At 41.1% G+C, this 111,068-nt stretch overlaps 3 protein-coding genes across 3 annotated transcripts; all 3 read left to right on the forward strand.

Annotated features, from left to right (window-relative positions):
- Positions 1-7,096: 7,096 nt before the first annotated feature.
- On the forward strand, positions 7,097-34,415 carry LOC306793811 (ATP-binding cassette sub-family C member 12-like; the record flags this gene model as incomplete). Its single annotated transcript, XM_079291583.1, has 30 exons — positions 7,097-7,147; positions 7,530-7,681; positions 7,809-7,955; positions 8,207-8,354; positions 8,758-8,994; positions 10,502-10,675; positions 11,361-11,508; positions 12,416-12,564; positions 12,696-12,803; positions 13,310-13,543; positions 13,632-13,703; positions 13,936-14,060; positions 14,355-14,427; positions 15,148-15,351; positions 15,723-15,857; positions 16,801-16,891; positions 18,204-18,254; positions 18,619-18,711; positions 18,814-18,917; positions 19,490-19,672; positions 27,535-27,761; positions 27,931-28,068; positions 29,128-29,317; positions 29,422-29,511; positions 29,723-29,912; positions 30,376-30,535; positions 30,658-30,736; positions 33,385-33,498; positions 34,077-34,241; positions 34,323-34,415. 30 exons carry the CDS (start codon positions 7,097-7,099, stop codon positions 34,413-34,415), a joined length of 4,125 nt encoding a protein of 1,374 aa, XP_079147709.1.
- A 14,094-nt stretch (positions 34,416-48,509) lies between these two features.
- On the forward strand, positions 48,510-68,875 carry LOC306793820 (ATP-binding cassette sub-family C member 12-like; the record flags this gene model as incomplete). Its single annotated transcript, XM_079291593.1, has 30 exons — positions 48,510-48,560; positions 48,943-49,094; positions 49,222-49,368; positions 49,620-49,767; positions 50,171-50,407; positions 51,958-52,131; positions 52,817-52,964; positions 53,866-54,014; positions 54,146-54,253; positions 54,764-54,997; positions 55,086-55,157; positions 55,390-55,514; positions 56,089-56,161; positions 56,882-57,085; positions 57,458-57,592; positions 58,536-58,626; positions 59,954-60,004; positions 60,369-60,461; positions 60,564-60,667; positions 61,267-61,449; positions 63,686-63,912; positions 64,082-64,219; positions 65,281-65,470; positions 65,575-65,664; positions 65,876-66,065; positions 66,529-66,688; positions 66,811-66,889; positions 67,715-67,828; positions 68,510-68,674; positions 68,756-68,875. 30 exons carry the CDS (start codon positions 48,510-48,512, stop codon positions 68,846-68,848), a joined length of 4,125 nt encoding a protein of 1,374 aa, XP_079147719.1. The 3' UTR covers positions 68,849-68,875.
- A 3,780-nt stretch (positions 68,876-72,655) lies between these two features.
- Positions 72,656-110,076, forward strand: LOC306794691 (myocyte-specific enhancer factor 2A-like). Its single transcript, XM_079292864.1, has 10 exons — positions 72,656-72,766; positions 86,367-86,542; positions 94,085-94,288; positions 101,352-101,486; positions 101,866-102,094; positions 102,682-102,735; positions 103,351-103,514; positions 106,529-106,649; positions 106,819-106,921; positions 108,794-110,076. The coding sequence occupies exons 2-10, from the start codon at positions 86,489-86,491 to the stop codon at positions 109,113-109,115; spliced, it is 1,386 nt and encodes a 461-aa protein (XP_079148990.1). The 5' UTR covers positions 72,656-72,766; positions 86,367-86,488; the 3' UTR covers positions 109,116-110,076.
- The last annotated feature ends 992 nt before the right edge of the window (positions 110,077-111,068 follow it).

Here is a 111,068-nt window from a genome sequence, read left to right on the forward strand (position 1 = left end):
CAGAATTCCACCTGGTTTTGATAAGTTTTGATACTTTTCGCCATCATAGATGTCAGAGATCACATGATCATTTTGTGGCCTTTGGTGTCTGTAGCTCATGTTGTTTTGAATCTGAGGAGTTTCTGAAAGTGTCTGAATTTGAGGTGCAATTGGTATGTTGATAAAAAAACTTGAACGATTCATGGAATCGATTTCAATAGGAGTACTACAAATTGAACACTGCAATGTTTTTGTCTGTTATGTCTCCCTTTGTGCCAATATATACTTTACAGGTTTTGCAGTAGTAGTGAAACTCCACACTGTCTGAGTTGTTTTGAAAGACCTTGTTGAACAAATATTTTGATCTTGGTAGCACCTTTGCCAAACGGAGTATTTATGAGTTTTAATAAATCATCAAGTTGTGTCCCTGTTATATTGTGCCTTGCTGCATGACTCATTATCATGATCAGTGCTTCAGCCTTTGTTGTTGTACCTGCTGACATTAGAACTGAGTCCATGTCTTTGTCAAAACCTGTCTCTCTAACTGGCTCATCTTCTCCAAGATCTTCCAGATCTGAATCGAGTCCATAAACACTGCCTTCAGGTGAGGAAGCCACATCTCTTGGTTGCAGCTCAGAAGTTAGGAGAAAGTGACCAGATGAAGATATTAGCTAGAAAACAAAAACAACACATTCATAAGTGCATTTGAAGGAATTGGAGGATAGCAGTGAGTTTGCAGACTGCAACAAACTGAACATCCCTCACCGTCCACTTTCAAACATATTGGAGAATCCATGGTGGCTGAAAAACTGGTAATGCTATGTAAAAACGTTTATGTAAGTGCACACAGAAAAATAAAGGTGCCATCTGGAACCGAAAATGGTTCTTCGGAGTGATGCCATAGAAGAACCATTTTTGGTTCCACAAAGAACCTTTCCGAACAGGGTTCTTTAAAGAACCATTTCCTTAAACGGTTCTTTAAAGAACCCACAAAGGTGCCTCGAAGAACCTTCAAAAAATGGTTCTTTGAAGCACCATTTCTGGTTCTTTGAAGAACCTAAAGACAAAAAGGTTCTTTAAAGAACCATTTTCAAAGTTCTTTATGGTCCCAAATGGTTCCATAAAGAACCCTTTTCAAATGGTTCTTTAGCTAGAAATGGTTCTTCCAAGGAATAAATGGTTCTTTAAAGAACTGATTTTACATTTAAACAGCATACCAATGGAATCAGGGTTCCTACTCTTTTGTAGACATATTCCAGGATCCTTTCTGTGATGATCTATAAAATCATCATTTACATGCACGGAAATGATGGCAAATAGATTTTTGGATAAAACAAACACCTGTAGATGTACTGCACTTCACTTTATTGTCAGAAATCAACTCTATACAATGTAATCCATGTGCTACATGCAGTGTCCTATCTAAGAAATGTTCGGAGCATTTGCCACTCTCTGCACAGCTACAGGTACCGTGTGTCCAGCTTCAGGATAAATGCCTCCAAAAATGAAAATGTTTTTTTCAGATGATAGAGGGCCAACACAACACCCACGGCCAATGAACCGTCTGCGTCTTCATTGTCCACCATCATTTTTTGTCCATCCACTGCTACAAAAACATCTGTGCCGTCACTCAGGGGCTTGCCATCGCTGCTGCTCAGGACAATTGTGGGTGTTGGGCTTAGTAGTTCCTGAAACAAAACATTTGAAATTTAAAGCTGTATTCTGTAATGTTTAAAGATCAAAGCTTTCTGATATGCTTAGTTGCACATAAAATGCTAGTTTGTTGAGATTAGTTGTCATATTCATGAAATTGCACTTAATTCCAATTTTCTGAAAATATGTTTCCCTTTTTTGTTGCCCCCCACAAACACAAATGACTAACCTTATCTATTGCAAAGAGCTGTGATGCATTTTGTTTGAAGACCGATGGTAGGAGGAATATGGCTGCATTCACCAACTGGCCTGCAAATGACAAATCATTGTTCAATAAATGTCACAATTCTGATTCCGCAAAGTTTTGAGACTGTCATACCAATTTCCTCAGGAGTGTTGATTTGGATAACAGTATCTAGGTAAACGTCAAGTCAACTTTTTAGAGCACTTCCACACAAAACACAGTATATGGGATATTCTAAAAGGCTTAAAGGGAAAATGGATTAATGAGGCAATTTATTGGTTTGAAATTATTTGTAAACTGGCTACTTATAAAACCATCTTGTTGTACACGTCGTTTCTCAACTCCAGTCTCACATCTTAAGTTGCTCATCAGACAGTAAACAAACAAACAGCGCACTGAAAAGGAAGTCTGGGCCTGGATATCTGCCGGCTACACTGGAACCACAGAAATATAGCCCCTTCCCCCCGGGGGCATATGCGTTGTCAAACCAATAGCTAATTGTTCCCAAATTGCCCTCTGTCTTAAGTTCTGGTTCAGCTGTCCATTTCAGGGTCTGAGGTCCACCCACCACAGTCTCACAAAATCCTGTGGGAAACACTGGACCACGTGTTATATATTAGATAAAACACTCACCAAGATTGGAATAGAGAAGCAGGGGAATTCTTTTAAGACCTCTGCAGTAGAGTGTTGTTGAATACAGTGTCTTCTGTACTCTCTGGAGGCATTGGCGAATGATGACCAAGTTGGGCCTCGTCTTTTGGTACTCCTGCTTCATTGTTGCACTATGGTGGCTCGCACTTCTTTCATCGTCCCCAGCATCCATTGCATCTGTTTGCTAAGTAATAAATAATGACACAATTAGGACTGAGCTGGAGCATGAAGTATGAAGCATAAAATTCAGTTTGTCTCTATTACTCTTTTAGTCAATGAGAAAATACTTACATATCCAGATCCATAACTTTCCTTCAGAAAAGGGAAGTTGAGCAGGACAGACTTAAAGAGCTGCACATACTGAATATGAGACGGATACCTGTAAGTTTTCAAAAGGAACAAAACACAAGGCGTTACACAAGATTGACATTCCAGATCAGCACAATAAACAGATACCGAACTCAAATGATCAGAGAGAGCAGTTAAAGGTCTGCAAATGTGTAGTTTGTCATCATGATGCATAGTTTTCACTATGGCATACAGACCTAAAACTTGATTAATAAGGAAACTTGTTTTACAGGCAGATAACATGTCATTACTGTACATTACGGCTGTCAAAATTGGCCAACAATTATATTTGAATATTCGTTCTTGAAAAACACACAAGTTCAAACTATTCAAATATCTTTTGTTGTTCATTATGTCCATGACACCGTGTCCTAAATGGCAGCGAGTGGTACTGCGCTGTGCACCGTTTAGAGCTGAACTTTTGTCGGACACCGTTTTATATTACTGTCACATGCTTTGAAAATGCCAGATAGCAAGTACTACTTAGACATTTAGTTTTTTGAGGTTACGTCTCCAGTCTGATCTGGAGCTCACAGTTGATAGGTATATGGTTTGCTTACATGATGTAACGCATCACACGTGCTGGTGTCTGTCGCCATCTTCTATTATGGCACAAACTGACATTGTGTCTTGGCTCAAATGGTCAAACAGAGCTGCATCCTTGTTGGTCAGTGCCGTGAAGACTGTTGGAGGAAACCGGACTTGGCAGTTGATCATTGGTTGGGCTGCTAGGGCTCTCTGACTCACAGGGGCTTCACTTTCACCGCTAAAGGGGAGGAAAATCTGATTTTAATTGAAGCCAACAAATAAAACAACTACCAAAAACAAGACAAGTAAATCTTTAGAATTTTAACTGAAATGACATGGCTCCACTGTATAACGTAACTCACACTTTCAGCTGCGCTAAAGCAGACAGGAACTTCACTTGGTCTTTCATTTTTGGAATGATTCGCTTACTTTCTTTTAGTCATCTGGAGAAGTGTAGGCCCATCTACTTCATTATCTATGGCAGAGAGAAACATTATTGGACCAAAATCATGTTCGAAGTCGGTATGTGTTGCCATGGCTCATGTCCATGTTTCGGAATTAACATTCTTGCCTTGCTTAATGCTGAACATCCTTGAATGAGGTCTTTACCATCACAACGACTACATATGTTCACATTATTCATGAGTGACTGTGTGATAAAAGTATACTATTATCAAAAATTGTCGACAGCGATCTCTTTGCACTTGTTTGTACTACAGCACATCAACATGTTTATTTGCCTTCAAACTGACAAATCATAGACTATACAAGCACCAACATTTTAAGGTCAACCAACATTAAATCCATTATTTTTACCTGCTGGAACACAAGTGTCTGCTGTATAAGTTACATGTCCTGTGCTCTCCTTGAGAAACAATCTTATTCAAACAGTGTCCTCCTTCATCCTCAACAGCTGGTTAAAAATCATACATTTAAGATCGTTTGTGTCACTACAATCAATAATGTGTATTTACACAACATTCAGGAATTGCTTTAAGGTCCACATAATTTATATAATCACAAAATGTGGCTCATAGTATACAGCTTCCTTCAGTTTTTACAGCTCACTGAGCTCTGAGCGGATCAGCACAGCTGTCTGACGGCAGCCACTCCCTCTCCCTCGCTCGCCCACTCACTCACATCTCCGTTAGCCAAAACAGATTTCACAGGCAGAAGCATAGCAGCGTAGCTAAATTAACATTAAATATATTTTCGCGCGCTATCTAGGCTAACGAATTAAGGTTAGCTAGCTAACTAGCGTTAGCTTCAGCCAACTAGCAGACTAACAAAGGCAATTAACTGACGGTCAAGTTACCGTTAGAAAACGAAATACATGCGAAATTAACTCATAACGGTTTCAACAAGCTAAGGAGTGTTGAAACTAAAAGTCTAACATTACCTTAGCTCAGGGATTCCAAAAGTGTGGTGCGTAAGGTGTGTAATGGCGGTCTGATGGTGTAATAATATTAAATATTTAAAAAAAAATGTAATTTTAATTTAAAAAGTGGGATTTTTCACAAAATAAAAACATGAATTATAAAAATTCCCTTTGTAAGATTTAAAATTAAAAACGTACAATTTAATAAATGCACTTGAGCTCCTTCCGGCAGTCTTGCACCTGCCGCCAGTCGTACACACTAGCGAGCCTAGCTTGTGCAGCTAACGTCAGCTAACAGCGAACTTCATGCATTCAGCAACATTCATTTAAATATGCTAAACTGGCTGAAATCGGGGAAACTGTCAGGTGGGACATCTGAAGCTATCAGTCATAAAAGAGGAGAGGGACAGAGAGAGAGAGAGGAATCGGAGGCGAGGGGAACGGAGAGGTGCGTTGGGGAGAGACCGGGAGAAGAAATCGAGTCAGAGGCAGATGAGACGGAGGAGACCGAAAAGGAGGAAGGGATAGCACAGACAAATCGGGAGCACATCGGCCCATCGCGGAGTCAAGGTGAAAAAAGAGGAAACGAGGGTGAGCATCAGACTGGGAAAAAAAAGAGGGAAAATGATGAAAAGTATCTGTGTCTGGGCTTCACTTGGATTGGCAACGCAGATTCCCCAAAGCCACAGTGCGTGGTGTGCAGTGAGGTTCTGGCTAACAGCTGTATGAAGCCCTCTTATTTACGTTGCCACCTGAACACCAAGCATGCCAATGCAAGTCAAAAGCCCCTTACATAGTTTATATCGAAATTGGAGGAGTTACAAAACAGCCAAAACAACTGCAGTCTCATTCATGTTGGGTCTATAAATGACGCACTACGGGCTTCATATCTGGTTACAGAATAGCAAGAAAGGGGCTACCGCACACAATCGCCGAAGACGTGTGCTTGCCAGCTGCCAAAGCGATGGTGGAATGTATGATTGGGGGGAAAGAAGCAAAAAAGTTGGACATGATCCCTGTGTCCAACAACACTGTGTTGCCACGCGCGAATGCCACGTGCGAGCAAACTGTTCTCTCATTGGTCCGATTCTTATGCGGCTATAAAGGCTTAAAAGGCTCTGTTGCTTTTTTTTTTTTTTTATTAAGGGGGGGGGGGGGGGGGTGCGCGAACCCGGTCGGGATGTAGAAGGGGGTGCGCGGCCTAAAAAGTTTGGGAACCGCTGCTGTAATTCATAAACACATTGTATTTTCAGATGTTACGTACGAGGCATGAATGAAATTGAAATTTCAAGTCACGCAAGTGACAATGAGAATCTAAGAAATGAAATAGTGCAAAGTTTAAATATAAGGATAATGTATGAACACAATATTGGTGCTATACATATAAAATGTATACAAATGTATACATGTATATTTACAAGTTTGATATTCTGCATGCCTCTGCCTGAGCCTTATCGAAATCATTACAATCTTACTTTTTGTTTTTGATTGGATTTTATAACCTTTCATGCAATGCGGGTACATTTGTGATATTTGACCAAGAAAGTATTTTGATCACAGTTGTAATGCCTTGTGACTTGTCATCATAGTTATAATTGTAATGGTAAAAATATGCATTTGAACTTTGTGTCCTCGATCTGAACTCGCAGTGAACTCGAAAACGTGCGTGTCATCTATTAAGGAAAATGGCTACTGGAAAAGTAACAAAACTACTTGCAAAGTGGCAAGAACAACTTGTTCCTTACATCGAGTAAAGAAAGTGCAGACTAAGCAGTAATCAGAACTTGTGGTTGAAACACATCATGTTACCTTGAATGTATCGAAGCTGTGAAAAGTCAGCTGGATGCAGCAGACAAGCCCTCGTGGGTGCTGCACTTTTGAGAAATAACTTGTTGCTGTATAAATAAAGGGGCTTGTGTGTTACAAATTTTGAAGCATTCACACAGTCTACTTGCAAGAGAATAAATGGAAAAACACAACATTGAATCTTCTGAAGACTCAATTATTGATTTGTGAACAAAAACTCTCTTCCGATTAACATAGAAATCTTCCACAACATAATACATAAAGCATCCTGAATGACAGCATTTCTTATGACTGCTGATGATTATGTTGAAATGAGTAAGCTTCAAACACACAACAGCCGTAATATCGTCACACTGTTACACAGCAGAATGAGAAATGGTTACACCCTCCCTGTTGATGCTGTTAAAAGTATTTGGTTAGTAGGCTTAAAGCAATATTCACACTTAAAATCTCTTGTTGGCGAGTGAAATAGTGACGCTGCATGTTTTTTTCCCTCGGTACAGGACAAAATGAAGAAAGACCTTTCTCTGGAGAAGAACGACAGTCGAGGAGTCTCTTTTGTAAGTTTAGAACAAACAACAGCTTCCACCAGTACACTTCCGGCCTCTTCACATGTGGCTTTCACTGCCTGAGATCTTTTCCTCTTCTATTGTTTCTCCTGCATCCTGTGTTTTCAATGCAAACTTGTTTGATCCACTTTTTGAGGCTCTCTTTAGTCTTTTATTTTGAATATTGACAAAAGTCTCTCGCTCTCTCTCTGTGTCTCTCTCTATGCGTCTCTTTCTGTCTGTCTCTCTCTCTGTCTCTTTCTCTGTGTCTCTGTTTCTCTCTCTGTGTCTCTATCTCTCCTTCTCCTCACCATCTCTTACTCTGTCCCACTCTGTCTTTCTGTCTTTCTGTCTGATTCTTTCACTCTGTCTCTTTGTGTTTATCACTCTTCAGCAGGAAGATGTTTTCCGACAGAGAACTGGATTTCTGGCCTCCAGTTCAGAACATACTGATTTGGACAAGAGAGAAAAATCCTACCCTACCCTGTTTGGAAGATACAGCCAGAGCCTTCAGACCCTCAAACCCTTCCGCTGGTCCTCATCTCAGTCAGTTGTCATTTGTCTTGTTTTGATGCTGTTATATTCCATTTGATAAATAAATGTACGGTGACATGTCAGCAGACAGATACTGTACTGGCCCCCATTGCATATTGGGTGATGTTTCCATGTCTAGGTCTCACCCTCTGGACAATGCAGGTTTCCTGTCCTTTGCAACCTTTGTATGGATGATCCCCATGATGTGGGCCTTGTTCAAGAATAAGCTGGACATGAGCTCTCTCAAACTGTCTCCTTTGGATGTAGCCGACACCAGCGGAGAAAGGTTTGACACTCTTGTTGATTCGTGGGCGCACTCACATTTCTCTATTATCATTTCATGCAATGAAATACAGGACAGTATATTTATAGATTTATAGATATATATAGACATGACAAGTCTAGCTGCTGAAATTCTTATCTGGAAAATGACTCATGAAAATGCTGGGAAATTTATTAATTATGAGGTCATGTGTGTGTGTCAATGTTTTACTTGAGTAATAATTGAATAAGGCTAATATGGTGTGTTGTGCACAGACTCCACAGACTTTGGGAGGAAGAGGTGGCAAAGGTGGGCCTGGAGAAGGCCTCTCTGGTCCGTGTAATCCTTCGCTTTCAAAGAACCAGGCTGATTCTCTCAGTCGCTGTTGGTGTCCTTGCCACGGTGGCAGCGTTTCTGGGCCCGGTAATTACATTTGAAGCTGAATATCTATACCAGTACCAGTGCTTCCTCTATTGGATACCAGATCCAGGAGTCTTTTCTGATGTTTTTCCTAATATCACATTCACTGTAAATGTGCTTGAAGAATTCAGATCTTTTTTTAAGTAAAAGTGCAAGTACAACACTGTAAAATACTCCACTACAAGTAAAAGAACTGCATTCAAAACTTTACTTAGTTAAAATATACAGATATCAGCTACATTTACTTAAAGTCTGAAAAGTAAAAGTTCTCATTTTGCAGTAAAATGGTCAAGAAATGCAACTTAAGGCTTTATGGGTGACATCACAAAGGTTTTATGACACAAATGTAAAGGTTGTTTAATATTTACTGCTCTTTTGTGTGTTACAAACTTCTCTGTCCTCTCAGGCTGTTCTGGTCTATGAGATCCTGAAATATAATGAGGACCCAGAGAAGTCCACAGTATCCTACGGTGTTGGTCTGTCCTTCGCTTTGTTCGCCACTGAGTTCTCCAAAGCCTTCCTGATATCCTTGTTGTGGGCGTTGAACGTGCGCACTGCAGTCAGACTGAAGGGAGCCTTCTCTTCAGTGGCCTTTCAGAAAGTCATCTCTCTGAGGGTTCACAGCGGCATTTCAATGGGAGAGGTAGGGTTCCTGCATTTCTCTAGGAAAGAGATCTCATACACCAAAATCTCTTTGCCCATCGTTTGAGAGATCTTCTTACTCTTGGTGAACTGTAGAAAGTAGTGGAAAGAAAATATATTTTCAATATAACATAATATAATGTTTTAGATTTGTGGAGTTTAACATGTAAACTGGGGTCAGTCCAGGTCAAAGAACGGTAGCAGTCTTCCTCAGCAGCTGAAGTGAAGGCAGGAATAAAATGTTTATGGTGTGGTTATTTTTAATGTGGACATACATCAAGTGCACATCTAGTTAGAGTTACAGGTGACAACTGCATAATGCCCTTCTTGAATATATATATTTATACATACATTTCTTTTTGTCAGTTATTATTGCATTTTTAGGGTTCTAGCTCCAAAGGGATTCCGTGTGAGCTCGAAATAGCAAGAAATAGAAACTTGGCCCAATAACTGGACATGATGTGCATGTGCTTGCAAGAAATCTGACTTCAATCGGCCAAAGGATGGCACTAGAATGTACCCACACACAAAAAAAAACATTTTGGGAAGGCCACAACCTTTCACCACCCAGTCAGATTGACTTGAAATTTGACACATTTGAAAGTTCGCCCACTACATTTTTCTTCATTTGGAATTTTTGAAACATACATTTTTATCATCTCCTCCTTAAATGTAGATCTGATTGCTACCAAATTGTCTGTGGATACTTATTGGACCAAGTTAAACTAAATTATCAAAACCTTGTTGATATATTATAAAGTTTTCAAGATATTGACCAATGAACTTCCAGGGGTCCTGCCTCAGCACATTAATATACCTAACGCAACAATTGTTTGACCAATCATCTTGCAGGGTGTATCTACAAGAGTAGCTGAAACATACCCTGAAAGTTGCAGTCGAATTGACCACTAGTTAACGCTTCCAATATAATAGATGAGCGCGACACAGACCAAATTGGACTATAAATCAGAAACTTTTCATCCAATCAATACAAAACTCCTAGGATGTGTTTCATGACAATGTTAAGCCACGTGTGTGAAATGGCAAAATGGCAAATGTGGCCATAAATCAATGACAGCTTGTCCAAACATCACCAAACTTGCTGGATATTTGTGATTAAGCTGTTGAAACATGGCTGTCTGTAAAAACCAAATATGGCTGGAGGGGCTTTTAGTGTGAAATTCTGAAAGGCTGCATACATTGTCATGATGAAACAAGTGTGTGATTGGTTTCACTTTGTCTTTCTTAAACAAGATTAACCCAGTTGAATTGACTTAGCTCAACTTTGTGAAGCCAAATACCCAGTCCCCTGGAATGGCCTCTTGTGGCTATATTTGTTCTTGTTTCCTGCACAACTTTGTTTTTGATCCTGTTTTACAAGGCCACACTTCTTTGTCATAAACATCCTGTGGAATTCACTTGTTCTCACCATTAGTTCATGCAACTTGCCTTGGCAAAGCAATCTTGGCAAATGTAGATTCCAGTCTCTCTCCTCCTCTCCCATCCAGATGATTGGTGTTTTGACCAACGATGGCCACAAATTATTTGAAGCAGTATTGTGTGGGAGCATCGTGCTGTCCATGCCAGTGCTCTTTATTGTGTGTATTGTCTATTCCTGCTACATTCTGGGCTACACCGCACTGACTGGAGTCTGCACCTACCTCATCTTCATCCCAGTACAGGTCTGTATGTTGGAAATCGCACAAACAGATATGAGACATATTTTCATGAGCAGTGTAAAATAAATGGATTCAGATTTAATTGAGCCACATCACAATCAGAGCTAAAAAGAGGTACTGCAATAATCAAAGGTTATAAACAGAAATGCATTTTAATTATCTAGTTGTTGGCAAATAATTAAAGCTTTCCAATTAATTCATTCCAACTAATTCAGCCATCAACGTGCACCACACTAACATATCTTTATTTTCCTCTTTGCGGCTTGTTTTCAATTGACACTGTTGTGGGTTTTATTTCGTCGTCGATGATGATGCTCAGCTTCTTTGACTTATGTTAAAACTCAACACCTAACTCAGTAACTGTTATCTATCTGACTTGTGGTGAGACACCACAGGATCTCACTATTAGGAACTCAGCAACGAACACCCACAGAACACAAGAGAGATTGAATTTTCTTCAGTTCACGCAGATGTATTTGCATCACAAAGTATACAAGTAAATCGAGCAGTCCGGAGCCAACTAACTTCACAATAGCATTGTACATTACTTTATACCCTAAGTCTCTGTGAATATACATGGATACATTTTAAATTATGGATATGATTGAATTTACACAAATATATTTCAAGACACAAATACATTTTTCTCCCACAACATAAAGATTAATATTGTTTTTTCTGCTTTCAGCTTGGCCTGGCTAATCTCATCAACAAATTCAAATGGAAAACCATATTGATAACAGACAGCCGTGTTCGCACAATGAATGAGATTCTCAACAGCATCAAGCTCATCAAGATGTACGCCTGGGAAGATTCCTTTGAAAAGACGATCACAGGTATGAAGTTAGACAGACTTTGTTGTCCAGTCAAACATGTTTTTAACCTTTCTTGTCAGGGTTTAAGGCAAAAATGGTAGCAGGGGATTGACCCAAAGACAGAGAGACACGGTGAACAAAGGGATGAATAACGGTGACTTTAATTGTTAAGAAAATGTTCAAAACTAAACTTGCAGAGCTGGGGAGTCAAACAATGTGTCACAAAAAGTCTAAGAAAACAAAACTACTTTACAGGGAACACAGCAGAGAAGAGCAGGGATCATCCCAGGAATCATTGTAGATCAAAACAAGGAGCAGAGCAGGTAGCACAACAGACGAACTGACACTGAGACACTGTGGAGGTGCAGATGATGAGACACAGGAGGATTCAATCAGGGGCGGGGCAGACAATCACACAGGCGGGAACACATACAAATGCAGGTAGTGAAGTGAACTCAAGACACAGGAGGCAGGGACATTCTAAATAAAACAGGAAACTAGCTAAACAGACATTCCTTGAAGAACAAATTTAATGGTTATCATTTATACAGTCCCTTTGTATGAACACAAACCCAATCTTGAAAGTCGCATGTGCTACTTTCCATGGAGCAAAACGTCAAAGTTCAAGGGAAATTATGTGCACCTTTTACAGCAATCTGGATCTTGTTTTGTTTTAGTTTTTGATAACAATTCACATAGCCATGCTGCCAGAGGCACTACAGGCTGAAATAAGGCTGCCACATACCGGTACTCTCCACCTTCAACTCATATAGAACGAGCTGCTTATATATGCAAAACTAAAATCTAGGGTTGAGCTCCTATGTTCTCTTGCCTCCACCAGTCCATGCTCTTTTGGTGTCAGAAACAGAAGTAGAAGTAAAGTTAAAACTGAAACTGTTCCCTAAACATGTGACGCTGTCTCTCTTAGGCTTCCGGAAAAATGAGAAGAAAGAACTGCAGAAGGTCTGTTACGTCCAGAACGCCAATACCAGCATCACCAGCATCATCCCCACCCTGGCCACCATTCTCACCTTCATTGTACACACTTCGTTGAGCTTGAAGCTCAACACAACTGATGTGAGTACTGCAGCACATGCAGTACAACAACCCTTGCCATCATGCCCACTGTGTGATTTACATGGTTGAGGTGTACTGATAAAAAAGAGTCAGTGTTGTATAGTGTGAGCGTACTTCTTCTTTATGAACAGGCCTTCACCACCATCGCCATCTTCAACTGCTTGAGGTTCTGCTTGTCTATTATGCCCCAGTCTGCAAAGGTCCTGGCTGAGGCTGCTGTTTCACTGAAACGACTGAGGGTAAACTCCTCTCTTTTTGTGCTGCTCAGCTGGCAACGGCATTCATTATTACTCTGATCTTACATAAAGTCATCTTGTTGTGATATCATCCAGCCATACTAACTGGAAGGTTGTGCCTTCTAGTGATAATAAATAATGAGCTCATAATCTGCAGACTAACGATATGGTTCTTATTTTATCTTTATTAATTTCAAACATAAATAATAGCTTGTATGGAGTTTTAACATGTGCGCCAACCTGCAGTGCAAATTTGGCTTTATTGCTTCTGTTGTCATTCTCTTAGCCTCACACTTGCCTTTAATGCCTTTAATCTCTAAAATATGAAAATTTGTATTGTTACCACATTGTTTTTCCATTGTCATTGTTATTGGAGCTATCTTCTTTGCTACAATTTCATTGCCAGCTTTCATTGTGTTTTTGCTGTTGTGGAACAAGTTCACACTTAAAATCTCATCTTTACGGTTAAAAAATAAGAAGCTTATCAAAGCAATTTTCGGCTATTTCAGAAAATATTGGTGATCCAGAATCCAGAGCCCTACCTGATCCAGAGAAAAGACAGTGATTCAGCCGTCGTGATGAAAAATGCGACACTTTCCTGGAACAAACCAGCCAACCAGCCAGACTCTCCACCCATCATCTCAGTTAATGTGGAGAAGGGACACAAAGTGGAGGACACGTGCCAGAATGGGAAGTCTGAAACATTGCCAACCCTGAGAAACATCTCCTTCACACTGCCTAAGGTGTGTTTTACGACTGGTCAGAATAAATAAGGCGATCTAGAGAGGGTTAAAGGTTAAACCCAAACTCTCTCTGTGTTATCTTCTGAAGGGCAACCTGCTTGGAATCTGTGGAAACGTGGGGAGTGGAAAGACGTCACTGATTTCCAGCATTTTGGAACAGGTTGGCTCCTCCTTTTGTATTTTTTGTTCTTTATTCTCTTTTACAATCCCTGCAAGTTCCTGACATAATGTTTGATATTTCAATGCTGTTGATTTTCACTATTTTATGACCACTCTGTCACACAGTTATGTAAAAATGATGCTCCTTATTTACATTTTGATAAACCAGATCTAACTGATGCCATGTAACGAACAGGTTTCCTCATGGTGGTCTGCTCACTTTTATATTTTAGATGCACCTTCAGCAGGGCTCCCTCACCGCTGATGGGACGTTTGCCTACGTTTCCCAGCAGGCCTGGATATTTCATGGGACTGTTCAAGAAAACATCCTGATGGGGGAACCTCTTGACCAGTCCAAGTATATAATCAGTTAACCCACAAACATTATAAGTAACCACAGAGCTTTTGAATATGAATATGTCACATCATTCAGCTGGCATTCATGACGGTGGTTAGGCCCATAGTTCTGCTGTAATCATTATCTTGTATGAAGTACATACTGGAGTGAAAGTCAACATGCAGCAGACCCGACTGACGTATTTAAAACATGTTTTTCCAAAATATTCAAATCTTATCTTTAAAATGGCTCAGTTGAATACACTATACGTCGCTGTCTCTTGACATTAAGGTAACTCATTGTCTTCCTCCACAGATACAACAGAGTTGTGGATGTCTGCAGTCTCAGAGCTGACCTGGATATCCTCCCATATGGTGATCAAACTGAGGTGAGGGCCTTCTGCTGTACTCAAAACTCCCCGAGCTGAATGTTTGTTTTGCTTTTGAATGATTTCTTACAAGCTGAGTGGAACTTTTAACACTCTCTGATGAGGGGTAGGAAACCCCTTGCGGACATTAGCATTAACAAAAGATGGAATAAGGTAAACATTAGTTGGTACAATCAATAATCCAGTTCGCTTTTCTTTCTTTGAACTGTTTTAAAGCCCATTTTAATCTTGTATTTTTGTTAGTAACATCATTTTATTTCGAATTGCTTTGTACAGCATTTAAATATCAAAAAAATATACCTCAAACTCTGCCAATTATGTGTTTTTTGACTGTCTCCGATAGCAATTCATTCATGAAACTGACACTAAAACTAGATGTTCACCGAAAATTCATCTAGTGTGCAAAGTACAGTCATTTTACAAAAATGTATTACATGACGCAAATTAATGGTATGTTCAAGTCTGAGTCGGAACTAAATAATTACAAGTTGAATACTAGACCTATTTATTTAGGTTTGAGTTTAGCATATCCAAATTTGCGACACAATTTGGGATCAGTTCCAAGTCTGACGGATGTTTCTTACTTATTCTTAAGCTGTTATTCGTTTTATTTCTTCTATATTGTTGTAAGTTAGTAAAAGGGAAAAGCAGATTTTGTAATGTACCATATCGTGACGTGTTGTCAGTGATCTTATCAGCTTCCTGCTGTTTTGTTGGCAGATCGGAGAGCGAGGGCTGAATCTGTCAGGGGGGCAGAAGCAGAGGATCAGTCTGGCCAGAGCGGTCTACTCCAATAAGGACATCTTCCTCCTTGACGATCCACTATCTGCTGTCGATGCCCATGTGGGGAAACACATCTTTGAGGAATGCATTAAGAAAGAGCTCCATGGAAAATCCATCATACTGATTACACACCAGCTCCAGGTAGACACAGCATTGTTCTTTAGCAGATAGTGAATCCTAAATAGCTTAAAATTAAGAATTACATTTCTCAATTAAATTTACATACTTGTTTAAAACACATAAAAAATGATTTGAAGATCCATCCTATTGTGTAAACCCCAAAGTAACAAGTAACAATTTAAGTAAGTAAATCAAACACCAGTAGGTGGCTTCTGATTGCAGCCATTAGGTTTTTTTATCGTGAATTGTGAGCATCACTATAACCACAAGATAAGAGCGTCTGCCAAGTGTCATATATGTAAAGACGTGCTGTTTAGACTACGTTAGGTAGAACTCCGGCCACAGAGCTGAGATAGTTTGTTGACATGGTTGTCCTCACTTGTGTCTGTCAGTATCTGGAGTTCTGTGATGACATTATGCTTTTGGATGACGGCGAGGTGCAGGAGGCTGGAAACCACCAGGACCTAATGAAAGCCAATGCACGCTTTGCTCAGCTCATCAGCAACTACCACTTGGAAGAGCCCGAGGTAAAAAAGAAATCTACAGTACAATACTCTAATGTTAGATAACCTTTGTGTCTTATCTCCATGTTTTAATAGCTGCAAAACCTTTGTGGAAGTTTGAGTCTGTTCCACAGCGAGGAGGCCAGAGCACGTGTCCGGCTGCTTTGAGCAGTCGACACGCTGCAACAATAAATCTACCAAAACTGGTTTACAATTAAAAGGAATTTAATCCACTGATGCAAGTACAGTATTTACAGTGAAGTACACTATTTCATGAAATATTAAATCAATAAAACCCCGTTTGCAAAAAACTCAACTCAGCTCCTCAGGTATAAAACCCGTCCGTCCTCTGAGAGCCATCACGTGAGAGAGAAAAAGACTTGAAATTAAACCACCCACATCCGTTCGAAACGCCTCCTCTTCCGTTTATCCCAATTCCTATTGGCTAACTTCCAGGAGTGTATTCACCTGTCTGCCTCTCTGTCCCTGAGTTTACTAACACATTCAATGACCGCCGGTTACGGTTTAATCCCTTCTATGATAATCCTTCAGTATAAACGTTAAACTTCTGCAACTTTGGCAAAAGCTTCATGTCTCAAATTCTACTTCTAGCTACTAATCCTAAAACACTTTATGCTTATCTTAATTATGCATTTCCAACACCCTTATGATTAATTATGAATTCTTAAATATGAATCATTGAACACTTTTATTATAGCTACTAAACACAGTTCTATGCTCAAATTTCTTACACCTTTCACCGGTTCTTCATTGGTTTTTAGCTTAAAAACAATAAACCGACGCACGTAAGCTGTAAACCAAATGTGTCAGAGGTTTATAGGAGGCAGAAACATGTCTTGTACTAGGCCACAAGTTAACGATTCATCATTTACTTCACGGTGAAAGTGAGTTGTCGTCTACTTGTCCACACTCCGCAGTATCACTGCGTTTTTGCTTTGTCATTCAGACTCCGAATGAGGAAGTGTCTCCCCAAGACGCTGCCCAGCTGAGGGACATTGCGCTAAGAGAAAGCACCGACAGTGGGTTAGTGAACCCAGGTATGGAATCAAGAAAACATGACTGTTTGTGTAATCATCTAAAACAGTTATGGGATGATTTTAGATGCCGCAATACATCATTTAATAATTAACGAAAACAAGGCTGGAGATTATTGTAGAGTTTAGTACAAAGACACACTGGGAGTGTGGCACATTATTGCCTGAAAGCAATTTAGAGACAGGAGCAGTCAAAGGGGGATATTCTATACAATTCTGCTTTACTTTTGGCACAATTATCTTTGGACTAAAGTGCCATTCGTGTCAATACATAACAAGGAGGAGGTAAAAGGTAGTCAGCTGTCCATCGAGGTAACAAGGGGACCTTGGTCGACAAAATAAAGGACAATGTGAGGAACCGCCCACAGGCTCCCAGGTCTCCGGCGTAACGTTCTGGTGTCGGGATGTACGGCTCACGGGCACGCAGAGCTAGAGTGGCGGATGCCGGGGGGGCTGTGGATGGCGCAGGTGGATCCCCGTGGGAGCAGCCCGGGGCAGAGGAGGCAGAGAGGTGACTTGATCCATCTTGCCGCTGAGTTGAGACACACTGGGGGAAAGGGTGCGTAGAGTCTCTACTACTTCCCGGAGAAGTGTCTCGTGCAGGTCGATCAGATTGCCCTGTGAGGCTAGCGTCTGTCGGAGGAAGTTTGGGTCCGCTGGGTCCATGGCGGCCAGATTGTTCTGTTACGGTCAGTTGTTCTGGACCCATGCGCAGACACCGGGACAACAGGGTAGGTGAAATACAAGGTTTTATTTAGTTTGTTCGTGGAGCATGCAGGTAGGAAGGTGAGGCGGTGTGAGTGGCGGCAACTGGGCGGCGACGTGGCACAGGAATCTTGGAGCACAAGAAAAACACAAGTTAGTTGCAAATCGCAACGCAAACTAACTGGTGAGACGAGGTAAACCTCAGCGAGGCTGTAGCTACCACTGAGCTGAAGAAACAATCTGGCGATGAGACTGAAGGAAGCTGGGGTATTTGAGTTGTCTGTGATGATGGTCTGATTGTTGGCAGGTGTGGAGATGAGCCCAGGTGCCAGATGATTGAAGCCGCGCCCATGCCATACACACACACACGCACACACACACACACCGACACGAGCTGAGGTCACACCGGAGCCGTGACACAATGTACTTTGTAAAAGCTTTGTAAAACAATAGAAGACAGGGCAACACATCTACAATCCTGACTGTTAATATACTATCATTGATTTATTTGGGCATGTGTGTCCTTATTATGGTCTACAGCATAAAGATGACAGATATTTCTTCTGTCATTTTATTGATGTCTCCCTTCCACATCTGTGTTCTCTTTCAGCATTTGACATGTCGGATGAAAAGGACGATGGAATGACAACTAACCAAAGATGTGAGTCTGGAAAACTTATTCAATTTTAACTCTGATGTCGGTGAAGTTCAGATCTAACACATCCAGTCTCTGCAGGGATGTCAGACTCATTTGGTTCCATTTTAATGTGGGAACATTAAAGACACATTAAAGACAAAGGGTCCGTGCGTCAAGTGGCCAGAAGTGCTGGCTGGATGGTTGAACAGCATCTCTCTCAAGATCTCTTTCTTAGTTTTTCACTTTTTCCTCTCACTTTTTCTGTTCACAACAAACGAGCGCAACATTACGAATGCCTTCCAGGAAAGAATATGTGCACCGTTATTCCCGCATTTCAACAATTATTGCTCCCCTTTCTACAATGGTTTTCACTTTTCTTCTTCTTAAGCACCCGTCGATGATCAGCTTGTCAGTCAAGAGTCCGCCACAAAAGGTGCCATCTCTTGGAGAGTCTACCAGCAATACTGCAAGGCAGCTGGAGGTTTGAACACCGACAACACACACACACAAATGCATTGTCGTGATTATATGCAATGATACACAATTCACACATGGGATGATGTTTGATGTAACTGTGCTGCAGGCTACACAGTAAGCTTCCTTACCATCCTGAACTTGGTCCTGATGATTGGATCCACAGCCTTCAGCAACTGGTGGCTCAGCTTCTGGCTGGGGCAGGGTGATGGGGTGAGAACCATCTCTCTCTCCCTCACATACATACATACATACATACATACACCCCTGGTTTCATTTCAATGTGTTTTCAGTAAGTGTGTGACTTCCCACAGCTGGAAAGACTTTTTCATGCTCCAATGGGCATGTTTTATGGAAAGTCTGAGGGTTGTGAATAGCTCTCTTCAAAGAGTGTCTGTTTTACCCAACCTTCCAACAGCCACACACTTTTTTCTCATCGTTGGTCAGATGTGCACAGATGTTGGTATTGCTGCATGTGCTCTGCAAATTCTTTTACCTCACATAACTTCACTGTCTGTGTTTACGGCTGAACCAAACTGGTTTTGTCTATATTGGCAGTGATAGAGGTGGTGTGCTTATATTGAACAGATAGAACTTAACTGTATAACTGTAGTAAACTGTGCTAAATATGTGATACAATATGTGTTATTTCCACAAGTCTGCACCAATTGTTGACGATTGTATTCACAATAGTATGAAAAATATTCAAAAAAACATGTTGCGTTGATAAATTGTCTCTCTGGACCTGGTTTCCACTAAAATCATATATTTTCTGTTTTTTTAAGTCATCCAATAACACAACCTCAAACCAAGGAGACATCTCACAAAACCCTCACCTGAGCTTCTACCAAATGATTTATGGCGTGATGGTGGTCGTCATGGTGACACTTGCCATCATCAAATGCTTCTCCTACACTTGGGTGACCTTGAATGCGGCCACCAACCTCCACAACACCATGTTCAAGAAGGTACTGTTGGATGGCTGACCCCCAGCCATCTATATACCATCAAACATAACCATGTTTACTGAATTTAATATACGATCGTTTAAAAAAAAAAAAAGAATTTTACTGAAAATATAATGTAAGGACAAGGTATTACAGACAGAAGGGAGGGACCAAGAGAAAAAGTCACAATTATAAATGCGTCTACATCTTCACGATGGATACATATTTCATAGCCATGGTCGGAGCCACGGATTCATTCCCTGACTTTCCCAAAACCTCAGACATATCAATTAGTGAGACAGACTAGACTAACATATTCAACTAGAAAATGCATTTCCTGCTGAAAATGCATTGGAATGCTGAAATTTGAAATGAATTGCAAAAACATTGCTGAAAATAGATATCCAATTTTTTAAAAATTGCAAAAAGCTTAATAATTCTAAAAGTTTAAAGATTACAACTATGAAAAGTCATATCACACCTCTCCTGAAAGAGCTGAACATTTTGATATTCTAATGGTTTCTGTGGCTTAAAAAATGTCATCAGTGGTGATATTTGTAGTAGTAGAAGTATTATTAGTATAAGTATTAGTAGCATTAGAATAAGTACTAATAGTAGCAGTAGTGATATTTGTAGTTGTAGTAGAAGTATTATTAGTAGTAGAAGTATTAGTAATTAGAAGAAGTAGTAGAAGACGTAGTATCAGTAGTCATAGTAATAGCTGTAGTATTGGTCGTAGTATTTAATATAACAGTAGTAGTAGTAGTAGTAGTAGGAATAGTAATGGCAGTAGAATAAGTAGCAGTAGTAGTACTAGTAGCAGTCGTACTAATAGCTGTAGTAGTATGACTACTTTTAGTAGCATGAATAGCAGTAGTAGTGGCAGTTGTCGTATAAGTAATAGTAGTCGTGGTATTAATAGCAGTAGTGGTACTAATAACATTGATGGTAGCTGTAGTGGCCATTTGTCGGCTAAATCAAACTTAAACAAATAATAATCAAACGCCACTGATGCACCGTGGTCGGTATCCTTACGCAGCCAGAAGAGAGTAAAATGTCCAAGCAGGATTCCATTTTTGTGTATTTATTAAATAAAGCAAATAAAACAAGCAAACAAACTAATTCACAAAACTCCTGTCGTGCTGTCTCTCCTGTCCTGTGCAGTGCAATGCTGCTGTGCAGCTGGTAAAAACTATACGCCCACCCCGGTGCATGCTGGTCCTACCTTTCTACTCATTTAAATAGCAACAGGTGCCCACAGTAATTACCCAAAAAATAATAGAACTAAACAAATTACTATTAAAGAGAAAAATAATCTTAACATATGAAACATCTACAATAATTAAACAATACTACTTATAAATGAAATAACAAAATACAATATCAAATAAATAGCTCCAACATTCCGGCCCCTAATTGTGCATAATATCACAATTATTATTCTCAAACGAGCTATTCCTACAATAAACATGACCTAAAATTACTCTTCTTCTTGACAGCTACAACAAAAAAGAAAGATTAGAGAGAGAGAAAATAGAGGTAGAGAAAACATCAGTCCATGATGTTTAGTCTGCCACTTCCAAAAGCAGAAAGAGCTTCGTCACCGGCCTCTCCAGAATGCTGGTCCTGGTTTGAAGTCGCACAGACCGCACCAGCCCCTTTGTATCTGGTCTTGCCTCCAAAACTTTTCCCATCATCCAAGATCCTTTTGGAGCTGTGGAGTCCGCAACAAGGACAATGTCTCCAGTAGTGAGGCTTCTTCTTGGCCTTGTCCACTTTTGTCTCTCTTGCATCATAGGCAGGTACTCAGAGATCCATCTCTTCCAGAAGAGTTCAGCCATGTACTGTACTTGCTTCCACCTTTTCTTGATGTATAGATCACTTTGAATGAATAGTCCTGGTGGCATGATTGGTTTGCCCTTTAACATTAGAATGTGGTTTGGTGTGAGAGCTTCAAGGTCATCTGGGTCATCTGAGACTTTTGTGATGGGTCTGTCATTTAGAATTGCTTCAACCTCACAGAAAATAGTCTGGAGCCCTTCATCGTCCAGAATTTGCTGTTGCACAACTGAGGTGAGAACACCTTTCACTGAACGAATCAGGCGCTCCCAGATGCCGCCTTGATGGGAAGCTGCTGGGGTGTTAAAGTTCCATTTTATGCCATCCTGGACCAAAGCCCTTTGCATTTTGTCATGATTCAGAACAGCCAGACTTTCCTTCAGCTCCCGGTTGGCTCCAACAAAGTTTGTGCTATTATCCGACCTGATAGTGGAGACTGCACCTCGTCTACAGATGAACCTTCGTACTGCATTTATACAGGAGTCTGTGTCTAGTGTATATGCCACTTCCAAATGCACAGCACGACTGGTTAGACAGGTGAAAAGCACTCCATATCTCTTCAGAAGACTTCTTCCTCTTTTAACATTGATGGGCCCAAAATAGTCAACTCCAACATTTGTAAAAGGAGCTTTATCAGGCAACACTCTCTCCTCCGGCAAGTCTGCCATCTTCTGTTCACCAAGCTTTCCTCTGTTGCGTCTACAAACAACACAGTCAGATATCACTTTCCTGGCAGCGGAGTTTGCATTGATGATCCAGTACTTTTGCCGTGACCTTGACAGCATGTGATTTCTTCCAGCATGTTCCAGCTGATGATGGATATGGCGCAAAATCAGCGTGGATACATGCAGGTCTTTGGACAAAATCACTGGATGCTTGGATTCTGCTGGCAGTGCTGCTTTACTCAGCCGACCACCAACTCTGAGGATTTCATCATCCATTACTGGGTCTAGTTTGTACAGCGGGCTTTCTTTGTGGATGTTTTTAAAGCATCCTTTCAGTGAGGCAATTTCAGCTTTGAACTTGTGTCGTTGTACATATTGAATGATTGACTGCTCTGCCTTAGCAAGATCTTCAGGTGTTATTCTTTGTCCTTTGAGTGAGGCTTTAAAGCTTTGAACTTTTCTTTCCACTTCATGCTCCTGATTCTTCAGATCGTCCTTTCTGAGGCCTGCAGAAGCACAAAACTCCTTTCTCTTCTGTCCCAATAACAAGAGACGTTCCTTGACCTTCAGAAACCAAGCCACAAATGTTTTTAGTCTAGTCAAAGATGAAAAATAGTAGATCAGGTGGTTGGTGGCATTTTTTCAAATCCTTGATGATAGCATTTACCATTAAGTCCCTTTTGACCTCTGGGTCATCTGCAGAAATCACATCAAGATTCCCATCAAGTTTAAGCCACTCCTTCTTTGACTGATAGAGAAACTCAGGTCCACTTATCCATCTCCTGCCTTTCAGGAAATCCTCAGCTCTCATTCCTCTTGATGCTTCATCTGCTGGATTATCCTTGGAACCCACATATCTCCACTGATCTACATCTGCTGCTTCTCTGATGAAAGAGGGTCTGTTTGCCACAAAAGTGTAGAATCGTCTGGTTTCACTGGAGATATACTTAAGGACTGTTGTGCTGCTCATAACATTCATGAACTTGATGTCTTCTCTGGACATTTCAATCTGCTCCTCTGATGATCTCTCATTAAAGTCATGGTTATACTGTTTAACCAGCATTCCTTGCAGATGTTCCACAGAGATTCAGTTGGCTGTTACAGCAGGGCAGCCACTCTTACTCCTACTGCTCCCGCCGCGAAGTGGACCATTAATGACCCAACCAACTCTGGTTCTGACCGCATAAGGCCCTTCATCCTGGCTGTTTATCAGCTCCCAAGGCTCCATCACTTTTGGAGCATCAGTTCCAATTAGTAGCTCAACACCTGCGTCAATGTCGTGGAGCTTAACATCCTTGAGGTAAGACCATTGATCAAGATCCTCCTCTCGTGGGATGTTGAGTGCAGAAACAGGCATGCTCCTTTGAGTTAAAACATCAGGTAACTCAATGAAATAGTTTGTGCTCATACCAGACACTTCAAGGCCTGACAGAATATGTGCATTTACGATCTTCTTTTGATTCATTGTTCTCAGCAGAATACTAGTCCTTTTACCCTTCAAGTTCAGTTTTCTTGCCAAGTCCTCTGTACAGAATGTGCCGGAACTCCCTGGATCCAAGAAGGCATATGTCTGCACCGTTTTGTTACCTCTCTGGCTCTTGACTTTGACTGAGACAATAGAAAAGATGGAATTATCTTCATAACCAGCACCAATATGGCCGCAGGTTTGAGAGATGGTGGTTGAGACATTTGGAGGGCTCACAGACTGTTGGGCTTGTTGAAAGGTTGTTCTTTTGTCTTGCCACTCTATGTGAAGGACTCCGGGGTGCTTTTGGTGACACACATTGCAATCCAAGAGACTCCTGCAGTCTTTGCTTGTGTGGCCTACTTTCAGGCAACCAAAACAAATACCCTGTTCTTTGATAAAGTTAATTTTATCACGATGTCCTTTCACTTTAAACTGTGAGCATTTATCCAATGAGTGACAACTTTGTTTACAAAACAGACAGTTGTGAAGAGAGGAAGATTTGTTCTTGTTTCCTGTGTACTGAGTGATGACTCCTTCTTTCACTGCAGTAACGTTGGTGGCAAAGCTGCTTCCTTTTTTCCTTTGCTTCAAGTAACTAACGTTGGGGACCTTCAAGTTGGTAGGTTGTGAGTCCTGAATGTTGCCAAAAAGTGGATCTGAGGCAATTCTGACTTGTTTTTCAATGAAAGCAACAAGATCCTCAAACAGTGCTCTCCGGCCACTTCGCTCTTGCAGATCACAAGCAACATTTCTCCACCGTTCCCTTAACTTATAAGGAAGTTTCAAGATGATGCTCCTCATATTAGATGGTAGGTCCAGTTCCTTCATATGCATAATTTGCTCTGTTAGATTTGAGCATCCTCGAAGAAACAGGGAAAATGATTGCAATGCTTTAAGATCTTCACTTTTAACAGGCGTCCAGCTGAGAAGCTTTTCCATATACGTAGATGCAATTTTGTATTAGTTTCCAAAGTGCTCTGCGAGAAGACTTTTGGCTCTGTGGTATCCCTGATCTGAAGGTAGATGTTGACAACTGCACACCAAGTCTCTTGGCTGCCCCCTGGTGTATTGTTCGAGAAAGTGCAAACAGTCACTCCAATTAGTTGTCTTCTCCTCCACTCCATTTTCAAAGCTCTCATAAAAGACCTGTACTGAAGAGGGTCTCCATCAAACACAGGAATGTTTCTTACAGGCAGGACAGAGCACAGATTTTGCTGGACCAGCAGAGCAGCGATGTCATTTTGTCTTTGTATCACATTTACAATGTCATTCTGATGGGGTTGAGGTTGCACAAGCCCTGCTTGATTTTCATTCACAGTTTGCGTCGTTTGACTTGGGGCATCAGTCTTTACGAGCATCTCATCAATTTGTGTTTTTGACCTTTGTTTAGGCCTAACAACCTGTAGTTGCATTATGGGATCAGACACAGAAATAACATCCATTTCAACAGGAACAAAAGTGTAGGCATTGGGATTTAATAGTCTTGCTTCTTTGAACTTGTTCCTTTCAACATAAGAGTTCATTCCGTCTGAACATTTTGAGCCACGCTGGGATGAATTTATTTCCAAGACATGAAGCTTTGCATTTGTAGCTGCCAATTTACAGAGTTCTTTACAGAGTTCATCTTTACACTTAACACATTAGAAGCACTATCTTCAGGGTTTATTTCATCTGCAACACTTTGGTGGTCGAGAGAATTTTTATTTGGCTGCACATATGGGTAACCCATTTCAGACAGCCAGCCTTTTACCTTTTCAGTGAAGTCATTGTCATTTTTTCTTTGAAGTACAGATTTTGCCTTGTAACTTCATCTTGAGGTAAAGGTAAGCTCACAAAAGATGTATGCATGTCATTTGCATCTTGGTAACACTTGATGAATGTAAAAAGCTCAGCATTCACTGAATTTACATTTGTATTGGAAGTCATTAAATCACTTATGATTCTCAAACACTTTTTGGCTTGTTTGCATTTTGCGGTCCTCTTTTGCTGGTACATTTCCGTGTAGAACTCCAAGCCTTTAGAAGACATTTTAATGCCTCTTCTTGCTGACGGCATTTCAACATCCTTCGCCTGAACCTCAGACATTTTGAACACTTCTTCCAAACTGCTTGTCACACATCAATCAAATCCGTCGGACGTGAATGCAGGGAAAGTGCAGCAAAAAACAGCAAAGGTGCTTACAGACCGCTCCTCCAATTCGCCACACACACACACACACTGAAGTCTGGCTTTTTAATGAATGAAAGCCGCCGATAGTGGTGCGCGGGTGTTGCGCAATGTTCATTTGTAGCGATTCAACGCAGTCAGGCTTAAACATCCAGAAGCACGTACATCACTGTGAATACAGACTTTTAAACTCCACTCGTTTCACCGTCTTCCTATACGGCAGTCGTATCACGTACCCGTTTCTTCTGAGATGTTTCAGCGCTGTGTTGATCTGGTCCAAAGCAGTTGTCCCGCTGATATTGAATCCAAGAGTGATGAATAAAACAATCCTCTTTGACCATCCATACGAAATCCAAAAACGATCCAACCAGTTGTGGCTGTGGTGGGATCGGTCCTTTGAGTCCAAAAGCTAAGTTTTTACTTTTAGTCCAAGGGCGTAGTTTTTAGTTTTTGTAGTGGCCATTTGTCGGCTAAATCAAACTTAAACAAATAATAATCAAACGCCACTGATGCACCGTGGTCGGTATCCTTACGCAGCCAGAAGAGAGTAAAATGTCCAAGCAGGATTCCATTTTTGTGTATTTATTAAACAAAGCAAATAAAACAAGCAAACAAACTAATTCACAAAACTCCTGTCATGCTGTCTCGCCTGTCCTGTGCAGTGCAATGCTGCTGTGCAGCTGGTAAAAACTATACGCCCACCCCGGTGCATGCTGGTCCTACCTTTCTACTCGTTTAAATAGCAACAGGTGCCCACAGTAATTACCCAAAAATAATAGAACTAAACAAATTACTATTAAAGAGAAAAATAATCTTAACATATGAAACATCTACAATAATTAAACAATACTACTTATAAATGAAATAACAAAATACAATATCAAATAAATAGCTCCAACAGTAGCAGTAATAGCAGTAGTAGTAATAGTAGCAACAGCAAAAGTTATAGTGGTAGTAGTAATACTATATTAGCAGCAGCAGTAGTAGTTGTCGCAGTATTAGTAAGAGCATTAATCTTTTTAACAAAAAAGCCTAATTTTGAGCTTGTTTAAATACAGTTAATCCATGGGGCTTTTATTTTGAAAGGGTGGGGCTGGGTGGGGGGGAGGGGGGAGAGGAGACATAATCATAATGTTTGACACACATAAACAGAGGTTATTAAATGCCTGGCTTCATCACAAGCATTTCAGTTAGAATTCACTCTTTTGGGCTTTTATTTTGAAATGGGGTGTGTGTGTGTGTGTGTGTGGGGGGGTCCTCTAAAAGTCTCTAAGACCTGAATGACTGTATGAGAGAGAGAGACAGAGAGAGAGAGAGAGAGCTTTTTCATGGAGATAACACAGGGAAACACCTCTCAAACAAATCCTCAAAACTCCCATAACCGTAGCTCCTATTGCTCCGATATTAATAATTGAGAGGAAGGATGAGTTGAAGAACAGATCCTGTAAAAATAGAGAAGAAGAGTTTAAAAAAAAGGGGGACGGAAGAAATAGTGGAATAAAGAAACAGGATAATTGTTTAATTGTTGGAATGCTTAACAGCATTCCAACAATTAAACAAACCCTCTGGCCCTGCCCTCACTCTGCTACTAGGGGATGGAGAGGAGGGATGGGAGCTTAACAAGGGGGATGCATTTTGGTCATTCTATGAACAAAGGGAATGCCATCCCCCCTCATCACCCTCAAATTAACTACTCCCTATAAATATACGTTTATGATGACTTTTGTTTTGTTTTCCTTTCTCAGATTTTCTCCAGTCCCATGAGTTTCTTTGACACGACGCCAACAGGACGCATTCTCAACCGCTTCTCCAAAGATCAAGAGGAGGTGGACACGGTGCTTCCCCTCCACATGGACACTTTCTTTGATTTTATTCTGCTGATCACCTTCACCATCATCACCATCTCGGCAGTCTTCCCCCCGATGCTGGCAGCTGTGGTTTTCATGGGAGCTTTGTTCGGCCTCATTCTCTTGTGAGTTGATACCAGTTTAAACATGAAAAAAATGATTTGTATGGGTACTTTTGTAAAATAGGATCGTAGCAATTCACAATCATTTAAATTGTTGCACGTCTTAAAAGCAGGTTCAGTTCAAGAGTTCTTCAAAGGCAAACTAAATATATCAGTTGTGATTCATCTGCAGTATCTTCCAGAGGAGTATCCGACAGATGAAGAGGATGGAGAACGTCAGTCGTTCTCCCTGCATCTCTCTCACCACCTCTACCCTGCACGGCCTCAGCACCATCCATGCCTACAACATAAGAGACAGACACATACAACTGTAAGATAGCAACGTTCCTCGACATGACTCAACTGTGTGGCTCCTTATATTGCTGTTTGCAGCGTTGTCGGGGTGACAATATGGACACAGTTTAAAATGGCAGAAAATTGATCATGACGCACATTTTTTAAATCAGTGTATTATAATTCCCATAGTTCTAATACATTAGAGTTAGAGTAATGTATTGTAATAACTAATATAATGCATTATAACCTGATTTAAAGTTACCCTAAGAGGTCATTGTTGACACGGGGTGTGGTGGAGGACTCAAATGCAGACAAGACCAGAAGTAGAGTGAAGCAGGTATTTAATGAATAATGAAATCAGAACAGGAAACTTCCAGGAACACAACAGGGAATCCACGGACGAGACGAGGGGGGAATTCCAGCAGGATGAGACAGGGCAGGCAGACAGGGAAACCGGGAAAAGGACGAGCCAAACGGGAGGGTAGACATGGCAATGATCTGGCAAGGAGTGACTGAGAGGCAGGGGAGGGTAGTTGTACTGATGAGGAGGGAGTGCTTGATTAGTGAACAGAGGCAGGTGAATGAGGGAGGCTGACAGGTGCACTGAATGAGCTGATAGTAGAGTGAGGTGGGTGAGAAATAAAGAGACAGGCGAGAAGGGGCAGAGCTGTGACAATTGTTGGCTTTCAGTGAAGTGAAAAAAATATCATTAAATCTTTGACAGAACAACAAACAAAATGTTGGGAATTTCGTCACTTACAGCTCTGACGTTTCGGGCCAAAATGCAAAGTTTGTTGTAGTGCCACCAACTGATCAAATCGCACCACATTTCACACTGCATTCCCTTGGGTCCCCAGCAATACAACTGCCAAGTTTGAAGTAGATCAAATCAACAGTTCTAGAGATAAGCAAAGGACACTCACTCATAGAGTTTCCTTGCTTTATCGTTAGATGCAGTGCAAAAGTAGCAGGTGATGTTTCAGTCAGTGTCTCTAAACCTGGTCTGCGTTTTAAATGCTGCATTACGGATCATTTGGGTGAGGCGGTACAGTATGTATGTTCACAAACCTGCATGTTCTTTATCACATTGCAGGTTCAAGTCACTGAATGACATCAACTCCAACCACTATTTATTGTTTCACTCTGGAACACGTTGGCTCTCCTTCTGCCTGGACTCCATGTCTTCAACCATGACCTTGTTGGTGTCTCTGTTCGTTGTGCTCAGCAGTAATGACTTCATCAGTCCGTCTTTGAAAGGCTTGGCCTTGTCCTACACCATACAGGTGAGTTTGGAACAGAAAATGAATGAACCTTTCGTTTATTTTTGTAAAGATACAGTGAAAGCAACTGCAAGGTGTGTATTTAAAGATGTTGATGTGTTGTCCAGCTGACAGGCATCCTTCAGTATACAGTGAGGGAGGCGACGGAGGTCGAGGCTAGATTCAACTCAGTGGAGCGGCTGCAGGAATACATCACGGTCAGACTCTAAACATCTCTGCCTCTGAAAAATAATGATACACATGTACACAGGCTGCGTGACAACTACCAACAATCCAACCATTTTTTACTGGTCTTTTACTGTCCATTAAACGACTCAAGGACAACAGTTTCTAAAGCTAATAGTTACATTTTTCTCTGACACACTACCTTTCCCCTCCCTCAAAGTAGTTGTTGTTTATTGTGTACAGGGTTGTACGTCTGAGGCCCCCAGGCAAATAAAGGAGGCCCAAGTCCCAGAGGATTGGCCGAAGAGCGGAACCATCACCTTCCAGGACTATAAGATGAGGTACCGAGAAAATACACCTATTGTCCTGAACGGACTCGATTTCTTCATCCGAGCTGGAGAGAAGCTGGGCATTGTGGGAAGGACAGGCTCTGGTAAGACCTTGACTCCAGCAGTTTTTACTCATAACTTTGTTTTTCATGCAGGTTGAGTTTGGTGTAAATGGGCAATTCAGAAACTGTCACGATGACTCAGACATATTAAAATGATTTGATTGATTGAAGGTAACTATCACGAATTATCAGAGTTGAATCTTGAACAGTCCTAAATACGCACACAATTTTACTTATTTCAATACGTCATATCATATACCGTAATAAGCAACATACCGGTATATGCATTACAATAAATCACAAAGCCTATAGTCTATATTGATCATAATATATCTTCTGCAATACAAATGTTGATCGCCCAGTTTAACAGCATCTTTTTGGATTTAAATGTGTAAATGAAAGAACTTACTTGGATGAGAGTGTTGACTTGTAGAGACATGGCTGTAGGGTGCTAAGGGGACCTGCCTCTGTGAACCATTAGGGTTACTGTCCTTTGTTTCTGTAGGGAAGTCCTCTCTAGGCGTGGCTCTGTTCAGGCTGGTGGAGCCAGCATCAGGGACCATCCTGATAGATGGCGTGGACATTACAGCCATTGGTCTGCAGGATCTGCGCAGCAAATTGTCCATCATTCCCCAGGATCCTGTGCTATTCATTGGAACGGTCAGGTAACCTAAGCTAACCCCTAACTCCATAGAGCTTTATGTTTACACTCAGGTACACACTGCTCCCACTGTGGTGGGTTAGTCTCTGGCTCGCCAACTGTGATAGTGCATGTCCTTTCCTCCAGGTACAACTTAGACCCCTTCAATAACTTCAATGATGAGGAGATCTGGGCGGCGCTGGAGAAGACCTACATTAAGGACTCGGTATGTTCGCTGGACAATATGAAGCACAGTACATTAACAGTTTCATTAGAGAGTCTAATCAATTATCCAGACTCAATCTTTTTAGCTAGCGTGCAGCGATTTCTTTTCACATATCTTGAAGTGAAATGTTATCTGACCAGATAGTAGCTGTCTTAGTGGTGTATTGATGTTATTGAACCCTTATTTTCCAATGTATTATGAACCATAGCATTGGTGGAAGAAGTATTCAATTCTTTACTTTAGTAAAAGTAGCAATACCACACTGAAAATACTCACAAGTAAAGTCACTGTATGTAAGGCAAGGCAAGGCAAGTTTATTTGTATAGCACATTTCAACAACAAGGTAATTCAAAGTGCTTCACATAAAACACATTAAAACACATTAAAAGCATCAAAACATAAGGCAAAAGAAAAGGAGTTCTATTTCATCCTTACTGACCGCCAGAGGCAGTGCTTCACACTGGATATCTTCCGTCTCGCGCATGCGCAGGTCGAATATTTATATCAACAAAGTCACGTGTGACCTCGGATGACCCCCGTCGTCTATAAGTTCCGGTGTCATCCTGAGCTCAGTCCTTTTTCATCTTCTCGCGACGCAGGTTAGCTACCATGGTAGCATACACAAGGATGTGTCTACGATCAAGACATATTAGAGCTCGTCGCTGTAGCCTTGTGACCACCGGTCGGAGTTGCGGTTCTCTCACCCTCCAAAGGCTGCGACGAGCTGTCCCTCTTCGGAGGGAACGGTGTGTTCGCCGTTCGGACATCGAGCCCCGGACTGGTGGACGCCCCTATCATCGGTCGTCACCAGTCTGATAAGGGCCAGCTAAGTCGTGATGACAGCAATCGGTAAGATCGATTAACATTGTTTTCTATAACAGTTGTTTGTTCCACGGTTGGCAGAGTTCTTCCCCGACAGGAGGGATCTCCTGTCTCAACTAGAGGGTCGGATTTGGCATTCCAATCCCTGCCGCCTTCAACTATGGGTCACGGGAGGGCCCGACCGGATGCTGAGTGGCTGCATAGAACCAGTCTGACTGACTATTCTGAATGCCAGTGCGCGGTCTACCTGCCTGCAGTACAAGAAACGGGTGGAAGCTGTTCTCCGACTGGTGGGCAGCTCAGAACAAGGTCCCAGTACAGCGCCCCGTGCCTGATGTACTGAGTTTCTACAGTCCCTCCTGGATAAGGGCCGGTCTCCCCGGCATGGGACCTACCCTTGGTACTGGACACCTTATGCTTGTCTCCTTTTGAACCCCTGGCACAGGCGGAGCCGAGATGGCTATCGGCAAGACTGTTTTCTCCTTGCCGTCAATTCACCTCAATGTGGGGGCGAGCTGCATGCCCTATCAGTGGAAGAATCATGTCTGAGGTGGAACTCAGATGGCTTGGGTGTCACTTTCTGGCCTAATGCAGTGTTTCTCCCAAGGGTGTGGATACGTTCACATATAAACCGGCCTATCCAGCTGGCAAAGTTGACCCCCCCCCCTCCCCATTGGGAGAGGAGAGGTCAAGGCTGCTGTGCCCAGTGTGGGCCATCAGAGCTTATGTGGAAGCCACCGCCTGCATAGTCAGTTATGGTGAGCCTAAGAAGGGCTGTGCTCCTTTTAAAAAAAAACTAAAAAAACAGCACCTGTCCCACTGGATAGTGGAGGCCATTGCCTATACATACAAGGCGAGCGGCTGCGCTCGGCCGTCCGGGGTGAAGGGTCACTAACAAGAGTGTCTCCACACCGAGGGCAAGCCTGAGTGGTGTGCCTGTGGGGGATATATGTGCGGCGGCCTCATGGGCATCACCGAGCACATTCACCAAACACTACAGAGTTAACGTTGCCAACCCTCACCCACTGGGGAGGGTTCTTTGGCCAATTTTCTCTGCCGGAGCTATAAGAGGTAGTTACTGTGCTTCCTCGTGACTCTTTTGGTATAAGTCATCCAGTGTGAAGCACTGCCTCTGGCGGTCAGTAAGGATGAAATAGAACGAAAGTTACGAATGTAACCACGGTTCTATGAATCCTGGATGACCACCAGAGTTCTTGGTCACTCGGAATCCCGTGAACTCGCGAGAAGATTCCATAGGACTGAGCTAAGGATGACACCGGAACTTATAGACGACGGGGGTCATCCGAGGTCACACGTGACTTTGTTAATATAAATATTCGACCTGCGCATGCGCGAGACGGAAGATATCCAGTGTGAAGCACTGCCTCTGGCGGTCATCCAGGATTCATAGAACCGTAGTTACATTCGTAACTTTCGATTTAAAAACAATTCAAGAAACAGTGTAAGAAATAAAATTCAGCAGTAAAATGCAGAAATGCAGGAAATGGATTAATATATTAATTGAATGTGGTTCAATTAAAGGCAGCAGCAAACAGAAAGACCTTACTTGAGTTTAAGTATGTGTCAAAGTAAAAGTACACAGAGTAGAAAAATATACCCTGTGAGTTTTACACAATACCATTAGATTATTATTGCCAATGCAGTAAAGTGTAAGTAGCAATTTTATGTTTCAGTTGGTAGCTTTGACAATTTTACAAACTTGGGGTTTTTATATCATTATTTGATCATCGTCAGTATAGGTTACTCTTAGAGGTGGTAGTAGCAGACGTATAAGTGGTTCTATGAGTATTGTTTTGTTTCCTTAGATCTCCAGACTGGAGGGGAAACTACAGGCAACAGTGCTGGAGAATGGAGAGAACTTCTCTGTAGGAGAGAGACAACTCATATGTATGGCTAGAGCACTACTACGCAACTCCAAGGTTTGTCCATGAATTTCTGTCTTCTGTTTTCTTGCTATTTACACACTTCCCAACTTTTCAGCCGCTGAACAGCCACTGGATTACTACTGCCACATATATGTCATGGTTTCGTCCTGATTAGCTGATCAGCTGTCAGTGGGCTTTAACAGCTGTAGAGACTTCTGATGGAGTTTGTGTCTGCACAGGATCACTGTGCGAAGGCAAACCTATGTTGTTTTTTTATGTATGTTGACCTATTCAGACCACACTATATTCACACTAGTTCTCAATATGCAGATGTCACATAATGAGTTTCAAACATTTAGATATATTGAAACAAATGGATATAGTTGATGGTGCTATTATGATAAATCAAACTCCAACAACCCTCTTGGACTAGAGGCATAATTAAGACACGCAGCTATCATAACTGCCAGAGCAGCAGTGTTTCCTCTCTGTAGCCTGTTTAATGAACCGCGTTCTGTATTTTTCTACAGGCAGAATGTATTTATATATTTACTAATTATTTGAGTCTGTATTGATATTCTGATCTTGAAGCGATCTGTGACTGCGTTTGGGTCCTTCCCCTGCTCCAACAGATCATTCTTTTGGATGAGGCAACAGCATCCATCGATGCAGAGACAGACGCCTTGATCCAGACCACCATCAAAGAAGCCTTTCAGGACTGCACCATGCTCACCATCGCCCATCGTATCAACACTGTGATGCATGCAGATCGTATTCTGGTCATGGACAACGGAAAGGTTTGAGAGATTAAAAAAAAGATAAAGCTAAAGTTCATGTGCTTCTAATCCTAGACTAACAGTCAGCGATTTGTCCGACAGGTGGCTGAGTTTGACCATCCAGATGTGCTGAAGCAAAGACCAGACTCTCTGTTCTCCTCACTCCTAGCAGCTGCTAACACTGTGAACACCTGAACCACAGAGGCCCTGTGGTACCATGACACACTAAAAACTGTAACATAATAATATTCATTTCCCACTTTCATCAGTCCTGTCACATGTAATCTTTGTATGGATGGAAATAAACGGCCACATGGTGCAGCCAAAGGGAATACTCGACTCCTCGTTTGTTTCCACACACCTACAATGTTCCACTTACGAGTCTAACTGGCTTGGTCAGTTGCTGCGTAGCACAACAGCTGTTCAGAGCTACGAGCAACAACAGTTATTGCCTCGTTGCTTTTAGACTCTAATGAGAAGACACGCTGCTTCGTTTTACTTCTTCCGTTTGGTAGCCTTGAGAGACCTTTGGATCAACAACCGAGCAAGACAGGAACAGACGAAAACGCACAGCTGAGGACTGCAGAGAAAATCATTGATGCCAGCCGGCCCTCTGTTCAAGAGTTATACACCTCCAGAGTCAGGAAATGGGCAGGAAACATCACTGCCTTCACACCCTGGACACAACCTGTTACAGCTTCTCCTCTGTGGGTGGCGCTGCAGATCACTGCATGCTAAAACAGCCAGACTCGAAAACAGTTTCTTCCTGCAGGCATTACCTCTGATGAACACTAACATCAGTCATACACTCAATATCCCTCTAACACCAACATATGTAATGCTACCATTATAGATTCGATTTTTACAATTTTAATGCAGAATTAGTTTTTTTTTAATGTACATATCACCTCTCACTGTCAATATACATCCTACACACGGTACATACAGTAAATAGACATCTGTATGTACGTATGAATGTATGTCCATGAATGACCTCCGCCTGGCAAATGAGCTGAACATGTCTTACTATCACTTTGAAAGACAATGGGACAGTCTTGACCCCATCCACCAGCTTCAGCCCACCAGGTCCCCCTCCCCCAGCTCAGCAGGGGCCCATGCCTCTCAGGCCATGTCCACACTACTGTTTCCATTTGAAAATGCATGTTTTGCTACGTCGGCGTTTTTCAGCACCGAAAACGGAGGAGTTTGAAAATGACCCCAACGATATTCAGAAAGCCCTGGTGTATTTCACAGTGCCTTCAGAGATAATCTGAATAATTTACACCAAATGATTCTGCTTTGTTATAATATGTTGATGATATCATTATTTGTAGCCCCACAGAAGAAGCATGCAAATTAGAGTAATTTACAATTAGTTAACCTACATTTTTGGCTGCAAACATGACAGTTGACATTTGGACAGTTACATGACATCAGTTTGGACTCATGCAGGAAAACAAATCCCTGTTGCATGTTTCTCTACTAAACTAGAACCTGCCTTCCTCTATGTCTGCGAGCTGTTGCACGTGATATTGTGGGTTATGGTGAGCTCGCACTCATGGTTCCCTATGCTGTTTCACACATTAGATTAGATTAATACATTAGATTTGCCTAACATTACTGTGGAACGATATACTATCCTTAATCCTTATCCTTAATGGATGTGCATTATTTTCAGAATCAGAATATCAATCAGCTTTATTATCCATGTATGCTCTCAAGGTACATACATAGAATATACAAACAAGAAAAATATAAAAAATAAAAACAAGGATATTAAAGACAACAAAGTAGAACAGAGGTAAGCATAAACATTTAAACATTTACCTACTTTGTACAATATAAATGTAAATATATATCCAAAAGTGTATATATATCTATATATATATATATATATATATCTATATATCTATTTCACATTATCAAATCTGGCCCTCTTTGAAAAAAGTTTGGACACCCCTGGTGTAGAGGGAGAAGTGCAGTTGGGAGAGCACACATCCTTTTTTCGCAGACTATTTATAGACGTTGATTGAATGTTCACGCTTAGACCAGATTTCAACCGGATTTGCAATACTAAAATGTTTCGTCCTCTACATTGTGCTAATAATAATATATCATCATTTTAGTCTTACTAAGAAACCACATCCACATTTATCAGTTGAAAGAAAGTATTGCACATCCCGTTGAAATCTGGTCTAACCGTGAATGTTTAATCAACGTCTATAAATAGTCGGCGAAAAAACTTTCACTTTTGAACCACTTTAAACGTGTTTTCAACGTCACAGTATTTTAAACGTGTTTTCAACGTCTGAATGCTCTCAGATCAATATTTAGCAACTAAATACTTAAGTCATAGTAACACATCATCGGTTTCCACTTACAGGACAAAAGACCAAGTGACACAGGCAACAGTTAATTTGTATTTATTCAGCACAATGTAAATATAAACAATGTTCTTTATAAAGAACATTGTTATATGTTGTGTTCTGATTTTATGTCACACTATATACTGTGATCCAAGCATTTAGTTGCCAAACAGCTAGTTAACTAACCAAATTGTTATGAATAGAATATTATAGTTATAAATTAAGTGTATATTTAGTGGTTTTAAGTGGCTCAGACAGTAAATTAATTGTGATTTGAATTCACTATTTTGTTATTTATATTTTCTCTTTTATTAATGCTGTAAAGAGAGAAAAAATAAATAACAAAATAGTGAATTCAAATCACAATTCTTGATGAAAAATGAATACATTCAATACAATAGTTCTTCACATCATATCAAGCAAAAAAAAATTCACTTTAACCTGTTATTTATTGCTTTAAATTAACATTTTACCTGGTCGCACCACCATGACATTTATCAGTTGTGCCACCTGACAATATTAGTAATCACAGGAAAAATGCAGAAAATTTGCATTTTTTTTTCAAATAAAACATGCTTTTACTCAACTCTTTTTAAGTAAAATAAATATATAAAGTATATATTTCATAGTAATCATGTTTAGCACATAACTGGAATAGGCAAAATCACAGTCGCTTCCGCGTGGCATCCTTAATTAATTGTTAAACAATATTCATTAATATCATAAAAAATAGTTTGAAAGTGTATAACATCGTTAACTTAACAATGTTAGACTTTTGAATTTAAAAAAAATAAAAATGTTAGAGCTTTAAATATAACATCATAGAGTAACATTCTCTGCAGTTGCACCACCTGCCTTACTGGTTGCACCACCTGACATTTGCAACTGATTTCAAATTAAACAGGCATCTACTAGGGCACTAGCATTAACTTTTGTTCTTGCGAACAACTTCATACATATACATTTCAAATAGAATAAAGACATTTATGATAAAATAACATTTTTCTAGTTTTACATTGGTTGTACCGCCCTGACATGGAAAGTGAACCACTCTACCTATAAGTTGAAAGTAGCTGTTTTTATCAATATTCAAAAGAGATATAAAAACATTTTCACTCTGCTATAAAGGTCAGTTGAGGTCCTCTTGATGATACAATAACCTGTTTCCTGTTTTCCACTTTAATTTTATCATAAAAGTCCCATCTTTACAGCTGTGCCACCCTGACATTTGAGAACATTCAAATTGCTGGACAAACGTTTTTAAATTATCGCAACAGCTTAAAACTATTGGTATTTGTAAAAATTTGGTTCATTTGAATTGTTACAACAATACAAGCATGCCATAGTATTTCATTTAGAATTTATTATCATTTCAATACATTTTTTAATAGTTTTCTTAGTCTGTTCATCTGCTAGGACAGGTGCACCGCCTGACATTTTCATGGTTTGAGATGCCAAAACATAAAATATAAATTATTTTTATATGAATGATGTAAGGAGATTGTACGCTCTTCCAATATCAAGGATTGTGACGGTAACGTAGGCCATTACGATATTAAGAAGATTTACTGGAGGAGGAATTCTTCAAGGATCAGATATTGCTCCTGAAGGGTAAGCTATACAGCTCATGTAGTTCATTAATAACTTAAAAAAACCTTCTAAAAAACTGCTGTAACTGCTAAAAAAACCAGCATAGACCAGCATACTTTCTATGCTGGTCTATGCTGGTTTATGCTGGTTCGGTGCTGGTAAACCAATGAAGCTGGTTCACCAGCAACAACTCATTAATGAAGCTGGTCCACCAGCAACAACTCATTAATGAAGCTGGTCCACCAGCAACAACTCATTAATGAAGCTGGTTAAGCTGATATTTTAAAGATGTTTTCTTTCATTCGTATCATGACTTCAATCTTGTAATTAGGGGCATGTGTAAATAAAAAATATATTCATTCAATGTTAAATAATATGCGCTATACTTGTAAGCTTATATTGCGGAGTTGTGAGGTCACTGTAAGTCGGTCCAAGTGACACAGCAACAGTTCATTTGTATTTATTAAAGCACAATATAAATATAACAATGTTCTTTATATAAAAACATAATCTCCTTTTCCTTCTTTAAATGTCGTTTTCAAAGCCACACAGGAGCCTGTTTCAGGAGATCTGCCATATTTTCAAGCTGGACATCTGTAAATAAAACAAGTATTAGAAAAACATATTGACTTAGACCAGTTTTGAACGTCTCTACACCGGAGACCATAGACGTGTCTTCAACGGAACAATGCTGACCTGGATATTACACAATATTGTTTATATATTGCCATAACCCAAACAACAATGTTTTGACCATGATCTATTAACGTTAGTACAGTACATTAACTAACACACATGTCTGCTGTTTACTGTTCGTAAACTGCTAACGCTACATGCTAACAAGCTAGCAGCCTCGCCCGCATGATGATCATAACATGATATTAATGGTATGGTAATAATATTTCGGTTTGCAATACTGGAATAAAGTAGTTCAAGTACTTACAGAGTACGTCGTTAGCGCGAAGCCTCGTTTATTCCTCGTTTATCCTCGTTTATACCGTCAGCTGTTATGAATGAAGATCGAGTGAACAGACTGAGATCTAGGCGTTTAGCTCAATTCAAGCAATAACATTTATTTGTGACAGAAGTATTATGTCCAGCAGTTAAACGTGCACGGACCCCTAGCAAAAGGCAAAGAGTGCAAAAGTGAAACCTAAGGGCGCTTATACAGAGTGCGCAGGCGTGTCCATTCTGGTACTCCTTGTGGAGCCATTGGTCAAATTCAAAGCAGAGGCGGATTTGTTTCTAGCATTCAAATGGCCTGATGGAGCACTGGGCAACGTCACCCACAATGGCTCACGTCCGGGACCCGCCTTCTCTGGAACGTCAGTGTGTGTGAAATGTTGATGTACAGCATATTGTTAACACTTAAGGTGCAGAAAAAGGGTGCAGTTCTAAACTATTTCGAAGTCTCTGTGTGAATAGATAAAAAGAGCTCTTCTCCTACTCTAAGATGGCAGTTTCCGCCCTAATCTGGTGGTTTAAGCAAGTGTTACTTTCAGGGCCACTGTATCTGTTTCTATCGTACGAACGGGTGACGGAATGCCCCATTCGGCGTTTTTGACCTACTTACAGTGACCTCACAACTCCGCAATATAAGCTTTACAAGTATAGCGCATATTATTTAACAGTGAATGAATATATTTTATTTACACAGCTCGTTCACTTCCTCATTACTCAGTAAGAGCTAGCTTGCTCAAACCTTGTCGTGTTTCCAGCCTCTAATTTAGAACAATGCAGAGTCCGTGCGCATGCGTATTCCAGCAGTAAACACTGAGTTGCATTTTAGTGAACATATGCAGACATGATGTGCTCTGCTCTCATTATGATGTCCTGTGAGCTTCTTGTTGACAGCACACAGTCTATAGTTCCATATTTACGACGTTTTATATGAGACATTGAATGCGTTGAAATAACGTCTTCGTGTAGACCACATATGAACGGACAGCGGAATATGATTTTGGAGAAATACGTTTAAAGTAACCAAAATCGCGTCTCTTTCAACCTACAACTGAACAAACCATCAATATTTTAAAACAAATTGGTGTTTTGTGACACGTTGATATTGTAACCGTAATTTAGCCGGTTCAAAAGACGGTTAAAATACGTCTTAGACGTTCAGACCCCATATCAACGCTTTTTAAACCAGAAATCAACGTTGAAATCCGGGTTAGTGCTCACTGGGATACATCAAGAGTCACTGTGTGCTAAAGCCCTAAAGATGGAACATGTTATGACCACAGTAACACACGTTGTTAACTTTATAAGAGCCAAAGGTCTGAATCACCGCCAGTTTAAGTCTTTTCTGGACGAGTTTGGTTCGGAACACACAGACGTGCCGTATCACACAGAGGTGAGATGGTTAAGCCGCGGAAAAGTACTGAACAGATTTTTCGAGCTGCGTGAAGAAATATGTCAGTTTCTGCAAAGCAAAGGGAAGGACACAGCAGAGCTCTGGGAGCAAACGTTTCTGTGTGAGCTGGCCTTTCTGTGTGACATCTCAAGCCATCTTGATGCGCTGAACCTGCAGCTACAGGGGCGGGGCCGCATCATCACAGATATGTACTGGTCAGTGAGAGCTTTTAAAACTAAACTCTGCCTGTGGGAGAATCAGCTGCTGCAAGGAAACCTTGGCCATTTCCCCTGCTGCCAAACCATAAAAACGCAGATCTCTACCGCCGTATGCGCACAATTTGCTGAAAAACTCAGTGTACTCGGCGCTGAGTTTATCCGGCGATTTGGCGACTTTGATGGTCAGAAATGTAGATTTGAACTGCTTAGTAATCCCTTCGCAGTTGATGTGGAAAAAGCACCAACTAACCTCCAAATGGAGCTGATTGAACTCCAGTGTGATGACACGCTGAAGTCAAAGTATGATGCTGTTGGCGCCGCACAGTTTCCACAATTCATCCCTGACACAATGCCTCAGCTCCGCACCCAAGCTGCTCAATTGCTCTCCATGTTCGGCAGCACTTATCTATGTGAGCAACTTTTCTCCTCAATGAAGATGACGAAAACGTCTCACAGGATACGTCTGACTGATGAACACCTTCGTTCGATAATGAAGGTTGCCTCAGCTCAAAGCCTGACCTGAACCCCGACATTAATGAACTAGTATCCAAGAAAAGATGCCAGGTATCTGGCTTGGGCACATCAGATTAGATCAGTGTGTCGCAAACTGAGCAGTAAAAAGGCCTGAATGGTTGATTTATTCATTGTTATTTTGTTTTCAAATGTATTAGCCTGTGTAAAAAGTTAATGTTGATATTTACCTCAGAAGGCTGCAAATAGAAAAGAGGCATTCCATTTTTTATTTAAATTTTATTAAATATACCATTGATGTTTTTTCGTTTGTTTTTTGAAAGTTGATTTTGCACTATTAAGTTATATAAGCGTTGCTTGTTCCATATTTAGTGTTAAAGCAAATCAGTGTAGCAAACTGAGCAATAATTAACGTTTTATTCATGCACTTTCTCTTGCTACTTCAAGGCTTGAATGTTTGATTCATTCATTATTGTTATTTTATTTTCAAATGTATTATTAGCCTGTGGAAAAAGTTAATTTTGATATTTACCTCAGAAGGTTGCAAATAGAAAAGAGGCATTCAATTTTTATTTAAATTTTATTTGATATGCCATTGATATTTTTTAATTATTATTATTATTATTATTTGAAACTCGATTTTGCATGTCACTATAAAGTTATATAAGCCTTGCTTGTTCAATATTCAATGCAAAACTTGTTTGGGTCCCTATTAAAAGGTTAATTTGTTCAACCTTGGCCCACGGCTTTGTTCAGTTTTAAATTTTGGCCCAGTCTGTATTTGAGTTTGACACCCCTGCTCTAAACGGTTTGCTAACCGTAAAATGCTGTACACGGTACAAGCTAGTAATACTGATATGTATATGTAGTTCTTTGCATTTTTGCAACTGTAGTTTTTTGGCATTTTACCGTTTTACGGACGTAGCCTAGTAAACAGACTAAAACAAACACGGCTTCAGGATGTTTGCCTATGTCAAATATATCGACAACGGCTGTAAGGAGATTGTACCCTCTTCCAACATCAAGGATTGTGACGGTAACGTTTGTGACGGTAACCATTACGATATTAAGAAGATTTACTGGGTGCGCGGGCAGGAGGAATTCATCAAGGCTCAGATATTGCTCCTGAAGGGTAAGTTATACAGCTCATGTAGTGCATTAATAACTTAAAAAAACCTTCTAAAAAACTGCTGTAACTGCTAAAAAAACCAGCATAGACCAGCATACTTTCTATGCTGGTCTATGCTGATTTATGCTGGTTCGGTGCTGGTAAACCAATGAAGCTGGTTCACCAGCAACAACTCATTAATGAAGCTGGTCCACCAGCAACAACTCATTAATGAAGCTGGTCCACCAGCAACAACTCATTAATGAAGCTGGTCCACCAGCAACAACTCATTAATGAAGCTGGTCCACCAGTAACAACTCATTAATGAAGCTGGTCCACCAGCAACAACTCATTAATGAAGCTGGTCCACCAGCAACAACTCATTAATGAAGCTGGTCCACCAGTAACAACTCATTAATGAAGCTGGTCCACCAGTAACAACTCATTAATGAAGCTGGTCCACCAGCAACAACTCATTAATGAAGCTGGTTAAGCTGATATTTTAAAGATGTTTTCTTTCATTCGTATCATGACTTCAATCTTGTAATTAGGGGCATGTGTAAATAAAAAATATATTCATTCAATGTTAAATAATATGCGCTATACTTGTAAGCTTATATTGCGGAGTTGTGAGGTCACTGTAAGTCGGTCAAAAACTCCACAGGGCATTCCGTCGCCTGTTCGCACGATAGAAACAGATACAGTGGCCCTGAAAGAAACACTTGCTTAAACCACTAGATTAGGGCGGAAACTGCCATTTTAGAGTCGGAGAAGAGTTCTCTTTATCTATTCACACAGAGACTTCGAAATAGCTTAGAACTGCACCCTTTTCCGGCACCTTAGGTGTTAACAATATGCATACACACTGACGTTCCAGAGAGGGCGGTCCCGGGACGTGAGCCAGTGTGGGCGGAGATGCCCAGAGCTCCACAGGCTGTCTGTAAGATAGAAACAGATCCGCCTCCAACTTTGCTTTAACCAATAGGCTTCCATCAGAATAACCTATTACACGCTTGCGCACTCTGTCTAAGCGCCTTTTAGCTTTTCATTCGCTCCTACAGAGTGAACTTTTCCTAGGGTCCGTGCACATTTAACTGCTGGACATAATACTTCTGTTACAAATAAGCCTTATTGCTTGAACCTTATTGCTTGAATTGAGCTAAACGCCTCGACCTAAGTCTGTTCACCTGAGTTTTCTCCTCAACATGAGTTTTCTTCTCAACACATGCCATGTCATATAGCTCACAAAAATGTTACTATTATTATGGTATAAAAATAATATGGTGATCGTGGCAATATTCTACTCATGTTGTACAAATCATCAATTTCGTCATTGCCATTTTCCTTCATTATTTAATATAGTCAAACGAATGAAAAATCAAAAGCAAAGTCTGATTTTGAAAATTTATGGAAGAAACAATAATGGATTCTGGTTGATTTTCAAGTCATTTTAGAGAAATTGTGAATTGTTATTTTTTTGTGGAACGGTACTGTTCTGTTACAGTTAAGTTAGTGCATTAGAAATCTTGTCTGTTTTCTAAAGGGGTTCCTGTAGTTTGCTGTGGTCACTTTAAGAATTAGAGGATGTCAGTAGTGATCAGTAATTAGAAAGTATGGAAGCATGGCACTGAGAGGTTATATTTTTAGTATCAGATTAATCCAGCGCTATCTTTACACATCATATGCCTCATGGTGGCATCATGGGTATGTATTGTCTTGTTTTGTTCTTATCCATAACTGCGTAAAATATACCCATATATAACACTGCATTATTTTTGGACAATATTACGTTTTCTAAAGTTTATGATAGAAGTTTGCTGAATTACTGTTGCTAATGACCGCACTGTTCTTAGGCCAGTGAGAGTTCATGAAAGTTACAAATAGATAAACAAACAGATGACTGAATACATATTAAAAGTTTGATGTTATGTTTTCTTATGTTTCTTGAAAAACACACAAGTTCAAACTATTCAAATATCTTTTGTTGTTCATTATGTCCAGGACACCGTGTCCTAAATGGCAGCGAGTGGTACTGCGCTGTGCACCGTTTAGAGCTGAACTTTTGTCGGACACCGTTTTATATTACTGTCACATGCTTTGAAAATGCCAGATAGCAAGTACTACTTAGACATTTTGTTTTTTGAGGTTACGTCTCCAGTCTGATCTGGAGCTCACAGTTGATAGGTATATGGTTTGCTTACATGATGTAACGCATCACACATGTTGGTGTCTGTCGCCATCTTCTATTATGGCACAAACTGACATTGTGTCTTGGCTCAAATGGTCAAACAGAGCTGCATCCTTGTTGGTCAGTGCCGTGAAGACTGTTGGAGGAAACCGGACTTGGCAGTTGATCATTGGTTGGGCTGCTAGGGCTCTCTGACTCACAGGGGCTTCACTTTCACCGCTAAAGGGGAGGAAAATCTGATTTTAATTTAAGCCAACAAGTAAAAAAACTACCAAAAACAAGACAAGTAAATCTTTAGAATTTTAACTGAAATGACATGGCTCCACTGTATAACATAACTCACACTTTCAGCTGCGCTAAAGCAGACAGGAACTTCACTTGGTCTTTCATTTTTGGAATGATTCGCTCACTTTCTTTTAGTCATCTGGAGAAGTGTAGGCCCATCTACTTCATTATCTATGGCAGAGAGAAACATTATTGGACCAAAATCATGTTCGAAGTCGGTATGTGTTGCCATGGCTCATGTCCATGTTTCGGAATTAACATTCTTGCCTTGCTTAATGCTGAACATCCTTGAATGAGGTCTTTACCATCACAACGACTACATATGTTCACATTATTCATGAGTGACTGTGTGATAAAAGTATACTATTATCAAAAATTGTCGACAGCGATCTCTTTGCACTTGTTTGTACTACAGCACATCAACATGTTTATTTGCCTTCAAACTGACAAATCATAGACTATACAAGCACCAACATTTTTAGGTCAACCAACATTAAATCCATTATTTTTACCTGCTGGAACACAAGTGTCTGCTGTATAAGTTACATGTCCTGTGCTCTCCTTGAGAAACAATCTTAGTCAAACAGTGTCCTCCTTCATCCTCCACAGCTGGTTAAAAATCATACATTTAAGATCGTTTGTGTCACTACAATCAATAATGTGTATTTACACAACATTCAGGAATTGCTTTAAGGTCCACATAATTTATATAATCACAAAATGTGGCTCATAGTATACAGCTTCCTTCAGTTTTTACAGCTCACTGAGCTCTGCGCGGATCAGCACAGCTCTGTCTGATGGCAGCCACTCCCTCTCCCTCGCTCGCCCACTCACTCACATCTCCGTTAGCCAAAACAGATTTCACAGGCAGAAGCATAGCAGCGTAGCTAAATTAACATTAAATATATTTTCGCGCGCTATCTAGGCTAACGAATTAACGTTAGCTAGCTAACTAGCGTTAGCTTCAGCCAACTAGCAGACTAACAAAGGCAATTAACTGACGGTCAAGTTACCGTTAGAAAACAAAATACATGCGAAATTAACTCATAACGGTTTCAACAAGCTAAGGAGTGTTGAAACTAAAAGTCTAACATTACCTTAGCTCAGGGATTCCCAAAGTGTGATCCCCAGGGGTGCGCGAGCTGCCTCTAGGGGGTGCGCGAGAGGAAAAGTGTAATGGCGGTCTGATGGTGTAATAATATTAAATATAAAAAAAAAATGTAATTTTAATTTAAAAAGTGGGATTTTTCACAAAATAAAAACATGAATTATAAAAATTCCCTTTGTAAGATTTAAAATTAAAAACGTACAATTTAATAAATGCACTTGAGCTCCTTCCGGCAGTCTTGCACCTGCCGCCAGTCGTACACACTAGCGAGCCTAGCTTGTGCAGCTAACGTCAGCTAACAGCGAACTTCATGCATTCAGCAACATTCATTTAAATATGCTAAACTGGCTGAAATCGGGGAAACTGTCAGGTGGGACATCTGAAGCTATCAGTCATAAAAGAGGAGAGGGACAGAGAGAGAGAGAGAGAGAGAGGAATCGGAGGCGAGGGGAACGGAGAGGTGCGTTGGGGAGAGACCGGGAGAAGAAATCGAGTCAGAGGAAGATGAGACGGAGGAGACCGAAAAGGAGGAAGGGATAGCACAGACAAATCGGGAGCACATCGGCCCATCGCGGAGTCAAGGTGAAAAAAGAGGAAACGAGGGTGAGCATCAGACTGGGAAAAAAAAGAGGGAAAATGATGAAATGTATCTGTGTCTGGGCTTCACTTGGATTGGCAACGCAGATTCCCCAAAGCCACAGTGCGTGGTGTGCAGTGAGGTTCTGGCTAACAGCTGTATGAAGCCCCCTTATTTACGTTGCCACCTGAACACCAAGCATGCCAGTGCAAGTCAAAAGCCCCTTACATAGTTTATATCGAAATTGGAGGAGTTACAAAACAGCCAAAACAACTGCAGTCTCATTCATGTTGGGTCTATAAATGACGCACTACGGGCTTCATATCTGGTTACAGAATAGCAAGAAAGGGGCTACCGCACACAATCGCCGAAGATGTGTGCTTGCCAGCTGCCAAAGCGATGGTGGAATGTATGATTGGAGAGAAAGAAGCAAAAAGTTGGACATGATCCCTGTGTCCAACAACACTGTGCCGCGCCGCATCGATGCTTTGTCCGAAGACATCCTGGCTACATTAGTCGGTCATTAATTGTAAATTAAATGTGATGCAATCTGCCTCTGAGCCTGTGCGTGTGTCCTCACATCCGTATTGCTCTTTAAAAGTGACGCCTTGTGTAACTGAAAGTTATTGAAACTTTGTTGCAGTGTTTCAGGGCGTTTTCACACCTTCAGTTCGTTTCCTTTGTTCTGATTCAGGGATTAATATGATACAATGTTGCACTTGCTCCTTTGTTCGGTTTGTGTTCACACCGCAACATTTAACAGCGGACTACATCTTGTAAACAAATGCCACGCGCGAGCAAACTGTTCTCTCATTGGTCCGATTCTTATGCGGCTATAAAGGCTTAAAAGGCTCTGTTGGTTTTTTTTTTTTTTTTTTTGTGCGCGAACCCGGTCGGGATGTAGAAGGGGGTGCGCGGCCTAAAAAGTTTGGGAACCGCTGCTGTAATTCATTAACACATTGTATTTTCAGATGTTATGTACGAGGCATGAATGAAATTGAAATTTCAAGTCACGCAAGTGAAAATGAGAATCTAAGAAATGAAATAGTTCAAAGTTTAAATATAAGGATAATGTATGAACACAATATTGGTGCTATACATATAAAATGTATACAAATGTATATTTACAAGTTTGATATTCTGCATGCCTCTGCCTGAGCCTTATCGAAATCATTACAATCTTACTTTTTGTTTTTGATTGGATTTTATAACCTTTCATGCAATGCGGGTACATTTGTGATATTTGACCAATAAAGTATTTTGATCACAGTTGTAATGCCTTGTGACTTGTCATCATAGTTATAATTGTAATGGTAAAAATATGCATTTGAACTTTGTGTCCTCGATCTGAACTCGCAGTGAACTCGAAAACGTGCGTGTCATCTATTAAGGAAAATGGCTACTGGAAAAGTAACAAAACTACTTGCAAAGTGGCAAGAACAACTTGTTCCTTACATCGAGTAAAGAAAGTGCAGACTAAGCAGTAATCAGAACTGGTGGTTGAAACACCTCATGTTACCTTGAATGTATCGAAGCTGTGAAAAGTCAGCTGGATGCAGCAGACAAGCCCTCGTGGGTGCTGCACTTTTGAGAAATAACTTGTTGCTGTATAAATAAAGGGGCTTGTGTGTTACAAATTTTGAAGCATTCACACAGTCTACTTGCAAGAGAATAAATGGAAAAACACAACATTGAATCTTCTGAAGACTTTATTATTGATTTGTGAACAAAAACTCTCTTCCGATTAACATAGAAATCTTCCACAACATAATACATAAAGCATCCTGAATGACAGCATTTCTTATGACTGCTGATGATTGTGTTGAAATGAGTAAGCTTCAAACACACAACAGCCGTAATATCGTCACACTGTTACACAGCAGAATGAGAAATGGTTACACCCTCCCTGTTGATGCTGTTAAAAGTATTTGGTTAGTAGGCTTAAAGCAATATTCACACTTAAAATCTCTTGTTGGCGAGTGAAATAGTGACGCTGCATGTTTTTTTCCCTCGGTACAGGACAAAATGAAGAAAGACCTTTCTCTGGAGAAGAACGACAGTCGAGGAGTCTCTTTTGTAAGTTTAGAACAAACAACAGCTTCCACCAGTACACTTCCGGCCTCTTCACATGTGGCTTTCACTGCCTGAGATCTTTTCCTCTTCTATTGTTTCTCCTGCATCCTGTGTTTTCAATGCAAACTAGTTTGATCCACTTTTTGAGGCTCTCTTTAGTCTTTTATTTTGAATATTGACAAAAGTCTCTCGCTCTCTCTCTGTGTCTCTCTCTATGTGTCTCTTTCTGTCTGTCTCTCTCTCTGTCTCTTTCTCTGTGTCTCTGTTTCTCTCTCTGTGTCTCTGTCTCTCCTTCTCCTCACCATCTCTTACTCTGTCCCACTCTGTCTTTCTGTCTTTCTGTCTGATTCTTTCACTCTGTCTCTTTGTGTTTATGACTCTTCAGCAGGAAGATGTTTTCCGACAGAGAACTGGATTTCTGGCCTCCAGTTCAGAACATACTGATTTGGACAACAGAGAAAAATCCTACCCTACCCTGTTTGGAAGATACAGCCAGAGCCTTCAGACCCTCAAACCCTTCCGCTGGTCCTCATCTCAGTCAGTTGTCATTTGTCTTGTTTTGATGCTGTTATATTCCATTTGATAAATAAATGTACGGTGACATGTCAGCAGACAGATACTGTACTGGCCCCCATTGCATATTGGGTGATGTTTCCATGTCTAGGTCTCACCCTCTGGACAATGCAGGTTTCCTGTCCTTTGCAACCTTTGTATGGATGATCCCCATGATGTGGGCCTTGTTCAAGAATAAGCTGGACATGAGCTCTCTCAAACTGTCTCCTTTGGATGTAGCCGACACCAGCGGAGAAAGGTTTGACACTCTTGTTGATTCGTGGGCGCACTCACATTTCTCTATTATCATTTCATGCAATGAAATACAGGACAGTATATTTATAGATTTATAGATATATATAGACATGACAAGTCTAGCTGCTGAAATTCTTATCTGGAAAATGACTCATGAAAATGCTGGGAAATTTATTAATTATGAGGTCATGTGTGTGTGTCAATGTTTTACTTGAGTAATAATTGAATAAGGCTAATATGGTGTGTTGTGCACAGACTCCACAGACTTTGGGAGGAAGAGGTGGCAAAGGTGGGCCTGGAGAAGGCCTCTCTGGTCCGTGTAATCCTTCGCTTTCAAAGAACCAGGCTGATTCTCTCAGTCACTGTTGGTGTCCTTGCCACGGTGGCAGCGTTTCTGGGCCCGGTAATTACATTTGAAGCTGAATATCTATACCAGTACCAGTGCTTCCTCTATTGGATACCAGATCCAGGAGTCTTTTCTGATGTTTTTCCTAATATCACATTCACTGTAAATGTGCTTGAAGAATTCAGATATTTTTTTAAGTAAAAGTGCAAGTACAACACTGTAAAATACTCCACTACAAGTAAAAGAACTGCATTCAAAACTTTACTTAGTTAAAATATACAGATATCAGCTACATTTACTTAAAGCCTGAAAAGTAAAAGTTCTCATTTTGCAGTAAAATGGTCAAGAAATGCAACTTAAGGCTTTATGGGTGACATCACAAAGGTTTTATGACACAAATGTAAAGGTTGTTTAATATTTACTGCTCTTTTGTGTGTTACAAACTTCTCTGTCCTCTCAGGCTGTTCTGGTCTATGAGATCCTGAAATATAATGAGGACCCAGAGAAGTCCACAGTATCCTACGGTGTTGGTCTGTCCTTCGCTTTGTTCGCCACTGAGTTCTCCAAAGCCTTCCTGATATCCTTGATGTGGGCGTTGAACCTGCGCACTGCAGTCAGACTGAAGGGAGCCTTCTCTTCAGTGGCTTTTCAGAAAGTCATCTCTCTGAGGGTTCACAGCGGCATTTCAATGGGAGAGGTAGGGTTCCTGCATTTCTCTAGGAAAGAGATCTCATACACCAAAATCTCTTTGCCCATTGTTTGAGAGATCTTCTTACTCTTGGTGAACTGTAGAAAGTAGTGGAAAGAAAATATATTTTCAATATAACAGAATATGATGTTTTAGATTTGTGGAGTTTAACATGTAAACTGGGGTCAGTCCAGGTCAAAGAACGGTAGCAGTCTTCCTCAGCAGCTGAAGTGAAGGCAGGAATAAAATGTTTATGGTGTGGTTATTTTTAATGTGGACATACATCAAGTGCACATCTAGTTAGAGTTACAGGTGACAACTGCATAATGCCCTTCTTGAATATATATATTTATACATACATTTCTTTTTGTCAGTTATTATTGCATTTTTAGGGTTTTTGCTCCAAAGGGATTCCGTGTGAGCTCGAAATAGCAAGAAATAGAAACTTGGCCCAATAACTGGACATGATGTGCATGTGCTTGCAAGAAATCTGACTTCAATCGGCCAAAGGATGGCACTAGAATGTACCCACACACAAAAAAAAACATTTTGGGAAGGCCACAACCTTTCACCACCCAGTCAGATTGACTTGTAATTTGACACATTTGAAAGTTCGCCCACTACATTTTTCTTCATTTGGAATTTTTGAAACATACATTTTTATCATCTCCTCCTTAAATGTAGATCTGATTGCTACCAAATTTTCTGTGGATACTTATTGGACCAAGTTAAACAAAATTATCAAAACCTTGTTGATATATTATAAAGTTTTCAAGATATTGACCAATGAACTTCCAGGGGTCCTGCCTCAGCACATTAATATACCTAACTCAACAATTGTTTGATCAATCATCTTGCAGGGTGTATCTACAAGAGTAGCTGAAACATACCCTGAAAGTTTCAGTCGAATTGACCACTAGTTAACACTTCCAATATAATAGATGAGCGGGACACAGACCAAATTGGACTATAAATCAGAAACTTTTCATCCAATCAATACAAAACTCCTAGGATGTGTTTCATGACAATGTTAAGCCACGTGTGTGAAACTATTTCAAAATAACTTAATAGGGGTCGGACTAATTCTTAACATGTGCATGGGGCAAATGTGGCCATAAATCAATGACAGCTTGTCCAAACATCACCAAACTTGCTGGATATTTGTGATTAAGCTGTTGAAACATGGCTGTGTGTAAAAACCAAATATGGCTGGAGGGGCTTTTAGTGTGAAATTCTGAAAGGCTGCATACATGGTCATGATGAAACAAGTGTGTGATTGGTTTCACTTTGTCTTTCTTAAACAAGATTAAACCAGTTGAATTGACTTAGCTCAACTTTGTGAAGCCAAATACCCAGTCCCCTGGAATGGCCTCTTGTGGCTATATTTGTTCTTGTTTCCTGCACAACTTTGTTTTTGATCCTGTTTTACAAGGCCACACTTCTTTGTCATAAACATCCTGTGGAATTCACTTGTTCTCACCATTAGTTCAAGCAACTTGCCTTGGCAAAGCAATCTTGGCAAATGTAGATTCCAGTCTCTCTCCTCCTCTCCCATCCAGATGATTGGTGTTTTGACCAACGATGGCCACAAATTATTTGAAGCAGTATTGTTTGGGAGCATCGTGCTGGCCACCCCAGTGCTCTTTATTGTGTGTATTGTCTATGCCTGCTACATTCTGGGCTACACCGCACTGACTGGAGTCTGCACCTACCTCATCTTCATCCCAGTACAGGTCTGTATGTTGGAAATCGCACAAACAGATATGAGACATATTTTCATGAGCAGTGTAAAATAAATGGATTCAGATTTAATTGAGCCACATCACAATCAGAGCTAAAAAGAGGTACTGCAATAATCAAAGGTTATAAACAGAAATGCATTTTAATTATCTAGTTGTTGGCAAATAATTAAAGCTTTCCAATTAATTCATTCCAACTAATTTAGCCATCAACGTGCACCACACTAACATATCTTTATTTTCCTCTTTGCGGCTTGTTTTCAATTGACACTGTTGTGGGTTTTATTTCGTCGTCGATGATGATGCTCAGCTTCTTTGACTTATGTTAAAACTCAACACCTAACTCAGTAACTGTTATCTATCTGACTTGTGGTGAGACACCACAGGATCTCACTATTAGGAACTCAGCAACGAACACCCACAGAACACAAGAGAGATTGAATTTTCTTCAGTTCACGCAGATGTATTTGCATCACAAAGTATACAAGTAAATCGAGCAGTCCGGAGCCAACTAACTTCACAATAGCATTGTACATTACTTTATACCCTAAGTCTCTGTGAATATACATGGATACATTTTAAATTATGGATATGATTGAATTTACACAAATATATTTCAAGACACAAATACATTTTTCTCCCACAACATAAAGATTAATATTGTTTTTTCTGCTTTCAGCTTGGCCTGGCTAATCTCATCAACAAATTCAAATGGAAAACCATATTGATAACAGACAGCCGTGTTCGCACAATGAATGAGATTCTCAACAGCATCAAGCTCATCAAGATGTACGCCTGGGAAGATTCCTTTGAAAATACGATCACAGGTATGAAGTTAGACAGACTTTGTTGTCCAGTCAAACATGTTTTTAACCTTTCTTGTCAGGGTTTAAAGCAAAAATGGTAGCAGGGGATTGACCCAAAGACAGAGAGACACGGTGAACAAAGGGATGAATAACGGTGACTTTAATTGTTAAGAAAATGTTCAAAACTAAACTTGCAGAGCTGGGGAGTCAAACAATGTGTCACAAAAAGTCTAAGAAAACAAAACTACTTTACAGGGAACACAGCAGAGAAGAGCAGGGATCATCCCAGGAATCATTGTAGATCAAAACAAGGAGCAGAGCAGGTAGCACAACAGACGAACTGACACTGAGACACTGTGGAGGTGCAGATGATGAGACACAGGAGGATTCAATCAGGGGCGGGGCAGACAATCACACAGGCGGGAACACATACAAATGCAGGTAGTGAAGTGAACTCAAGACACAGGAGGCAGGGACATTCTAAATAAAACAGGAAACTAGCTAAACAGACATTCCTTGAAGAACAAATTTAATGGTTATCATTTATACAGTCCCTTTGTATGAACACAAACCCAATCTTGAAATTCGCATGTGCTACTTTCCATAGAGCAAAACGTCAAAGTTCAAGGGAAATTATGTGCACCTTTTACAGCAATCTGGATCTTGTTTTGTTTTAGTTTTTGATAACAATTCACATAGCCATGCTGCCAGAGGCACTACAGGCTGAAATAAGGCTGCCACATACCGGTACTCTCCACCTTCAACTCATATAGAACGAGCTGCTTATATATGTAAAACTAAAATCTAGGGTTGAGCTCCCATGTTCTCTTGCCTCCACCAGTCCATGCTCTTTTGGTGTCAGAAACAGAAGTAGAAGTAAAACTGAAACTGTTCCCTAAACATGTGACGCTGTCTCTCTTAGGCTTCCGGAAAAATGAGAAGAAAGAACTGCAGAAGGTCAGTTACGTCCAGAACGCCAATACCAGCATCACCAGCATCATCCCCACCCTGGCCACCATTCTCACCTTCATTGTACACACTTCGTTGAGCTTGAAGCTCAACACAACTGATGTGAGTACTGCAGCACATGCAGTACAACAACCCTTGCCATCATGCCCACTGTGTGATTTACATGGTTGAGGTGTACTGATAAAAAAGAGTCAGTGTTGTATAGTGTGAGCGTACTTCTTCTTTATGAACAGGCCTTCACCACCATCGCCATCTTCAACTGCTTGAGGTTCTGCTTGGCTATTATGCCCCTGTCTGCAAAGGCCCTGGCTGAGGCTGCTGTTTCACTAAAACGACTGAGGGTAAACTCCTCTCTTTTTGTGCTGCTCAGCTGGCAACGGCATTCATTATTACTCTGATCTTACATAAAGTCATCTTGTTGTGATGTCATCCAGCCATACCAACTGCAAGGTTGTGCCTTCTAGTGATAATAAATAATGATGAGCTCATAATCTGCAGACTAACGATATGGTTCTTATTTTATCTTTATTAATTTCAAACATAAATAATAGCTTGTATGGAGTTTTAACATGTACGCCAACCTGCAGTGCAAATTTGGCTTTATTGCTTCTGTTGTCATTCTCTTAGCCTCACACTTGCCTTTAATGCCTTTAATCTCTAAAATATGAAAATTTGTATTGTTACCACATTGTTTTTCCATTGTCATTGTTATTGGAGCTATCTTCTTTGCTACAACTTCATTGTCAGCTTTCATTGTGTTTGTTGCTGTTGTGGAACAAGTTCACACTTAAAATCTCATCTTTACGGTTAAAAAATAAGAAGCTTATCAAAGCAATTTTCGGCTATTTCAGAAAATATTGGTGATCCAGAATCCAGAGCCCTACCTGATCCAGAGAAAAGACAGTGATTCAGCCGTCGTGATGAAAAATGCGACACTTTCCTGGAACAAACCAGCCAACCAGCCAGACTCTCCACCCATCATCTCAGTTAATGTGGAGAAGGGACACAAAGTGGAGGACACGTGCCAGAATGGGAAGTCTGAAACATTGCCAACCCTGAGAAACATCTCCTTCACACTGCCTAAGGTGTGTTTTACGACTGGTCAGAATAAATAAGGTGATCTAGAGAGGGTTAAAGGTTAAACCCAAACTCTCTCTGTGTTATCTTCTGAAGGGCAACCTGCTTGGAATCTGTGGAAACGTGGGGAGTGGAAAGACGTCACTGATTTCCAGCATTTTGGAACAGGTTGGCTCCTCCTTTTGTCTTTTTTGTTCTTTATTCTCTTTTACAATCCCTGCAAGTTCCTGACATAATGTTTGATATTTCAATGCTGTTGATTTTCACTATTTTATGACCACTCTGTCACACAGTTATGTAAAAATGATGCTCCTTATTTACATTTTGATAAACCAGATCTAACTGATGCCATGTAACGAACAGGTTTCCTCATGGTGGTCTGCTCACTTTTATATTTTAGATGCACCTTCAGCAGGGCTCCCTCACCGCTGATGGGACGTTTGCCTACGTTTCCCAGCAGGCCTGGATATTTCATGGAACTGTTCAAGAAAACATCCTGATGGGGGAACCTCTTGACCAGTCCAAGTATATAATCAGTTAACCCACAAACATTATAAGTAACCACAGAGCTTTTGAATATGGAAACAAAAGGAGGTATCGTGAACTGGATACCGTTTATGATGTTAATATTTAACCAATGTTCCTCATCATTGCAGTTACACAGACCATTACAACAAGGCATGAATAGCTATTGTCTTTTGAGGTTATCTCACGTGACAAATGTAATGAATGGAGAAAGTTCCTCTTATCACTGTCACTTCGCATCTGGCAAGGTAGTCAAACAAGAGGTCATCTCTGTTATCTGACAGGATTGTTATTTGGAAACCACTCCATGCAGCCAAAGATGTGTCAAGTAATTTGCTGTGTGACGTCATTCAGCTGGCATTTATGACGGTGGTTAGGCCCATAGTTGTGCTGTAATCATAATCTTGTATGAAGTACATACTGGAGTGAAAGTCAACATGCAGCAGACCCGACTGACGTATTTAAAAACATGTCTTTCCAAAATATTCAAATCTTATCTTTAAAATGGCTCAGTTGAATACACTATACGTCGCTGTCTCTTGACATTAAGGTAACTCATTGTCTTCCTCCACAGATACAACAGAGTTGTGGATGTCTGCAGTCTCAGAGCTGACCTGGATATCCTCCCATATGGTGATCAAACTGAGGTGAGGGCCTTCTGCTGTACTCAAAACTCCCCGAGCTGAATGTTTGTTTTGCTTTTGAATGATTTCTTACAAGCTGAGTGGAACTTTTAACACTCTCTGATGAGGGGTAGGAAACCCCTTGCGGACATTAGCATTAACAAAAGATGGAATAAGGTAAACATTAGTTGGTACAATCAATAATCCAGTTCGCTTTTCTTTCTTTGAACTGTTTTAAAGCCCATTTTAATCTTGTATTTTTGTTAGTAACATCATTTTATTTCGAATTGCTTTGTACAGCATTTAAATATCAAAAAAATATACCTCAAACTCTGCCAATTATGTGTTTTTTGACTGTCTCCGATAGCAATTCATTCATGAAACTGACACTAAAACTAGATGTTCACCGAAAATTCATCTAGTGTGCAAAGTACAGTCATTTTACAAAAATGTATTACATGACGCAAATGAATGGTATGTTCAAGTCTGAGTCAGAACTAAATAATTACAAGTTGAATACTAGACCTATTTATTTAGGTTTGAGTTTAGCATATCCAAATTTGCGACACAATTTGGGATCAGTTCCAAGTCTGACGGATGTTTCTTACTTATTCTTAAGCTGTTATTCGTTTTATTTCTTCTATATTGTTGTAAGTTAGTAAAAGGGAAAAGCAGATTTTGTAATGTACCATATCGTGACGTGTTGTCAGTGATCTTATCAGCTTCCTGCTGTTTTGTTGGCAGATCGGAGAGCGAGGGCTGAATCTGTCAGGGGGGCAGAAGCAGAGGATCAGTCTGGCCAGAGCGGTCTACTCCAATAAGGACATCTTCCTCCTTGACGATCCACTATCTGCTGTCGATGCCCATGTGGGGAAACACATCTTTGAGGAATGCATTAAGAAAGAGCTCCATGGAAAATCCATCATACTGATTACACACCAGCTCCAGGTAGACACAGCATTGTTCTTTAGCAGATAGTGAATCCTAAATAGCTTACAATTAAGAATTACATTTCTCAATTAAATTTACATACTTGTTTAAAACACATAAAAAATGATTTGAAGATCCATCCTATTGTGTAAACCCCAAAGTAACAAGTAACAATTTAAGTAAGTAAATCAAACACCAGTAGGTGGCTTCTGATTGCAGCCATTAGGTTTTTTTTATCGTGAATTGTGAGCGTCACCATAACCACAAGATAAGAGCGTCTGCCAAGTGTCATATATGTAAAGACGTGCTGTTTAGACTACGTTAGGTAGAACTCCGGCCACAGAGCTGAGATAGTTTGTTGACATGGTTGTCCTCACTTGTGTCTGTCAGTATCTGGAGTTCTGTGATGACATTATACTTTTGGATGATGGCGAGGTGCAGGAGGCTGGAAACCACCAGGACCTAATGAAAGCCAATGCACGCTTTGCTCAGCTCATCAGCAACTACCACTTGGAAGAGCCCGAGGTAAAAAAGAAATCTACAGTACAATACTCTAATGTACGATAACCTTTGTGTCTTATCTCCATGTTTTAATAGCTGCAAAACCTTTGTGGAAGTTTGAGTCTGTTCCACAGCGAGGAGGCCAGAGCACGTGTCCGGCTGCTTTGAGCAGTCGACACGCTGCAACAATAAATCTACCAAAACTGGTTTACAATTAAAAGGAATTTAATCCACTGATGCAAGTACAGTATTTACAGTGAAGTACACTATTTCATGAAATATTAAATCAATAAAACCCCGTTTGCAAAAAACTCAACTCAGCTCCTCAGGTATAAACCCCGTCCGTCCTCTGAGAGCCATCACGTGAGAGAGAAAAAGACTTGAAATTAAACCACCCACATCCGTTCGAAACGCCTCCTCTTCCGTTTATCCCAATTCCTATTGGCTAACTTCCAGGAGTGTATTCACCTGTCTGCCTTTCTGTCCCTGAGTTTACTAACACATTCAATGACCGTCGGTTACGGTTTAATCCCTTCTATGATAATCCTTCAGTATAAACGTTAAACTTCTGCAACTTTGGCAAAAGCTTCATGTCTCAAATTCTACTTCTAGCTACTAATCCTAAAACACTTTATGCTTATCTTAATTATGCATTTCCAACACCCTTATGATTAATTATGAATTCTTAAATATGAATCATTGAACACTTTTATTATAGCTACTAAACACAGTTCTATGCTCAAATTTCTTACACCTTTCACCGGTTCTTCATTGGTTTTTAGCTTAAAAACAATAAACCGACGCACGTAAACTGTAAACCAAATGTGTCAGAGGTTTATAGGAGGCAGAAACATGTCTTGTACTAGGCCACAAGTTAACGATTCATCATTTACTTCAGGGTGAAAGTGAGTTGTCGTCAACTTGTCCACACTCCGCAGTATCACTGCGTTTTTGCTTTGTCATTCAGACTCCGAATGAGGAAGTGTCTCCCCAAGACGCTGCCCAGCTGAGGGACATTGAGCTAAGAGAAAGCACCGACAGTGGGTTAGTGAACCCAGGTATGGAATCAAGAAAACATGACTGTTTGTGTAATCATCTAAAACGGTAATGGGATGATTTTAGATGCCGCAATACATCATTTAATAATTAACGAAAACAAGGCTGGAGATTATTATAGAGTTTAGTACAAAGACACACTGGGAGTGTGGCACATTATTGCCTGCAAGCAATTTAGAGAGCAGAAGCAGTCAAAGGGGGATATTCTATACAATTCTGCTTTACTTTTTGCACAATTATCTTTGGACTAAAGTGCCATTCGTGTCAATACATAACAAGGAGGAGGTAAAAGGTAGTCAGCTGTCCATCGAGGTAACAAGGGGACCTTGGTCGACAAAATAAAGGACAATGTGAGGAACCGCCCACAGGCTCCCAGGTCTCCGGCGTAACGTTCTGGTGTCGGGATGTACGGCTCACGGGCACGCGGAGCTAGAGTGGCGGATGCCGGGGGGGCTGTGGATGGCGCAGGTGGATCCCCGTGGGAGCAGCGGAAGCACCCGGGGCAGAGGAGGCAGAGAGGTGACTTGATCCATTTTGCCGCTGAGTTGAGACACGCTGGGGGAAAGGGTGCGTAGAGTCTCTACTACTTCCCGGAGAAGTGTCTCGTGCAGGCCGATCAGATTGCCCTGTGAGGCTAGCGTCTGTCGGAGGAAGTTTGGGTCCGCTGGGTCCATGGCGGCCAGATTGTTCTGTTACGGTCAGTTGTTCTGGACCCATGCGCAGACACCGGGACAACAGGGTAGGTGAAATACAAGGTTTTATTTAGTTTGTTCGTGGAGCATGCAGGTAGGAAGGTGAGGCGGTGTGAGTGGCGGCAACTGGGCGGCGACGTGGCACAGGAATCTTGGAGCACAAGAAAAACACAAGTTAGTTGCAAATCGGGAAAACAACGCAAACTAACTGGTGAGACGAGGTAAACCTCAGCGAGGCTGTAGCTACCACTGAGCTGAAGAAACAATCTGGCGATGAGACTGAAGGAAGCTGGGGTATTTGAGTTGTCTGTGATGATGGTCTGATTGTTGGCAGGTGTGGAGATGAGCCCAGGTGCCAGATGATTGAAGCCGCGCCCATGCCATACACACACACACGCACACACACACACACCGACACGAGCTGAGGTCACAGCGGAGCCGTGACACAATGTACTTTGTAAAAGCTTTGTAAAACAATAGAAGACAGGGCAACACATCTACAATCCTGACTGTTAATATACTATCATTGATTTATTTGGGCATGTGTGTCCTTATTACGGTCTACAGCATAAAGATGACAGATATTTCTTCTGTCATTTTATTGATGTCTCCCTTCCACATCTGTGTTCTCTTTCAGCATTTGACATGTCGGATGAAAAGGACGATGGAATGACAACTAACCAAAGATGTGAGTCTGGAAAACTTATTCAATTTTAACTCTGATGTCGGTGAAGTTCAGATCTAACACATCCAGTCTCTGCAGGGATGTCAGACTCATTTGGTTCCATTTTAATGTGGGAACATTAAAGACACATTAAAGACAAAGGGTCCGTGCGTCAAGTGGCCAGAAGTGCTGGCTGGATGGTTGAACAGCATCTCTCTCAAGATCTCTTTCTTAGTTTTTCACTTTTTCCTCTCACTTTTTCTGTTCACAACAAACGAGCGCAACATTACGAATGCCTTCCAGGAAAGAATATGTGCACCGTTATTCCCGCATTTCAACAATTATTGCTCCCCTTTCTACAATGGTTTTCACTTTTCTTCTTCTTAAGCACCCGTCGATGATCAGCTTGTCAGTCAAGAGTCCGCCACAGAAGGTGCCATCTCTTGGAGAGTCTACCAGCAATACTGCAAGGCAGCTGGAGGTTTGAACACTGACAGCAAACCCACACAAATGCATTGTCGTGATTATATGCAATGATACACAATTCACACATGGGATGATGTTTGATGTGACTGTGCTGCAGGCTACACAGTAAGCTTCCTTACCATCCTGAACTTGGTCCTGATGATTGGATCCACAGCCTTCAGCAACTGGTGGCTCAGCTTCTGGCTGGGGCAGGGTGATGGGGTGAGAACCATCTCTCTCTCCCTCACATACATACATATATACATACATACATACATACATACATACATACACACACACACCCCTGGTTTCATTTCAATGTGTTTTCAGTAAGTGTGTGACTTCCCACAGCTGGAAAGACTTTTTCATGCTCCAATGGGCATGTTTTATGGAAAGTCTGAGGGTTGTGAATAGCTCTCTTCAAAGAGTGTCTGTTTTACCCAACCTTCCAACAGCCACACACTTTTTTTCTCATCGTTGGTCAGATGTGCACAGATGTTGGTATTGCTGCATGTGCTCTGCAAATTCTTTTACCTCACATAACTTCACTGTCTGTGTTTACGGCTGAACCAAACTGGTTTTGTCTATATTGGCAGTGATAGAGGTGGTGTGCTTATATTGAACAGATAGAACTTAACTGTATAACTGTAGTAAACTGTGCTAAATATGTGATACAATGTGTTATTTCCACAAGTCTGCACCAATTGTTGACGATTGTATTCACAATAGTATGAAAAATATTCAAAAAAACATGTTGCGTTGATAAATTGTCTCTCTGGACCTGGTTTCCACTAAAATCATATATTTTCTGTTTTTTTAAGTCATCCAATAACACAACCTCAAACCAAGGAGACATCTCACAAAACCCTCACCTGAGCTTCTACCAAATGATTTATGGCGTGATGGTGGTCGTCATGGTGACACTTGCCATCATCAAATGCTTCTCCTACACTTGGGTGACCTTGAATGCGGCCACCAACCTCCACAACACCATGTTCAAGAAGGTACTGTTGGATGGCTGACCCCCAGCCATCTATATACCATCAAACATAACCATGTTTACTGAATTTAATATACAATCGTTTAAAAAAAAAAAGAATTTTACTGAAAATATAATGTAAGGACAAGGTATTACAGACAGAAGGGAGGGACCAAGAGAAAAAGTCACAATTATAAATGCGTCTACATCTTCACGATGGATACATATTTCATAGCCATGGTCGGAGCTACGGATTCATTCCCTGACTTTCCCAAAACCTCAGTCATATCAATTAGTGAGACAGACTAGACTAACATATTCAACTAGAAAATGCATTTCCTGCTGAAAATGCATTGGAATGCTGAAATTTGAAATGAATTGCAAAAACATTGCTGAAAATAGATATCCAATTTTTAAAAAATTGCAAAAAGCTTAATAATTCTAAAAGTTTAAAGATTCCAACTATGAGCAGTCATATCACACCTCTCCTGAAAGAGCTGAACATTTTGATATTCTAATAGTTTCTGTGGCTTAAAAAATGTCATCAGTGGTGATATTTGTAGTAGTAGAAGTTGTAGTAGAAGTATTATTAGTATAAGTATTAGTAGCATTAGAATAAGTACTAATAGTAGCAGTAGTGATATTTGTAGTTGTAGTAGAAGTATTATTAGTAGTAGAAGTATTGGTAATTAGAAGAAGTAGTAGAAGACGTAGTATCAGTAGTCATAGTAATAGCTGTAGTATTGGTCGTAGTATTTAATATAACAGTAGTAGTAGTAGTAGTAGTAGTAGGAATAGTAATGGCAGTAGAATAAGTAACAGTAGTAGTACTAGTAGCAGTCGTACTAATAGCTGTAGTAGTATGACTACTTTTAGTAGCATGAATAGCAGTAGTAGTGGCAGTTGTCGTATAAGTAATAGTAGTCGTGGTATTAATAGCAGTAGTGGTAGTAATAACATTGATGGTAGCTGTAGTGGCCATTTGTCGGCTAAATCAAACTTAAACAAATAATAATCAAACGCCACTGATGCACCGTGGTCGGTATCCTTACGCAGCCAGAAGAGAGTAAAATGTCCAAGCAGGATTCCAATTTTTGTGTATTTATTAAATAAAGCAAATAAAACAAGCAAACAAACTAATTCACAAAACTCCTGTCATGCTGTCTCTCCTGTCCTGTGCAGTGCAGTGCAATGCTGCTGTGCAGCTGGTAAAAACTATACGCCCACCCCGGTGCATGCTGGTCCTACCTTTCTACTCGTTTAAATAGCAACAGGTGCCCACAGTAATTACCCAAAAATAATAGAACTAAACAAATTACTACTAAAGAGAAAAATAATCTTAACATATGAAACATCTACAATAATTAAACTATACTACTTATAAATGAAATAACAAAATACAATATCAAATAAATAGCTCCAACAGTAGCAGTAATAGCAGTAGTAGTAATAGTAGCAACAGCAAAAGTTATAGTGGTAGTAGTAATACTATATTAGCAGCAGCAGTAGTAGTTGTCGCAGTATTAGTAAGAGCATTAATCTTTTTAACAAAAAAGCCTAATTTTGAGCTTGTTTAAATACAGTTAATCCATGGGGCTTTTATTTTGAAAGGGTGGGGCTGGGTGGGGGGGAGGGGGGAGAGGAGACATAATCATAATGTTTGACACACATAAACAGAGGTTATTAAATGCCTGGCTTCATCACAAGCATTTCAGTTAGAATTCACTCTTTTGGGCTTTTATTTTGAAATGGGGTGTGTGTGTGGGGGGGGGGTCCTCTAAAAGTCTCTAAGACCTGAATGACTGTATGAGAGAGAGAGAGAGAGAGAGAGAGAGAGCTTTTTCATGGAGATAACACAGGGAAACACCTCTCAAACAAATCCTCAAAACTCCCATAACCGTAGCTCCTATTGCTCCGATATTAATAATTGAGAGGAAGGATGAGTTGAAGAACAGATCCTGTAAAAATAGAGAAGAAGAGTTTCAAAAACAGGGGGACGGAAGAAATAGTGGAATAAAGAAACAGGATAATTGTTTAATTGTTGGAATGCTTAACAGCATTCCAACAATTAAACAAACCCTCTGGCCCTGCCCTCACTCTGCTACTAGGGGATGGAGAGGAGGGATGGGAGCTTAACAAGGGGGATGCATTTTGGTCATTCTATGAACAAAGGGAATGCCATCCCCCCTCATCACCCTCAAATTAACTACTCCCTATAAATATACGTTTATGATGACTTTTGTTTTGTTTTCCTTTCTCAGATTTTCTCCAGTCCCATGAGTTTCTTTGACACGACGCCAACAGGACGCATTCTCAACCGCTTCTCCAAAGATCAAGAGGAGGTGGACACGGTGCTTCCCCTCTACATGGACACTTTCTTTGATTTTGCTCTGCTGGTCACCTTCAGCATCATCACCATCTCGGCAGTCTTCCCCCCGATGCTGGCAGCTGTGGTTTTCATGGGAGCTTTGTTCGGCCTCATTCTCTTGTGAGTTGATGCCAGTTTAAACATGAAAAAAATGATTTGTATGGGTACTTTTGTAAAATAGGATCGTAGCAATTCACAATCATTTAAATTGTTGCACGTCTTAAAAGCAGGTTCAGTACAAGAGTTCTTCAAAGGCAAACTAAATATATCAGTTGTGATTCATCTGCAGTATCTTCCAGAGGAGTATCCGACAGATGAAGAGGATGGAGAACGTCAGTTGTTCTCCCTGCATCTCTCTCACCACCTCTACCCTGCACGGCCTCAGCACCATCCATGCCTACAACATAAGAGACAGACACATACAACTGTAAGATAGCAACGTTCCTCGACATGACTCTCAACTGTGTGGCTCCTTATATTGCTGTTTGCAGCGTTGTCGGGGTGACAATATGGACACAGTTTAAAATGGCAGAAAATTGATCATGACGCACATTTTTAAAATCAGTGTATTATAATTCCCATAGTTCTAATACATTAGAGTTAGAGTAATGTATTGTAATAACTAATATAATGCATTATAACCTGATTTTAAGTTACCCTAAGAGGTCATTGTTGACACGGGGTGTGGTGGAGGACTCAAATGCAGACAAGACCAGAAGTAGAGTGAAGCAGGTATTTAATGAATAATGAAATCAGAACAGGAAACTTCCAGGAACACAACAGGGAATCCACGGACGAGACGAGGGGGGAATTCCAGCAGGATGAGACAGGGCAGGCAGACAGGGAAACCGGGAAAAGGACGAGCCAAACGGGAGGGTAGACATGGCAATGATCTGGCAAGGAGTGACTGAGAGGCAGGGGAGGGTAGTTGTACTGATGAGGAGGGAGTGCTTGATTAGTGAACAGAGGCAGGTGAATGAGGGAGGCTGACAGGTGCACTGAATGAGCTGATAGTAGAGTGAGGTGGGTGAGAAATAAAGAGACAGGCGAGAAGGGGCAGAGCTGTGACAATTGTTGGCTTTCAGTGAAGTGAAAAAAATATCATTAAATCTTTGACAGAACAACAAACAAAATGTTGGGAATTTCGTCACTTACAGCTCTGACGTTTCGGGCCAAAATGCAAAGTTTGTTGTAGTGCCACCAACTGATCAAATCGCACCACATTTCACACTGCATTCCCTTGGGTCCCCAGCAATACAACTGCCAAGTTTGAAGTAGATCAAATCAACAGTTCTAGAGATAAGCAAAGGACACTCACTCATAGAGTTTCCTTGCTTTATCGTTAGATGCAGTGCAAAAGTAGCAGGTGATGTTTCAGTCAGTGTCTCTAAACCTGGTCTGCGTTTTAAATGCTGCATTATGGATCATTTGGGTGAGGCGGTACAGTATGTATGTTCACAAACCTGCATGTTCTTTATCACATTGCAGGTTCAAGTCACTGAATGACATCAACTCCAACCACTATTTATTGTTTCACTCTGGAACACGTTGGCTCTCCTTCTGCCTGGACTCCATGGCTTCAACCATGACCTTGTTGGTGTCTCTGTTCGTTGTGCTCAGCAGTAATGACTTCATCAGTCCGTCTTTGAAAGGCTTGGCCTTGTCCTACACCATACAGGTGAGTTTGGAACAGAAAATGAATGAACCTTTCGTTTATTTTTGTAAAGATACAGTGAAAGCAACTGCAACGTGTGTATTTAAAGATGTTGATGTGTTGTCCAGCTGACAGGCATCCTTCAGTATACAGTGAGGGTGGCGACGGAGGTCGAGGCTAGATTCAACTCAGTGGAGCGGCTGCATGAATACATCACGGTCAGACTCTAAACATCTCTGCCTCTGAAAAATAATGATACACATGTACACAGGCTGCGTGACAACTACCAACAATCCAACCATTTTTTACTGGTCTTTTACTGTCCATTAAACGACTCAAGGACAACAGTTTCTAAAGCTAATAGTTACATTTTTCTCTGACACACTACCTTTCCCCTCCCTCAAAGTAGTTGTTGTTTATTGTGTACAGGGTTGTACGTCTGAGGCCCCCAGGCAAATAAAGGAGGCCCAAGTCCCAGAGGATTGGCCGAAGAGCGGAACCATCACCTTCCAGGACTATAAGATGAGGTACCGAGAAAATACACCTATTGTCCTGAACGGACTCGATTTCTTCATCCGAGCTGGAGAGAAGCTGGGCATTGTGGGAAGGACAGGCTCTGGTAAGACCTTGACTCCAGCAGTTTTTACTCATAACTTTGTTTTTCATGCAGGTTGAGTTTGGTGTAAATGGGCAATTCAGAAACTGTCACGATGACTCAGACATATTAAAATGATTTGATTGATTGAAGGTAACTATCACGAATTATCAGAGTTGAATCTTGAACAGTCCTAAATACGCACACAATTTTACTTATTTCAATACGTCATATCATATACCGTAATAAGCAACATACCGGTATATGCATTACAATAAATCACAAAGCCTATAGTCTATATTGATCATAATATATCTTCTGCAATGCAAATGTTGATCGCCCAGTTTAACAGCATCTTTTTGGATTTAAATGTGTAAATGAAAGAACTTACTTGGATGAGAGTGTTGACTTGTAGAGACATGGCTGTAGGGTGCTAAGGGGACCTGCCTCTGTGAACCATTAGGGTTACTGTCCTTTGTTTCTGTAGGGAAGTCCTCTCTAGGCGTGGCTCTGTTCAGGCTGGTGGAGCCAGCATCAGGGACCATCCTGATAGATGGCGTGGACATTACAGCCATTGGTCTGCAGGATCTGCGCAGCAAATTGTCCATTATTCCCCAGGATCCTGTGCTATTCATTGGAACAGTCAGGTAACCTAAGCTAACCCCTAACTCCATAGAGCTTTATGTTTACACTCAGGTACACACTGCTCCCACTGTGGTGGGTTAGTCTCTGGCTCGCCAACTGTGATAGTGCATGTCCTTTCCTCCAGGTACAACTTAGACCCCTTCAATAACTTCAATGATGAGGAGATCTGGGCGGCGCTGGAGAAGACCTACATTAAGGACTCGGTATGTTCGCTGGACAATATGAAGCACAGTACATTAACAGTTTCATTAGAGAGTCTAATCAATTATCCAGACTCAATCTTTTTAGCTTGCGTGCAGCGATTTCATTTCACATATCTTGAAGTGAAATGTTATCTGACCAGATAGTAGCTGTCTTAGTGGTGTATTGATGTTATTGAACCCTTATTTTCAAATGTATTATGAACCATAGCATTGGTGGAAGAAGTATTAAATTCTTTACTTTAGTAAAAGTAGCAATACCACACTGAAAATACTCACAAGTAAAGTCACTGTATGTAAGGCAAGGCAAGGCAAGTTTATTTGTACAGCACATTTCAACAACAAGGTAATTCAAAGTGCTTCACATAAAACCATTAAAAGCATCAAAACACAAGGCAAAAGAAAAGGAGATTTAAAAACAATTCAAGAAACAGTGTAAGAAATAAAATTCAGCAGTAAAATGCAGAAATGCAGGAAATTGATTAATATATGAATTGAATGTGGTTCAATTAAAGGCAGCAGCAAACAGAAAGACCTTACTTGAGTTTAAGTACTGAAGTGTTATGAGCTTTGTGTACTTAATGTGTCAAAGTAAAAGTACACAGAGTAGAAAAATATACCCTGTGAGTTTTACACAATACCATTAGATTATTATTGCCAATGCAGTAAAGTGTAAGTAGCAATTTTATGTTTCAGTTGGTAGCTTTGACAATTTTACAAACTTGGGGTTTTTATATCATTATTTGATCATCGTCAGTATAGGTTACTCTTAGAGGTGGTAGTAGCAGACGTATAAGTGGTTCTATGAGTATTGTTTTGTTTCCTTAGATCTCCAGACTGGAGGGGAAACTACAGGCAACAGTGCTGGAGAATGGAGAGAACTTCTCTGTAGGAGAGAGACAACTCATATGTATGGCTAGAGCACTACTACGCAACTCCAAGGTTTGTCCATGAATTTCTGTCTTCTGTTTTCTTGCTATTTACACACTTCCCAACTTTTCAGCCACTGAACAGCCACTGGATTACTACTGCCACATATATGTCATGGTTTCGTCCTGATTAGCTGATCAGCTGTCAGTGGGCTTTAACAGCTGTAGAGACTTCTGATGGAGTTTGTGTCTGAACAGGATCACTGTACTAATACTAAGAAGACACACAGCTATCATCAATGCCAGAGCAGCAGTGTTTCCTCTTCGTAGCCTGTTGCCTGTTTAAAGAACTGCATTCTGTATTTTTCTGTGTCCTGCTGATAAACTCAGGATCGTTTTCGACAGGCAGAATGCATTTGTATATTTATTCATTATTTGCGTCTGTATTCATTGATATTCTGATCTTGAAGCGATTATCAAATAACACAAAATATGATTATGGTGTCAATTGAACACTGGAAAGAATTTATTAGGCTAAATGTTAACTTGTAATATGTAACTTATTAAACCTGACCTCAGTAATTATCATCCTTATGTGACTGAATGAAATGAAAACACTGTAAAAAAAAGACTGTAAAACTAACCAAACTAGCTGCCTGTGATATTGATATTATTCACATTTGCATCAATTAATCCACCACAACCAGTATTTTTCTCTTCATCTGGACTTACTGTCCCTCCTGTTGTCCAACAGATCATTCTTTTGGATGAGGCAACAGCATCCATCGATGCAGAGACAGACGCCTTGATCCAGACCACCATCAAAGAAGCCTTTCAGGACTGCACCATGCTCACCATCGCCCATCGTATCAACACTGTGATGCATGCAGATCGTATTCTGGTCATGGACAACGGAAAGGTTTGAGAGATTAAAAAAAGGATAAAGATAAAGTTTATGTGCTTCTAATCCTAGACTAACAGTAAGCGATTTGTCCGACAGGTGGCTGAGTTTGACCATCCAGATGTGCTGAAGCAAAGACCAGACTCTCTGTTCTCCTCACTCCTAGCAGCTGCTAACACTGTGAACACCTGAACCACAGAGGCCCTGTGGTACCACGACACACTAAAAACTGTAACATAATAATATTAATTTCCCACTTTCATCAGTCCTGTCACATGTAATCTGGACCAGTCTGGTTTTATCCGGTGTGACTGAGTCCAACATTCATGGAGAAAGACACAATTTTTGTTTTTCACCTTACACACTGTGTAAATATGGATGTATTTATCTCCACTGTCTGCTGAAGCAAATGCATGGACAATGTTTTTCATAGGATTTTTAGAGGAGCGGATTTGAATGTATATTTAGAACATATTATTTATTCATTTCCTTTGACTTTGTTTGCTGCCACTTTGCAAAGCTTCTCTGTGTGAAGTTTCAATCTGCTGGGTGAATATGTATGGACTAAGCATTAGCACAGTGGCACTGAGGGACAAGACACAAAAATAATTTCGCAAAAGAGAAAACACAACTACATTTGGTCGGACTAAAACAGAAAAATGTAGGTTCGTTGTGGCCAATGATTCCTTGTTAGTGAATGCGACAAACACTACAACTTCTTTCACAATTGTTTTGTGAAATGTCATCGTGTTTGTGAAATACTGTGTTTAAAAAAAAATGTTTTATTGCTTTGTGAAATGTTTTAGTGTTTCGTGAAATGTTGATTTGACTTTAAGGGCCACCGTAAAATATCTTGTGAAACATATGTTTCACAATATATGTGGTTGTAGTCGACTCTATTAACCACAACATCCATCTCTCCCGCCTCGAATCCTCCCTCAATATCACCTGAACTGCTCTCTCCTGGTTTAAATCATATCAAACAGACAACAGGTCATCAGTGTCAACAACTGCACCTCCTCCACTGCTCCTCTGTCTCAAGGCGTCCCCCAGGGTTCGGTCCTTGGTCCTCTTCTGTTCATCCTCTACTTGTTCCCTCTTGGTAATATCATACGTCAACATGGTCTCCACTTCCACTGCTACGCCGATGATGTCCAGCTCTACATCTCCACAAAGGCCATTACCATTGCTACTCACTCCACTCTCACCAACTGCCTCACTGACATTAAATCATGGATGCAAACCAACTTCCTCAAACTCAACTGTGATAAATCTGACAAGATCATCATCGGTCCCAAATCCCTTACTAAAACCAGTCACAACTTCTGCCTCACCATCGACAACTCCACTCTGTCTCCCTCCCCACACATCCGCAACCTTGGAGTCATGTTTGACAGCAAACTCTCCTTTGAACACCACGTCAACCAAATCCCCAGAACTGCCTTTTTCCACTTAAAAAACATCGCCCGTCTCCGCCGATCACTCTCCTCATCTGCTGCTGAAACTTTGATCCACGCCTTCATCACCTCCAGAATCAACTACAGCAACAGTATTCTTCACGGCACATCATCCAAAATCCTAAATAAACTCCAGTACATCCAAAACTCTGCTGCTCGCCTGCTCACCCACACCCGGTCCCGTGACCACATCACCCCTGACTCCAGAATCTCCACTCACTCCCCGTCCCACAACGGATCCAATACAAAATCCTTCTCCTCACTCATAAAGCCCTCCACAATCAGGCCCCCCTCCTACCTCACTGACCTGCTTCACACCACACTCCATCCCGTCGGCTCCGCTCTGATGCCAACCTCGTGTCCCTTCCACTCAGGACCAAGCACCGGACATGGGGTGACAGAGCCTTCTCCATATCTGCCCCCTCCCTCTGGAACTCTCTCCCCAAACACATCCGAGACTGCACCGATCTTTCCATGTTCAAATCCCAAATCAAAACTCACCTTTTCAGAACTGCTTTTAAAGGTGTGACCAATATTGTGTGTTTTATGTTTTTAGTGTATAGCTTTTTTTATATTAATTCTATATATATATATATATATATAAATATGAGTATTCTGAAAAGCACTCTCTAAAAAAAAATACCATTATTAACATCCATCGCATTTCATAATATCAAAATAGAACATATAGTTTTTCAAGTAAAATATATAAACAATATTTCTGCAGGCACAAAGTGGTAATAGATCATCTTCAGTCACACTGTGTGCTGTTTGCTGCAACCAGTGACACATTTTTCATCTTCCTGTCCTTTAAAAAGTACTAATACTCATTACTTATGTCTACAGACTACAGGGCTGCTTTTTTTTTGCATTAACAGGTCTTTTTTTACTTACCCAAACTGACCCAACACCCACTATCCTCTTCAGTGAAGCCATAAAGAAATATGGATTGAATAGGTGAAGGTGGCTAATGCTCTATAAAGGATCAGTTCATAGAGAGAAAGTTTTGATCCTATCTTCAAAAAGAAAATTGCATATGGCCGTCATAATCCAAGCAGTGTTTTATGAGGAAGAGGGTTTTCTGCTGTGAAATCCTATTACGGCATGACATTCCTTTCATCTGAGGTTATTATGTTTTTATGGTCAGGCCCGTCCTTTTTAATCCCTCTATCTCTTCATCCTCACACCTTCCACTCACGGAGAAAACGATTGGGTTGCACAATATACAAATAGAGATAAATAATCTTTATGCATGAAGATATAAAGGGCAGCTTTACTTCATAAAATAAACGCACAATAAGAATGCTGTGTTCACGAATACTTGTGTAAACTAGCTTCAAGTTTGTTTCAAGTTCACTACCGCTTCTGTCTTTGAATCCGACCAATATAACCACCATTCATGTGAAATAAAATTGTATCTGTCCTGCTTGATTTTGAAAAGGGTGTTTCTGTGCCAGTCTGCCAGATTAATCTGCGTAACCAACAGCATCAACTGTAATAGAACCGAAGCCTCATTTTAATTCTAATGTTATTGTCAATACAAATGTACAGTTCATGTTTGCAATCATTGATGCCAGACATGTGTGTTCTCTGCATCATAAAACACGTAATATCCAAGTAAAAAAAAAAGTTTATGAATGAAATTCCCTGTTTATCTGTAACTCTAGTATTTCAGGATCAAAATACAGCGGGCACTGCACTGCTGAGGAATGGCCACGGAAGGGCAGCCTTCACTCTGCTAGCAGCCTTTAGGGGGAGACAGAGTCAAACACACGCACTAAAACACAAAAACTAATTTCACTATGTGATTTTTTTTGAGCAAGAACGGGGCTTTCTGGCATGCAAAAATAAAAAAGTGTTTTAGTTTGTGATTATAATCCACTTGTGTAACAGATCTAGTCTCCAGTGATTGGTTTTGCCTGCTGTTTTTAACCAGCAGGTTAAAATAAGCTGTCATCTGACACAGGGACACATGATGGCACCAAAGTTTACTTTTTGCTGCTCCATATGCAGCCTAATGACGGAATGACTTGTTTTGTGTGTTTAAAACACAATATCCATTTTGGACTGGAAACTGGAATCTGTGGCCTTTCAGTCACAAGTTTTCATCTTCTTCGTTCAGGCCAGGGCTGAATGAAATATCAATGGATCAGTTATTACACTGGGCCTCTGTTTGGGTTGACACTGTTTGCCAGCAGATCAGTCTGGTCGGCCTTTTAATTGATCAATTCTAATTGAATGATGATCCCAGGTTTTATATGATCACATGCCAGGTTTATGTTTTTATTACATTGAGCTTTGTGACTCTACTTTTAAAGTTGACCTACTCCCACAGACAAATTCGAAACGGTTGTAACACGTGCACACAATTTCACACTATAATATAAACAAAACACACACACACACGCACGCACGCATGCATGCATTCATATTATATAGCTTCAGACTCATACCTCAAAATACACGCACGGCCAGACCTAGCTGCACACACACACAAACACACGCGCACACTCTCTAGTGGGAGGAGCCAAACCTCGCGCTCGTGCTCTGAGTTTGTCAGTTTCCTAAATATATTGGACGCGGATTTGTCCCTGTGTGTTTTACCGGAACGCTTTGATACAATTTTACAGTATTTACAGAAGGGCACGGAGGGGTAAGTCATCTGTCTTTATGCGTGAAAAAGTATGTTTTACTGTGCGTCTTCTCTGCTCTTGAGACTGAGGGAGGGAAGCCACTGCTCTTCATCTCATGTTAATGTTCCGATAGTCTTGTTGAGACGCTGTAACTTGGTCCATCACAGCAGTGTTTCCCAACAGCCCAAAGAAAATGCACAACTAAATGTAGCGGTTACTGTTTATTTAGTATCCGCTTAATGGCTGTACTTTGTCTTTGTTGTGGTTCTGTGTGGCTGAGTGATTACAGTGACATTACGTCCACTGTACATGTGATAAACCAAAGTGCCATGATGGAGAGCTTAGCTAGTACAACTTAGGTTCGCTCTGCAACGCTGAGCGAACCAGCAGGAGTGTTTCATTACCAGTACAGTGACTCCATAGCAATACACACACGAAGGTTAGGGTAGTGTTTGACCACCAATGTCTTGCTTTATGTCATACAACCGAATACGAGAGTATATTATGTGAATTAAAATTAAAATTTTAAAGTACTGTCGGTATAGCACCTCAAACATACTACCGGTAACTGTTTATCCCCTTGATGACACAAAAGACGAGACATCCTGAAGGTTAAGTGACAAGGATCCGTTTTACAAACATCACTGAGGGAATCTGTGGGGGAGTTTTAGTAACTACATTTGACTTTAGTTGTTTGGTCAGAGCTGATGTGTTTTTGTTGTCGTATGACAGTGTACAAATACCTACATGCTCATATGTATATTGAAAGGCTTATTGTGTGCTATAATGTTTTCTCTTGTCCACATTGCCCGCAAAGAGTTCCCTTCCTAAACATTTTATGAGTGTAGGTGACACAATTCACAGCCTTTTGTTTTGTGTAAAATTACAATCTTAAGTTCAGCTAAAGCTAATATGTTGCCTCAGCAGCTATAGCCTTTAAGAAGCGATCCTTTTGTGGCCAGTATTGACAGCAGACCAATTACAACTTCCATTAATGCTTCCAAAGTGCATATGAGCGAGTGCGTATTGTTTTCAGACAGTATTGAAAACAATCGGCACAGCTTTTGGGTTCTAAACTTTAATGTGCACGGTTCAGTTTTACAAACGGGTAGCATTACTGCGTTTCAGTGTGGTTTCTATGAGAAATAAGAAAACTCCAAACTTAACATCAAACCCAGAAGGGAAGTATTACTGCGTCAGTAAATTAAAAACAGTAGCTCTAAACTCTAGATATGCCGTGCAGGCAATACAGCAACAACACCAAACAAGTGTTCTGAAGATTGGATTCAGTGAAATTCATCACCGCTTTTGAAATAATTCAAGACCACTGCTGATGTTTATGTATGTTATTCATTGTTAAAACATTAATTGTTGTACCAAAACAGGGAACATTGTCAAAGCGTGGTGAGTCTTTCTCTGTTGAGCCTAATCTTCACTTTCTTTTCATGTTTGGAGGTTTTTGCTCGGTGCAGGGAAATTGTATCCCCAAAAACAATGTCGGTAGAAAAAAGAGAGAATGTCAAAACTCAATGATCACAAACGCTGCTCTTTTTTTTTTTATTGTAGACAGCGTACACTTGACCAACTGATGGGTGGGTGGGTGAGCGAGCAGAGGTTCCAGTTCACTTTGTGGATTTGGGCAAATATCGTTTAATCATTTCAGAATGTTATTCTCCAGTATGATTCAACAAATGGATGGATCAACACAGGCTCCCACAGAGCATCTACCGCTGGACCTGTATTTGAAGGCAGCATGAAGTTGGTCTAGCTTACTCTCATAACCTGGCAGGGCCTGGGGGAATTCTTATAAAGTTGATCGTTGTTTTGGAATGAATGACTTTACTTATTCACCATCACCATTTCCTGGCCTTTCTTCCCTGAATTACTCTCTCGCTGAGCCTCGAAGCTCGTTGTTCAGTCTCTCAATATTAAATTGTTAAGAACATTATCATGTTTATAGATGTTGGTTTTGGGGTGTGGTTTCAGCCGGTACCAGTGACTGGATGACTTCACAGATGTAAGTTTAATCATTTGTAATGGTCTATGCTTTTACTGGAACCAGGAGAGACAATCCGCAGTGCATCAGCATTTTATCACGAAACACATTTTGCAACACCCTTTTGTCTTTGATGAACATGAGTAATGGGAAAAACTTAATGGGAATGTCTGCACGGAAAAGACTGGGCACTACAAAAGCTATTGCGTATGCTTGTAAGGGAGTCCAATCCACAGATCAACACTCCACATAGACTAATATTTTAAAAGTCTGATGTGCAGGTAAAGTGAGAAGTGGCTGGTGAATAGACAGACCATGTTGTGCACTGGAGTTCAGGCCTCTTTCTGGTTCCCTGCTGCCTTGTCCCTGCTCTTTGTTTTCATATTTCATGAGCAGGTCTAGCAGCATGTAGCGTCACCTTCAATTATCCTCCCTGTCAGCGGACTGACGGTGCCTGTCTGCTGGCTTTAGTGATTACAGGCTTCAGGGGACAGGTAATCAGGTCATGGTTACACTGTCACCCTGTCGCACTGCTGAGACCACAGGGAGCATCTGGGATGAAGGAACGCTCCCATATCCACTCAGTTATAGCTCTGTCTAGTCTGCAGCGGATACACTTTCATTTTGTTGCAGTGCAATGAAATGTGTTGTTAGTTCAGATATCATGAGAACAGCATTAAGGATAATTGGTTTCTGTAATGAGCAAATAACACAGCCGGGGTTAGCGCATATGTACCTTTGTTGTTTCCCATGTCGACACTATGTAAAGCTTTGGTTCATATATACATATCATCACAAAATGGTAAGGTATTTAAATTTGTCTTCCAGTCTGTGAATGTGAACTTAACCATGTCAATGTGAGCATGTTAGCATTTAGACATTAGCATTTAGCTTAAAGTACCAGTGTGCCTGCTGGAGACCAAAAATTCTAAGTTAAAAGGAGAATTCAAAGATCTTGATAACTTTATAGCTAACATCATAGCTGTCCAATTTAGTAACCCTGGGGTGAAACTTAGAACATCTTGTGTTCTGAAGTTTGAAAATGCATTTAACTGTGCATGTGGCCAAGTCACACACACTTTATCAAATTAGGACTTCTTTATCGGCACCGTAAATTCTTTAAGTTCGTAATCACAGTATGTGCTGAATGTTGCTATGCATTTCAGTGAGAACTATTTTTCATTGCACAATCTTGTGCATAATGGATACATGCCCATAATGTTCTGATTACTGTCAATCTGCTTACGGTGTATGTTTCAAGTGTTTACATTTTTTTTTACATCAGTTAACATACAGTCAGCAATATATACGGTGTTGCATGTAAAAGCCGTCATCCAGATTGTGAGCACATGACAACACGTGAGGAACATTTTTTTAAACATGCGTTAATAGACTTTTTTTTTTCGTCTGACAAAATAAGAAAACTGGTTATCATTATGAATGTTTGATATTGTTTCACGAGAACGTCAATCAAAACTCTACTGGGTCCTAATGTGATTTGGACTGAAAACATCTCTGGGATCCCTGCCCATTTAAACAAATGCACTCGGCCTTCATGCTAGAGCAATCTGATTGCATTCAACGCAAACCATTTTGAAGAGTGGCTTTATTTTTTGTGCCGTTGTAATTGCCGGTTGGGCTGAGATTGTCTGCGATCACCCGAGCTTAGTATACAGTATTTCTTTAGTGATAGAAGTGATTAATGTCAGTTAATGTCATGTTGTTTGGAGAGTTTTAGCTTAATTTGTGGTCGGTGAACTGAACAGAATGATGGAAATTGAGACATTGCAGAATAAAAGAAAAATCTATGAATTGACCTCTGAAACCAGAACTCAACAAGATACCTGGTTGCTTAAGGAAAAGGATGATGTTGGTGATGTTATCCACAGGATAAAGGACTGACCTCACTTAAGGTTCTTGAGTTTATTATCAGGTACATTTACCTGAATAGTTAACTGCACAGTTAAGATTTTAGTATCTCAAATGATGCACCTCTCGTTGTGTTTTCGCACCATATACTTTGATTGTTTCCACCATGCATTTTAAAGTTTCTCTGCCCCTTTTAGGTTGTTTGGTTGTCTTAGATAGCCTTGATGCTTCGTATTCCTTACATCTGATGCTAAATAATGTGTTGATGCCTGTATTTGGTCATTGCAAAAGTGTAAAAATACCAATGGCAGCTTCCGAAGACATACATTATGCACCCAGTGTAATGGTTTGGATTTAAACACACATCAATTGCACCGTCAGCAAGAAAAGCAGGAAAGAAGTCAGGTGAATGTGCAAGTCGTGATGTCTAACAACACTCTGTCATGCAAAAAGAACATAATTACAAAGCATTAAAGATACTGTATTTTGAAGAGGTAAAATTAACTTGTAATATCGGTTATTGAATCAGTTAGTGACAGAGTATAAAAGGCTGATGATTCCTTACTCAAAGTGAGAAAATATGACTTTTGTGTCGGCTTTACATGAATGGACATATGGATATTGTGGAAATAAAAGCGGTTACCAGTGACATGACCGCTTGCCCACCCTGGCAGTTAGGTTCCCTTGTGCGGCTGTATGGAGTCCATGTGTTCCCCGGTGGCATTTCCTTTCCCTCCTAGTTTCCCTAATGATAGAATATTTGGGGGAAATAGAAGCTCCAGTGTGTGTGTGTGTGTGTGTGTGTGTGTGTGTGTGTGTGTGTGTGTTTTACTGAGGGGCTATTTCGAGTCCTTCGTGACCGACTGACTGACTTTGTTTTTTCTAGTCAATTACATGGCCTGCTTCAGCGGGGCACGAGCTAATGCAAGCTGCTCCTGTGTGGACTAATGCATTTCTTATCCACTTTGATTAGCCGTGGCAATGCCTGGCTGAGCCAATGACATGCTGCATCACACACGGCAGAGAGGATGAGAGGTTTAGATGACTCTTCTTGCTGTGGAGGCTTGTTGTTGTGTGCTGATGCTAATATCCAGACTGATGTGATTACAGAACAGCAGAGGCTCATTAGTTCTGTCTGCTGCTCTTCAATCTTCAAGTTTTTTTTTTATTTTTTTTTTTTATGAGAACACACATGGAATAGCCTCATTCTATTTGATGTGTTTATACAGACATCATATCTGTTTGGGGAAAAACCATTGTAGTTTTTTTTCACTGAGGGTTGCATCACACCCAGAAATATGGCTTCCTTCATCACAGATGGTCTTCACACAAACGGCTGTGTGTCGATGTGTGATGATCATCACTTTCCTCTTTTTGTCAATTGAAAAACGAACGTCTTACAGTTGCAAATACAAATTCATTTGTAGTTGTTTTTTTTTCTTTCAGAATCTCAGAGCTGAAGGAGGAGTCGCTCTCTGTAATATTGTCTCCCCTATATCCGTCCACCGAGTTTGAGGTTGGAAAAAGAGTTCCTCCTACTGCCAGGGCACATAACAAACACTTTCAGGTATTACATATTCATGAATTTCTTGCAGCGGCTCGTACAAAATCAAACCCAAGTGTCTGTCACCCAATGCCAAAACAGTTTTATTGATTTCTGGCTATACGTAGGCCACATCTTTTCCCCTTGCTTGTGGACAGCTATGACTAATAATCAGAGTATTAGTAATTAGTAGTAATTCAGAGTATTCACTGAAATGTTCAGAACATTATGCAACTCTCTCCTTATTCAAATGACTTGCAGACAGTGTTGAGGTGTCGGGGGAAATATACAAGTTATTCTGTGTATCTTTGTAGGGAAGTAAAATTGCAATCGTGTTTACTGTGTTGAGCAATACCCTCTAGCGAAGGCTTCGGTTGATGTTCTCTCCTCTGTTCTCCTCTCGCTGGGTTTTCTGGAAGAGCTCCTAATCTATGGGACTTGAGAACTCTGGGACGCCCCAGTAATCAGGCCTGAGCTGGTCCTTCCAAACCAGCCAAACCTCTGGCTGCCTGCCGCCTGACCGCCGGGCCACACACACCCGCACGTTTGATGCAAAAAATGCCGCAGAGGAGCAAAAAAATTACACTCAACAAATACAGAAATCAAATTAAACAATTTCCAAATATTAGCCTTGCAATCTACTTTCCTGCAGTCATATAAAACGGCCTTTAATGCTCTCGGTAAATAGGTTTCCCCTCTACCCTGCCAAGTTAAACAGTAATGTTGGGTCAATGGAAGCGTGGCTTGGCCTAATTAAACTCAGTGTTGATTTGCAGATACAGGGTCCAGACCAGAGAGTGGTTTGAGTCTGCTCAGAGTCCAGACTCTGTTCTTTATGGTGCCAACACTTCATTAACGCTGGCTGTACATGGAGGCGCTCTCACTCCCTGCCGAGTTGAGGACGAGGTTATAACGGCAGCTTCTACAGACTCTGTTAGCTTATGTTAACTCTGGTAACCTTTGAGCGCTTCCGACTCTAAGAACATGTCAAATATGAAATTATTATGAAAATAAATATGTCCTTGTAACCGATCTCACTTTTAAATAGGGCTGCAAGACTCCCAAATATAGGGCGCAGGACCCCTCAAATACCCTCGCATACAATAGCTAGAAGGCAATTCTGATTAAATCCAGTCTCTGGCTTAGTTTTGACATCACAATGATTTTGTACAGCTTAACATATCTTTCATTCACTGGTTGTGTTATTTTTAGACTTGTGCCATCTTTCAGAAGAAATAGTTCTGAATGATATGTGGGGATATTGGTCGGCCAATTGACTTTAGCTCTTTTCCGTAGCTCGTTAATTGAATTAATGATTAATTGCAAGAACAAACAGAAATGTTAAAGAATTCATTATAATATCATTCAGTAGATCAAAGGCTCGAGATACTTTTCAGTGATGAAGCTATGTGGCTCTGCTAACTCATCTGCAGTGAACAGCAGAGAAGGTTTAAATGATGTAATGTATTTGTGTGACTGTACTGTATGATTGGAGAGTGCTTTACTTTCTAAGTTGATATTAAAGTGTACACTGTACATCTATGTCTTTAGCATTGCGGTCAAGACACATTGTTTCTGAAGATAAATGTTACCAAACTCGGCTCCAGTAGAGCAGTGTTTCTCACACTTGTGGGGCGAGGACCCCCAGGGCGCATAGAGACATTGCAGGAGGCGACACATGACCGGGGCAAAAAATGTGCGGTGGAGCTAAAGTTGAACGAATCTGATTCATGTTGAAACAAAAAGCCAACGAGTGCTTTCACGCTAGCAATTCCTTGCGGAGTGGGAGGAACTGCTGCTTCAGGAAATGTTTTTTTTTCCCATTCTGTATTCCAATTTAAATTTTTAGTTTTACCGAATTCCTCAGTGTTACTCAGCTTAGAAACAGAGAAACGAAGCCAGTCAGAGACGCCAATCCGAGCCGCTGTGAATTCAAAGCACTTTATCGGTGCACTTTATAGACACATCTGGCAAATTTGATGAATCTCGCTCCCAGGTTCACTGTGTTCAATGAGAGCCATGTGTCTTTTATATCTCAGAACTTCCAGCTCGGGTTTGCTTGCACCAAAATGATGTTTTATTTAAATTGAATCAAGTTTAATTTCGCTTGTTTTCTGCTAATTTCCCTGATAGTGTTGATGGGTGATGAAATGAAGTTGGTCAATAATGGGTTTTTAAGAGTAAAAGATCTGGTCAGAGATTTTACTTTCTGGAATATTATTCCCATCTATTTCTCTTCTGATCTCTGCAAATAAATACGCTGTTTATTCTCAGAATATGTGAGATTTGTGTTAGTGTCTTGGTCAGAAATACATTAAGGCAAAATGCTAAATGATTACAGTTTTGTAATTACACATTTTACCAGGACAGCGTTACACAACTTCATTCTGAGATCACGTCACCTCAGTATCACAGCTGATAGCTTTGCAGGGTAGCATGACGAGGGCAGCGGGGGCAAACATGGACATTTTGTGTCTGTATTGGAAGTTCAGCTCAAGATCAATTAGTGTTTTTACGAAAGGAACAGAGAGTATGGAAGCATAGCCATATTTTACAGGGCAGCTTGTGTTTCCATCTGTGTTGCAGGCATGACATCAGCGTCGCTTTGTTGAGACAGGAAAATCGTATCCCACTGCCACTGTCATAAAAGCAACACAATAATGAAATGGCATCACAGCTGGCCAGTAATTAAATGAGTCGACTGCTGTCTTGGAGTTTTTACAAGGCTGGGAGATTGTGAGCGCATCACGCTGGATAACTGCAGCCCTGAAGCTACGGGCTTGTTGAGTGTGAAATCTCATCATCATGCCTTGACATAAATGTATATACACACACACATACTCACAGAGCCTTTTCTATACTCGCATCTCCTTATAGTGACTCCTACTTGACACAGCATCTTAGTTTGCTAACTGACTGGGGGAGTTGGGTGGCATGGCAGATGACACTTTAAGTCATCTAATCTCCCTGGCCTTCAGCCTGGCAATACATGTGCTCGGCTGCTGGTGGAGGGAGATGAGTTTAATTAATACATTTCGGGCAAAAACTCATTAGCTCGGTGACCTGCAAAGCAGCAGAGGCCAGCGTCGATACTCAGGCTGCATGATACCAGAGGCTAGCCTGTCTGACTGTGGGTGATGAATTAATCACAGTCCGTGCTCCTGCAGTGCCTGGCAGCAGACAACGTTTTAAGATTTCACTTTACTGAACCTCAGGCTTTGTCATTGGGCAGAGTTACAAGGAGACTCATTTGCAGTTGTCGTTGCTGGTCGCCACGTGTGCATAAACTTCCGCTTTTCCAAAGATTGTGTATTGTGCCAGAGCATCATTTGCATTAGAAAAATGCTAATTCCATCGCTGCTTCTTTTGAGTAGCTGTAACTCCATTAAGTTTTTACATAAATTGTCATTCGCTTTCCTTACATCAAAGAAAACTCATATTCACAACTGGGCGTGTGGGGAGGGTCGGCACACTGCGTGCTACTCTAAACAGGGAAGTATTAAACACTTCAGACAGTAAACAAGCCTGATCTCACGCCACCTCCCTCGGGGTGCAGGTCCACAACATAGCCTGCCTGTTTACCATGGGTAAGTTCCCCGAAGAACCTTTTATAAAACTCCACTTATGAGAACTTCAAAGAATGTCCGGGCCTAGCGGGGGAGAAGAATCTTCTATCAGTCCGCCTAGTTATGCCTGGAGTAAAAGAGCTGCTCCCTCTCTCTCGCTCTCGCTTTCTCTCCCTGCTGATGGAAACGATGCAAATACGATGCTTGAGGAAGAAGGGCAAGATTGAGCAAAAAGGGAGAGCAAGGAGATGAGCAAAGCTGCAGGGAAGGTACAGACGTGAATAAGGAATGTAATCTGTGTCATCAGTCCTTAACACTTCTATGATCAGTGATGAAACAGAAACTCTCATCTTCCGGCAAACGGCCATGAATCTCACCATGGCTGTTTCCGCGGTGACAACCAGGCCCAGTTCGACAATCGACCGAGCCAAAATGATGTTCAGGCTTGCACATAGAGACAGTGGTTCCTTTATTGTGCTGGTTGCAGAAGACTGGGGGTTTACCTAGTGGTGCGTGCTGGGTAGCAGCAGCTTGACGCCTCATTGAGTCACTGTTGGAGGGACTGGAGCAGAGGTCATGGTGGGGTCAACGCAATTAGAGATGAACTCATGGTCTTTAATGAGGAGGCGGGATGAAAGGGTTGCCAATTACTCTGTGCTGCTTTGTACTGAAAACAACCTGGCGCTGCTAAGGCTCAGCGTGATTTAACCTTCAGCAGTTCTGACTGTTTATTCTTTACATGAGGCGAAGTTAAAGGAGGAGGAGGGGGGGGCTGATGTTAGAAGTGTTGTTTTTTTACAATTAGATATTTCTACACTTATTGTTGACCCGGTTTATTGGGGTTTATTGGTGTCACCTGGGCAGCGTTAGAGGGGCCCTGCCTGGTTCTCTTGCACGCTGGATGAAATGCGTGCGTGTGTGAGTGTGCGTGCGTGCGAGCGAGCGAATAGGATAAGAATGTTGACATGGATGCAACCTGCACCAAGACTGGGTGGCGGTGACACACAACCGCGAGGCAGTCATTCTAGTTATCAATACATCAATTAATGTGGAGCTTTTTTCCAATCTTTATTCAAGAGCGTAGTCTTTAATTTAAGAAATCCAAGTGCGAGCAGAGGCTATTTGAGTGCGAGGACAGGGCTTTGAGGGAAAGCATAACAAACGAATGTGAAACCAATGAGTCATGCCGTCAAATTGAAAGACTACGATATTGAATAGAGATGGGGAAAAACACGCCATAAATGAGTCACTAATCATGAGTTTAGAATCTAGGAATTATTTGAAAGTATTTGTTGGACATCTTGGGAAATACACTACATTCGCTTTCTTGGTGAGAATTTGATGAGAAGATCGATTACCACTCAAGCCGAGCAAATTTCAAATTGTAAATATCTTAGAGTGGAGGTGAAGCATTAGTAAATCAAATGACTATAGATTTGCCACTAGGAATACTGTTTTTAGCAAACTGAGAAGAAATAATGTTAATTGTCTGCTCATTATGCAGTCATGCACAATGAAAAAGGTTAGAGGCAAATCTAGATGAGAAAGAGCTGTTTCACTGATGTTTGATCATACTTCAGGCCTTTCAGGAAATTCATAAAATAAATGCAAGTTATTTTCCTGTACTAAATATCCAGAAATATCCAGAATACTAATGTGTGAATACCATCATTTAAATTGTTTTTATTTTACAAGCTGGGGCCAACAATAGAGTTTATTCAAAGGAAACTCATACAGATTCATGCAGTCATGTGATGCATATGTAGGTTGTGTTTCAGGCTTTTGAGTTCAGTGTTGAATTGTGAAAACCGATGGTTTTATGCCAAAGTGCTACATATCCATTTTGATATATCATCAGAAGACGGTGAACATTTTTTTCGAAAATATAAAGAGACCTGAATTACCATCAACATCTTTTTAAATTGTGCTGCTCAGAGTATTGTATTCGGTGTGACTTTTCTTTTGGATGTAATGAAATTACAATATATTGCTCAGCCTTGAATATGTATGTGTGAGTGCTGGTTGCTGCAGCCCGTTGGATCATCCCGTGGGTTGTATTGATTTCTACGTCAGCAGGATAGAGTTTCTGCCATAGTAACATATTACATCTGCATTGATCAGGACAACTTGTCCGGGATGTGAGCTGTAAATGTAGAACCGGCTCCATCGCTCCACAACACTCTGAAACCTGAGACAGAGATGCATCGTCAAAGAGAGAACATTGCCTATAACAGTTTGTTAATATGTATTTTATTTGTATTGTATGATTTTTGTATTCAAGGTTACATTTCTCACCAACATTACAAATAATATAGTGGTCATACAGCACGAGGTCACTAGATATCTTCGTTGTTGTCAAACTGGTAGATTTTCACATCTAAAGGCTTAATGTCATCTGTACTGGAAAAAAAAGCTAAACTCATTAAGTAGTGGCATAAGCAGTAGCAGCCTGAATATTTAATACTGGCATTAGCAGCAGTAACAGCCGAGCGTCAGTCGAAGATTCAGCTTTTAAATCCGGGCAGGAGAGAAAGTTTTGATTCAGTTTGATTCAAAATGTTTCAAATCGATTATTGCTTAAACCAGCCGATCAACGCATTATCACAAATCAAAACCCACCTTTACAGAACTGCTATTAATGCGTGACGAATGTGTGTTCTATGTTTTTAGTGTTTAGCTTTTTTTATGATGATTTTAATGTTTGTAAAGTGTCTTGGAGAATTTTGAAAAGCGCAATATCAATAAAATGTATTATTATTATTAATACTCAGTTATGACACCCCTATCAGTAAGTCACAAACGTGCTAGAAACGTGCTTTTCAAGGATGTTCCTAGAAAGCACTATAGAGTGACTTTGGACTGCTGCAAGGATTTAGCTGATTCAAACGTAGCAATATATAACGTAGCACTTAAACTGAACCATCACTCAAGAACACACGCCGCAAGAAATGTCTCGTCTCTTTTCTCATGGAAATAGCAGCACATGAGAGTGGTGCAAAGGATTTTTTTTTTTTTTTTTTTTTTTGCAAAATATTTGTGTCTTTCCATCAAATCATCCAGATTGTAAAACAGATAAATCCGCGTGACCTTTAAATCCTAAGCATGTAAGGAGTCTTTGTCTGTACAGTGTGTGCCATCAACTGACCTGGCAGGGTCAGCTGGGATCTGGGCTGATGCAGAACTGGAGAGGGTAGCGTGCAGCATCTTGAAACCAATTGCCATTATGTTTGAGGACAAAAAATGAAATGCATGGGTGGCTGTATTTTGAAGAGAAATCTTTTAAACAATAACTCAAAGAGAGACCACAGTAATAACACAACTAGGTTTGAAATGCATTTTAAATCAACATGGGATTTACTATTTCATTTGATTTGTTCCTCATTCATCTGCTGTATATGGGACATTTGAGTGACTGGCACTAAATTACATTGTTTAAAAAATAAAATCTTATATAGAGGTCGTTTCAATCGGCAAATAATCACCAATAAATTTCCCAGTTCCCAACCCTGTGAATTGGATCTGCAGTGGGGGTTTTGGTGGCTCATGCTCCAGAATCCACATGCTGCAGTAATCCAGAGAGGGTTAGGATAAAGCCTGGCTTCGCCCTCACTCTCTGCCTCCTCCCAGATCAGATGAGATTAGGAAAGAGCTAAGGAGCTCTGGGATAAGGCAGGGCTCAGAAACGCTGAGGAGAGGAGGGACACAGCACAAGGCAGGTGGGCACTCCTTCAGGAGGAGAGAGCAGGAGAACAGAGGGGAGTTCACTCAAGACTGCAGAGCTGAATATTCATGTTGGTGCACGAGAAGGAGTGTCTCTGTGGAGGAGTGTTTGGAGCCAGCTAGACAAGGTGTGTGATGAAGTAGCTGCACTAGATTTAACTCTTGTGGTGTTCCTCTGTTAGCGTGCTTTTTAGTCCTCCCTTGATGTGTTTAATATAAATCCAATGGTCCGAGATTAAATTCCAAAGCAAAAGACTTCTGAGGCCAAAAGGACTTTGGAAACGACTGTGAAGAGTGAAAGGGAAATAGCACTCCTGCACTCTGCTGTGCAGAAATGCTGGTTCAAACGCTGGCAGCAGAGCTTTTGGCTTAGTCGTGTGTTCGTGGGTGGGAAACCTGGAAGAGATCAAGTCTTTGTTGCTGGACTTCCAAGTCCTGTTGGTTGGTCAGTGAACCTCTATGCTCTCCTGGTGAAGCTCCTTATGCTGTCAAGTGAAATGAAGCAGCTGACGTCTTCATCCTTCCCGGCACAAACGCGAAGAAAGCCTGAAGACTCATTGGAAGAATGATCCATCAGGTCGCAGCAAGCTGACGCACATAACGGTGTTCAAGTCAGATGCACATTTGTACACAGTAAAAAATAAAAATCCTCCAGCAAGCAGCCCTTAGTAAACTGTATAGATGAACTGTGTTCATCTGTCTTTCTTGACCTATAAGGACAGTATCTGTAGTTACGTCCAGCCCACAGTGCAAAGATGTTCTGCCCATGTACTTTCCTTTTGGAGAAAGGGATCTGACCTTTTTGTGAAGTGATGCTCTTGTGAACATGCACTATATGACTTCCACAAGAATTTGAATATATGTGCTGACTATAAATGTTTGTGCCACTGTTTGTTGAGCCTGTGTCCATCTCGCTTCTTTTTCAGCAAGCCATGTCAAGCTGATACCGGAGTAACAGAGTTGACAGTGGGACTATGTGTTAAGGATTGCCCGTTACCTGGAGCCCACTGTTATTCTTCTTCGGCTGTTAGAGGAAGTTGTTTTGGCAATGGGGAGGAGGAAGATCCAGATCACCCGGATCGTCGATGAGAGGAACCGACAGGTCAGTGTTTTCTTCTTGCTGTCCCGTCGTCTCATTTTACATCTTAGTTGTATACTTATTCAAAGCCCAACATAACGGGTGCAGTATTGTTGCCTTGCCAAACCCTCTTGATTGTTAAAGGTGCTGTCAGAGGTCAGCTCTCACTCTATAACCCATTTAAGGAGTACATCCCCTATAGAAGAATTATGCCTTGTTTGTTTTCGGCACAAAAGGCCTTCGGGTGAAAGACGTCCTGTGCATATTTACTTCTGACAATGAGGGATGTCACTATGTTTGAAGGTGCTCATTACGGAATTCAGAGCGAATCTATTGCCTCTGAACAACTCTCAACATGGAGACGACTGAGCTGGCGGCTAACAGTGCTAACAGCATTAACAGTGCCAATAACCGTGTCAGTGCTGAAGGAGCTAACAGTGTTAACCTGGAGGGGAACAGAAGGGTGGGTGCTATGCTTCCGGATGATATCAGCGGCAACTCCCGTATGAGCGCAGTGCAGAGCGGCAGCCGTGAGCTGTCCAGTGGGACAAAACACTCGCATGCACTTGAATGCTTTGTTAACAAAGTAGCTCGGATTACAACACACACACAGAGAGAGAGAGTGAGGGACTTCATTCTCTTCTCCGTTGTATCTTTACATTGCAAATAGTTGTTTGCTCTGAATCTTTAGGTAAGCACCTTTTTAAAGATTTTATTTGTAAGGAGACTTTTGCTGTTTTTTTTCTTCTCAATTTACGTATGTCGGTGAATGTGTGCGAGCAGCAGCTTCACTGCAATGTGTTGGCGAACTGAGCTTACTGGAGATGTGAGTTAGCTGGTAACCCCTTAAAGAATGTCAGTCAATGTTAAAAAACGAAAGACTGATACAGAGTAGAGTTTTTAGCAAATAATAAGTATTTATTTACTGAAGTCAAAGGTAAAGCCGTGTGCTTAGTCTGTGGAGAACAGATCGCAGTGTTTAAGGATTACAATTTGAATCTCCATTTATGAGACGAAACACACACAGAAATACAAAAACCTGAGTGATGCAGAGCGGGCACGGACCTCTGAGGCTTTGCTAAGCTAAGCTGCAAAAGCAACATGCTCAGAAGATGTTGGTTCTCTTTGGATCTTCCTACATATGTGAACAAACATTCTCCGTGATGAAGTTTAACAAATACAGATACAGATCTTCTCTCACTGACGATCACCTGTCAGCTGTTCTTCACATCTCACCTCAGACATTCAACCTGACTTCAGTGCACTCGTTCAAGCCCAACACAGACTTGACCTCTCGCACTGAACTGAAAAACAGAAAATGAGGTCATTGGACTCCAAACGACAGTAGAAAAAGTACTAATGTTGCAGAAACATGATCCCTGTCTGTGTTTTACTATTATATATGGATATTACATATCTGTATTTTTTGGATCATTAAGGTGGGGCCCATTTTAACTCCTTTATACACTGTTGTCCAGTTTGGGTAGTTAGAAGGGTTTGAACTAAAGCTGCCAGACAAATGTAGTGGGAGTAAAAAGTACCTTACTTCCCTCTGAGATGTAGTGGAGTGGACGTACAAAGTTGAATAAAAAGTAAAGTGCCTTGAATTTGTACTTGAGTACAGTACTTAAGTAAATATATTTACTTACTTACCACCACTGATCATAACATTTACTCTTACCAATCATAGCTTATCAAAATTATATAATTTACTGCTTTTTACAAAGAGGTGGAATAATATAGAGCAGGATTGAGTTCAGTCTATTGGTCCGGCCCTCCACAACAGTCCCTGTTTCTCATGTGGCCCCTTGGGAAAAGTAATTGTCCCCCCTGCTCTGAGCCGTTTGACTTTTGAGAGTGCAGCGGTCACAGCTGGTGGCAAGGACAGTAATTTGGGGTTAGCTGGGCCCCGGACGGCACCCTGTCATTAGCAGGGTGGGTCAGCGTTTGGGACACACAGTGGCCTTCTCTCCTCACCGTCTCCTTGCTCAGCCACACTGCTGCCCACTGGAATCCCTCTCTGTCTGTCTCCTCTATATATATCAATCCCCAACAGCACAACAAATACCAGCCTGTCTGGAAGTAAGGCTCACACTCTGGAAATAGGGATGTGGCTGCAAAATAAATATCTGGGATCATGTTTATATTTGATGTTTGGTTGTCTTGGCACGAGCCTTTTTTAGATAGACACTGCTTTAGCTGTCGGGTGTGCATCGCTGGAGCCTGCTGTATATGTAGCTCTTTGCTCTCTATTTTGGGAAGTTGGCTTGTGTTCTTGTTTTATCTTTCAAGCGCATCAAGTGTGTTCAACTGGTTTTCCTCTTTTTCTACTATCACACTATTACACACCGTGCAGAATATATTATGACAGTAGAAAGATGCACCAGCGATATACCAGCTATCAGCAGTCATACATACAGTACAGTATATTCTAAAAGAGGAACAAGGTGGTTCTTTGTTATCTCTTTTCATAGAAATCTCTTTGCAAGTCATGCTCAAGAAATAATGAACATCATTTAAAACATTATTTAAGAGGTAACTGCAAAAAACAAAAGAAACGCAACTCTTTACGGTAACTTCCCTTTAAATTATAGTGAGAACTGTGGCGTCCATTTTACCGCTATCATCTAATCTAGTTACTGTGATGAGATGCAACATTTATTCAATGACTACTACTGTTCCAAGTGCTTCTGGCATTAGAGCAAATGTTCAGCTTGGTTGAACATGAACTTTGTTGGCAATCGGATGCCGGTCTTTGCTCCACAACTAGAACATGTGATGTTGCACGAGCTCCAAAGGACACTTTTTTGAAAACAATTTAAACTGCACTGGAGACAAACTGTGACATTGTGTCACCACCACCATTGGGAAAATGTTCAAATGTTTTCAGAAAATATACTTTTATGACTAGTATAGAAGAACAAATCACAAATCACCTGTGCTATAAAATATAAAAAGCCACAGAGCTATCATGCGTTCTCCACTGTTCCCAAGATAAAAGCCTCCAAGTTGGGCTGGAAGTGGAGAGCGCTGTAATGAATGAATTAAACCTTTATTGTCCGTCTGGCAATTTGCGTTGCAAAAAGAGCATTAAAGAATATCAAAAGGTCATCAACAATCATACATGACGGCTCACATTATAGCAGTAGGTTCCACACATTTTACCCAACATTTTCCTTGTTGTGTATGTCAGTTTTTTGACTTCCAGTGAGGCCCACTTAGGACAAAGCATCATTTCTTATGAGCAGGTCAATGCTCAACAGATTTAGGGGATTGTTCTGTAACCAGAGGATGAGCATATGATACAAAATAGGAGTAATGTGGATGTTTTTCCGACAAACAGAATACATATCTCTGTGAAATGCACATACGCCTGCTTGAGACAAAACTGTAGAAAACTGATTCGGAGATTTCTCTTCTTTTTAACCCTTAAGTCATTATTGTAAGATAATTTACCCATCACTCAAACTTTTGGAAATAGTGAAAATACTGAAATCAAATGCTGCAAACGTGCATATTACTGTGCTCCGCCTTCATGTGTCAGTGCAGTTTTCAGGGGGCAAATGTAGTCCCTATTAGTATTTATATTTCATGTTGGCAATATTGAAGAAGTAAGACTCTCCACTTCATCCGCAACTTCTGATACAGTGCCTTTGAGCAAATACCTGGATGACTAACCGCTCTGCAGCCAACCATGGAAGATCAATACTCCTGATCACTTACTGCATTACTGGAAGTCTCTGAGGTGTGAAGGCAGCTTCTAGATACGTGATGACGTGAGTCAGCATTCCAGAGGCCATGATGGAAGAAACGCATACAAAGACAAATTCAGAGGACTTAGCTGCACGCAGAAAAAAGATACCTGTGCACCTGTGCGCTGCAAACATTTAGTGTTGATCTTTTGGTGGAGGTGCATTTTATAGTTTCGGAGAACATGGAGGTTTCAAGAGTGCTTTTTATCATTTTACGTGTCACAATACAATATAACACTGTATGCTTGTAATGTTTTTTGGTTTCCTATCTCCAAGGAATGTTTACTGACGATATGTGGACTTTCAACAAATATGATTATGATCAATGCTAATAGCAATCATTAAGGGAGGGAAAAACATTACTCAGTTGCTTTCCCCACCCAGTGGCCCCACCAACTAAATGAGTGGCATTCGAGTTGAAGCCCATTTCCAGGTTGTTGCCACCCTTTTTTGGAAACCCCCTCCTTCCACATCCTCCCTCCTCTTTGTCCCACTCCTGTGTGACGCAGACACATTTTGAATCACTTTTCTAATCTCTCTTCACGACAAGGTTCTGTCAGCAACTGACTGTGTATCACGGTGACATTTGGTTTTGTGTCAGTAACTCGTGCTTACTCTGACTAAACGATTATTGGGCCACATTCTGTTTCGCAAGGATGCTCTCGATTTGTCTTGTGTTATGAATCCAGCTCACCTCACCTTATTTCCACTCGGAGCAGGAAAAACTCCCCAAAAAAACCCTTTAACGGGGAGGAAAGAGGAAGAAACCTGTGGGAGAGCAATAGAGGAGGGATCCCTCTCCCAGGATGGACAGAAGTGCAATGATGTCATGTGTAGAACAGGATAGTGAATTACAACACAGTCAATGTAATTACAGCACATTCAATGTATGACAGAACCACGACAGGAGGCAACACCTGGTCCAGGTAAACCCGGATACACAGGAACCTGTGAGGCGAGAAAGCACAGAGACTCTGGTGAAGAAGCAGGTCAATAATGTGCATTAATGGTATCGGTAGTATGAAATAGTAATGTGAGTAATAATAAAAGTGATATTAGCAGTTGGAGTCAGCAGGGCCATGGTAGGAGGAAGGACCAGGGTCCAGATGAAACCATGCTCCATGGAAACCTGTGAGGAGAGGAAGCACAAGGACTCCGGGGAAAAGACAAAATCAGTACTGTGCATTAATGGTATCGGTAATAGGATTAATAATGTTAATAATCGTAGTAGGTGTCAGCAGGGCCATGGCTGGTTGAAGAACCAGTGTCCAGATAAAACTGCGGTCATCCTGTGAGGCGAGAAAGCACAAATACTCCGGGGAAGAAGTAAAGTTAGTAATGAGCATTAATGGGACATCAATGCATACAGACGGAGGTGAAGAAGAGGAGGAGAGAGGTGCTCAGTGTAGGAAGTCCCCCTGTAGTTTTTGCTTATACCAGTTTGTCCATGGGCCGGTCCAAGGCAAGCCAGAGCCAGCCCTAACTATAAGCACTATCAAGGAGGAAAGTCTTAAGCCTACTCTTAAATGTGGTGAGTGTGTCTGCCCCCCGGACTGAAACGGGAAGCTGGTTCCACAGAAGAGGTGGTTGATAACTGAAGGCTCTGGCTCCATCCTGCTTTTTAAGACTCTAGGAACCACAAGTAACCCTGAATCAATGGATCGCAGCTCTCTAGTAGGGCAGTATGGTACTATAAGATCTTTAAGATATGATGGAGCCTGACCAATTCGGGCTTTGTAGGTAAGTAAAAGGATTTTAAATTCTATTCTAGATTTTACAGGGAGCCAGTGCAGAGAAGCTAATACAGGAGTAATATGATCTCTCCTCTTAGTTCTTGTTAGTACACGAGCTGCAGCATTCTGGATCAGCTGGAGAGATTTAAGAGACTTATTAGAGCAGCCTGAAAATAAGGAATTGCAGTAATCTAGTCTAGAGGTAACAAATGCATGAACTCATTTCTCTGCATCGCTTTGAGATAGGATGTGCCTGATTTTTTTTAAATATTACGTAGGTGAAAAAAGGCAGTCCTAGAAATTATTTTTATCTGAGCGTTGAAAGACAAATCCTGATCAAAGGTAACTCCAAGATTCTTGACAGTGCTGCTGGATGCCAGGGCAACGCCATCTAGAGAAACTATATCATTAGATACTGATTTCGGAGGTGTTCTGGGCCTAGTAGAATAACTTCAGTTTTGTCTGAGTTTAACATCAGGAAGTTGCAGGTCATCCAGGTTTTTATGTCCTTAAGACACGCTTGCAGTTTAGCAAGCTGGTTGGTTTCATCTGGTTTGATCGATATATATAATTGAGTATCATCTGCATAATAATGAAAGGTTATAGAGTGTTTTCTGATAATATTGCCTAAAGGAAGCATATATAAGGTGAACAAGATTGGTCCAAGCACAGAACCTTGTGGAACTCCATAACTGACGTTGGTCTTCATCGAGGCTTCATCATTCACATAAACAAACTGAGATCAATCCGATAAATAGGATCATGCTCGGGGGCTGCTGATCGGGGGCTGCAGGGGCTGCAGGGAGACGGTTAGCGGGAGCCAAAATGGTTTGAGGTGGTTAACGGAAACTCCCCAGCTGGTTTTCTCAGGAGGCCGCGGCGTACCACCTCCGTCCAGGATGGTTTCGGAGTGGAGCTATGGGTCGGGTCTATAGCAGGTCCTCTCAGCTCGTGGTCGGAGGACCGACTACACTCCCCGTACGCAGGGCCGGGTAGCCAGGGAATAGTGTCCGCAGTATCCGAGACCAGTTGAGATTGCATAGAGATATGCTTTGCCTGGGCCGCTGCTACGGATACGAATCCGTCGATCAGCTGTTCCCTTTTCCGAACTTCAGACTCCAGGCGGTGAAAATCGTCCCTTAACTGTGAGTATGCGAGTTTGCAGTCTCCACACAGACCTGGCCAAGTGGCCATGTTAGAAGTTCCTGCTTCTAGTTTATCTGAAATGAGAGGGAAAAGGTGATAGCTCTGCTCAGAAGTTCTCACAAAATCAAACAAACAAATGTATGTAGGTAGGCGAGTGAAAGGCGTGGAGGTGTGTGTGATCCGATGGCCTCCACGCTGTCTCAGCTGCAGTTCACACCACACTACAGGCTGGTGATGTGCTGCTCTGTGCTCTGTCGCTGCTGCTCTGTGCTCTTGTCAGAAGACAGAAGCAATTAATTTGTAGCTTTACCCCCAGTCCATAGACACCGCTTCAAAACTCACAGGCAGCCCAACACATCAACATACATGTGTCCATGCAATGGACGAACAGCGGTAAATATAATAAACGATGTATATGAATATATGAATATTAAAAATGAATACATGCATGATGTTTCAAAAGTCAATGAGTAATTGTGTTAAATCATTGTGGTATTGACTAAGATAATCGTGATTATCCCTACATTTGTCCATTTAGCATTATTATTGTATATCATTAAACTTTTGGTCTTAATTGTACAAATAATGATGTTGTCTTGTGTCAAGGACAGCTCAGAATTTGCATGAGATCAAAGAAAAAGAGAAAAAATGGGAAGAATATGTAGATGAGCAACAGATTGTGGCTTCAAAAGGCTTTTAAAAAGCAATCAGTTGTTAAACTCTTGCTCATCCATCTTGTTCTCTCTGCATGTGAACTGCTTGTCTTTGTCTGTCCAAAATTTGCCACTGAACAAAGACTGAGTTGTATGACACTGCAAAGATCCCAACTTATTTCATCGAAACTCCTCCTAATTTGTCCCTCGTCCTTTTATGTCAAGGGAAAGGCGCAGGTGATCGAAGAAAACAACGTTGATGCTTGGTTTCTGTCTTGCTAGGTGACTTTCACGAAGAGGAAGTTTGGTCTGATGAAGAAGGCCTATGAGTTGAGCGTTCTGTGTGACTGTGAAATCGCCCTCATCATCTTCAACAGCTCCAACAAGCTGTTCCAGTATGCCAGCACCGACATGGACAAAGTCCTGCTGAAATACACCGAGTACAACGAACCCCACGAGAGCAGAACCAACTCTGACATTGTAGAGGTGAGTGGTAGTGTAATTTAATAAAGTGGTCTTCTCCATCACTAGTAATGATGTTAGTTCTAGTGTTGTCATGGGAAAGCTTTGACCTCACAAAGTGTGGTACCCAGTGTTCGGAGACTAAATGTGAACTTTCTTTTTCTTCTTTACTTTTGGTGGGCGCTCTATTGAAACTTACTAGGCTGTTGCACTTAGTGTAGATAGTGGTGCGAGTGCCAGCTAAATGCAAATATGCACCGCAGTCAACAGTTTTTCTTTCTTTAACTCTTGCAAAATGTTAGAAAATATATTATATCTTATAGTTTTTCTCATGTGATAGTTCAGAAGAGCGCATTCATGCCTTGGGAATTGATAGGAGATCCTTAACATTTTATTTTTCAGCTTCATCCATTGACCGTTGGTAGAAAGATGTATTTCTTGAAAGCGTAACGGCAGAGGACTCCGCAGTTGTCGTTAAGCTGCTGCTGCCTTCAGTGCTGTCTTACTTCTTTTAAAATTTAGGGAAGTAGAATATACATTTCGAAAGGCATATAATGTATTTTATTTTCATTCGAGGAAACGCATAAATGCTGAACTCTATATCCAAGTCAAAGTGCATGCCAAGACTACAAGTATCTACATACCTGTATGTGTAATGCTACGATGGATTACACATACTGCAAATATGGGTTTCTTCGTTTATTGAATGACTAAATTTGGCAAGCTGGTCAACTTCACTAAAATGTTACAAAAGATTTGGTACACAAATGGGAGGTATGCGAGAGAGAAAAAGTTGAATGTGTAGCAGCTACTTGATGGTGTGTCCATTTAAATGACTAAATAGTCGTGAGATTTTCACATCATGAATTTGCAAGACATGCGTAGATAAAACACAACCATTGGGTTGGTCCTCTAACTTTGTATTATGCAAATCCTCTGTGTGGACTGTTTATTGTAGCATGAACACACGCCAGTCGTAGCTGGCCTACTGGCGACATTGATGCTTTCAGTGATAAGGTCCAGCCGCTCCTTTGGCTGCATCGTGGTCCCTGAGCAGCGCTGCCCTGCCTCTCACAGCACGTACTCATTGCAGCTGCCATGAATAATGACCGGCCATCGTGACTCACGTTCTTGCTGTTTACGTAAGCTTGTAATGCGTGTTTGCATTGCTGAGGGCCTGAACTTACTGCTCTCACACACACATACACACAAACAGAAACTGTCACATTTAAAGGACGCTAAGCTTTCCAAAGTGTTTATTTTCAAAATGCCTCTTCTCTCCTTCCTGAAAAAGAGAGGAGCTTCAGTGTTCAAGTTTATTTCGGGAGAGCATGTTTTCCAGCTTCTCTCTTCATTCCCTCAGTGTCCTCTGGCTTACCAAAATCACAGAGTCAAACTTAACCTTCCCAAGTAGATCTACCATTGTTTCTCATGGGAATAAGACTATTATATTACTGCAAATAAATAAATAAACTGAAGGCAGAACAGATTCAGGGATAAACCGGAACATGCATGTGAAACAGTAAAGCCTCTCCAAAGACCACAACTGTTAAATGGTGAAGTCATCCTCTTAGATGTAGTGGTAGAGGTTGGTAACATGCATCATTAATATCACCCATAATGATTCTAAATGGCATAATCACGTCTGTCCTCCTGCTGTAATAGACCACACGCAGACACCTGTGTCGGCTCTGTAAGCCATTAACTGGGCTGGATTTGCCTGCTTTGAACCCCTTATTTGTTTTTTTTTGTTTTTCCCACACATATAACACACAAGCTGGTTGAAACAAAGCCTGGAAAGTGAGAGCTTGATCTTTTACATATCGGTCGATCCATTTGCAACATTCAAGTCTAAAATTTGACTATGTGTAAAGTAATACCCCACTGGCTGCAACAGACTTCGCATGTCCTGGTGGACCGGCAGAAAGCTTCTTTGGATTCATTGTCGTTGTTTGATGGAACATGATGTTTGCTGATGATTATTTCTGTGGCATGAACACACAAACAGCCCCGCAAGTACTCTCGACGCACACAGGCAGTTCGTCCTCCATACGCTGTATCTCTTAACTTTGTTTGGCAGTTTCTTTTAAAAGTCTAATTTGAATTTTCCTCAATCATATGGCAACAATGGATGACTTTCAGCAATTAAACCTTTTTGAAATGCCCACTACAGATCTACCTCCATACTGAGGAGATAACAGTGGAACGTCAACCTTAAACGAAGGCGGATGTCAGGAAGACTTCTTTTTTTAACGATGATGGTCTGCCAGCTAAAAACACTACAAAGTCAGTCAACCGGTCAGCCAACCTCACTGACAGATTACTTTTGTCAAAATAATGAGACAGGTTTGTGTTGCAGCAGAGTTGAGTTTCAGCAACAACAGAGCAGCCGTCCAAGGTATGCAGTGCAGTCATTTCAGCCTGCAGAGCCCAGAGATGAATGAGAACCATAACAGAAAGTGAAAACTATGAACCCTGAAACCTGACTCTGTGGCACACAGCAGAGCGGTCGATTTGGCTTTAGTACAGGTCAAATGTGATAGGATCCTTCTTTAAAAAAATATATAAAATCAATCTGCAAAAACTGCTTGGACATGGAGTTTGAAAGTGTGTGAGCTGCATCTCAAACAAAACTGTGCCTTCCCTATTCTTAGCCCACAGGGCAATCTCCCAACTGGAAAAGACTCTCTCCAGGGGAAAGGGGCCCATCAGCCTCAACAGCAACGGGACATCCCCCCCTCACATGTTAAGATGCTCAACGTCTCAGCTTGTGTCTCGTGGTGGCAATGAGCCACATGCCTGTGGAGATCCACTAAAGCCCACTTTGACATTTGAGATGATAAGGAGACACGCACTCTCAGATCCTCGAGCCGACACTTTGAGATAGTCGGCAGTGTCCAGACATGACGCAGTGGTTCAAACCAGCATCTGTGGAGCCACATATAGCCCGGTGGCTCTAGGTCCGAATAGAGCCTTCTCTCCTGGGACTACTTTGTGGCCCTCCGTGCTCTCTTACTGTCCCGCTGTCCGTTCTCTAAAGAGGACAACTGCTTTAATAGGAGCCATTTGTCCCCCCCCCCCCCCCCCCCCTTATTCAAAGACAGACTTTTAAGCTGCCTGAGAATGGTGTGAAACATTTAAAGACACTGGAGTGATCACATGACTGGTAACAGCTGTCCTCTTCTCTCCCTTTTGGTTGAAAGGTCAAGCAGAGTTCACACCTGAATCAGAGGATGATCTTAGACTAATAATCTCCTGATGCTAAGCAAACAAAAACTTTCCGTCTGTCATAAATTAGCTAATTTCTTCTCATTGATAAGGATTGACGAGTCATTATGCGTTGGATATCAAAGCTGGAATGCTGTATTTTGCTCTGGAGCTGGGTCAACTTACTGTATTGTTTATGGTATTCTTGAAGGGTTTTTACAGGTTATGATTGCAATCAGCCAGCCAGATTGAGATCGATCCCGCATCTTCTCCTGTTGTAAAAGTGACCGTTGGAGCATAATCCTGAGTTTATTTTCACATAACAGACATACATTTTAGCCCTTGTAAGAATGGATGTATAGTTGATCGCACTGCAGTGCTTCTTGTTTACACCGACACATACAGACAATACAGGTAATCCTATCCCTATTTCCTACTCACTATTCTAATCATGGCCATATGTGTCAAAATGTTTGTCATTTGTAATTTACAGAGTTTTTAAATCACTGATGTATAATTCCTTTGCTATCTGTCATTTTGAGTAACAACAAATAATACTGACACCACTGTAACTCAGAAAATGTACCATCCTATAATTAGATAAAAACTGCAGCTTTAGGGATGGCTTGTCCTGAGTTGAACAAGCCAAACAAACACCGTGTGTGTTCTAATTTAAACTGGGCAGTTTAATGTTCATGGGGGGTGTGGAAATATCCAGCCGTTGAATTGAGCGTGTGACTTTTCCAAGTGATCGCCAGTTGTTTCAATGTAGTTTCAGGCCTGCGGTGGAAATAGACTCGCAAGTGTGTGTTTTAAAGCTCCTAATAACTACCAGTGTCTGGGAATGCAGAGGCCATGTGGTAGACAGGCAGTCAGCTGGTGTGTCGGCCCGTCCTTTTCACGCTATGACGTGTAATGTAATGAGGAGCGGAGACGAGATGGTGGATACCAGAGAAGTGATGTCATCTCAGGCTCGCATGATGCCGGTATGATTTTATTTTATTATTTTATTTTTACAATGACTCCTATACTGAAGTCCAGGTGCTCTAAATTAACATCCATCAATTCATCCGTCCATGTTCTAAACCAATTATCGAAACCTGATCTTTCTAAACCACCTGAACATTGCCAAGTCCTTGATTGGCTTCATTTTTATTTACAAAGGGAATAACAATATATTTCTTGTAATGTGATACATTACACATTTTTTTTATAGCTTTTTGAATGTGCATTCCTTTCTTTGGACTTAACTGCTGTAATATTTTTATATCAACAATGGGTCACATGACAACGTTGTGTGTAACGTGAAAGATGTTGCTTGTTAAAGAACCCACATAGAGTATCAGCCAACTTTGCAGTTCCCATCAGGTCTCTACCTTCTCTACCTGCCCTTAACCTTGCCATCTGTTATGGAAGAATTTTACCTCACAACAAGAGAGAAGGCCGGAGCACATGTGTCCGGCTGCCTTGTGCCGTCGTCACACACGCTGCAATAATAACGCTACCAAGACTGGTTTACAATTATAAGGAATTTAATTCCACTGATGTAAGCACGATTACAGTTATACATTGGAGTATATACTCCCATGACATATTAAAACAATAAAACCCTCTTTGGAAAAAAACTACCTCTGGTCCCAGGACACAGCCGTCCTGCAGATCCACCAGCTAAAAGAGGCAGAAAAAACGCTTCTAACCCGCCCACATATTAATTCACGACTCCTCCCTTCCGTCTATCTCAATTTCTATTGGCTACCCACCCTCACCTCAGCAAACGCCTGTCTTCACATCTCTCTCTCCTGAGCAGCTAACACATTCAATGATTGTCAGTTATTGTTTAATCCCATCTATAATAATCCTTCAAAATGAAAGTTAAACTTCTGCAACTTGGCAGAAGTTTCATGCTTCTGCATGTTTATGTTTATCTTAATTATGCATTCCCAAAACCCTTATGATTATGACTAATTATGAATTATTAATTATGAATTATTAAACACTTTTATTATATCTACTAACTACAGTTTTTTGCTCAAATTTCTTACACATCACACCTTCATGTCCACCCCCTACCAGTGCCTTTACCGTGGCAATGTACAAATGATGTCAATAAAGAGCCAAATAATGAAACCAATGTAACGCTAGCCTGTGATGAAAATAGAAATGTAGTATCTGCTGCCTTGCCACAGCAACCGCCTCGGTTCGCCCAAAGAACTATTTTAAATGGGAATCTTTCTATACCTTTCATAATGCCATACTTGATGACCGTTTTTGGGCTTAATTTGTATTTAATGTATCATGCTAATTATGACAATTTCACACAAATGTTCAATAGGATAAAATGAAGTGATGTAAACTGCAACTGGACTGGATGGTGGAGGCATACAACGAGGCGTGGCGGTAATTCTAGTCTTTACCAGGACTGCAGCAGTGTGGGTATCTTGTCCCAGCTATCCTGCTGACAGTAATTCGATCCTCTACAGATTTGTTTGTGCTGATGAATCTCATTTGACTTGCTGTATCTCTGTGGTGCTCAGGGATACATTAACACCCGACGCTTTGCCTTTTATTTCCCTGTCTATCCAACCTACGCAACTATAAACACCTAAACAAACCCAAAGTTGTTTCAGGTTCACTATAAAAATAATATCTGCTTACTCCAGTCCATTGTGTTTTATAGGCCGCTGTGAATATAGATGAGTAAGTCTGTGATGTGGCGCAGCATCTCTCCGGAGGACAACTACTGTTATTGTGTGCAACACTGGAGAGAAGAATATATGCTCCGTACGGGCAGATGATATTTGGCTGAAGCACGGATCCAGCTGCTCAGCTACTGTACACGTAAAACATGAATGCTTTTTTCAAAGTAGACGCCAATTGTTCATTGAATTTGTGAGTGGAGGCCACTTTTTATACTGATTCTCAAAATATAGAATTAGATTGGAAACATTTTTCTAAAAAGATATATGAATAATGTGTAATGAACGCCATGCATTATTTTAGATTGTTGTTACAAAGTGATAACGCATTAGACATTGTACCACAGGGTGAAAATGTGTTTTCCTCGTCCTTTACTGTATTTAGAATCACAGTAACGAAGTCTGCAGGATTTCATCAACAGACTTGCAGAAATGTAAATACAGTACATGGGAAGTATCTTTATACTGTGGTTATTATTATCATTCTAATTTCTAGTCTTGATGGCGGTTGGTTTTCCTTCCTGCTCTTTCACCGCATATTAGATGGGGAGCAACAAGTCTGAAGGAAGGTATGTAGGTTGATAGATAAGGGAGATATCCTTGTGTGTATACTTGAATGCTGGAATACTTGATTATTATTAGTTTATCCTATAAAATCCTGTATTCAATTGTAGATGGATTTACTACGTTGATTTTGATACAAATAGTAGCAGAGAGCTATGACAAGAAAACTGAAAGAAAACATTTTGTTTGCAGAAATGCCCCCTCATGCATAGACCACATAACTAACTACAGAAACTACATTTCAATTTCCAATGCAATGAGGGAAAGCAATAGGAAAATATGATGGTGCTTTATGAGGAAAAACGCTGAACCCTTGTGTTTCAAAGCTGTAGGTTTTCTGCACATTCTAATTCTTAATGAAGGACTTTTCCATCATGAGGAATTAATACAGATTTGAAATAGATGTGTAAATCATTTTTAACAAACTGGTTCATGGTGATGTATGAAGTGCTCTCTGCCCTCAGTAGTGAGCGCACTCTCTCTCTGGGGAAAATGTGTGTTTATAATGACTGTCAACTACAGGCCACTGTAAGCTGTGCCAAAGAGCTATTGATGTTGGTGAAATCTCTACCAATGCTTTTAATGACTACGTCTCTCCCCTGTGTTTATTTCACCCGCAGGCCCTGAACAAGAAGGAGCACAGAGGCTGTGACAGCCCTGACGCTGACGCCTCCTACGTCCTCACCCCGCACACCGAGGAGAAATACAAGAAGATCAATGAAGAGTTTGACAACATGATGAAGAGTCATAAAATTGTGAGTTGCACTGTAGTTTATTGTGTACACACAGTATGCCACTAAGCACCTCTGCTGACGCACATCAGAGCCTTGCTTATTAATACCGGACGTCTGTTCAGAGACTGTAACACATTGGCTTCTTGCCCACTGGATCTAAAAGCCTATTGGTTTCGACTGGGATTCTTCCTCCCTTTCTTTTAGTCTCTAGAGCACAAAATGTTACATTTATGTTTAGTAGTTGATTGCAGGCTTGACCTTCTGGTGAGGTGGTCAAACAAACGCATACATAGAACACAAGAAGACAAATTAAAAGACAAAAAGAGACAAAAGAAGAATTGTGTCTTGTTTATTCGTCAAGCTCATGGTGACATGGCTCTATCTGTCACTCCCATTCCAGTCCACGGGCCCTCCACAGCAGAACTTCATGCACGGCAGCATGTCGTACAGCCCCAGTGCAGGAGGAGGAGGAGGAGGAGGAAGAGGAGGAGGAGGAGGAGGAGCGACCTCCCAAGCTCTAGCTGCAGCCACAGCAGCTCTGGCCGACAGTGGGATCCTCTCCTCGCCTCACACACACCTCCACAGAAACATGAACCCTCCACAAAGACCGCCCAGCACCGGGAACACAGGTGTGTGTGTGCTTAATGTTCCGGGGGAAGGCAGGTAACTGATCACACTGAATCATTGGAAACACAACAATTTGTGTGTGTAAATATGGAGGTTCGCTTTTTGTCTGGAGGGGATTTAAGATGATGGGAGGACTGTGACCAAAAATGACAGCAGGCAATTGGGACTGTAGTCGTTCCCGCAGGAATAATGACGAGCAAATGCAATTTTAAAATCGTCAACCTCCTCATCAAACATTGTCCTAAAGGGGCTTATATGTCCCTTACAAGTTCCCTCTAGTGAGTGACTGCATAGTTGGTCAAATTTAAATTTTGTGCAAAGATATAAGAGACGGATGTGATTATTCGGAAAAACCAAAGACCAGCAAACAAACTCTGATGACCAGCAGAAGAAAAAAGAAGACAAATAACTGTGTGTGTGTGTGTGTGTGTGTGTGTGTGTGTGTGTGTGTGTGTGTGTGTGTGTGTGTGTGTGTGTGTGTGTGTGTGTGTGTGTGTGTGTGTGTGTGTGTGTGTGTGTGTGTGTGTGTGTGTGTGTGTGTGTGTGTGTGTGTGTGTGTGTGTGTGTGTGTGTGTGTGTGCTCGCTCAGGTGGCCTGCAGAGCAGTTCTGATATGAGTCTGCAAAACGGGTCAGGACCAGTTGGTATGTATTTCTCAGGAGTCATACAAACCCACTCTGACACAACATTACCCGTGAGCTGCACCATCACCATACGTACTTAGATATGTTAACATAAGCTACTCGGGGTATTCTACGAGTCTGGAGGCTCCTCGGTGTCATTTGTTACTGGTTCATCTCAGCTGTATTCGTCTTTTCTGTTGGAGATTCAACAAACTGTCCTCCTTGCAAACTACCCTGCCTGTCATCTTCGTGCTCTCCCTCCCAGTACAGCATGTCTCATAAAACATTGCCATTATGTAATGTCAAGAGCCAGAGAAACAATCAATTATTCATTGTTATCTCCTGTATAATATATGGCCGTACTTTCTTCATCCTCCGCTCAGAGCCTGGTCGTGGACAGGTTGATATAATGGATCCAACACACGGGACTGTAACCTCCCTCTTGTTTTTAATGCACATTCCAAATTTTAAAATGTTTCTAAATGTAGGTGCATTGGGCTATTACACTTATAGAAATAGACCATATAGAAAAGCTCATATCTTCCGTCAATCAGTCATTGAATTCTTATGGGAAGGGAGGGATTTCCTTACCATCACTTCTCAAATGTCCTTGTAATTCTATGTTTCTTTGTTCAGTGAACGGTTTTGTGGGCTCGCCTGGTGGAGTCAGCTTGGGGAAGATCATACCACCCAAATCTCCTTCTCCTCTTCCACCTCTTGGGAACAACCTGGTCCCTACCAGCCACAAGACGGACCTCCGAGTGACCATCCCTCAGTCCAAAGGACTGATGCAAATACTGGTGTGTGTGTGTGTGTGTGTTGTATTTAGGACCTCAACACAAGTCTTAATGGCAGGCAGTGATAGTTAATACATTTTTTGGCACTCTTTGACGAAACACTCTTTTAGAGGCTTGTTGTTAATACAACAATACTTAAAGCTGCATCATTTGATGTGTGGCCACTAGGGGGCAGCAAATCACAGAAACAAGTTGACGCATACTAAGCTACCACCTTATAAAAATGTTGCACTTCTCAGCTGCAGATGCACAACTCTGTTGGCTGCATTGTTTCCTCTCCTCTTTTATTGGTGTGTTACTACCCTTTACAGCACTTTACCACCACTAACTGAGAACATCTGGTGCATCTTGTGTAATATCTTTTATATTATGGCGGTGCCATGATCTCTGTAGCCTGTGCTAGCATTTGCAGAAAGACCACAAGAATCACTTTGTTCATTGTGTGTTTTTTGCACACAATGCGTCACCACCGATTGTTCACAGAGACGGACCACTCCCCATGATCTTTATGCCAGATTGAATTTATCTCTATCCTTAAAGAACCGTTTCAAGTAAAATTATGCATTTTGCCGAAAGATACAAAAATCCTTTCATTTACGGTAAAATTAGTTTTGGAAGGCAACAGGGTGGACACACAAAAAGACTGATGATATTTCAAGTAGGCTGCCAACTCATCCATTCAAAGGGAGTGCAGACTCTCTGCAGAGGTTCAAGTCAGGTGAAGAAACAGAACCACAAGAACTCAAATGCAAAAAATAACATGCTGGTACATTCTATTCTTCTTTCAAATTGTGGCACGAATAAACTCCTAAAAAAGTGGTACAGTGCACGAGGTTTCTCTGATTAGATGCATGAAATCTAACCGAGTTCATGGTTTGGTGACTCCCTGCTCTGGAGAATGTAGGAGGAGTCTTCAGAGAGTCTTGAGTCTTTCTTCCTTCCTTCAGATTGTGCATTCAGCAGCTGAGCTGGGCTATTGAAGTTATTGATTTGCCCTTCCCTCCCTTACTGTTGCCCTTCCCTCCCACACTATGCTCAAAGATGATGTAACGATTAGCAGTGGAAAAAAAGAATTGACTTTTTTTTAATTCTCTTTACTATGGTGACCAAGCGGCTCCATTACTCTGCTGGCTGTTTACATTTTGCAGTGATCCATCAGTAAAAGGACAGCATCTCTTACTTCTCCTGTTGATATAAAAAAGATGTTAACATAATATCAAAGTTTTTTGTCTGTATGAGGAGAGGATTTATTTTCACTTTTTGAGAATTTACAGACTTAAACATTTACAAATTGAAAGCACTTCACATGTAACCTTAACAGCCTTTTCATTAAGATTCATTTCGGGATAGTTATTAGCATTAATAAAATATGCTCTGACTTAATTTCAGGTGAAGAAGTTATAAATGAATACACATCCTTTCGTCTGTTAACACTGTCTACAGAAATAAGTCAATGTTATTACATATTTATTCATCGTCATAATTCCTCATCCTCTCTCTTTCTGAGGTGATTGCTGTTGATCACTGGATGACAAATAATTAACAGCTATTCTGTTTGCAGGAGCACTTAGCAGCTAGCATGGTATTTTGCACTTGTGTAAGAGTGTGAAATACCAACTTTTAAGGATTGACACGTGGCATGCAGTTGAAACATGCAACAAAACCATAAACGACAGCATGCTCATATTTCCACAAGGTTCAAACCAACAGAAGAGGGCGGTAGCTGCTCAGATGATGACATGCGTTTGTTTCTGCTTTCCAGTCGCTGCTGTGAAAGATGTCGAGTTGTGGTCAGATAGCAACTCGACTGTTTGATCATTTTGAAACTGCCTTTCACTTCCTCCACTATGATGTGTGTGCATGCAAGTGTGAACAGAATGCTCTGTGTGCTGTTTGTGTTTTGCACAAACAGGCAAGAACAACTATATTGCAGTTTATTTTTAATTTGTTCATTGTGTTTCTTTAAAGCAGTAAATAACTGAGCGGGTCTGATTTCTTCTTAGGCCTCATGTGTTAACCATCATCATTATAGTGTTAGCTCGAACTTGGATTCTATGCTACGGCATTTGTCACTCACAGTGACAGGGGTACCACCGATAACACATGGAAAAAGGGAAGGAAACATCATGTAATGTTCTAGGCAGTCAGATGGGGTTCGCATTTTTTTTAAGCTTGTTACTTTTAGGCATGTATCAGTTGGTTAACCCACCGTTTGTGCGTGTGTACAGCAGTGAATGACCTCATTCAGGGTGATGTCATTGCTGACATTATCAGGCTGGAACGGCAACAGCCCAGAGAGTAACAACACAAAACTTCTAATGACTGTTAGTTAAAGAGCAGCTTTACCAGCATGAACTATGCCAAACCAAATTGGGCTCGAGCTTAATTTGAGACTGTGACGGATTTAGAATGAATTGCCTGCTGGAATTTTGTGTGTGTGTGTTTGGGGAGGGGGGGGATGGGTGGTATTAATTGTTAAAACACTCAATCAAGTAAATTAGCACTGAGGTTGCAGCAGTAGGCCTGATCACAAGTCCCTAATAAGACTGCGACCAGTTGAAGTGCAAAACTGCTCAACATTGAAATACGTAACTTAGAGGATAAGATTGTATTTAAAGAACGTGGCAGATTAGTGAATGTCTGTCTTAGTAATGCAAAAATATTCAGCATCCATCAAGTGTCCTGTGTAGCGTTTTCATGAGCAAGACACTGAACAGAAGTTGGGGGCATTCTGGGAAATTAATTAAATAAATAAGTACAGAATAAGTTGATGTTGCCAGTTGTTTTTTTTGAAGGTGAAGTAGTTCTCCCTTGCTTTCGAAAGACTCCCTTGGAAAATCAATGTATACTGCCATCATGTGGTTGAAATAGAGCATCACAGGCCATGTTCAGCTGCGTGCCAGCTACTGTACAAAAAAAAGCATCAATCTATGCACAGAAAAGCAACAGACGGAGAGAAGACAGATGTTTAGACTTGAATGAATATACTTACTGTATGTGTTTTTATGTATTTCCAGAGTAACCAGAGGCAGAGTCAGTCCAGTCAGTCTCTGTCCACCCCGGAGGTCTCCATCAACACCCCCAGTCTGCCTCACCAGAGTCTGGTCTACTGCGGCATCAGCTCTGCCTACAACAACGGTACCTGATGATAATTAGAATTTGTGCTTTGTTGCTGTCATTAGTGTTGCCCCCGAGGTCCCCAAGACATTGCAATGTTGCTGTTTTCCTTTATTTATTATTTCATGGAAAGGTTTGATCAGCTATTCTTAACCACTCTGTGCTATCATGCTCTCATGTCTCCTCTTAGATTACTCCCTGAACAGTGCAGATCTGTCAGGCTTCAGCTGCCCTGCAGGCCCCTCTTTGGGCTCCATGACGGCCTGGCAGCAACAACAGCTGGGCCCACTCGGGTAAGTACCTGACACAGTTGGCCTTTATCTCTTAATGACGGATTACATGTTTACAGATTCACAGTTTAACACAGTCTATTTACATTACCTTAAAATCGCCAGACATACCGGTATATGAACAAAACAGATAAACATGAGAGGACAAAGATTTAATGTGACGAAGAGAAAGGCTACTGAATGAAGTAATAAGTCTGACATTTTGTTAATGCAGGATAAGTGATTGGCTACTGATGGCAACTTCACACTGACAAGTTCAGTGGAGGAGGATGCATTTAGATCATTGACTTCAATTGAAGTAGCAATATGACACTGTAAAAAATCAATGACAAATTATAGAAAACTGTAAAACTGAAAGTTGTTAAATGTTGCAGTGTGAACACAAACCGAACAAAGGAGCAACTGCAACAAAGCAAACGAACTGAAGGTGTGAAAACGCCCTGAAACACTGCAACAAAGTTTCAATAACTTTCAGTGACACAAGGCGTCACTTTTAAAGAGCAATCAGGATGCGAGCACACACGCACAGGCTCAGAGGCAGATTATCACATTTAATTTACAATTAATGACCGACTAATGTAGCCAGGATGTCTTCGGACAAAGCATCGATGCGGCGCGACACAGTGTTGTTGGACACCGGGATCATGTCCAACTTTTTTGCTTCTTTCCCCCCAATCATACATTCCACCATCTCTCTGGCAGCTGGCAAGCTCACGTCTTCGGCGATTGTGTGCGGTAGCCCCTTTCTCGCTATTCTGTAACCAGATATGAAGCCCGTAGTGCGTCATTTATAGACCCAACATGAATGAGACTGCAGTTGTTTTGGCTGTTTTGTAACTCCTCCAATTTCGATATAAACTATGTAAGGGGCTTTTGACTTGCACTGGCATGCTTGGTGTTCAGGTGGCAACGTAAATAAGAGGGCTTCATACAGCTGTTAGCCAGAACCTCACTGCACACCACGCACTGTGGCTTTGGGGAATCTGCGTTGCCAATCCAAGTGAAGCCCAGACACAGATACTTTTCATCATATTGCCTCTTTTTTTCCCAGTCTGATGCTCACCCTCGTTTCCTCTTTTTTCACCTTGACTCCGCGATGGGCCGATGTGCTCCCGATTTGTCTGTGCTATCCCTTCCTCCTTTTCGGTCTCCTCCGTCTCATCTTCCTCTGACTCGATTTCTTCTCCCGGTCTCTCCCCAAGGCACCTCTCCGTTCCCCTCGCCTCCGATTCCTCTCTCTCTCTCTGTCCCTCTCCTCTTTTATGACTGATAGCTTCAGATGTCCCACCTGACAGTTTTTAAATTAAAATTACATTTTTTTTAAATATTTAATATTATTACACCATCAGACCGCCATTACACTTTTCCTCTCGCGCACCCCCTAGAGGCAGCTCGCGCACCCCCAGGGGTGCGCGCACCCCACTTTGGGAATCCCTGCATTAGATTATTAGATTAGAGTATTTGGGCAAGGTGGAGCACATTTGAACCTATTGATGCACTGCAAGATGGGTTGTTTACTCTATTAAAATAGATAATATTTTATTAGCTCATATTTTTTATTTGTGAAATCAAAACTCCTCTTATCTAATGAACAAAGTGGAGTAAAAGTTAAATATTTGCCTTTTGGTTGTTGTGAAACTGAAACAGAAAGTAACATTAAAAAACAAATGCTAAGTACAAGTACCTCAAATTCATACTTACCAGTAAGCACAGTACCTGAGTAAATATTCCACTACTGGAGAAGTGTCAACATTAGCCAACCAGATAAGAAAAGCTCTCTTTTTCTGTCGACGGACCTGTTACTTTGACCAGTAGATGTTACTCCACGGTCACAGCCTTAAAGCATCCTCTCCCTCTGTCCCTCCTTCTGTAAAGGTCTGGAGGCCCCAATCTCGCCATCAGCACCAACCACAACGTCAACATCAAAGCCGAGCCGATCTCCCCACCCCGCGACCACCTCAGCCAATCAGGGTACATGACCCAGGCTCATGCCCCTCCTCATCCCCACTCATCCACCAGAGCAGAGATGGGGAGGTCTCCTGCAGACAGCATCAGCTCCTCCTGCAGCTCCCACGAGGGTGGCAGCGACCGGGAGGAGCAGCATCGGCTGGACTTCCACGGGCTCCCTGTGAGTCGGTCAGAGGGCAGGGAGGGTCCGACGGTCAAACGAATGCGGATGGACAGCTGGGTGACATAGACCCTGCAGTCACATGGCGACACAACGCCGGGCCAAACACAGGAGGGACACTGTTATGCAAAATGATATATGGATTGATGTGTTCTGTTATTTCTATTAAGTTATCTTTTTTATTGGGTGTTGAGATTTTTCAGAAGGGTTGAGCGAAATTAGCGTGGAAATTCTGGATCCGTCGGAATCATCTCTTCATCTTTCACAAAATCGTACTTAAAACATGACATGCCGTACTTTTTGAAGATTCATCATTCAAGCATCACAGACTTTTATTGTGGGTCCAATTGCAGTACAATCTGTCATTTTATTATTATCATCCAGTGGGATACAGTACTGCACACAGAGGAATGGTGAGATTAGTGTTGTCTGTCAGTCTCATGGCTTCAGGATTATGATGGTAAAGCAGTGAAGTGCTTCTGGGTGTCACCCAATTCAGTTCTGATCTTCTCAGGGTTTGAAACATTGAACGAGTCTAACGTGAAAGCAATACTCCCTCCCCATCATCCCTGCGTCTCCTCTTTATAAAAAACATTTATTTATATCAGCCAAAGCAGTATGCTGTTTTTATGTTTGTTTTTATATTGTGCACAGAATTCAGATTTCAAACTGAAAGCCATGGACACTTGTTCGGTATGTGCTACCCAAATATGTCGTTATTGTTTTGTGTATATATACTATCTTTAATATATATCACTTTTGGTGTAACTATATATTGTTGGTCTGCCTATTGTATCTGCCTGGGTGAAATATGACACCTCCAACAGATTTTACAAAAGTCTATTTTTGTGGATGATTCAAACATTTACAAAGTATTGATTCTCCTTTCTTTCCTCATCAAGTGTCTTTTGACATTTCACCTGTTTTGTGAAACCAACAAAAGTAGATTGCACTCTAGAAAATACTTTTTATTCATGGGCAAAACAAATCTAGCTCTTCAGAAGTTGTTTTACAGAAGGGACGTATATTATCAAAGACAACGATGCAAATGGAAACTGATAAAACTTTCCAATTTTGTCCGACAGCCTCAGCAGGGCTGAATCTGGCCCAACTGATAAAGTTAGGTGAGGACACATGAGCTCATACGGGACATAATGAAATCTCAATTGCAGAAGGAATGTCATGTCACAATAAAAGAAATAAAATGTCCTGAGGTTCTTGGAGATGGGAATATACTGAACGGTTGTGTGACGGAACAGTTCCTGATTGACTCTGATAAAATGGAACGTGTGGGAAAGTACGAGGCAGCACATGCGGTGAGGAGTGCAAAAGCTGCAAGTAACCACAATGAATGATAGCGTGGACAGAAAGGTAGAGACAAAGAGAGCAGAGGGAAAGTTTTGTAGCACATTCACTTGAGTTCATAAACGATGACAGTAAGAAAGGCATTGTCATTTCATAAGCAATGGAGCATGTTCATGATACCAGCCTTCAAACAAAGGCGTCTGGTGTCATCTGGATGTGCCAGAAGCAGCGGTGACCCTAAATAGAAAATGTTGTGACAAATGCAGTTGTGCGAATTCCGACTTAGAGGAAGTCATGGTGGTTCATGGGACTGCAAGAATGAGACGAGAAAACAGAAAAGAAGTTCTCTGTTGTGTGTCAATTTGGCTGTTTAAACACAGGAAGGATACATTAATAGCATCAGTATGTACAGGCTTTCATTGTTAGACGACAATAGCCTGCTGCTAACAGACAGGAACTATGTAGTTCACTGAGGATGTATAGGCTGCTCTGATATCTGTATAAATCACATCTGCTTTAAGCCACGTGTATCAGGGGTGGCTGTGGCTCAGTGGAAGAGCAGGGTCCTCCTTCAATCAGAGGGTTGGCAGTTCAACCCCTGCCGCCGCTAGTCCAACGCCGATGTGTCCTTGGGCAAGACACTAAACCTCAAATTGCTCCCATATGGGTATGAATGTTACAGTCCTGAGGGGCAGGTGGCACATTGCATGATGACAA

Source organism: Melanostigma gelatinosum (genome assembly GCF_949748355.1).
Source record: "Melanostigma gelatinosum genome assembly, chromosome: 2".
Classification (NCBI taxonomy): Eukaryota; Metazoa; Chordata; class Actinopteri; order Perciformes; family Zoarcidae; genus Melanostigma; species Melanostigma gelatinosum.

Bases quoted from the DNA above. Each gene is read 5' to 3' on its own strand.
- LOC306794691 (XM_079292864.1), top strand. From the start codon at position 86,489: ATGGGGAGGAGGAAGATCCAGATCACCCGGATCGTCGATGAGAGGAAC. The intron at 103,515-106,528 runs GTGTGTGTGTGT...ATGTATTTCCAG, and splicing joins AAGGACTGATGCAAATACTG to AGTAACCAGAGGCAGAGTCA. The intron at 106,650-106,818 runs GTACCTGATGAT...GTCTCCTCTTAG, and splicing joins CAGCTCTGCCTACAACAACG to ATTACTCCCTGAACAGTGCA.